At 42.4% G+C, this 128,037-nt stretch overlaps 7 protein-coding genes across 18 annotated transcripts; 4 read left to right on the forward strand and 3 right to left on the reverse strand.

Moving 5' to 3' along the window:
- Positions 1-16,532: 16,532 nt before the first annotated feature.
- Positions 16,533-20,883, reverse strand: naga (N-acetylgalactosaminidase, alpha). Its single transcript, XM_069723838.1, is given in 10 exon segments — positions 16,533-16,761; positions 16,763-16,935; positions 17,483-17,623; positions 17,738-17,935; positions 18,078-18,239; positions 18,381-18,475; positions 18,555-18,766; positions 19,272-19,412; positions 19,987-20,143; positions 20,707-20,883. Coding segments are annotated over 9 exon segments (1,311 nt in total). The 5' UTR covers positions 20,142-20,143; positions 20,707-20,883; the 3' UTR covers positions 16,533-16,727.
- An 872-nt stretch (positions 20,884-21,755) lies between these two features.
- LOC138636034 (uncharacterized) lies at positions 21,756-25,077 on the forward strand. 2 transcript variants are annotated; one of them, XM_069723835.1, is made up of 3 exons: positions 21,756-21,765; positions 23,134-24,654; positions 24,731-25,077. In XM_069723835.1, exons 1-2 carry the CDS (start codon positions 21,762-21,764, stop codon positions 24,528-24,530), a joined length of 1,401 nt encoding a protein of 466 aa, XP_069579936.1. In that variant the 5' UTR covers positions 21,756-21,761; the 3' UTR covers positions 24,531-24,654; positions 24,731-25,077. The 2 variants fall into 2 exon arrangements, with proteins under 2 accessions (XP_069579936.1, XP_069579935.1); XM_069723834.1 differs by having other exon boundaries at positions 23,134-24,640.
- Positions 25,078-25,262: 185 nt separating this feature from the next.
- On the forward strand, positions 25,263-35,417 carry LOC138636041 (adenylate cyclase type 3-like). The gene is made up of 20 exons (XM_069723842.1): positions 25,263-26,424; positions 27,366-27,515; positions 28,474-28,610; positions 28,703-28,814; positions 29,163-29,290; positions 29,831-29,989; positions 30,082-30,241; positions 30,396-30,503; positions 30,711-30,787; positions 30,994-31,155; positions 31,317-31,404; positions 31,562-31,678; positions 32,330-32,601; positions 32,717-32,798; positions 32,994-33,152; positions 33,394-33,540; positions 33,676-33,792; positions 33,918-34,044; positions 34,119-34,243; positions 34,472-35,417. Exons 1-20 carry the CDS (start codon positions 25,756-25,758, stop codon positions 34,652-34,654), a joined length of 3,279 nt encoding a protein of 1,092 aa, XP_069579943.1. The 5' UTR covers positions 25,263-25,755; the 3' UTR covers positions 34,655-35,417.
- Positions 35,418-36,169: 752 nt separating this feature from the next.
- On the forward strand, positions 36,170-51,170 carry LOC138636030 (WD repeat-containing protein 26). The gene is made up of 14 exons (XM_069723825.1): positions 36,170-36,909; positions 39,093-39,192; positions 40,309-40,365; positions 42,196-42,332; positions 43,465-43,562; positions 43,781-43,937; positions 44,362-44,500; positions 45,207-45,347; positions 45,674-45,793; positions 46,339-46,484; positions 46,932-47,010; positions 47,132-47,261; positions 48,327-48,521; positions 48,718-51,170. The coding sequence occupies exons 1-14, from the start codon at positions 36,605-36,607 to the stop codon at positions 48,741-48,743; spliced, it is 1,830 nt and encodes a 609-aa protein (XP_069579926.1). The 5' UTR covers positions 36,170-36,604; the 3' UTR covers positions 48,744-51,170.
- Positions 51,171-53,550: 2,380 nt separating this feature from the next.
- On the forward strand, positions 53,551-88,476 carry fez2b (fasciculation and elongation protein zeta 2b). Of its 5 annotated transcripts, XM_069723847.1 has the most exons (11): positions 53,572-53,964; positions 57,614-57,722; positions 59,560-59,682; positions 60,677-60,818; positions 61,592-61,719; positions 62,160-62,315; positions 62,576-62,656; positions 63,515-63,590; positions 63,780-63,845; positions 64,249-64,271; positions 88,465-88,476. In XM_069723847.1, the coding sequence occupies exons 1-10, from the start codon at positions 53,660-53,662 to the stop codon at positions 64,257-64,259; spliced, it is 1,197 nt and encodes a 398-aa protein (XP_069579948.1). In that variant the 5' UTR covers positions 53,572-53,659; the 3' UTR covers positions 64,260-64,271; positions 88,465-88,476. The 5 variants fall into 5 exon arrangements, with proteins under 5 accessions (XP_069579951.1, XP_069579952.1, XP_069579948.1 ...); XM_069723850.1 differs by lacking the exons at positions 64,249-64,271; positions 88,465-88,476 and adding an exon at positions 65,094-68,659 and having other exon boundaries at positions 53,551-53,964; XM_069723851.1 differs by lacking the exons at positions 64,249-64,271; positions 88,465-88,476 and adding an exon at positions 65,094-68,659 and having other exon boundaries at positions 53,552-53,964; positions 59,566-59,682.
- Positions 78,547-110,411, reverse strand: LOC138636042 (estrogen-related receptor gamma-like). Of its 3 annotated transcripts, none has more exons than XM_069723846.1 (8): positions 110,105-110,411; positions 94,708-94,959; positions 94,403-94,560; positions 92,668-92,784; positions 86,825-86,935; positions 85,902-86,084; positions 80,544-80,813; positions 78,547-80,419 (listed from the first exon to the last, which is right to left on the reverse strand). In XM_069723846.1, exons 2-8 carry the CDS (start codon positions 94,944-94,946, stop codon positions 80,175-80,177), a joined length of 1,323 nt encoding a protein of 440 aa, XP_069579947.1. In that variant the 5' UTR covers positions 94,947-94,959; positions 110,105-110,411; the 3' UTR covers positions 78,547-80,174. The 3 variants fall into 3 exon arrangements, with proteins under 3 accessions (XP_069579947.1, XP_069579946.1, XP_069579945.1); XM_069723845.1 differs by lacking the exon at positions 110,105-110,411 and adding an exon at positions 101,248-101,742 and having other exon boundaries at positions 85,902-86,075; XM_069723844.1 differs by lacking the exon at positions 110,105-110,411 and adding an exon at positions 101,248-101,742.
- A 1,639-nt stretch (positions 110,412-112,050) lies between these two features.
- On the reverse strand, positions 112,051-120,399 carry gpatch2 (G patch domain containing 2). Of its 5 annotated transcripts, none has more exons than XM_069723827.1 (10): positions 120,208-120,399; positions 119,605-119,848; positions 118,505-119,052; positions 118,099-118,163; positions 117,643-117,840; positions 117,026-117,146; positions 116,357-116,396; positions 116,138-116,202; positions 115,810-115,898; positions 112,051-113,900 (listed from the first exon to the last, which is right to left on the reverse strand). In XM_069723827.1, the coding sequence occupies exons 1-10, from the start codon at positions 120,255-120,257 to the stop codon at positions 113,731-113,733; spliced, it is 1,590 nt and encodes a 529-aa protein (XP_069579928.1). In that variant the 5' UTR covers positions 120,258-120,399; the 3' UTR covers positions 112,051-113,730. The 5 variants fall into 5 exon arrangements, with proteins under 5 accessions (XP_069579928.1, XP_069579927.1, XP_069579929.1 ...); XM_069723826.1 differs by having other exon boundaries at positions 118,502-119,052; XM_069723828.1 differs by lacking the exon at positions 115,810-115,898 and having other exon boundaries at positions 113,769-113,900; positions 118,502-119,052.
- Positions 120,400-128,037: the final 7,638 nt, after the last annotated feature.

Here is a 128,037-nt window from a genome sequence, read left to right on the forward strand (position 1 = left end):
TTTATGACAAGGATGCACAGACAGGAAGTTTATTGATCTTTCTGATAACATGACAAGGAATTAATACATCAAAGCTTCTGTATCAAACAGGTGCACGATGATTCATCTGCAGGCTCGTGTTTGACAGACTGCTTTGGTTTTTCAGCAACCCCCTATTACTCCTTTCCAACATAATGTCAATGTTACAGCTCAGGTTTCAGAAGAAAGTTTCACATGGAGAGCCAGAAGTTTCTTGGCAGTGAAAGTAGCCTCAACTCTCCCAACCACGCAAGCCATCAGCAGCCTGTGTGTAAGCAACGTACATGGGTGCGACTGTGAGCATGTCTTTAATATAAGTGTATTGCAAGCGTTTGTACTGCATACCAGCTGTGCATTTAAGTAAGGCCAATTGAAAGTATCTTTGTTGCACATTATGCGCACATTTTGATTTGCATTTTTGTACATTAAAAAAAAAAGAAACATTTTTAGGTTTGGCTCCATGACTTTGTGCCAAAGAATGTCAGTGGGAGAGCCATAAGACAGAACACATTAAAAAAAAAGGTCAAGGTCAACATGGAGACAAGAGCAGGAACATAAAAAAATATTTGTCACCATTACTCTGTTTCTTTTTTCATTTTCATTCCTCTTTTTGCCTCAGTGATACACTTAAAAACATTTTTGCTGAGTCACCACAGCTTTTTATTTCATCCTTGAACACATTTCCTGCCTACGTGCCCTTTTAGCCGTTTCATTGATTGCTCGTTTGTCCTGTCATTGTCCGCTTTAGTTAATTTTTAATTGATTCTTTTATCACATACAGCTTCCACCTCACTGTCACTCACCTGCTACATTCAAATTTGTGTTAACTTTATTTTTGATGATGTAATTGTCTTTTGAATTGGAATCAATGTAAATTGTGTCTGAAAAGTCACAACGTTGTCCACTTTTTGGTGACGTGGCTCTATAAGTAGATGCCAACATCAGTCTTTTCAGTGTTGTTTGGTCTAACACTATGAAATATTTTATAAACTATTGAATGGTTTGCCCTAAATGTTTGTCAAGGTCATGAAGCGTACATGCTTCTGTCAGCCCCTGACTTTTATTCTAGTGCCACCAAAGTTTTCACTTAACAAATAATATACCTCAACATTTAATTGATGGATTGGCCCAACATTTTTTACAGGCATTTTTCCCCTACTATATCTGATTTTACGCCAGCTTGGCTCCACCAAACTATTGCTCACCGCTTCATTTATTTTCTGGAAACCCTGTTCACATTAATGTCTGCTCAGCCACTCCGAAAGGTGGACCAACCAGTGGTTAAGTGCAATGTCCTTGGACGTTGAGCTTTTTTTTTTTTTTTTTGTGAATGTAGTTCCAGCAGCATTGATGCCGTTTGGTTAAAGCCGCTCATTTAGCTTCAGAATTTATCCGAGGTCTACGTCCAGTAGGATGCAACGACTGCAAACTATTCCCTATGGAATATACCCAGACCCAGATATTCATGCAGTGAATTTTCATCGTAACACCAGACTGACTTTAAGCACCTAAACATTTGTATTTTTTATTCAAATGTCTCAACAGCTGTTTGACTGATTGCCATAAAATGTTGCACACACATTCATGGTAAGGACGAACTGTGATCTCGCACCATTGTCAAGTCAAGTTTTTAATTTGGTTTGTACTTTGGATAATTACCAGATACTTGCAAAAACTCACGTGCATGGTGACACTTTGAACTAAGATGGAGAACATGCTGTAATACCCACTAACCAGCAAATGTTAGCATTCACTGTGTGAGCATGTAGGCATGCTGACAGTTATCTATTTATCTCAAATCACCATAAGTTTAAATTCAACCTCATGGAGCTGCTAGCATGGCTTTAAGACTCCTATTTCACTCACCATCCCTTGCTGAGGCAGCAGGAAAAGGCCAGTTGCAAAGAAAGGCAGAACAGAGCAACATGGGCCAAATATAACTCTTGTGTTGTGGCAGTGAAAACAGAGTGGAGGCTTCTTAGAAAAACTGCTACGATGACTACACAACATATTTAAAACATCCTCATTTCTTTTGGGTTATTTCCTTACCTTGTATTGATTTTTTTTTCCCACTCTAAGAATATGTCTCTTTTTGTATTTAAGGAACAGCATATGTACTACTTTTAAAATGCATCTCATAGCTTGAGGAGAACCATGCGGTAATGCATTTGAGGGATTCACAACCAATCACATCCCCAAACCTATTTCTCCTGCAGACAGTGGCGTGGCCAAGCAGAAACACAGATATGCGGAGTCACACACATGAGCTGACACACATGCATACACAGAGGTAACCCAGCAATTAGAGGTACTGTAATTGTGACTTAGCATTGTAAACTGGCAGGGCAGTGTTGCCAGGGAAGGTTTGTTGACTGTGGGAATATGACAGGGAACTTAAATGGTATGTGTTTATCTGCATTCTGCAGTGGTGAGAGCTGCTGTCTAAAATATCCACCAGGTTCCCGGTAATGGAGTTGGCCCAGGCTGTAAAGTTTCAACGGACCTTTCCATTACTGTAACTGGCATCATCTCTGAGGCATTACGGCCTCGGTAAGAAAACGTTTGACAGAAATATTAAATAATATCATGCCCATGAGTTACTTCTTATTGTGTAATGTTTGTTGATGTTTTATACATTTACTTTCAGCCTATATCCTCAATAATGGTACAGTGAAGTACAAATTCCTATAGGACCAATCCACAAAATACATCCCTTTTTCAGGCAAATAGCTCATTCCCACTGGGAAAATTATTACATTTGGGGAATGAGATTTGTTTTTTGGTTCATGTAAAGAATAAGATTTGGCATGTAGTAATTATGCTGAAGTTCAAGATAAGTAATGGGCAAGGATAATGCCGGGATATATAGATATCTTGCTTGAAAGAAAAAAACTCTCTGAAACTACCTTTTGTCTTTTTCAATGCTATCTTGATGATACTATTAGTTCAGGGATACTGGCCACTGAAAGGAAGCTTCAAACTACACAAAAGAAACAGGTAAGAGTCAAACTGGCTGGCATGTGTATAGCTTCACCGCTTCAATACATAAATAGATCATGTTTTTAGGAATTCATATTGAGGTGCTCCTATAGCTACTTTTCCAATTATTTTAACTTTAAGAGATGGTTGAAGTACAGATTTAAGTCTAGATGTAAGTCGAAGGAGAGCAAGAATTTATTTCTGTATGCTGCAGCCATCGACAGAAATAAGCTTCATCCTTTATCATAAAGAGGAATCAAACACTTCTGTCTGCAGGGTAAGGCTACACAAAATACACCAAAGCTGCTTTCTGTGTCGGTGACAACTGTGGCCATAAACATTATGGTTTTGGGTTGTCTAAAAAATTCCATGATCATGAGCACGATATCTCAGGAATGCTTCAAGGGACTCTCTTAAACTTTAGCATAAAAATTCACTTATTTAGTCCTATTTTTGTGAACGTGATATTTCGGAAATGCGTTTTTAATGACATTCTTGCAATTTGGCACAAACACTCACTTGGACTTAGCAACAAACAGTAGATTTTAGACCTCAAAGGTGAAGGTCACCTTTTACAATTTGTAGTTTATTCACTACTGTATATTGTCTGAGTCTGGACAGATCTGAATGTAAACTGCAACTTGACTGGTTGGCAAAGTCATGGACTGGTGTCCCACTTTATGTGGGACTGCACAGCATTTCTATCCCTTGTCCTACATAGTGGGATAATGTCCCACATTTTGATTGGCTGTAGTTTTTAAAAGTCAACACTGTAAGACAGATGCTTTTCTAAAATCGGACTTTGTCCAAAGGCTGTGAAGAAAGCAGAGAAGGGTGTTTTCACGGGACTGAGCTTAATGTCAATCAAACTGCATACGTGGGTGGAGTGCAGGTTAGTCTGTCACCATCTTTAATGCCAGTGCCGTGCCCAACAGGGAAAATTGCAAGTCATGACAAAGTCACAAGCTAAGCAGCTGAATATGATGGAAACTGCCACAACGAAAAGGAAATACAGCTCCAATAAAGACGGGACTCTACTTATATCTGGGGGAAGCCAGTGAAAGACGGTTCTTAGAGAGTTTGTTGCAGTTTTTGCAATGTTGCAAATTCACAATGGGGAGTATACGTCGCTAAACAACACAGTAGATGTGAATCTCACAAGAAATGTGTGGCTCAAAAAGAGAATTGGATGCATACTGAAAACCAAAGAATGATTGCCAAACAGATAAGAAAAGTGGCTGAAATAATGTGCCTTTACCACACTGTGGAGCCTTCCCAATCATGCAGGTCAGCAGACTGTGGTTGGAAGCTAGCACCACATATGACCATTTACTGTGAAACTTACGCTTTTTTTTTTCCATGCTTACTGTATTTACGAAGAGTGACAGTTCATAAAGTTCCATTATAATAAAATATATTGCTTTGGTCATTCACATACTTAAGGCCTAACCTGTATTCTGTATACCGTACTTTCTGGACTATTGAGCGCACCTGAATATAAGCTGCACCCACTGAATTTTAAAAAAAAATAATTATTTTGAACATAAATAAGCCGCACATGTCTATAAGCCGCAGGTGTCCACCGGTATATTGAAACAAATGAACTTTACATAGGCTTTAACGAAACACGGCTTGTAACAAAAATAAAAAATTAGTGGTAAACAGTAGCCTATCAAGAAAGTAATTGGTCACTTCCTCCTGTGCACTGAAACCACTGAAGTCATCTCCTTCGGTGTCGGAGTTGAATAGCCTCAGAATTGCTTTATCCGATGTTGGATTGTTTTCATTGTCGCTCTCGTTACTTTCATCCGGAGGCAAATTCCCCGCTGAGCTCATGCTGCCCTCTTCAACACGCAGCAGTCCAGCCTTTCAAAACCCGTTGAATCCATAAATTAGCCGCATCATTGTTTAAGCCGCGAGGTTCAAAGCGTGGGAAAAAAGTAGCGGCTTATAGTCCGGAAAGTACGGTAGTCATTTGTACGTGTAAGTTGTATAAACAATTCAAAATTTTAGACCTTTCAGGATTGTTAATGTGTCCCACATTGTCCCGCACTAACCTACTGCGTGTCCCACATTTGGTTTGTTGGGATCTGGGCACACAAGCAAAGGCAAAAAAAACACTAGGAAGTGTCCGGATCTCCGCCTGTCTCGGTTTGTCTTTTCCTGTTTTCCCCGATCACCCTTTTGCTCATGTTTCCTGTTTTTTCCCCTGTCTGTTTTTGTCTGTCATGTGTTCTATCTTTTGGTCTGTGTCTGGAGGGTGTGGATTCATTCCACTGCCCGCCTCCAGTCGCTCAAAAGCGCTCAAAGCAAGGCGTCTCACAGGGCCCCTGCTGGACTCCTGCAACCTCTATTGGTTCCTCATCGCCCATGGTCCCACATTGCTCTGGGCGTCATCACCGGATTTTCCACGTCTGACAACAACACAGGGATCCTTACCATAGTGGACCGGTTCTCGAAGGCTGCTCACTTCATTCCCTTGCCAAAATTACCCTCTGCCCGTGAGAGCGCCGACATCCGGGTCCTCCATGTTTTCCGACTCCATGGCATACCAGTGGACATCGTCACCTCGCAGGCCTGGAAGGTGTTCCGTCTCGCCCTCGGGGACACCCCCAGCCTCTCCTCCTCCAGGTTCCACCCACAGTCCAATGGACAGACTGAGCGTATGAATCAGGAGCTAGAGGCCATCCTCCGTTGTGTCACTACGTCAAACCCTTCACCATGGAACTCCCCTACTCCCGTGGGCGGAGTACGCCCACAATAACCACACCTCCTCTGCCACCGGACTGTCACCTTTTGAAGCCACCCCAGGTTACCAACCACCCGTTTCCTTGCCAGGAGGCTGAGATCGTGGTCCCATCCGTGCAACGCAACTTTCGCCGCTGCAGAAAGATGTGGAGAAACACTCGGGCAGCCCTGTTTCATACGTCGGACCAAAACAATCATCTGGTGGACAGGCGCCGCACTCCCGTCCTGTCTACCGCCCTGGTCAACAGGTTTGTCTCTCCACCCAGGACCCGCACACAGTTCAAAAAACTGTCGCCTCGTTAAATTGGTCCATTCCCCTTTGTGGAGATCATCAACCCATCCGCCATCAAGCTCAAGCTCCCCGACTCTATGAGAATCCACCCAGTGTTCCATGTATCCTTCCTGAAGCCTGTAACCTCCAGTCCTCTGAGCCATCTGGCCAAACCCCGTCCTCCCCCCCGGCTCATTGATGGCGGCCCCGCATATACTGTACGTCGCCTCTTGGATGTCCGCTGCCGGGGCCGTGGTTTCCAATACCTGGGAGGGTTATGGCCCGGAGGAACATTGGTTGGTCTCCTGTCTTGGATTCTGGACCCCGACTTGGTGCATGAGTTTAGTTTCACTGCGTGACAGAACAATTATGTAAATAAACCCACCTTAATTGTTCTGTCTTTGACAAAGTCCGATACGTTGCATTTTTATGAATATATTACAATGTTTTTAATAAAGCAAAACCAAAACACTAAAGTCTCCATGGAATTTATGTAACTCAGTGCAGTGTGTGCCCATGTGACAAAAACAAGTGTGTGTGCAAGCGTGTGTGTGGTTGTGAGAGACAGGTGTTTGTTATGACAAAGTCAAATATTTGACACCAGCTAATAACAAAGGTACTTTATGCAGTCATATTTCCCACAGGTGTTGAAAACAAGGCTTTTGTTCTATCCAGCTAAAATAATTATAAACTATGTGAATGAATGTGAACACAGGCATGCGTGTATACGTGCTTACTTAGCAAGCAGGCTGTAACAGCAGGAAACTCAACATCAGATTAAAATGAAATCTGTCACATTTTCTTTTTCTCTCAGCCCCTGGTTTTTTAAATTCCCACACACACACAACCACAATAAATCCTCCCACAACAATATTTCCATTCAGGCCCCCGCAAAGCACATTCATCAAGGTCACACATTTCCAAAGCCATTATTCCATTTTATGGCGTTCTCAAACTGAAATTCCGATGTCTTGAATTTCCATATCGTTCACATGAGTGGCAGATCAGCAGATTTTTTTTTTTTTTTGTCCTGCTCTGAAACAAACAATGGTTGCTTTTCAGGACTTCAAAGTGCTCAAGCGGGTGAGAATGGGTTGTTGGGTGGCATAAAATATGAAGGTGAGAGATTAGGGCTTATCAGAGATTTCCTTTCAGAAGAATGTTTTCTCTCTGCAGCTGCTGCAGAACTGAGCAGCGACCAGTGGAATTGGAAGAGGTGTCCATGTGTTACAACATGGTAAGAGGGTCAACCGCAGGTAATTTATGGACTCTTAGAATGAAGACTGAGGTCTGTACATTTTACCCTCTGGCTCTCTCAGTCCCGACTTTCATTTCTGTCCTCTGCTCTCTTCCCTTTTGTGTTTGTGTGTTTGACCTAATGTACCCTCTGACCAGAAAAGCTAAATTACAGGAGAGTGCTAACTTTCCAGGAAACAATAATTTCACATACCACCAAAGACTTTTGATCTCATGTTTTTGGCACAGGACAAAAACAAACACAAATGATCTGAAAATAGCACTACCGTTGTGAAAAGAAAAAAAAAGTTTGACGGAAAAGATTCCGTTGGCAGCGTGATTCATAAGAGCAGCCAGTGCTTTGGAGACAAGGTCGCAGCGAAGACTCACGTGACTCCAAATGCCAGTCATTCATGAAGGTTTGGGTTCATTCAGTCAACAGAGGTGGGGGAAACCATGACATTAGAGACCCCATCATTGGTCCGTCAATACCCTACCGCCCCCCAGTGGTCATGGGGCAAATGCAAATGACCTTGGATGTCACGTTAATGCATTGACCCAGTTGAATGGACAAGATAAAAATAAACCATGTATAAAAAGGGTTCCGCGTAAATGAGTAATGTGAGTCCTATTACTGAAACTTTAAGGTATTTTTTATTCCTTATATTGCATCTCCTTATACTGTTGCTCCGAAATGAGGTTGCAAGCAAGTTGAGGAAATAATTGAGCAGTGTACCAGAGTGCAACAAACAGAGTTGATAACAATTTACTATCTTGCAAATTATTCATCAGTGTGCTTCCAGGCAAGCAGTAGTGCAGGAACAATAATGACAAGGTCAAGATAAAGAAAATTTGATTGTGCACCTGTTTGGCATAGTGCTACCATGAGTCATTTACAGTCCCGTACGTGACAACGCTCACACAACTCTGCGACTTGGCCCAAACTCTCCCCTGACACTGACACAGAGTAGGGGATTTTTGCGTCACAATTTTGACAAGAAGGTCTTTTCTGCACCACACACAAAGCCTCGACTGTGCTCATACTGGACTGAATGAACAGCTGCTCACATGTCCGCTCCGAGACTGTGAACCATGCTGGCTGGTAAAAAGGGGCCCGCTACTGCAGGTGGCAATGAGGCCCCAGTGTGGATGTGGGGTCCACATCCCAGGTGGGCTCCCTGGTGCAGTGCAGGTGCACACCAGCCCTTGTAGTGCCAGAAAGACTCTGGTCATTGCTGTGCCAGTGCAACAAGTGCTTTATGCACCCTGAACAAACCAGCGCTGCAAGTAACTGATTACAACAGACATTATGAATTTCAAGCAGCAGCATCTTCTTTCTGCTTCAGTCTCTCTGCCGTTTAGGATGTTAATTCATAACAAATGCAGATGGCACTTCACTCTCCTACTACTCGTCTGCAAAGTATAAATATTTAATGACATCTCTCCTTTTAGACATCCTCTTAAAGTAGTGCACAACTGGTGAGTAACACTACCTTGTCTCACTACACACCACACACACATTCACCAGCCAGCTCCATTAGACTAAACTGTGCCCAGTCACCAGAGTTAATGTTTAGACGCACTATGTCTGCTGAGATATTAAGCAGCAGGCGGCGGGGGGGCGGGGGGCTCGACTGAAGGTCAGGCCCACATTTGCTGTGATCTTTTCAAGTCAACAGCGAGCCAAATGACATGGATTTAAAGACCAAGGGTGGGTGGTTCATCAGGGCTACAGTCTTCATAGCTGGCTGAATGGCCCACAGGCTCTTGTGTGATTTTGTTGAACCAACAGCGAGCAAAATGCAACTGATTCAAAGTTCTCCCAGCTGTCAGTGGGAGAAATGGGATGACTGGTAGACAGGCAGTACAAGCTGAAGTACATCCAAAGCTGTTTAACAGCATGTATATGTGTGTGTTTAAGAACTGTTGCCAAGCAACATATCGAAGTCATTGGTATACGAACAAGATCAACTCTTCCAACCACTTTGTATTTACATGAATAATTTCAGCTTTAAGATTATTTGGTTGTCTTATAACAAAGTGAAGTTCATTTGACTGTGTAACAGTATGTATTTTAATCTAAATTAAACAACAAAACATGAACTTTTCTTATGCAACAGTATGTTTGTTTCAGGTTTACCATGCTAACATTTGCTAATTAGCGATAAACAAAAAGGGCAGCAGAGGCTGATGGGAATTTCATTAGTTTTGAACTTAGTTTTTATCCTTCAGGGACTTTGACTATTTGAACTAAGTTTCATGGAAATCCATCCAATTGATTGTCAATACATTTTTACTCAAACCAGAACTGTGAACCTCATTAAACCACCAGAAGGGTACGATTCAAAACTGCAATTACCACCTTCCGGTTGTTTACCTTCGACAACCAGTTAAGCTCCAGTCTACATCAATATCTGTTCAGACTCATGACATATGTAGGATAGATGTTGAAGGAATCCCTGTGTGTTCATATAATTGACTAATGAACTTTTAAAACATAAATGCCTCATACAAATCTTGTGTGAAATGTTGTCATAATTACCATTGTAAATATTAAGTTATGGCCACAAACGTGTTGTGTGAGGTCACAGTGACCTCTGATTTCCAAAATCTTTTCAGTTCATCTTTGAATCCAAATGAATATCTGCGCCAAGTTTGAAGAAATTCCCTCAAGGCGTTCCGGAGATATCACATTCACAATAGGAGATATTACAGTGACCTTTTGATTGCCAAAATCTAATCAGTTAATCTTTGAGCCAAAGTGAACCTTTGTGCCAAGTTTGAAGAGAGTTCCGAAAGGTGTTTCTAAAATACTGAAAATGGGACAGACGGACAACTCCAAAACATAATGCTACGGCTATCATTGGTGGGAGGGCATAATCAATAACTTTCAACTTCTGAGAACAAACACTGTCTGTATATAATATCACAGCAATCCACCCAGTAGCTGTCGAAATATTTCAGGTCAATCTAAAACAAATGTCCACCTAATAGTGCCAGAGGAAAACTCATGTGACCAACAAAATTATTATGTTAGCATGAATAATAATATACGGTAAAAGTGCCATTCAGGTGCAGCATCACTGCTGAAAGGAGCAGATATCATTGCTGCAAATAAAATTATCAGCGACAAGCTACGACCTTCTTGTGACCTCTTCATGACACCTTTACTTAGAGCAGGCACAGCTAATCACAGCGCTACAGTACGAACAAGAGACAGATTGACAGACTGCCAGTCCCGGTAACTGGCACCCTGACAAGCTGAAAGAGACGACAAATAAGCCAAAGGATTCCGCTGTAAAAAAAAAAAAGAAAAGAAAGTCCAAATGTTGACAAACAAAAATAGCACAGATAATCATGCACATGGATATGCACAGGCCCAACTGAAGGTTACGAGAGGCATTGTTGACCGATCACGCCTCTATTTTCATTGGCCTCCCGCACACATGACTCATTTTTTGTAAACTAACCTTGTCAAAGCTTGTGTTTTATTATAGGGTTTGGCCCAAATATAGATGCATTATCAGCAGCAGCTCAAATGGTATCATGTAACAAATTGTTGCCGAGTCAATGCTTATCAAATATCAGTTGGAAATCTGAAAAGCCTCTTATGACGTGACCCTCGCCACATACACACATGCAAACACATTTGCCAAAGAGCTCCACCTGCTCCGTCCAGTCCTTTCTAACCTCCTCTCCCTGAAGCCAAGTTGGGCCAAATACTGCTGCTGTGTTGGCTGTGCTCTGCTCCAGCCGGGGAAACTGAAGATGGGGTTTTGTTCTGCGACCCAGAAAAGCCATCAGGTTCTTGCGATGAAACCTCAGACAGGGAATACAGTGGGGGAAAGGAATGACCACACACACTCACGGATGTGCAGTTTGTCTGCAGGGAAGTAAATGTGGCTGTAGTAACCGATGTGAACCAGGAGACAGACGATTTGTCTGTACAGCAGAGGAAGTCGTCAAACGCATAGAAAAGGGAGAAAATGAGAGGTTCAGTGTGTGCACAGGCAAAGAGGAGGAGATACAGGGCTAAAGGGAAAGAATGAGATCATGACAGTGTGTCTGTGTGTAGTCAAAGTGTCTGTGTGTGTGACACAGAGAGCGAGAGAGAGAGAGAGGGAGAGAGCGCAGTATTGGCTGTAGTCTCTGACTTTGACCCATGCAGTCTGCCAGTGAGAAAGCAGCTGACAGTTGGCCAGTTGCCATGCGAACCCAACGCCTCGGCAACGTGCAGCCTGCCTCGTACACAGCCGCGTCGTGGAAACTGTTACCAGGCTCGTCTGTTTTACTGAGCGAACAGCAGCCACTGGTGGACAAATCCAGGCATTCATTCATAAAAACTGTGACTCATTTCAGATTAAATTCAGTGGTTACAGACAAGAAAATCTAGTTTTTTACTATTAATGATAGAGATGAATCAGTAACTGCGTCCCTTCACACTCGCAGATGTAATGCCATTATGCATTACACTCTGTCCCTGTACTTTCTGGTTATACATGTTTTGCGAATACACCAGCAGATATATATGCACACACTCTCACTCCAGCTGAAATAACAGTGTCTCCATACAGCCAGCAGGATACCCTCTGCTGTAACAGCCTATTAAGCAGAACAGGACAGAACAACCTCCAGCAGGCATCCGGAGTCCAAACCTATATCAATTTAATGCCCCAGTACTTTTGGATTAAAGGAGGGGAGTGAGTCTGCAGCAAGCACACTGTCCTGTGCTTCATGGGTCACAGTGTCCAACAGAAGAGAAGAGTTTGTAATGTAAGCCAGAGTGGTCAGAGGAGGAGGTGTCTGGTCTTTGCCTATAATGCATGAGTGAGTAAAAGTAGGAGGGAAGAGACGTCAAAGTTGCACCTAGAGAGGTAAGACTGGGGCTGCAACAGAGATGTCCCTGTTAAGTAATACCTTGCGGACTTTCCATGTTTGTTTAAAATAAAACCTGGGTATTCAGTCTGGACTGGAGCGACTGTCACAAACAGGAAATGATGAATCAGTGCTTAATGTAACTATAAACTGACCTCTAAAAGGTAATGTGCAAGACAAGAAAGCGGGATGGTCTTTGCTCTCAGTCTCACCTGCACTAATGGAACAGCTGGTTAAAGCAATAAAGTAGCATACCATTTACATAGTGCAGTTGTTGGCTGTTCCCCAGAAACCCAAAACACAATAACTACATATTTGGTCAAAGCTGAGTTAAGACCAGCATCTATGACTTGTTGACGTCTGTTGTACCAAGGTAAATTATTGTTGGAGGGAAATCAGCCTAAAAACTATTTAAGAACTTGAAAACAGAGCTAAAGAACCTACTCGGTGACTACTCTTTGGATTTAAGGCTTGCCAGAACTTCTTGTATATAGCTCTAACTGAAAAATAAAATCATATCAAGTTAGTAATACCAAAGAATTATGAGTTGAAGGAGAAAAAAGCAACACCATATACGAGTTAAGTGGGTGGGTTAAACTACCTTCAGTGCATACCTTTTATAGATACCTTCATTACATATTGAAATTAAATAATCATATTTATGCTAATCATTTAAGAAATGTGCTTCTTAGTAAATGAGAAGAACACACTAGGGGCAATTAAAAAGTTCAGAGACTGCTCCTGTTCCCTACGAACCGAGTACGGCACTGCAACTTGCCCGGAGAAGCTATGACCATCACAAGTATTCCAAGTTACACAAATTTATCAACACCAGCAGCTGTGTTAAATGCTTTTACGTGAACAATGATTCATAAGCACTTGCAATCTTACTGTGGACCTGAAACCTGAGCAGAGAGCACATCAAGGTTGGTGTCAAATTGTTAGGGAACATAAAGAAGTGAATACGGGTAGTAGGGAACAACAACTGTGTTGCGGGCCTAAAACTGCAAGCAGGCACATGGTAATGTTGGAAAACCCCTTGTGCCACTGTCAAGGTCGTTCACACCAAATGTTTTCCATTAGACGACTCAGAACATCACAGTGGAACTCATGAATTTCTGGTGCTCCTGACTTGACACAACTTCTACAGTCTTGGACAGTAAAATTCTGCCCTTCTTTGGACGCAAATGCCTCTCAAAACACCTCACCCGGCTCATTGCTGCATTACTGTAGGCTTTCTAAGGAATTTCAAGGATCTTCATTGCTGAGTTTGGCACAAAATTTGTTGTTCACCGTTCCTGTGTAACTCAGGTGCTGAAGTTGCCCGAGCAATTCACGAAAGTTACATTTTCCCCCTGCTGCGTCGTGCACGTCACTGTGCTGCGCTCCTTTCACGCACAACAAGAAGTCTCGAAACGTTTTGATCGCCCCTGTTACCTGTTTTGTTTTGTTTTGTTTGTTTGTTGTTGTTGTTTTGGGGGAGGTGGGTAGAAATACAAAAGAAGTGCCTGCAATTTTCTAAGGTTATATGTGAAGACAGTGATGTGTAAAATGAAGCTTTTACAAATCGGTTCCACAGTCGGCTAAGTTTCTTTCTCAGTTCCTCAGTAACACTGTTCCATTGTCCAAACAGGGGTCAAACAGAATGATAACAATATGGTGAATGGAAATGGGTGAGATAACAGCGTAGAACATCTTTCCTTTAGTGGATAGGACTACGTGATGAGGATGTCATGAGTCAGCACCCAGCCAAGCAGTCTGGCAGCATTAGAAGGGGTGATGATGTCACCAGGATGAGCCAAGGTGTACAGCGTTTGTGTGCGTCTCTCTCTGCACCCAAGAAAAGATGCTCACAGACTGCAGTATTCAAGCAAACTGTAGTTTTTGTGATAATTCAAAAAGAGGAATGCGAGTTACTGGAGGAGACACATAGGAGGCACAGCTCAATCACTTGTCTTTTTCTGTAGCAGCAACTTCGGGGGTTTTGAGTGTGCAGCCTCCTTTGAGAACATGTATATATTCCCACCTATATGCATCCCTTTCACCCCAGTGCAGCCCCGAGTCATCAAACACCCCTCTGATCGGTGTCGGACTTGAGAAGCGAGGCACAGAGTGTGACCAGCACCGTGACAAAAATGAGTGTGATGGTTGAAGGAGGAGGAGGAGGGGGATCAACAGAATTGAATCAGGGGTGTTGGGCCGGTACAAAGACGAGAATGGCAACTGTGCCCCTCTGCAGCTGTGGGCCTACGTGAGCATCGGCAGGAACGCTCTCGCTCCTCGTCACTCCGCCCCTCCCTTACTCGCTCGCTCACTCTCTCTCATCTCTCTCATTCTCCCTCTCCTTTGCTCATTTGCACCTTTGAATAGACTTTTTTTTTTCCTCTTTTGACTAAATCTTTCTTGCACTCATGTGTCGTTCTCTCTATCATAATTCCCTCACTTCTCTCCCAAGTCATATTTCAAAATGGCAGGGAGCTGGACAGTGAGAGATGAGTGGTGTTCAGCCAGCCAACGGATATCTGAGATGTCTGAATGGGGAAGAAAGAAAGGCAAAGATCCTCTTTCCCACATGCACCATCACAGACAGACACGCAGCCAAGTCACACAGCCAATCTGGCCTGAAATGACCTAGAAGGGACATGCGTGTTTCCATGTGTGTCTGTGCATGTCATTCAAACCAAACCAAGTCTTTTTAATACACATGAAGGAGCACACATGCCAGTGCTTACACTCATATGACCACTCCAGTATCTTGAGACTGTCAGCAAACACTGGGTTTTAAGGCCAAGGTCAGCGGTGAAGACGCACAAGATTGGGCAGTGAGACAAGTGGGAGGAGGAGAGAAAGAAGGACTGAGGATGAGGAAACAGGATGAATACAATGAAGAATCAAAAGATGATGCATACAGTAGAAGAATCAAGTACAGTATAAAAAGAGTTTACACAATGTTGTAAAAAAAAAAAAATAGAAGAACGTGATGTCAGACGAGAGTAAAACATAATAAGAGCGATAATGGGCCAAGTCGAATGGGCTGATTGTCCTTGTGCTCTTGAGCAGGTGCATTTTTTTTGGCAGTGGATGGGACAAGGCGGCTCATGTTGTTATCCAATAAAACTGAAGCACAGTGCTGACATCTGCTGGCTGTGTTTATGTTGGCTAAATTAAAGATCTTTCTCTATTGTAATGCCCCTTGCAAACAAATCTGTAAATTAAATGTATGTACATGCAAAGCATGATGGGCCTTTGCATTAAAATGTTACACAGTTCAAGAGGCATCATATTATAGTAGCTAAACAATCTGTTGCTATATGAATGCAGAACAAAGCTGTTTGTTCTCCACTGATCTGCAGTAAAACAGTCTATAAGAGTCCGATTTTTTTTTTTACATAAAAGTCCCCTGAAAATGCATTCAGTTCACAAAAGCTAAGAAGTAAGGCAGCATTTTAATTGGCGGGGAATATAGTGTTTTTAAATTCATGGGAAAACTGCAGTATATTGTGAGAGGTCATTGAGGAAGACTTTAAATAATTGGGAAGTGAAAGCTAAAAGTGGATAAAATATGAATCCATGAAGCTCCTAGAAGGTGAACTGAAACCATTTAAGTCACATGCTTCATAAACCAATGTGCTGTGTAATTCAAAAATCACAGCACTGTGCTGCTGAAAGTGCACTACTTTCATCTGTGTGTATGAACTCTATGCACCTCAGCTGTCTCTGAAGTAGACTCAACAGGATTCTTCTCAGGAGCCGCTGTTGCCAGGTTTTTGGGTTAAGGCCACTCCAGTAAAGCTCTTATTTTTCTGTTAATGCAGTACACAGCATGTAATCAGTGATTACATGTTGCGTAATCATCAACAACTAAAGTGATCCCAAAACAGCATTTTCCATCTGATGGCATAATTCTGGATTGTGGGGTCCCATCATTTAATGACGACTGCTGGATTTAAATCAATCCAAACACAATGAAATACAAAGTTTTGCAAAAAACACATAATTCATGGAATCATTCCTAATAAAAACTCTTAATTTCATGTTTTGAATAGTTTCCCTGACCAGTGCAACATCCAGACCTTTGACAGACTAAGACATTTATCCTTTACTAGAGCAGAATTTCAATATGAACTCAGAAAAACTAGCATGCAGTAGCATTTATCACCCTTTTATTGAGCTTTATTTTAAGATTTAAGACTATCCTTTTTCCTTAAAAGAAATGTTTTAATAGTGTAGTGGAGACTTCATGAGAAATAGTGCTGATCTTGGGTTAGTTTTGGCAGATGAAATAATTAGCTCTCATGCTCTAAATAGAGAAACTGGTGTGCTCTAATCACTTTCAGTTGAATGTATGATTTGACAGAAGGACCACAGACAATAAGAGGTTGCAGATTAACAGATTGGTGACATGTAGAGATGCAGAATGTTTATCCCTGAGCGCACAGTAATTTCATTACTTTGAATAGGCACTTTAAAAATGTGAAGTACAGAAATAAGTCCTTTGAACACCAGACAAGGTGCCCTTCAAATCAATCCTTTAACTCCTTTAAAAAAAAACACTGCCATTGAGGCAGAAACAAAAATGGGATTATAAAATTAAGTTCAATCAGAGGAAGACACGAGGAATGAACTTTTCCTTCATCATCATCATCATAGGCAGATCCCAGCAGTTTGCCACCTTTATAGTACTGCTGGAGGTTTAGTTTGGCAGGTGCAGACACATACCACATGACCACACCTGTTGGGTTCACTGACACGACAAAGTCCGTGGACTGTTTCATCACCATGATCTTGTCGGTGAAGACGTCACGGATCTACAGAGGTGAAGACGGAAAACAGGAGGTAAACTGGTCGAAGTAGTTCGGCAAAAGAACTAATCATTTACTGAATTCAACTTCAGTTTGTTGGGTAGTCTGGTTGACATCGAGATATTATTTACCAAATGAGGTCAAACAGCAACAAGGGACAAAGAATGAATAAAAACTGTTTCTAAAGACTTTTTTTTTTGTTTTTAAACATGACGTAATAATGCCTCAGTGTAGCTTTAGAGCAGTTTACTGTTTATTTACATGCTGATTAGCCCAAACATTACGACCACCCTAGTATGCCAATATGGTGCTGACCCTTCCTCAAATCAGCCGGACTCTACAAGAGCTCTGAAAGTGCATTTTAGATGAGCCTCACACTGTTTAAGAAAAAGGGATGAACCAATAATGTTCACGTGTTCTATTGGGTGAAAAACGAGAAAGCCAATCAAAAAATGGACAGTACATATAGTGTTCTTTTGATGTGCGACTAGCGTACACGTACCAGAGATGATATATTTTTCTTCCTGTGTGAAGAAGACTTGTAAAGACATACCTTGTAGATGCCTGCGGTGTAGTTGAGTTTGTGGAGGGATGTCTGGTAGCGATAGGGCATGTCATGACGACGGCTGAAGAACACTAAAGCACTGGCATCTTCTGACAGGGGGCGCCAAAACACATCAATGCCACTCTTCTCCTGGCAGACAGAAACGGAGGAGAAAATGTGAATAAAAGACACCAAGACATAACAGAGAAATGTTTATCTCGATCACTGGCAAGAAGCAGCGAGATCCACGCATGAGCGCTTCACCTTGACGATGCGTCTTCCCTGGATGCCCAGGACGTCCTGGTTGATGCTGATGGCCATCTTGTTCTGCAGGATGCTGCGGGCGCCGCTGCTGATGGTGCGCAGGTCGTTGGACATGAGAAGAGGAGCAGCCATAATCGCCCACAGAGCCATCTGAGCACGAGACTGGTCCATGCTGAGGCCGAAGTCCCCAACAATCAGCTGTGCAGGTCAAAATTACACAGTCATGAAGGATGAAATTAAATAACCGACCTTCATACCTTCATACTAACCTATGAGGGAAAGGAACAAATTAAGTATCTCAAGGTAATTCAGATAAATACATTCTGTTAGTTAAACAAACCATATCAGGGTCGTTCCACCTTCCAGGTCCTGCTGCAAGTATCAGGACATCCTGGTTTTCAAAGAACCAGTCGACAATGTTCAGCACACTATCCCAAGAGTCCTGGATGTCACCATAGTTACGCCACAAGTTGCAGATCTGGCCCAGCTGGGTGTAATTTACCTGAAAATATAAATCAGTGTTGTGTGGGGGAAAAGTAAAACTGTAAACCGTGGATTTAAAGTATTAAAATATAATTCTAAATAAATTTAAATATTTCCAATGACAAAAAATAAAGCCTAAATTCTCAGGTGCTGATTGTACCTTTGGTGGCAGGCCGCCCTGGTAGGCGGGCCAGCTGCAGGAGTACCCAATGGGACGGCCTGTAGCATTTAAAGCCTTTGACATGAGAGGGTAACCTGTCAAGGACACGACCCAAACTCAAATCAGCTACAACTCAATAATACACCGTGTCAAAGTAACCTCTGGTGTTCTTACCCTTCGCCTGCTCTGCGGCATTGGAGTAGCAGCCGTCAAATTTAAACATATCCACCTCCCAGTCAGCGAACGTCTGAGCATCTATTTCGATCTTGTCCAGCGTGGTGCCGGGGTAGCCCCCACAGGTGTGTGTGCCCATGTCCCCGTAGATGCCCAGCTTGAGGCCCCTGTCGTGCAGGTAGCGTGCCAGTTTATGGATTCCTCCCGGAAACCTGATAAGGTTATAATGTCAAACCCAAACAAACATTGAGAAATATCAGAAAACATAGGGGTGTAATAATTGTTTAATACAAGTTTTTCTACACACTGAATGTTGATTAAAACAGTCCCATCATACAGCATGCAGCAGAGAAACTCATAAAAACAGTGAAGATCAGAAAAGCCTACAGTTGTTTTTGTTGGGATGATAACAGTGAGGTTTTTAATGTAGTGTACAATATTTATATTCCCAAAATTTCATCTTCCAGGGAGTTAAAAGGTCATTGTCTTTATCATACTTTATGCTGATACAGCATATAATAAAACTACAGCAAGGCTCAGCTAGAGATAAGTGTTTGCACTGAGTAATCACAACAACTTCTGTGTGTGTGTGTGTGTGTGTGTGTGTGTGTGTGTGTGTGTGTGTGTGTGTGTGTGTGTGTGTGTGTGTGTGTGTGTGTGTGTGTGTGTGTGTGTGTGTGTGTGTGTGTGTGTGTCAGCGTACTGTATGTACTCTACCTCTTAGGGTCAGACTGCAGTCGACCCTGCTTGTCTCTCTCCATGGAGGACCAGCAGTCATCGATGTTGACGTAGACGTAGCCAAGTTCCCTCCAGCCGTCCTCGAAGAGTCTGTCTGCCATGTCCATGAAGAGATTCTCACTGGAAGCAGAACAGCAACATTTCACATTATTCAGAATAAGATATTCAATTGCACATAATTGTAGGATGTTGTGTCCTTTTTACGATTGCTGCTTCTACTGTGTATCATATAATAGTATTTCTGACTGTGCATTATTAATATTTTACGTCCATTCTTGCTGTATTTAATACCTACATTTTAGGACTGTCACTTTTTCCCCAAAATAAATTCAAAAGAATGTAAAAGGACACACATTTGTCTGAATTTATTCAAACACCACCATTTTGAATTGGTCACCCAGGATCAGGTCATTATAGGGTTATACTTTCCTCCTGCTCCATGCACGTTATGGTGCTGCGCCTCGTTGGTGCACAACAGAAGAAGTCTCAGAAGTTATTGATCCACCCTCGTAATCCCCTACTTCAAACAGCCTATATAGACTGTAAATTGTAAATTGAACGGGTCATTTTAGTTCGAGTGCAATTACGGTCAAACGAATATTTGAATTTCGAATAAGAAGTGGCAGCCCTGCTACTTTTTAAGAGAGCTTGTGTGACATCAAAGAGTGTAATATTCATATGATGTTTGTCTTGCCTGATGCAGTTCTTGGTGTCGTTTTCACAGTCAATGTCGCAGCGGAATCGTTCCCATGCCATCCAGCCCATGGGAGGGGTCCTCATCAGTCCATTGTCGAGGGCAAAGGTGGTCACGGACAGCACAGACGTCAAAACAAGCACCGCCAAATGCATCCCTACAGGGTAAAAAAAAAAGAAACCATCAAGTTAAATCAAATGTCAGTACTGTGTGTTAGATGATATTGCATATTAGCACAAAATCCAGTCACAAGACTTAATGGGGAGGATTGATTACCTGCAAAACACACCGCTAAACTACCTACACCTTTACTTATGTGGGGGGTTTTCTTTACAGTCACCTTGTAAATACTGCTGCGTGTCACCTGACTGGTTGCAGCAACCTGCCAGGTGACTTCTCCCATTGACCAACCTCAAACTGTCATCTGACTAAACCGAACTCCAGGGCTTATTGTGAAGGAGTTCGAGTTAAATATAGATAACTGTGGAAATGCAATACATGAATTATCACTACAATATGTAGGTTAATGCCAGGCACTACAATGTAGCTTTTTGTATTATAAACAGACATTAAATTTGTCAAAATAAACTGTATTTTCGTTTCTTTTCTTTTTTTTTACACTATAACAAAGCGTTTAGAGTAAAAAAAAAAAAAAAAAAAAAAAAAGGTTTGACAGCCATGCGATCATGCAAACTGAACACGGTGAAAAGACCAACTTACTGAGGTCCAGCGACAGCTCTCTGTAATAGGAAGCTGAACGAAGGTGACGGATGAAACGTTGCAGCCTTTCCAAGTCCAAGTCTGTCCAAGTCTGCTCTTATCGTCGCTCCGCTGTCTGCGTTAACTCCTCTTTGACCTCCTATAAGGAAGTGCACTGAGTAAAGAGGGCTGCTGCTATGTAAAAGGAAGTGGCAGTCACCTGACATAGGAGCGCTATCAGCTGACTACATAGCCGGAAGCTGTAGGGGGAGGAACCCGGGCCGCGTTTCATTTCTGTTCTGTTTTTACCCCCCTTCACTTCCTTCTGTCCCCTCCTTTGTCTCTGCAAATAAATTCCCTAAAAATAAAAAGTTGAGGCCACTTTCTGCATTTTTTTTGGTCAATTTTTACTTTTAGTATTTTTTTTATTTGATTGAAAGGAACTGACCAAGCCAAAAACAGAGCACAGCAAAACCATACACGTCCAACAGGAGGCGTACTTACACCACAAAAACTCTGCAATTTTCTATTTTAAACCACTGCAAATGAGTTAGTCCCACTTGTGATATAACCTGAAATAATCATTAACCAGGTGAATGTACTGTATAACCAAATTTAAAAACAATAAAAAAATAATAATAATGCATTAAAATAGTTTATATTTTCTAATGTATGTTGTGGTAATGAAGATGTAATATGTGAGCTGTCAGCTGACTGAGATGCAACAAAACATGAAAAGATAATACATGTTTGAAATGTTTGGGTCCTCATATTTTCCAGGGAGATGAACTTTCCTCTCAATAGGAAAAAAAAAACAAAAAACAAAAAAAAACCTGTATCAATGGATTTAACTTTAAAATATGTTTTATGCTGTATTAACTGTGAAAGCAGTCAAGGATCAGTGAAAAGGGATATTATACGGAATAGGTCACACATTTTGTTTGTTTGTTTGTTTTTTCTTTCTTTCTTTCTTGCTTTCTTTCTTTCTTGCTCTGCCCACTTCCGTAAATGTGAAATCATAGCAGGTGGAGCTTAAGCTCTCAGTCATTGCACAGGAAGCTATGGCGGAAACAAGCATGGGTAAGGTGACTTAAGGAATAAATTGCAAAAAAATGGCTACAGATCTTTCTTTTTTTTTTAACAAAATATCAGATATCCATGCAGCTGCTGTCAAATGATGGACGGAAACTTAAATTTGAAATGGCTCTGAAAACTGCAGTCATGTCACATAGTTGCTTTGGTGAGAACTAAAATTAACCAGAGTACGGACAGAGCATTAAAAAACGATTTGTGCAGAGCATCAGTCGTACTGTTGTAAGGTTTTATGGTAGTAAAATGGTCTGTTGAAATGTTTGTTGTTTTTTCATAGTTTAGACAGGCTTCCTGGTTTTAAGTTTCAGCATGGAGCCCGTCAGGACTTTCATTTTCTTCTTAAAGTGACAGGAGCAGTTCACTGCATGTTCAAAACAGTCTGAACTCAAGAAGTGGGGGAAGTATTTTAATTCTTTAAACTACTGTAAAACTATTAGTGCCACAGTAGAAAAGTAGCCCATTCAAAATAAAAGTGCTTTATTCAAAATTTAAATGTAATAAAAATTACACTTATATTGTCTAAAAACACATTAAGAGTTAAAGTGTTCCTAATACAGAATGCCAACTTTCAGAGATGGTATTACTCTAAATATTTTTGTATCATTATCCATGTATCAGCCTACATTTAAGCCTAATTTTATTGTTGTTGGCAGAGATGCAGCTCATTTTATGTACTTTATATATGGTTAAATAGCCTGATATACAACATGGCATCACATCTTATAATCGTAAAAAAAGGGTTTGAAAAACATTAATGTACAAAGTAAAGAGGAATTATATCTGTCAGACAAACATGGTAAAGAGAACGTTGCACCTGAAATGTAAAGGATAAGAAATATAAAGAAGAACAAATGGAAATTCACTTTTAGCTGCAGTAGGCTACACCATGTAGGCCACTCGTATAAAAAATATGTTTTTATATATAGCATTTACAACAATCAGCATTATAACTGCTTCATGAAGGGCAGGAAAAAGTCAATAAATAAAGTATAAAGAGTGAAAAATCTACATTGCAGTGCAAGGACATTTTTAAAGAAATTAAAAATGATATTGAAGATTAAGTTTGATCCCCCTTTCCACTTATTTTGTGTCTTTAAACTTGCTAATAAAGGCATGAAACACCCTCAAAAAAGGTGTGTGGTCTACAAGCCCAAGATGAGATAACAGTAATGACATCATCAGGCTAATCTTGGCTTGTTTAAAAAAAAATCAATTGTACTGTCACCATGAATAATCTACTGAATGTTTTATTTTTGGCGATGTGCCCATTTTAGTGCAGTGCTTCAGTAATTGTACATTTCTTTCACCAGTGGTAAATATAAAAAAAATACTTGACTTAAATCTTCATGTCTTTAGGAGTTTCTGGTGTGGTGAGGACGATTCTTGGAAGTACGGCATCTGGATTTGTGTTTGGACAAGCCGCATTATTTGCAGTTGACCCCGTTCTAACTGCAGATGACTTCCTGCTGACTGCTGCAAATCTTTCTGCTGGACGGACCGGTTCCACGGGCGTAGCGGTAGTGACAGCATGCCTGGTGTTCACCTTAGTGCTTCTAACTCTTGGAAGTGGTTTCCTCCTCGCTGCCATGGTGATGAAGCTGTTGACTAAAGTTGGATTTGGGTTGCCGTGGTTAACAGAGGTCACAGCAGGAACCTCTGTTGTGGTGGGTGCTGTCACCACTGGAGTGTTTGCAGGTATCCTTCCACCATGGATCTACATGGCAGCTCAAGGCGTTCTGGTCCTTGCTGTCTACTCCTACTCCAATATTAACGACATGACCACAGCTCTGTTAATCATCTTCACCACTCTATACCTCAGTGTTGTATATGGACGTATGGGTGCCATAGTTGGATTCTTCAGCATGGGACTGACCATCTCTGTCCTCTGTGCCCTTCGAACAACCCTGAAACAGACACTGACTCAAAGGCCTAAATCTGAAACCGGGTGCAAACTGTTGGAGAGGATCTTCTTTTACTCCGTTTTTGTGGGGATTCTGGGATTTTTTATAGGTTTAGGCGCCAGTGATGCAGGAGATGGGTCAGAGGCAGAGGTGGTTTTGGTGCTGAAGTCAGTCCTGTGGGTGGCGTTTCTGTCTGCAGGGCTGCTCGGAGCTGGCCTGGGAACAGTTACCATGGTCGGACTGGGGCCAGAGGTGGCCGGAAAAGTAACCGTGGGAGCTGCCATAATAACCTTAGTGGCCTTAAGAGCCATTCTGCAATGGAGCTCTTCTCTAGGGGCCCAAAGCAGCACAGGAGGTGCCTTAGGGGCAGCTACAGCTGCAGGGGTGTCACTCGGAGCCGCAAGTGTTGCAGCAAAACATTCATTTGGGTCTCGGAATTCAACTCTCGCAGTTTTAGGTTCGGTCGCTATCGGTGCACTTGTGGCCATGAAAGGACCAGCACTGAAAGCAACTCTGTTGACGACGTCAGAACTTCTCACGGTCACCCTTGTTGCAGTAGGGGCATTTGTCCTTGGTGCACCAAAGAGCCCATTCCACACTCAGGTGAACCTGCAAAAGGGCCTTCTCACGGGGACAGAGCTAATTAAAGGAATCGGCATGGAGACGGTCACCGCAGCAGCAGCACCTATTGGAGCCGGGGTGCTTGGGGCTGCAGTGTTAGGCACTGCAGCTCTGGGCAGACTGGGGACTGTGGGAGTTCTGGTGGCCATATTGTTGGCTTTGGGAAGTGTGCTGAGTGGCATGATTGGAAAATCAACAACAACAACAACAACAAATTCACACAGAGACTGAGTTTACTTAAGCTGCTGGTCACTAATGAAGTCGAACAAGGCGAAACACTCTGAGCTAAAGAGAAGATATCATTTGCGTGTGTGTGTGTGTGTGTGTGTGTGTGTGTGTGTGTGTGTGTGTGTGTGTGTGTGTGTGTGTGTGTGTGTGTGTGTGTGTGTGTGTGTGTGTGTGTGTGTGTGTGTGTGTGTGTGTGTGTGTAGGTAAACAGATGTGCTTACATTACTGTCTATGCAGACATAAAACGTTATGCCATGATTTATGATCAGATTAAATTTAGTTTATTACGTGATTTTACACATAAACAGTTATTGATCAAAAGTGACAGTTCTGTCATAAACTAGCATTATTGAGGCCATCTGTTTTGATTAAAAGAGATGAAACCTAATGTTTTTATTCACTGAAATATTAATACCTTATTTTCTCTGTGTGAAAATGACTGTAAAACACTGGAGAATGAATTAAAAAAAAAATGATGATCCTCCTTTTTTTCCCCTTTTAGTCAGCTCTTCACACTGTCATCACCACAGCTCCCAAGACATGGCTGCAGGCTGGCAGTTACTTTGGTTTCATCTTAGCAACAGTAACAGAGGATTTGCTGTTTAGAAAAGGGAGGAGGGGGGTGGGAGGAGAAAGATCAGAAGGCAGAAGAGCATCTTAGAACTGATCCTGTTTTGTAGACCTCACTATGATTAAAAGTAATACGGATTTACACATCAAAATACGGTGTCCTGGAGATATATTACCCTGTCTGAGGAGATCACATGTTCAAAAGGATTATCACATGTGGCTCCAGTCTGCTATGGCAGAAAACAGGACTTCAGCGGCAGGAGGTTTTTTTCACTCAAACAGCCTGGATACAAGAGCCTCTAAGAATTAGCTTCTTTTTTTTTAAAGAGTTTTTGGCACTATAAATACATAAAGAAAATGATAATAAATTAAAAGGTAAGAGACTTTTCATGGTGGATATGTGGTAAAACTAATTGGAACTGAGTTTCAGTGTCATTTGCTGTCCTGGAATGGAAATATTCCCCGCAATTAAATATTTTTGTCTCGTTTGGAAGAATCTGTTGCACTACTAAAGGTCTGATAATGTAATTATATCCAAAAGGAGCACAATGGGACACATCACAACTTTTCCATGGATTTTGGCATTCTGGGCACATCATGGATTTGTGTTCTAATACAGTATTACATTAACCAAAGGGATTATCTTCAATAAACCAGCATGTCTTTGAACCGGGTCTATGCAACAGACACGGAGCAGTCTGCAGAGTACTCTGCGGAGTATTCCGTGCAGGTTCCCAGTGATCCGGGTCGGACACGTGAAGTGACGGTACCCCAGTCCAGCGGCTGCAGCTGCCTGCCGCGTGCGGTGCGCCTCACCTTTACGCCCGAGTCTCTGGAGAGGCTTTACCAGAGCTACTTCCGCCGGCAGAGACAGGAGAACCTGCTGGTGTTAGTGATATTCGCCGCTCTTTTCAACAGCTTCGTCATCATCATGTGTGCGGTAGTGTATACTGCGGATAAACTGGCGATGGTGGTGGTGGCAGCTGTGGGGTTGGCTGCGGACATCGTGCTGTACCTGTTGGTGTGGTTCCAGAAGCTCCCTGCATCACCTGTCTCCCGCGGAGCAGTGCCCTACATGCTGTGGCTGATGGTCGCAGTTCATGTTTTATGTTACATGGGATTGAACTACGAGCGGTTCCCCCAAGCAAGTGACTCTGTGGGCTGGCAGGCTTTCTTCAGTTTCTCCAGCTTCCTGACTCTGCCACTGAACCTGGTGTCCCTCCTGCTGCTCACTGCCCTCTCATGCGCGATACACACCCTGGTTCTGGGGTTGTCTGTGGCTCAGAGGTTTGAGGATAACCTGCAGGGGCCCATGCTGGTGAGACAGGTAAATATAGCCATCAGTCAAGTTACAAACAACAATGAACCTGCAACTGAAAAGAGTTAAATAGTTCCTTTATTAGTTCATGATGTCTCCGAAAAGAAAATAATCACAGTTGTGGGGTTGAATCGACCATGTCACAGTTTAGGGAAATAGTTCTCAACCCAAGATATCTAGATATCTGGATACAGTGTATCACTCAAATCAATCAATTCTTCTTTTTTTTCTTTTTACTACACCATACAGTCACCTCATCAGTCTAGTATGAAAACTTTGCCTTCAGTAAAAGTGCATTCATGCACACAGACAAACCTCTGACAATGGGTCTCACATGGCTTCATGTAAAGGGGTTAAAGGTCAAAGAGGCTGGGAACCACCCACTGTTTCAGGGAATAATACAACCACCCAAGTGGAGGTGTGAGAGACAGATGAAGATGTAGGCTTCTGGCCTTATGTTGGATTTTTTTTTTTTTTTTGGACACAGATGAATTAATTTCAGAACTCATTTTTGCATTTAAATAATCTTTCATTCTTTGATTTTGTGCACGCAACTGAGTTTCCTTATGAACACAATTTTGTCACAAATGGTCACCAAATTAAATGTGCTCTCATAGTATCCTTATAATATGATGAAAGCTTGCATTTTCAGTGTATTTAACTTACTGAAATGAATTATTAATTACTGTAATTACCCTAGTCATTCCCTTCATTTTGTGGTACTAAACACATGATGTGGCAGAAAAAGGAGCAATATAACACACTTTGAGTCCAGCTGATTAACTTAGAAACTACATTTTATTTAAGATCTGAGCGTTTCACAAGGTTAAAAGTCTTTTTCCACACAGTTGACAGCAGCAACCAATCCACTGGCTGAACTGAGCACTATGAACATGGATTAGGAAGTGACCCCACACACAAAACCACAGACCCTCTCTTCCTCTCTTCAGCTCTTTGCCAACGTGATGCTGTACCTGTGTACGGCCCTTATGGGTGTGATGTCGTACTACATGGCAGACAGGAAGTACAGGACAGCATTTCTGGAAGCACGTCAGTCGCTAGAGGTTAAAATGACACTGGAGGAGCAGAGTACACAGCAGGTAAGTGTTGGGGGGAGGGGGGGTCACACACATACACACAAAGATAGGCCTCTACATATTTTTTTTTTTTTTGGTAAGCACGCACATGCACAAACACACGCAGATCTGTGAGGTAGAACACTGTGCTGCCTAATTACGAAGTGTTTTGCTCTGCTCGGGGCTAATAGGTTGATTAGAGAGACCGTTGTTTTCACCAGCAACCGTCAGGGACCTCGCACAATAAGGGCACCTTAGCTCTGTGACAACCAACACATACATTGCTCAATTTGTTTGAAGACATGGTTTGGTATTTTTCAAAGCAACTACAAAAAGATCTGATTATCCCCTTTATTACACTTACTATTTCATATCCTTTGCTATTTCTATTCCTTTTTCAGTTACATTGATGTTCATCTGGTTAAGTTTATTGTGTTATGTGGGCTTTGGATTGAAGGAGTGAAAAATAAGAAACTGTTTGGGCTCAAGCAGTTGATAATATTCATCTTAACTTTGTCACAGTTAAACACGGTGTGCAACTCAATAAACTAAAAGGGTGAAGTTGCATACTGTAGCTCTCCTTCACAGTTTGAAAAGTGATGCTAATTCACAGTTACAAGTTAGTCACCAAGCCTGATTTTCTTCATTTAATTCTTTTATTTGAGCCTCTGTCACGCCTGAATGTGACTATTTGCCAAACAAAGACAGCAGACTCTCGAGAATTGTTTAAAGAGGGGTGGAAAAGATGGTGAAAAGTGAAGGATGTGTGGGTAGACAGAGAGACAGAGAGAAAAAGGAGAGCAGAGAGAGAAGTCCCAAAGTGCTTTTTCAGTGGGGGGATTTGGAAGAAGACCAAAAACCAGGTGACAGGATCTAGTTTGACATGCTCTGCACACACAGGGATAATTTATTCTTTGATGTGTCTATCATAACTGAACTGATGGCAAAACTCACACTTTCCTTCAACTCTCTCTCCACGCAGGAGGAACTATTGCTGTCCATCCTGCCAAAACATATCGCTGATGAGATGCTGCAGGGCATGAAGAACCAGGCCAATCAGACGGAAGTACAGCAGCAGCAGTTCAACACCATGTACATGTACCGCCATGAAAACGTCAGGTCAGGATCATCAAACTGAACCGCTCAGAGTCGTGACAGTCATTACTTAGAGAGTTTTAACATGTTGTGTTTCCACTGCGCTTTTTTTTCAGTATCCTGTTTGCTGACATTGTGGGCTTCACCCAGCTGTCCTCAGCCTGCAGTGCCCAGGAGCTCGTAAAGCTGCTTAATGAGCTGTTTGCCCGCTTCGATAAACTGGCCGCAGTGAGTATCAGCAGTGAGTGATTCCCTCTCTCTTTGTGAGTGTATTATGATTGTGCATATTATCATTACATTATTAATGTTGATGCATTATTATTTAGGTTGCAATTAAAAAAGTAAAGCGAATTTTCTCTAATTTCTATACTGTTGGATGGTTTAATCAATACCATTGCATTGTATTTGACATATTATTGATCGTGCTTTCTACATAAAATCTTAGCTGTACTAACTACATCTTATATAATGACAGTACTTGTGAAAACATTTATAAAATGAACTCTTCAAATCAGAAATATAGCCAAAGTTTGGTTTTGCTACACTTAATTAAAATCCTCTGGACTCATTTTACAGGAACATCACCAGCTGAGGATTAAGATTCTCGGAGACTGTTACTATTGCATCTGTGGTCTTCCTGACTTCAGAGACGATCATGCTGCCTGCTCCATAATGATGGGCCTTGCGATGGTAGAAGCCATTTCGTAAGTAGTGACGTTACTTTTCCAGTTCAGAAAATTGCAAGACATAAAGATAGCTTGAACTCCCAAATAAGCACACACTGATACTGGTGATATCACACTGATAACATAAAGAGTGGGGCATAGCCATTTGGTTTATTTAATGGAGCAGCATGTAGGATTTAGTGGCATCTAGTGGTCCAGCCATCCTCCCCTTCCCTTGGTTTGTCCCTGCTGAGCTATTGTAGAAACATAGTGCGCTCCATGGAAGAAGACCTGCTCCCTATGCTCCCTATGTAGATATAAAGGAGACATTCTAAGGTACACTGGACCTTTAAGTTGGATATAAGGAACCAAGGGTTTACATTAAAGAGAGAGCTGAAGATTACACAAGGAAAGTAGGAAAACAGTCAGCAATAAATCCATCAATTTAAAAAAAATCTATGTATTAGGGGGAAGTAGAATAATAAAGTTGTATATGTAAAGAATAAGGAGGAAGACAGAGAGATTGTTTGATTATTCAGGGTGAAAAATGGACATCCCCTGTTTTTCCTCTTGGTCCAGGTATGTGCGGGAAAAGACAAAAACTGAGGTGGATATGCGCGTAGGTGTTCACACAGGCACCGTGCTGGGAGGAGTCCTCGGGCAAAAGCGCTGGCAGTTTGACGTTTGGTCCACAGATGTCTCTGTGGCCAATAAGATGGAATCTGGAGGGATTCCTGGGTAGGAAAAGAGCATTGTCGCTTACTGCCTGTCACAGAGATCAATGCAATTCTTTTATATATTTTATTTAATCATATATGTGTGCTACACAGGAAAGTGCATATTTCTCAGACCACCAAGGACAGTTTGCATGGAGAATTTGAACTGGAGCCGGGGAGTGGAGGAGAGAGATGCGAGTACCTGCTGGAGAAAGGCATTGACACTTACTTGGTTATAGTGCCTAAGCAGGCATCAAATGGGATCAATAGAAATGTAAGTGGTTTGTGCCTTTAAGGACAATTTCGATTTTAGAATTTATCACATCAAAAGTCCATAAAATAAAAAGCATTTCCCTTTTTATAGAAAAATATGGAATTATTTAACACATTAATGTTAACAGATGTTTTTCCTGCTTCTACTCCCTCAGACACCGGGCACACTGACCAACAGAAATTCACACCAGTTGATCAACACTACCGCAACCAATGGGAACACAGTCTCACACCAGTCCACGCCCACTGAGTCCAAGCAGGAGGTTAATAAAGATAAATGCATTCATTGTCATAAACCTGAGTTCAAAGTAAATGTTGGCTTCAAAGACATGAGTACTACACACAGAAAACACATATGTATAATTGTCTGACATAAAACAAACAGACATTTTTCTAAATATAGAAAAGTCACACGTGCACTTTGTAATGCGATCCTTATCTGACCTCTCTTTTGTTGCCTCCAACCTCAGAGGAATAAGATGGTTGAAGAACAAGTGATCAACAGACGACTGCAGCAGGAGCTGCTGGAGAGAGAGACTAATCAAATGTAAGAAAACAGAAAAAAGAGGAGCAGAGCAGGATGACTTTAAGGATTAAATGTGCAAATTAGATTATAAAACGTGGCTGAGGTGACCTAAGAATTGATTCGAAAATAACTCAAGTATAAAATTATACGCATTTTAAATAAATATGTCCTCAGTCAGTCTATCTCCTATGTCCCCTTTGTCGCCATGCCCCTTGCATTTTTACCAGAATGAAGGATCATCAGATCAACCCCGTTTCAATGCGATTTGTGGATGGAAAATTGGAGAAGCACTACTCCTCAGAGAAGGAGAAGCGAAGCGGAGCGGCCTTTTGCTGCTGCATGATCGTGCTCTTTTTCATCACAGCAATGGAGGTGTTCATAGACCCACTGTGAGTGTATCATTTACACCTGCAACATAAAACCAATCACATTTCTGTAAAGCTCTCCGACCATCTATGAATTCATTTATGTAGATATTTGTGCTGCAAGGGCAAAACTTGTCTATTGCAAGTTGATAGAAGTTGACTGAAGAAGTGTGTTCTTGTTCCAGGTTGGTTGTGAACTATGTGACTCTCGCAATAGGACAGCTATTGTTGCTAATCCTGACAGTGTGCTCCCTGGCTGCCATATTTCCTAGGGTGAGAAAGCGAAAAATACCGCTTAACTTCTCCCTCTTAACAAGGTTGTACTGATTAGAGTTGTTGCACAAGACTGATGGGAAGTTATTCAGTATATATAGAAATGTAATAAAAGATTTGTTTTGATTGCTTTGTGTTAACTGTTTGCTTGTCACAGATGTTCTCCAAGAGACTGGTGTCTTTCTCAATGTGGATTGATCGCACCCGGTGGGCAAGAAACACATGGGCCATGGCAGCTATATTTGTTCTCACCATGGCTGTGATTGCTGACATGGTACGACTTTGAAACTTTGAAAGACTGTTTGTGGATAAACATTTTTATTTTATATTTGTATTGCATGTCACAAAAGGAAAAGACATACAGTCAGTTTCTTGGAAATTCATTTGGGATTTACATATATCACCCAACCCTTGTGTGTGTGCGTCTCTGCTTTAGTGTGTTTCCACTTTGTCCTCATCAAACTATCGCTACCTTTTTATGTGTCTGACTACATGGTCCCAGCGGGGTCCATTAGTTGTCTGTCTCGCTGCCTGCTGGCTCATTTGTCACAGCCCCACAGGAGCAGCCTGCTACACACACTGCTGCCTTTGAGGTCTGACAAGAACAAAGGATGCTTAAGTGAACATTCACTTCACCGTCTTAGCTGACGTGTCGAGATGACAGTCACGCTTTATGGTTACTGTTTTTGCGCTTGTAACAGGGATATTCTCATCATGTTGTTTATATATTTTTGGAGTAGTTTAAATGTAATGTTATGAGTGCCAGGAGGGATTATATTTCTCTGCCAGGTTGAATTAATTTGCCATATTAATTTGTTGAATGAATGAATTTTCAGTTCAGTGGATTGGCTTGAAATACTGATGTTTGTGGCCTTGTATTTTTCAGCTATTTTATCCTGTTTTTACCACTTTTTCGATCTTGCAGTTAAGTTGTGTCCCACCGTCCCTTCGGGTCTTCAACAGCACCTCTGGCCCCGTGTTGGAGTCACTCGGTGACCGCGGCTGCGCAGATAATCCAAAGCACTACAGCTTCATGGCTGTGATGTCACTCATCGCAACCGTCATGTTGGTGCAGGTCAGCCACCTGATCAAACTAGGCCTCATGGTGCTGGTCGTCACAGCAACGGGGGCCGTTAATATCTACAGCTGGCAGGACATATATGATCTCTATGACTACATACAGTTTGCCTCTTACAGGTGAGAAATAGATAAAACAGAATATTGACAAATGTCTTTTTAGGTTTTGAGTGGTGTTTTGCTGGTAGATCTTTATGAGTTATCTCTAATGCTGTCTCTCGCTTTGTGTTTTCAGAACATCCATAGTGCCATCCAAGTATCTCATGACCATGATGATTATTGTCATGATGATTGGCTTTTATGTCTTTGCTCGCCATGTGAGTCACTGCACTCACACAATGTCATACTTATCTGACCCAGAAGTTCAGCATTAAAAGTCAGCACCTACACAGGAGAAGATTCCTGCAACAGGACAGCTGTCAATTGTTTATGATTTGTTTCTCTTGAAATATGTCACAAACTTGATTTAACTTTCATTCTGTCTATATTGCATGTGTGTATTGTGTGGGTAGTTGGAGCATCAGTCCAGGAAACTGTTTCTGTGGAAGATTGGTGTGCATGACCAGAAGGAGAAGGTCTTTGAGATGAGACGCTGGAACGAAGCGCTGGTCACCAACATGCTGCCGGAGCACGTGGCCAAACACTTCCTGGGCACGAAGAAGAGAGACGAGGTACATATGAGCGTGCAACAAGTTCATTCAGAGTCATTTAGGATCATTTCAAAACTAGTTGGTCAAACTTACCACCTTTGTTAATTGCATCATTAAAGTAAGAAAGATGACCTTTGCACCCCATAACAATGCAATTCAGCGCATATCAGTGCCATCTTGTGGTGTATTGCATAATTACATATTCATGATCTGTCATGGTGATGTTGAGCTGCATCAAAGAAAATAACCATGTCATTTGTAGGAGCTGTACAGCCAGTCTTATGATGAAATAGGTGTGATGTTTGCCTCCATCCCCAACTTTTCTGATTTCTACACTGAAGAGGGTATCAACAATGGAGGCATCGAGTGTCTGAGGATTCTCAATGAAATCATCTCCGACTTTGACAGCGTGGGTTCTGGCTCTGTGGAAGTTCAGTGATCACTGGGCTGCTGTGGTGGCACAGTTGGTTGTATGTGACATCATAGTATACATGACCTTTAACACGTGGCAGAAAGACTAATTAAAATCCACTTTCTCCTCCAGTTATTAGACAGGGATGAGTTCCGGTTTATTACTAAGATCAAGACAATAGGAAGCACCTACATGGCAGCCTCAGGCCTCACACCGGAAAGCAACACTAATGGATACAGCAACCGCAAGGTCTGATTCTATGACAGCATCTATCTTGTGCATCAATAACAATCTGCTATACTGTTTTATCCTAAGTAGCACTTCAAATGGTGATGATGATAATAACTGTAAAAGTTGTCACTGTTTTTCCACAGCTGGAGGATCAGTCACTGATTGAGCGCTGGCAGCACCTCGCTGACCTGGCAGACTTTGCCTTGGCTATGAAAGTCACCCTGAACAACCTCAACAAACAGTCCTTCAACAACTTCATGCTACGAATCGGTCAGTGTGCGTCTGCGAATGCTTACCCGTCTGTCTGAACATGTCCGTTCATGTTAGCTTGTTACTCCCTTCAGGTCTAAATAAAGGAGGAGTTCTAGCTGGAGTAATCGGAGCTCGTAAACCTCACTATGACATCTGGGGTAACACAGTCAATGTGGCCAGCAGAATGGAGTCGACTGGAGTAATGGGAAACATCCAGGTAGCACACACACACACACACACACACACACACACACACACACACACACACACACACACACACACACACACACACACACACACACACACACACACACACACGACAAACCACAGATGCACCACACTTGAATATCTTTACTCTGCTTTGTCTTATTTCCTGCCCATTTTAAACTTTCAAAGTTTCATTCTGTCCATCTCCTTTAAATGTTGCGTCCTGCTTTGCCCTCAGGTGGTGGAGGACTGCTACGACATCCTGAAAGAGTACGGCTTTCGCTTTATCCAAAGAGGGCCTATATTTGTCAAAGGAAAGGGAGAGCTGCTAACCTTTTTCATGAAAGGCAAAGACAAACCCAGTTGCAACAGCGGCCCAGTGACCACTGCACTTCCACACCAAGTTGGGAATTTTTCGTGATTATTTTCATCTGATGAAAGGTCATTAACACACAGACTGAAGCAGAATGGCAACTTTGGTCCATTTTCTCTCATATATAGTTTATTTACTCTGATATTTTTTTTTATCAGCTCTGTAGTTTATGTAAAACATATGGAAGTAGACCAACACAACAAAATACAACTGTACACGTTTTATGACTCTTACAAAGGTGAAATAGCATTTAAGAACAGAAACCTATTTTGTAATGTTGTATATGATTCTGAAATATCTGAAAAACTGCATTAAAAATGTTATCGTTTTGCACTTGATTCAAACAGTGGTACAGTTATATGAAAAAATAGGTGTTTCGCTTGAGAATTGTTGACTTTTTTAAAGTATTTAACAAGCAAACGTTTGATCCTCTTTGAAACGGTGCCTATAAAGGTGATATACTCAAATGAATGACACATAAAACTGACATTTTGTAGTCATTTCGTTGCTCATTTTCTTGTAGTTTATCTGTAGGCCCCGTATTGAAGAGGATCAAATGTTTGTTTGTCCAAATATGTCAAAAAAAAGTCAACGATGTCCATGAGATGTAGGCCTACTGACTTTCCCACATGACCGTAGATGTGAATTACAACCTTCAAACAGACACACTGTATGACTTACTTTCCTTTGTTGTTTTACCTTGTAAAAAATATACATGATATTATAATGTGTTAATAAAACATGGTTGCAGTATTTATTTATTTTTTAGATCGTTTTGCCATGTGGTAAGGGTTTCAGATGGCTTCGGTTGATCTGGCCATGGTCTTTATGTTCCCGTTGCAAAGGTCATTCAGTTTCATTCAATACTGGTCATTTGCACTGTATAGTTATGAATACAATGGAAGTTTCTTTGGCCCCTAGTTATTTATGTTTTCATTCAATGATTGATTCATACATATGGTGAAAAAAAAGACCATGCTCAGTCTTAGTCAGCTAGTTCAGCATGGCCATATTACAAAAAAATCTAAACAAATGAAATCTGATTCTTATTGTAGAGGCTGGCTCACTAGAATGTCTTATTAGGACACTTAAAGGAACTAACACACACACACATTTTCTGTAAGGTGGTATATAGAAGGTTGAATTTCACTTTTGCAATCAACTTTACAGATTTTGAAATACATTTTTTAAGTTGCATATTTTACTCAATATAATACTGTGCTCTTTAAAAAAAAAAAAAATTACACAATGATGTGCATAATGTTTTCATCATTTCAAGTCTAGTGAACTTTTATTGTCCAGGCCAAAATTTATTTAGGCCTGTTCTTTGAGCAAATATCATTTATCAACACGTTTGTCATCTCTTGTGTACAAGCTAAATATCTGTAGGATGTGGTTTACACATTACGCTAATTTAAAATTCCGGATATATTAAAAGTGAAGTCTCCGGAGACGTTCAAATTATTATTTTTTTAATGGGAGCATTGGTTGATAGATCATTATTATGCTAACTAGGTTCTCATGCACCACCCATGGATTATAATTCTACCCGGAAGCTTGGTAGTGTAGGAATTTCCGGTTACGTCAGGGCGTCAGGACTCCATTAGAGCTGCAGCTGTTTAGAGAGAAACAACAACAAAACGGGCTAACTGACAGAGCTTCAACAGTGACAGCAGGCTCTGAGCCCGACTCCGAGGCCTCGGAACTGGAAGCTTAATCTTCATTTCCCACCCGGAGCTCCGCCGGCTTCTAACCACGGCCGCTCTCGGTGAGGAAACTCTGGCCTCCGCTTCCTCCTCCTCCGACTCGGACACCGGCGGAGCGTCGCCGCCCCCGCGGAAGAAGCACCGAGCCTCGGCGGCGGAGGGAGCAGGAGAGCCCGGGGCTTCAGCAGTTGTAACAGGCCTATCCGGAGTTGTCCTGGGACTTGCTACACACTCTCAAGCCACCTCTGCCATCCACTTTAACCGAAGTGTTGTCAACAACCTCAGCAGCAGCATGCAGTCAAACGGAGCAGGACAGGGACAAGAATCGTCAGAGCTCTCCTGCCTAAACAGCGCACAAAACGGGGAGTCATCCTCGGCCGGCGGAACCCACTCCAACGGGCTTCTCTCCAGCACGGATAACGGGAATAGCGTCGGTACCAGTAATGGGTCTTCGACCGGGCCCTGTTCGGGGACTTCAGCTGCCTCTACGGCCTCAAGCTCGGAGCTCGGCTCGCTGAAAAAGAAGAAACGACTATCGCAGGCGGAGGAAGATGTCATACGATTGATAGGGCAACATCTCCACGGACTGGGGCTGAAGTAAGTTTTATTCGGCGTTGTCAAGTCTCGCCACAAAAAAAAAAAAAAAAAAAAAAAAAAAAGAAGAAGAAGAAAAAAAAAACTTGCAAAGACCATGTAACGTTAGCGGCGAACAAAAAGAAGTGCGGTCCACATTTGCTTTGGGTGTTTTTGTGCGAAACAGCAGCTGGGTTAAAATAATAATAATAATAATAAAAAAAAAATTTAAAAGCGCTATCGGTGCGCTTGACAGACACAAACATGGGGGGATGGGGGAGTTAGTTTGAGCCTGTGAGCTCGGCAGTTGGTAGAAAGAAGGGGTCCATCTTGCACAATAACATTTAGCCTGATGGCTAACAGTCCTAGCCTGCGTTAGGTGAAGCTGTTTGTGTCCTGACATTTAAAACCTTCAAAATAAACACCGTTTAACGTTGTTGTTGTTGTTGTTTTTTATTTACACAAGTCCCGTCATTTTTAACGAAGTACGTCTTATGCGCCAGTGACGCCACGATGTGTTAATTAACGTTATAGGTTTCGCACTTTGATTAAAAAAATAAAAAATAAAAAAAAAAGGCATTACATCATCTGATGTTAGTGATGTTTATTCACGAGAAAAAACAAGACTCGTAGGAGGGTTTGCAGTGATGAATAAATCGGTGTCACGAGAGTTGAGAGGCTTCGTTTGGCTTCTTTTGTTGAAGTACTCGAGCAGGATTATCGAGTTTGCAGTGTACGTTTTTTTTTTTTTTTTGCGTCTTGAGGGGTTATTGCGCAAAAAAAAAAATGCGCAGAAAATGTGGTTTACGTACGAGATGTCGCTTTTCGCTCGTGGTTTTCTTCAATTTTCCAGCTTGGGTGCAAAATATTCCCATTTTCCTTCCAAATCCTATCGCTATTAATGAAGCTGTAATACCGACATACTCTTTAATAACGAGTATAGTTATGAAAGCTGCCCCCCCGTTATTTTAGTAGTGTACTATTTGCACTTCTTTGAGCTGTCATTTGGAGCAACTTGTTTAATCACCAGTTTACGCAGCTATCCGATGAAGATTATAACTTCTGTCGGTCGTTGTCACTCTGTCAGGGCAATGTGTCAACAGTCAGTCACAAACAGTGACAGGCATGCATTTATTTAAAGACAGCAGTGAGTACCCTGGGCGACGTTTGTTCCTGAATTGAGCAGAATCGGACGCTTTCATGGCGGCTGAGGAATGAGCTCTCTACCAGCTGTTTCAGATGGAAACGCTGTGTTTGAATCTAATTATAGCATGGTGGGGTTTTCAAGAAATGCATGTGGAGTCATTCAAAGTGGCTGTGGTGGCCACTGTTGCATAGCTAGACATCGGCTGATCTCTGGTGTCCAGCTGGTAAATTATAGCTGCCATTATTAAAGGCGTCACAAAAGACAGGCTATATAACATCGTTGTGTTTGAAGTGGTGGGGGGTGGTGGTGGTGGTGGGGGGGTTCATGGCATTGCCTGGTAAGAAACAGAGCCCCTACATTTCAGCTGGGGAAATGCAAGAGAAATCAGTGTAGCAGCCAGCCGGATGAGAGGCTCAACACAGAGCTGCTGCGCCACTCCATTGATACCTGAGAATGATGTCATCATGCTGAAGGTGTCAGCCAACCCCCCCATCCCCGACTCATTTTCATTATCTTGCACACACATCGCTGCAGGCGTGTTTATGGAGGTGGAGTGTGTTCAGCAGAGAGATTGTGTTTGGACAGATGGTTATGGTTCATGGTTGACAGGCTGAGAGGGTGATGTCAACTGCAGTGGAAGCTCGATGCATGTTATGGACCCCCCCCCCCTTGATGCCCTCAGATGATGCGCTGGTGACACCATAACTCCTCCAGATATTGTCAGCCATGAAATTATTGTCCTCTTGTCATTGTTAGCCAATAACTTTAATTTTGTCCCTGTCCTATAATTGATTTTGCAGATCACCCAGTTACCCATTTGCTGTCCCTAAAAGTATGTCACTGTCGTAAATCATGAAATGTTATAAATGATTAGAAAAGTTGACTAATCCTCCTCGAAATTGATAACTTCTCAACATCATGCTGACTGATCTCTCATCTATAAGTACAGACTGAATGGCACCTTTGGGTCTTAAAAGTCATCCTTTTCACATGTTTTGCGTCTACATGTCAGCATAACGTCTGACTGCCTCTCTTCCACTCTGTTTCTGTGTCTCTGCAGTCAGACAGTGGACCTGCTGATGCAGGAATCGGGCTGCAGACTGGAACACCCCTCAGCTACCAAGTTCCGCAACCATGTCATGGAGGGGGAGTGGGACAAGGTTGGTCTTGGTTTGCCACCGTTACATAACACCAAGCATTTTGATAAACAGGGAATCATATGACTTTCCTTGTAATCTGTTGTCCATGGTGTGCTGTAGAATTTACTATTAACCGTTACTATTAACAACAACGTTAATGATGCATATTATAAATCGTTGAAGGCAGCACACGAGAGCACATAAACAAAGTATGTAAAGCAATCTGCATTTGGACCAAAGTTCATACTTTTGTGTTTTACATGTTGCACAAGACTTGCACACATTCTTAACAAGTACTCATGTATTTGGTATTACACTGTATTTGACATTTTCTCCTGCTATGGAATTACAGCTGTACATTTTAATGCACATAGATTTATGGAATATCTTTAAGGGTCTAGATAACATTTCATATTTGTGTAACCATTAATATTGACAGCTCTGGGGGGAAAAAAAAGTCATTGTGGTTGAGTTAAGGAATCGTACATGTCTAAAGAAAAAATTATCATTATTATTATACCGAGAGAAAACTCTTGTCAAACAATTTTCCTTCATTGTAATACTGAAATATCAAGGCATGTGTCCCATTATGTGATTATTATCATATTAAAAGTTTAAAAGGATCTTTTTTGAATGTTCATCAGAACACCCACAGTATAGCAAATCATTATTGCTGTGCTGTAACTGCAGAATGGCTCTCATTCCAACATTTTAGAGCCGGGGTGAATAAAATTACACATCTTATTAAAAATGAATCTTATGGATAATGAGCCTTCGTCAGACCTGAAGGCTGGGAAATTAACAGCAACCTGGGGCCAATTGGTGATACATTTTTGGATGTGGCAGGCAGAGTTGTTCTCTCTAGAAACCAATGTTAAACTAGCGAGGTGTTCGAGATTTGTTTTGGTTCCAAAAGTTTTGTTTACCTGCAGAATAGTAAATGTATTTTTTGAGATTATTATGATCACAACACATACGCATCCGCTACATTGTAAACGCCTCATTTACTGAGTGATCCTAAGATCCGTAATACGGTTCATATTAGGGTTTTTTTCGTGTGCATGTGTGGAAACTGCTGAGCTAACCATTTCTCTCTCTGTCTCTCCCCTCCATCACCCTCCCTTTGTTTTGGTCCAGGCTGAGAATGATCTCAATGAGCTGAGAGCACTGATGCATTCTCCCAATGCTATTGTGGTAAGCTCCCTTTGCCCAAACCTGAACTGTGCTGAATGACGGTCAGTCCGTTAGCCGGCACAGCTGGAGGTTCCAGAATGGTGCCGTTATAATGCCGGTTCCTGTTGTGGACCGTAGAAAACGTTCTGGACAACACCTCAGAAAGCACAGTGGCAGAAATGAACTCCATTCAGAGAACGAGCGCATGATTCTGTTTCTAAACAAAATATGGCTCCGCTTTGCAAGCTTTTTTTTTTTTTTCTTAATTTATTTCTTAGACTCATTTTCATTTATTGATCTGATCTGTGTATTTCATGTACCTACAGCTCTTCTCCTTTGCTGGGTCGACTGATATTAGCAGCAGACACAGTCATAATTAAAATTTGCAGCACAGAAATGCCAAAAATATTTTTAAAGTAGTTTAGAAGCATTTCTCTATTATAGATATTGTCCAGTGGAGAAAACTGACAAGTTTATTTACAAATGAAAATCATCATATTTACTACATACCATTGCCACAATTCATTTGATAAAACAAAAGATAGCAGTGTCCCATTTCCACATTGATAATTTTTACAGAATTTTGAGTATGCTGCATTCATGCTAAAATGTGTGGATGCAGACATTTTAGTCTGCCATACTGTCCCACAATTTATTACAGGCTGGTAATACTGATACCTGTATTCACAAACTCATGTTGGAAAATACTCTTTGAGAAAAGCAAAGAGGAGCAGAAAGATTGTTGCCGTTTGTTTCTCCTTAAGTTGCAAATTTTAAACTGGCAGTCTGCTTGAAGTCTGTAAGTGTTCATATATATTTTTTTTTTTGTCAATACAAAATGGTAAAAGTACACTTTATGGGTACGGACTGTTAAAATACGATACTCTGTAGATTAGTGTGAGAGTCCGTATTTCATAACATCACTTTGGAAAAGGGACTCAGCTCAGGCTCACTAGCTCTAGCTAGCGTACTAATTAGCATACAAGATGAGCTCCGTAAACGCTCCCCGGTGTCTCGGTCAAGTTCCTGCTGCTCCGTGTCAGAAGTCTGTCCAATTGCCACCACCATTTGGGTTATCAGGGGAAAAAAATGCTGTGGTTGTTGATTTTTCATCTGTCGCTCCAGTGACAGTAGCCATTTTAGGTCTTGACTTGAGTTGAGTGTTGTATCTGTCAACATGACTTCCACAGCAGTTCCAACAGGCACTTTACTTGTAAAACAGGCCGAGTCGAAGAGTTCGGAGATGTCTGTGCTGCTGCACTCTTTTATTTGTAGACTTGTGTGGGTGGATGTCTTGAATTCATGTGTAGTAGGTGTAGCTGTGTTTGCACCAGTTGTCAGGCCTGTACTGCGTATCTGAGATAAGACAGAGACGCTTAATGCCACAAATGTGACCGCTGACCTGCAGCGATTGGTAAACAATCGGCAGTAGCCATCAGTTGGAAAGAATATGACTGATGATGTTGACATTACTGTAAGTCATGTACATATATATGTATTGAGTCAGATAATGAGGACATGCAGCCTCAAAATATTCTGCCAGCATCTGGGGGTTTTGATGGCAAGCAGTGGTATACATGAGGGGATTTATGTTTAATGGTGATTTATTTTTATGATGTTTTTTGCAGCGCACAGCTCCACCTTGAGAAGTGTGATACTTTGCATGTCCTTTTATATTATAGTTATCCAAACCAGCTCTTGTTGAATCAGTGGTTGAAATCGCCTCTCATCAGGGGAAACCTGATGTCATAGTTAAAGCTTATTCATCATTCTTTTATTTCTTCCTACGCTGCTCTTTTGACTTTTTGTAAAATATCTTCTCTTTGCCTTTGTCTCTCCTCCTCTACTCAGCGTATGAAGTTCCTGCTGCTGCAGCAGAAGTACCTCGAGTATCTGGAGGACGGCAAAGTCCTGGAGGCTTTGCAGGTGCTCCGGGGGGAGCTGACGCCACTCAAGTACAACACAGATCGCATCCACGTACTCAGCGGGTACTGTTTAACGTTGCTTCTGTCTCATAGCAGTCATCAGACCACTCATCCTGCCTACGCATATACACACCTACAAGCAGCCCCTGTAGCACCGACATAGCTCTGTGATACAGCCTCCACCACCAGCGGTGAGCCGGCTATGAAAGGAGACATTTTACTAGAATTAAGTTCTGCTTGGCCTTTTACAAATTCTACACTTGTGTTATATAATACTGTTTGCTATTAAATGACGGAATATTAAATTGCCGGACTTTATACTGGAGGCTGGTTAGTCTTTAGTGGTAGACATGAATGTAGTAAAAGGACAGTTGTAACAAATCAAATCCACTGTGATAATGATGTGATTTCAGTATTAGTTTTTAAGGTGTAATCTTTCAGCTACTGTTTATCAAGTCACTCAATCTTTTTCAGAGTAGGATTCTCCTTAGTGAGAGAGTTGTGCATTTTATCTTGAATAGAGGACGCTACCAGTGTCTCATGCGATTTCCTCCAGGGGAGGAGGGATGCTGACAGTCATCATGAGGCCTTTAAAAACTAGTTTCCATATTTACTCTTGACCTTTGTTTTCGCTGTTGATGACATGGCTCAGTAATCTTAGATTAGCTTTAGCTTGTGACTAGTTTGTTCTGTTCACATTATATTTTCAACTGTCTGTTGAAATGCAGTGTTAGGCTGTCACTCATGCAGTCCCCATGCTTTCAGCAACGATACTCCTCTTATCTCAATCAATTAGTGGGAATTGATCACTGAACACTCCCAACAAGCCCGTTTGCTTTAACAGCCTGTCACTTGAATGACAGCATTATTTATTTATCCGTCACATGTTATGGTCAATCAATCAGCGGTATCCTTGACTGTGTCATTGCATTTCAGTCAGCTCGTTCCTCAAACAGCTGCAATCAATGCACTGTTTCCTCGTTTTAGGTGCCACAGAATTGTGTTTTTACCACATTTTAAAGTTCTGCTCAATATTCTTTGCTCTTTTTCTCTGTACTTATCACCATGTTGTGCTCCTGCCTACCTCTTGGTAATGACATGTCAACATTAAAAAAAAAAAAAGTACTATCTTTGTTATGATTTCCTCTCGGTGTGGGTTGTCGTGCCTAAACTGTGTGATTGTATCTTCTTGCAGGTACCTAATGTGTAGCCACGCTGAGGATCTTAGGGCCAAGGCGGAGTGGGACGGCAAGGGCACAGCCTCACGTTGCCGGCTGCTTGATAAATTACAGAGTGAGGAGACATTTCCACATACAGACATTTCCATAAACTGACCCTGTAGAGCTCACACATAATGTCTGACCACGACTCTACCACACACACACACACACACACACACACACACACACACACACACACACACACACACACACACACACTCACTCACTCACTCACTCACTCCATATGCAGGGCTGAACTTGTGTACTTTTGTTTTTTTCCTCTTCTCGTAGCATACTTGCCACCCTCTGTGATGCTGCCCCCTCGGCGACTGCACACTCTGCTGCGGCAAGCAGTGGAGCTGCAGAGGGACCGCTGCCTTTATCACAACACCAAGCTGGACAGTAGCCTGGACTCAGTCTCTCTTCTCCTCGATCATGTCTGCAGCAGGTTGGTACTGCACGGCTAGCTCGCTGTTCATTCCCCGCAAGACTCCGAGCTAAACGATCACACAGCAGCATCTCATATTTCTGTATAATTTGACCTCTTGTTCTGATAAGACTAAATGTTAATGATCATGTACTGAAAGGCCTGTTTCCTCTCTCTCCTAAACTGGAAGTCTGAACTCATTTAGCCTCTCTTTTATGTCTTGTCTTTGGTGACTTACTGCCCTATTATGTCTCCACTACTTACTCTCCTTCCTTATCTTGCAGCCTCATGAGTCTTAACCTATTAAATTTGTTCCCCTCTTATCCATTCCTTGCATTGCTCATTTGATCACACTGTTATTACAACATATTGAGATACAGACAATATACTGTAAGAGGATTTATTGTTACTGACTTATAACCTCTGGTCTGTTTCCATGTCACAGGAAGCAGTTCCCTTGTTACACCCAGCAGATTCTGACAGAGCATTGTAATGAGGTGTGGTTCTGCAAATTCTCAAACGACGGCACCAAACTAGCCACCGGCTCCAAAGACACTACGGTCATAATTTGGCAAGTGGACCCGGTGAGTGTGAAAAATGCCTAAACAAACACGTGCTACCTCTATTTTTTTTTTTCATGTAGACCACAGCTAAAATTTCCCTGCAGGAATGTTGTGGCGTTTATATTCCCAAGGTTAAGTCTGTCTTTGCGTATCATACACTAGTATACTTTTTTAGAATTTCCTGTCAACCCTTGTGTAAATATTTTCTACACATTTAGCTCTTTGCCACCATCACATATTTAGTAATAAGAATAAATATGGAACTCTTCATCTCATCCTTAATATTTAAATGTGGTTGGTCGTCTCAGAAGCGAGAACTAACAGTGGTGTCTGTTTTTGTTTATATTTTATGCTTTATTTGGAAAGTCTGTTGACCTGTTTTCCTTATGTCTACTAATAAAGAGCCCCAGGACAAACAACGTCCATTCACAGAAGTGTATTTTCCTCCAGGTTGTTTTATTTTGGTTCAGATTGAACAGCAACTTTTTCAAAGACTCTTTTTTTTTTTTTTTTTAATTTTGTGCCCGTCAGCCATGGAATGAGGAAAATTAATTTGTCACAGAGACTGGATTTAGTCTGAGTTTCCTAAAATGTTCTTAAATTTTTCACTTAATGTTCTGTAAATTCTTGCCAACCAATTTGCACTTGTTTGACCATTTGAAGCCGTTACATCAGCACAAAGGAGGGTCCAATCCTGTCTCATCGTCCTTATCATATGTTTGTGCAGGAGAGCCACCAGCTTAAGCTGCTGCGAACCCTGGAGGGTCATGCGTACGGAGTCTCCTACTTAGCCTGGAGTCCTGATGACACCTACCTGATCGCCTGTGGACCCGACGACTGCTCCGAGCTGTGGCTCTGGAATGTTCAGGTAACATTTCCACACTGAGGCTTCAGAGCCCTCAGTTGAAAACTTTATTTCTGTACTACTTTTCCAGACTGCAAACATTGAGGGAAGTCACAGACCTCAGATGTCTGATTGAAATTCAGTAAATGATCACAAAAGAATGAACACCTATAGCCCTCTATAGATACTCTGTAGCATGCTGTGTGTACTGGGTGACCTCCCCTCCCCTTTCTTTTCTTATTGCTTGTCCCTCCCCCACTCTTACTTAATGTTTCTTCTTGCTGTCTCCCATCCCCCATTTTTCTCTCCTCTGTTTTTCTTCTGTCTCTGTCAATCCCCTCGCCGACCAGACGGGGGAGCTGCGGACCAAAATGTCCCAGTCCCATGAAGACAGTCTGACCAGTGTGGCATGGAACCCTGATGGCAAACGTTTTGTCACTGGAGGACAAAGGGGACAATTTTATCAGTGTGTAAGTAGATCATTGATCTCACCTTTTATTTTCTATTTTAATGTGGTGTGCATCTACCATTTCTTTCTTTTTTTTGTTTCCTCTGAAGAATTATGTATCACTTCTGTATTTAATCAGTGCTGATAGCCTGGTGTGTTTTAAAGGGAGCAATAAAAAAGAGAAAAGGAAATCACATCGAATGTGAATTCTGGTATATGTGTGGCAGCTGTTAAACATCTGCTGTATTGTTGTGCTGACCTTAAAGAGGAAGAAAAACATAACTGGTTCTCTAAGTGGATTGATTTTGTAGCTGTGAACCCAAAAGGATGTGTTCTTTTTTTCCTTTTCTTTTTTTTTTATCACATTTTGAGAGGATGATTTATGTCTACATTTATGTATCTATGTGTGCTTTGTAAATGAGCATGTCTCTTGTGTAGATGACAATGTATGTAAATGGAAGTATACAAGGTTCCCTTGTTAATTAAGGCTGCTGTGCTGTGCTTTGTCCGTGTTTTCATGCCCCTGTCAAGAATGAGAGATGAGGGTTCTGCTGTCTGTGTTGTCAGGACCTGGATGGCAACTTGTTAGACTCCTGGGAGGGCGTGAGAGTGCAGTGCCTGTGGTGCCTGAGTGATGGCAGGACAGTGCTGGCCTCAGACACCCACCAGCGTATCCGGGGCTACAACTTCGAGGACCTTACTGACAGAAACATGTACGTGTCAGCACTCCCATCCCCTCCCTGCACTGTTGTATATCAAGATATGGGTTAAATGTGCAATTGATAATATGTGTGATTTTTCTCATTTATATATTATAAGTATTACAAGTTTTGAACCCATATAACGCTCAAAAAGTCATGGGCTGCATCATTTTCAGCATTGAAAATTGAGACATAAATTCCTGTAAAAGTACATTTTAAAATCATTGAAATTGCACAATAATTGTCCAAACTTTTACAGACTGAAGAACTGTGTGTGTGTGTGTGTGTGTGTGTGTGTGTGTGTGTGTGTGTGTGTGTGTGTGTGTGTGTGTGTGTGTGTGTGTGTGTGTGTGTGTGTGTGTGTGTGTGTGTGTGTGTGTGTGTCTCAACCACGGTATATTGTTGTGTTATACATCACAGAGCCTGACAGGTCGTGTTGTGTTTACATGCTTTTTACAGAGTTCAGGAGGACCACCCTATCATGTCTTTTACTGTTTCAAAGAACGGAAGATTAGCTTTGTTAAATGTAGCAACTCAGGTAAGCCTTTGACCCATATTTGTTTACTTGCATCTAAAACACATTGCTGCTCCTTTGTTTTTAGAAAACATATACAGCATGCTTCGGTAGTTCTAAGCTCTTCTCCTACTACTTTTTGTAGGGAGTGCACCTGTGGGACCTTCAGGACCGGGTGCTGGTGAGGAAGTACCAGGGTGTGACCCAGGGCTTCTACACCATCCACTCCTGCTTTGGAGGACACAACGAAGACTTCATTGCCAGTGGCAGCGAAGGTACAGTCAGGATGCTGCAGAGCAAAATGTCAGCAGGAATGACAGCATGGATGTTGTTCTTTGTAATAGACTGTAGTGTTAGGTCGGCCCGTCACAATTATTACAGACTCTCCTGATAACAATTATTGAGCTGGCCACTCATTTTGAATAGTGGTCCTCGTTATTTCCATTCATGTGTAGAATAACAGCACGATGAAGCCAACAGACATTTCATATTTCCATCATTGTTTCCACGTTCTTTTCCACCGTTTGAGGTTTGACTGACACTCTTTAAATGATGCGATCTTGTTGCCTCCTCCTCTTCTGCTGTGATTTAACAACAAACTAGTGGAGGATTAGCACCACAAACTCAACTTTATCTCAAGGCACTTTTAATATTTGACTGACTGGACTTTGATGAGCATCTGTTGACATTTAACATCTTGGATTTATTGGCAAAGCCAAGGCACCCAAAAAAAAGTTTTTCCTTCTTAAGGTGTATTATGAAACTATGATTAGGCTTACACTATAAAAGTCGCCTAAAATTAACTGAGAAAGCCATTCAAATTGTTATTCGCAATATGTGATTAGAAATCAACAAGTAAAATGTCATGATCATGTCAGCCCTAGTGCGAGGATGCCTATGTGTACAGATTTTTAAATCTCATTCTGTGGCCTGACTGGGAATCAAGATTGTACTGATGCTGGTTTGGACTGTGGTGAGTGGGAAATGTAGAGAATCCTCCAATGTGAGGCTTCTGTAAGTGTGGTGTCTTCAGGCACAGTGTCAGGGTGATCTGAGTCATTTCTGTCTTTACAGCATACTGCACCACCGAGCTACTGACTCATTTGAACAAGCTCGACATGTATCTGGCTCTGATTGGCCTGTAAAATAAATAAAATATCTCCCTGAGTTGTTCGACTCCCGGCCAGCTTGACCTGATGAGACCAAATACCAAAACAATAACTTTTAAAGTGTCTTTCCCTTTACACTGTTGCTCTAATCTTTCCAATCTTCCATCCATTTGCAGTATTACCTCCTACATTCTGAATACATATTTCCTCCACCTGTTGCCTTCTCCACAGATCACAAAGTGTACATCTGGCATCGGCGTGGTGAACTTCCTATTGCTGAGCTCACGGGCCACACGCGCACCGTTAACTGTGTGAGCTGGAACCCGGCCATCCCGGGCCTGATGGCTTCCGCTTCAGACGATGGCACAGTGCGTGTCTGGGGTCCTGCACCCTTCCTCGACTCACAAGAGGCGGATGGACTCAACGGTAATCGTTCTTGTCACACAAGCAGTGTACTGTATACACTTTCTGATTATTTTTGTTTTTTTTAAACGGTAGAATTGGTGGGTTGTCGCTACTTCAGATGATAACAAAAATCTGCGTTAAAAGTGTTTTTTATGCCGTTTTGTGCCAAATTCCTCCCTGTTCACCATATTTACCTCGTGTATGTTTTCCTCCTCAGAAAACTGCAGTAACATGGACAGTTGATGGTCACTTATGGAGCAGATGACATCTCTCTTTAACAACAACCAAGAATCCCACAATAAAAGAAAATTTAAACGGGCAAATAAAATCAAACATCAACTAAAAGCAAGTGAAAAATAAACAACAAAAGGCACCGACACAAAAGAGAAAACAAAAGTGAGAAAAATTGGTCTCCTGACTGGCCCAGACAAAACGGTGGAGGTGATGACGGACACTCTGAAAATTCAAGTCCTCGTCTAAAATCTGATCCCGACCCAGAGGCCTGGAAAACCGGTCAGTGCCCAGCGGGATACTCCACCGGTGGGCTGTTGTTCTCTTCCAACTGACCCTTCTTCCTCCATTTCGCTGCATGGTCACCAGCCATGCCAGGTCCTCGCGAGTTTCCCAGGAAACACACCTCCACCTTGAGCTTGGAGCACATCGAGTTCCCGTGGTAACTGCAGACAAACACCGCAGACCAGCCGTCTACTCATTGGACTACATCTGTCTGCCTGTTTGTCTCTCGCGTTACCTGTATAATGTCTCCATGGACATGGGTGGGGTGTTGTTGGGGGAGGATGGTGCATTGGGGGATATAGCAACTCTTCTTGTATGTATGTTCCCCCTCTCCCCCCTCGTTCTTGCTATATTCTTCGCATTCGATCTCTTTTGGACAAAGGCTGAAAATCCTCCATGAAAAACAGTCCGACCAGCTGACAAACAACATAAAAAAAAAAAAGGCTATGCTAAATGTTGGAATTTTTTATGATAGTCATAGCGTTTCTTCTCATTTAAGAGGTGAATCTTAGCTCAAGTAGTGCCCGTGGAAAGCTTTAGTGTGAAGCTTCCACTTTCTGTTTTTCAACATTAGGAAAAGAAAAACCCTTTTTATTCCTTAATTTAACTTCTAACAAGGACAGTCGCTGTAACGTTTCCAACTGACAGACCCCCCCGCCGTCCTCAGTCGAGCTAGCTACCGCACAACTCCATTACATCTGCCTAAGAGGAGGACGGAGGGATTCACAGGTCACATATCAACTGTGAGGGTGGGGTCACACTCGTCGTGGGTGAGGTGGGCTTTCCACCATCAAGACTTGTACTGCGACCTTTCTCAAAAGACATGCTTTCCCATGTGAAGAGTGCTAGTGCAAACTTAAAACTGTACACTGGTGACTGCTGTCCCTCCTCTTGTGTGAGTGAGTGAGAGCGATTATGCATGCACACCTTAGTGTGAGAGTTGACATTATTGGGTGCAGATTTAATTGGCGCGTGTTTTTGTATGTGTGTTCAATTCGCACCAGCAGAAGATTCTCGCCCTCCCCCTCCTTCCCTTATGCTCCTAATCCCATAGTAAAATTGTAAAGAGGATTTTAAACCAATTCTGAGTTATCCAAAGCCCCATTGGGACCTCTATCTGTGGAACAAAGAATACTTGAGAGCCATTTTGTAAAAGAAACTGGTTTTTTTGTTTTGTTTTGTTTTGTTTTGAATCTGGGGCTTTAATTTTTACATTAGAGTTTTTTTTTTTTTTTTTTTTCTCATTTACCATGTGGCATTCAAACGGCACTGAGTTATTGGCTTCGGATTTGTGGGGAAAAGAAAAGGACATTCAAAGAAAAAGAGCAATTTGAGAAAGGCAAGTCTCAAAAAAAAAAAAAAAAAAAGCGGTAAAGTGTTGTGTTGTTCGCAAAGGGTGATTTCACATAAGAAGTTAATGATTGTAATTACTGGACGAGTAGTTAGTATGGCCCTAGAGAGAAGAGGCACCAATAACCAGAACCACGCTCTGAGCGCACAGTTAGGAAGTGTTGTTGCAATCCTAAAAACACACACACACAAACTGCCTTCCTGTTCATACAGTTGCACACAAACCTTCAGTATGTATGACGCCCCCCCCCCTCCCACCACTGCACTTTGAGCGGTCTTTCTGCTCGCTTGCACATCCAGCAACGGCATAAATCCATAAAGCTCATAACCTTTGTGGTCGCCACACTCGCCATTCTCATGGCTTAAAATGTTTCATTGGTTCAAAGACTTCAAACCTAACTGGAGATTGCTAAAGGAATCGAGCCCTTACTATGCCTCTATGCACCCTAAAGCAGTGACTGATCTTGTAGACATTGTAAAACACAGCCTCACGTTGAAAAGGCATAGCAGCCTCATGTCGAGGGTACCACTCTTGGAGCTTAGAGAGAATTCAGCATTAACACCCCCTTTTGCTCTACAGCCAAGTTATTCAGTGGTCAGTGCACCATTCAAAGCTTTCTTCCTTCCTTTTTCAGGGTATGTAATGACTATTTGCTACAGACTGATATACAGTAAAATGTTAAAAAACAGTGCTTTTCTGTCTGTTTTTATTGAACTTTTTTGTTACTTAAATTTTTTGTTCACATTATATCATTTTTGGTTGATCTCTATCCCTGTATGATCATATTAAAATATAACCAGACATTTGGAGTCCTCATTTTTATTTTGTAATCTTTATAACACCCCCCCCCCCTCTCTCTCTTTATCTTTCTTTTACATGTATCTTTGGTTTGTTTGTATTCATTTGCCTTTTATCTACCACTATCACAAATGAATATGCACAGTAACACCCATGCCAATAGGAGTGGGACGAGTCTTAGGAAGTGTGTTACCTACAATCAAATCAGGTTTGAACTATCCACCCCTCGCCTTTAAAGAGTTTCCTTCCTGTGAAAATCAACTTTATCCCATGTTTGTGTAATGAACCGATCTCTCTCTTGGTGTGCCATTGCAGATTGGCAGTCGCTACTTCTCTTGACCCATATCAAAGCAAAATCACTTGAGGCATACACGCTGGTGTTTTCTTTAGGTTATGTATGTCATGTTCTGATATTCACACTATGGAAACTTCTTTTTCTCAACTCCTGGACCACAGAATGGACTCCTCTTCCACGCCCCACTTCATCTCAGAAGACTTGAGGCAAATAATTCACACCTAAGAACCCCAATGAGAGTTTCAGTAAAAACCTATCATTCACCTGCTGGTGGCAAATGCTATGTCTGTATGCAACCTGGTGTCTACTCTGTCCTTTTGTCTGAGTTTACCAAGGGAGTTGTTTCTGATTTAACTATGTCTTACTTCTCAGAGGTGATGGTGATGGTGATGTTGGTGGTGGTGGTGGTGATGGTGGTGGGTAGGGACTGGGTGGGGAGTACTAAGGGCTTACTGTAGCATCTCTAAGTTCCTTGGGCTTGGGTGGGAAGGGGTGATGTGTGGGTTTTGCGTTCCATGTGTTATTTACAAAAGTGATTGTACTGTTTTGTATTGTTGTGTAGGAAAAGTGTTATGTATGCATATTTTCAATAAAGCATTCAGGGTTTTGAAAAAAAAAAAAATGGCCCATGGGAGTTTGATGGGAAAAGAAACTGAAAGGCCCAAGTTCTGGACACCCATCCCAGAAAACCCATCTCTCCCACCCCTTACACTGGTGTGCCGAGCCAGTTGACCCTGAATCACTGACTTGGCAAAGCATGTGTTAAGGTCTCTGGTGGAAAACACTGGGTTGAATCTTTTGTCAAAGTTGTACTTTGTATTCGGTGATTTATTTCTAAATGTCTTGAAAGCAATGTGTAGGGCCAGGCCGTCTGGGGAGGGGCTATCTGTGATGCCAACATTAGGAGTAATAAGAACAATTGTCAATACAGTCAAGCTATTTGAAGTAAGCCTTGTTGTTGGCCATACATTTCAATACAAAGCTCGTTGTTTTGGGTCGTAAGTAAATACTGCACGGGTGCAGGAAAAATGTGAGGATATTTTCTGTGGACTTGAAGTGAACTAAGAAATGATGTGAAGTTAATAATCATATGAATTGATATAGACATGTACAAATGGCATAACAGCATAACTGACTCTTCAGTTTGTCTTGATGACAGATGATAGATTTTGTTGTGAAAGGTGGTGTTATGAAATAAAAGGGCCATTTTAGGAAATGTGATGAAATTTTGAAAAAGAACGACTTACAACAAACTGTTTCTGTGAAAAGAAGCAGGATGACGGAACATTTCGTAGTAGAGCAATGAGTTTTAGAAATGTATTATTATTATTACTATTATTTTTTTTCACAGTTAGGTCTAGATATTAGGTCTATATTCAGTCAAACAATTATTTCATGATAATAATGTAGAGTTTTGGTCTTCAAAAATGTGCAACTTCAGACCCTTTTATAGACCATCTCTGCTTCAGATGCACTACGCCACCTGGTGGTATATTTCACACAACATCAGCAAAAAAAAAAAGGAAAAAAATAGTTATTTAAATAGTTCTATAGCATCAATGAAACAATATCAAGATTTCACCACAGTGTTGGACCAAGACATTGTTCTAAAAATCACTCAGATCTAACCATTGCAGGTACAACGGATAGTCTTTGGTTTCCTCAAAACCAGCCAAAGAAATCAGGTTTTCAGGATTCAGCTGCTGCACTGTAATGTTTTCCATCTGAGAGAGACAAATATACACCCCTATATATATATATATATATATAAAAAAATTTTTAAGAGCTACAGCTTTTAAAGTCCGTTTTAAAGTTGGGAACTTCCCGAAAGAGACAGCCTTTAAAAGAGGGGCTGGGTTTCCCTTGACTCCAAAAAGAGATGGAATATTAAGGGTTGTTTTGTTTTTCCTCAAATGATTTTCTAAATGCATGGTCTGAGAAATGTTTGTTTTATTTAATTTATTTTTTATTATTTTTTTTATTTTGCTCCATCTGAGAGGGGCGGGGCCTAGAACGGACGTCATTCCGCTCCGGCCACCCGCCCTCCTCCTCCTCCTCCTCCTCCACCCCCCTTCCTCCACCTCCCTGTCCCCCTCTCTCTCTCTCTCTCGCCGTCTAGTTGTGTCTGTAAACCGAAAACGGAGCACCACAAGAGGGGGGTCCCCGACCGGCTCTCTACCGAAACTCCCCGCGGCGGTTATGGCGGCGCCGTTGGCCCACTTCGACGAGGACTGGCAGGACTTCAACGAATTCAAGCCGTCCTCGGGATCGGCCGAGCAGCTGGACCAGCTCAACTCCAACGCGGGCGATGCGTCGGGCCTAGACGACCTGTCCGACCTGGACAACAGTTTCTCCGGGGAGATCTGCAGCTTCAAGTCGATGGAGGACCTCGTCCACGACTTCGACGAGAAGCTGACCGTGTGTTTCCGAAACTACAACACCGCGACGGAAAACATCGCTCCCGTTAAACCCATCACGGAGGATAATTACTTGAAAGACGACGAGTGAGTGTGAATTTATTTTTTTTTTTACGCGGTTTTAAAAAAAAAAAAAAAATTATTTATTTATAATTTATTTATTTACGCTAACTTTTTAATCTCTCGGCTACCTAGCGACGTTAGCCTCGGCAGGCTAACCTCACATGTTTACCCGCTGAAAGCTTCAATCAGTGTCGTGCAAAGTTTAGCCGGTGGCATGTTTGCTTAACCTGAATGCACTCTGGTAACTATATGTGCTTCAATATAGGGAACAGAAATGCAGTTTATTTACATAGATTGGCTGTGTGTGTGTGTGTGTGTGTGTGTGTGTGTGTGTGTGTGTGTGTGTGTGTGTGTGTGTGTGTGTGTGTGTGTGTGTGTGTGTGTGTGTGTGTGTGTGTGTGTGTGTGTTGGGTGTCCTGCCACGTTACCAGTGTACCAGTGTCATGCTGCACGGATTGATGTTGGCTATTAAAACACTGATCCCTAAATTGTATCTCAACAGTAAGTACTGGTGCTTTTTTTTTTATTTATTTTTTAAGTATGCATATAAAATAAAATATACTGATAAACCAAATCATTTTTTTTTTTTTTTACTTCTGACTTGACTTTTTGGGCGCCTCGTCACAGCCCCAGTATGTCACGTTTCATACATGTACTCATTACCACAAAAAAAAAAAAAAGGTGACAGTCAGCATCTGTTCTTCCAACTTAAAGAGCCCTTGTCATTTCAGTGGGGGCTGTGGGAGGCGTGGTGTCCTCAGCTGATGTTGTATCTCAAGACACACGGATGTCACAACTGCACGACATCGTGCTATTACTTCACAGCAGCGAAGTCACATCGATCCCGCAGAGAGCGTGGATGTGACCGTACCTGCAGAGCTGCGCTGGCTGCGTGGATCACCTGCTCGGGACGTTTGCATCCGGCATCGCACCACTTTGGCACCGATGCATCAAATCGCACGGCCGTGCGTGAGCTTCCAGCGCCTGAAGCTTAGTCATGCAGACATACAACATGCATGCGCACAAAAAAAATGTGACATCATTTGAATGTGGGAATGAGCCTCAGGCTCCGTCGGGCTAGAATTAGGCTGCGAATAGGTTGTACAATATTATATAACGGGCGCAATACACACTTTCTGTATGTGGAAAATGAACCGCACTAATATAGATGGGATGGGTGATCTTTGGACTGAGACTTCCATCCTTTATTGTTTACATAACCTTCACATTCATGAGTGAAAAGTCATTTTCATTCAATTCATTTTTATACATATAATTTGAAATCACATTACAAGTCATCTCAATAGCAACCATTTCCACATTGGGGACATTTCCAACAGAAAAACGTCCAACACAAGCAGGCTCGGATGTGACCAGCCATCTGCCTTGTTGGGGTGAGGGGACAGCAGAGAGAAAACAACAGTATAGAAAGGCAAACGATAATCGTTGGTCGGGTTTGTTGGGGCCAGTAACTACAGATCAGAAACATGCAGCTCCAGAACCGGAGGTACCGTCACACACACACACACACACACAAAAAAGCACAAAACTACGGGAGCGAGAAAAAAAAGCACAGAGACAATAAATGTAGTGTCAGTGGTTCAGTTTTAGAAACGTGATGGCAGGGGACATAAACAAAAATGTCCTTCGTCTGTTTTAAGACATTTTAAAAACAAGATTGCAACTTATTATTTTCTGGATTGGTCACTTATTTGGTCACTACAATGTCAAAAAATTGTGAAGACTGCCCATCACATTTTCTTAAGCCTGAAATCTTCAAATTGGTTGTTTTGTTCAACCGTCCAGTGTCCCATTTAGGAATCTAGTCTGTGTTTGGTCATTTAACTTCAACAATGACTTCAAAAATGAGTCCGTTGTTATTAACACTGTTGCCAATTAATTAATGGACAAACGACTCCCAACTCAACAGTGGATTGAACAATATCATTAACACGCCATTAACTTAAAGATAATATTAGATGTTCTGTTACTTGGACTTCAGTGATGTGGACTTGAAGTCTCTTGGACATCCAGTTTTTACTTTGATGTTTCTGTCAAACACTCGCACGTACAAAGAGCCACATATATCCGAGAGGTTGTCACTGTCCGTCTTATTTAATGGTTAGAGGGGAACGTAGGAGTGCTGGTGAGACGGGGTGAAACAAACATTTATCCTTGTTGTAGGAACAGGAACAGAGGAAGGATGCAATAAAAAATAATTGGACAGCTGAAGCCCAAAGAGCAGCGCCAGGCTCAGTGAGAGTCTTTTCTGGATGACTGCACTTTTGCAGGACGTGCCTAGACTCTTAACAAGTTCTCCAGCAACACCGCGGCTGAGACGAACCACGGGATGACGAGGACAAAGTGCGCGCGCTTCAGTTAGTGCGGGTGCCGAGAGAGCAATAATGTTAAAGGCAAGTCGTGCGTGTGGATTATATGCGCGCGACATCAACTCACATCTGCACAAATATATTCGAGCGAATGATCCCGGCAGATCGGCGCCGTGTTGAAAGTAGGAACAAGCTGGTTCCTTGAGACGAGCCTTGTTTTTAAATGCAAATTGCGCTCCGCGAAGCTGAAGCTAATTGTGTGGGGTTTTTTTGGTGGGCGCTCACGTGCCTGAGACGGCGTCAATGCTCCAGGCACAAAAACTATTTCCTTGCCAGCTTTTGCTCTTATTTAGAACAACCCAACGGCCCCCAGCTCACCAAGCTGTGCGCGAACACTTCAGGGAGAAACATGCATGTTACATAAACATTTGTCTGAGAGTGTGTGTGTGTGCGCGTGTGTGAGAAAGAGGCCGTGACGATGCCGAGCCTTTGTGACACATGGGTTCACAGCATCCATCCTCGCTCCGCTTGCCCAGTCAGAGCCAGGAGGAAGGGGAAAAGAAAAGAAAGAAAAAAAAAAACAGACTCGCACGCACGCTTGTGTTTTGCATCCTGAACAGACTCGCTCTTCTGCCACGGCGATGGATAAACGTGCACAACGCCTGCGGGACCACACCGAAAAGGAGCTTCTCGTTTCTAAGATTGCGCGCAATCCTTTAATGAAGTGGGCAGCAAATCCTTGAATGAAGTCTTCCAACGAAAGCCGCAGCCAGACACTAAATATACAGTACAAAAAAAACAAAATCACACATCGTACAAAATCCTTCAAATCTGGTGAGAAATATGTTTTTGAAGATGATGATGGGTTTCGCAGTCGGAACAGTATTATGTTTACGGAAGCGCCATCTGTTCGGCTCGGATATGTTCTCTGCCAACGTGCGTGTTGCTGCAGAAGAATTGTAAACATTCAGCAGACTGTCGGTACGGTGACGATACGGTTCGTGAATCAGCCGACATCGACAGCAAACTGAAAAACAGCAGTTTACAGACCTTCGGGGCTGTCGGTAAATTGCGCGCGTGATTTAAGGAGTCGTCGCTTTAGTGTGCGTCACGCGGCAACAGGAACGTGGTGAGGGGGTGGTCAGAGAACAGGACATGACACTTCGCATGTCATGCTGTATCACAGTAAAAAAAAAAAAAAGGGAAGGAAGCGGGGTTTGTCCGATCTACAGCTGAAAGCGACTCTTCGCCCGTCTCCTGTCTTTTTATTGCGCGCGTCTCGCGATATCGTACGAGTCTCCGGTCCCGGTTACTTCACCGGCTGCTTCTTTTCTTCCCTCCAGAGTGTGGAACGCTCTGACGGATAACTACGGCAACGTGATGCCTGTGGACTGGAAGACGTCGCACACTCGCTCCCTGCACCTGCCCATCCTCAACCTGACCGAGCTCGAGGTACCGCGGAGACGCACGTAAACACACAAACCCAGTCTGTGATGTCACGCTGTACATGCAGTTGAAACCAGAAGTTTACATACACTGTGCAAAAAGACACATAACACTTTTTTTTTCTCACTGTCTGAAGTTAAATCAGACTAAACCTCTCCTGTTTCAGGTCCGTTAGGATTACCAAAATTATTTAACTTTTGCTAAATGTTACAATAATGAGAAAGAGAATATTTTAGAGAATTTTTCATTACTTTCTTCAAGGTCAAAAGTTTACATACAGTTCCTTAGTATTTAGTAGCATTGCCTTTGAACTGCATGACTTGGGTCAAACGTCTTGGGTATCCTTCCACAAGCTTCTTACAGTACTCTGCTGGAATACTGGCCCATTCCTCCTGACAGAACTGGTGTAACTGAGTCAGGTTTGTTGGCCGCCTCACTTGCACACGCCTTTTCAGATCTGCCCACAAATTTTCAATGGGATTCAGGTCAGGGCTTTGTGACGGCCACTCCAAGACATTGACTTTGTTGTCCTCAAGCCACTTTTTAACTATTTTGGCAGTATGCTTAGGGTCATTGTCCATTTGGAAGACCCATTTGCGCCCAAGTTTTAGCTTCCTGGCTGATGTCCTGAGATGTTGCCTTAATATTTCCAGGTAATGTTCTTTCTTCATGATGCCGTCTATTTTATGAAGAGCTCCAGTTCCTGCTGCAGCAAAACAGCCCCACAACATGATGCTGCCACCTCCATGCTTCACAGTTGGGATGGTGTTTTCAGGTCTACAAGCTTCCCCCTTTTTCCTCCAAATGTAACGGTGGTCATTATGGCCAAACAGCTCCACTTTAGTTTCATCAGACCACAGGACATGTCTCCAGAAGTTAAGGTCTTTGTCTTGGTGTCTTTTTGCAAACTGTAATCTGGCTTTTTTATGTTTCTTTAGGAGTAATGGCTTCCTTCTTGCTGAGTAGCCTTTCAGTCCATGTCGGTGCAGGACTCGTTTTACTGTGGATAATGACACTTTCTTACCAGCTTCAGCCATCATCTTCACAAGGTCTTTAGCTTTTGTTCTGGGGTTGATTTGCACATGTCGGACCAAAACACATTCATCTCTGGGACACAGAGCCTGTCTTCTTCCTGAGCAGTGTGATGGCTGGACATTCCCATGTTTATACTTGCGTATAATTGTTTGCACAGATGAACGTGGCACCTTCAAGCATCTGGAAATTGCACCCAAGGATGAACCAGACTTGTGGAGCTCCACGATTCTCTCCCTGATTTCTTGGCTGATTTCTTTTGACTTTCCCATGATTTCAAACAAGGAAGCAGAGTGTTTGAGGTGTGGCCTTAAAATACATCCCCAGGTGTGCCTTCAATTAACTCACATATTGTCAGTTAACCTATCAGGAGCTTCAAAAGCCATGACATCATCATCTGGGCTTGCCCACGTTGTTTAAAGACATAGTACTTTTGGTGTATGTAAACTTTTGACCTCAAAGAAAGTAATATAAAATTCTCTAAGAAATTCTCTTTCTCATTATTGTGACATTTAGCAAAAGTTAAATAATTTTGGTAATCCTAACGGACCTGAAACAGGAGAGGTTTCGTCTGATTTAACTTCAGACAGTGAGAAAAAAAATGTTGTGTCTTTTTGCACAGTGTATGTAAACTTCTGGTTTCAACTGTATATATATATATATATTTATATTTCTTTAGAAAGGGAACCGTGCGTACAAAGAGCTGAGGCCCAAATGTGAGCAGCCTGAACCTCCGCCTTCAATCTGCCTAACCACCTGCCTTGTCGTCTCATCCGAGTTGTGTCTCTGTCTCTCGCCTCCTTCTCCCGAGGGACAGAAGTTGGACAACCAGTCGCTGGATCTGTCTGACGACGAGGAGCTGAGGGAGCAGATGGACATGCACTCCATCATCGTCTCCTGCATCAACGATGAACCGCTCTTCACAGCTGAACAGGTAACCCGTTCTCACACACACACACACGCGCGCGCGCGCACACTTGAAGCCATCAGTGTTGTGTCTTGGTGACTGTGGCGCTGTTCCTTGATATAGTTGTAATTAATACTGAAACCACTCGTGCGTTCAGGTGTTCTTCCAGCCCTGTTTACATCAGTGAGTGTGTTTACATGAATATTACTCTCTCAGTTGTTTCCTGGTTTTATCATATCGTCATATTTTGTCTTGACCTCTCAACAGCTCCGCCTCCGTGTTCTGTACCGGGTTTCTGAAACCAGGATAAAACGTGTACATGAGCAACGCCAGAGATACTCGGCATGCCCACACGCACGCAAACACGCACATCTCTAAATCTCCACCCTGAAAACTGCAGGATTCTGATTTCAAACTTGAATTCCTTATTGGCATTATGTTTTCTATACGTACGTGTGCTAATATGTAATGTGCCGTAATACTGGGAACAGGCTCAGTTTTTTATTTTTGGGGCTAAATACACACAAATAGCAGGTTCCGGTTGAGAAGTTTTTGAAACTCATTTATGCGTGATTAAACAATAAAAACACCGAATCAAGTAGACGTTAAATAACAACCAGGAAGTTTTTATTTATTTATTGTTCCCCGAAAAAACAACAACAACCATGTTTCCCGGTCGGATTCCACCCGAGATATTCGAAGCTGCAAACATGCGAACAGACGCACGCGCTGAACACGTCCTCGCTCATGCATTTGATTTCGCCGCATCTGTCCCCGACCTTCTTCACCTGTCGTCGACAAACATCAGCCGTAAGGAGACACGCGGCGAGCGAATCATATTAACCCCGTGGAACGGGAGGCAGCTTCAACATAATCCTACACAGATTCAGGGTGCGGATATTTGTGTGTAAACTGCAGTACTTGCTGGAACGGACCAAAACGCACAACTGCGAACGTGTGTGTGTGTGTGTGTGTGTGTGTGTGTGCGTGTGTGTGTGTGTGTGTGCGCGCTGTTGTTCAGGTGATAGAGGAGATCGAAGAGATGATGCAGGAGTCTCCCGACCCGGAAGACGACGAGAGTCCCTCCCAGTCCGACTTGTCCATGCTGTCTCAGGACTTCCACGCTCTGAAACGCTCCGGCTCCAACACCAGCTACGAGGACCGTGAGTACCGCTCTGGTTGTACATGCGCAGTGAAAAGACGCGGCGGCGCGAAAGCTTTCAATGCGTACAGCTGGGTCGCGGCGGTGCGCTCGCTCCTCGTGAGGTTTTACGTCCCCGTTTGCCATTTTTGCAAGACGTCCACGTCCCTGAACGAAGCGTAGTGGGAAGAAACGGCGACGCACATGCACGCGGGCGTTTCTAGTCTTGCGTAACGCGTGATGGATGCGGACGGACAGCAGCGTATATATCTCGTTTGAACACAATTTGTAACGCCACACTGGCGCAGAGTGTGTGTTTGTACCCAGCGAGCCTCAAGGCTCTGCATTTTGTTTTAGGGAGATGAACATTTCAAAGACAGAATGTGATGTGTGTTTTGTATATCTGACGGCTCGAAAAGTGCACAATAGTTACACTCAGCAGTTTACTCTCCGTCGAAGAGACAAAATTATCCCCGGACGTACCAGATGCCGCCAAATAGACTTCACTTCACCCGTCTAATAATATGTACACGAAAAAGATTTGGATTATGTTTAAACGAGAACATTTAAATGGATGATGCACTTTTGTTTCTTTTAAAAGGAGGTGTTCACCTGCACTGTACCAGTTTGTCACTCGGTTATTAGGAGGAGATTTCACGAATGATAGTTTTGGAAATCTTCATATCAATTGAACAACTGACATGTAATTCATTTCCAAGCAAACCAATAGACGCAACAACTACACCTGTACAATATACACAGCCTCTTCCTCATACATCCGCTCCTCATCCTCAGGGCTGCGTCGGCTGTCGGTGTCGGAGCTGACCGAGAGTCTGGAGGAGGTGGAGACGGCCATTCGCCGCTTCAGCGAAGAGCTGATCCAAGCTCTGGCACTGCGGGACGAACTGGACTATGAAAAAGAGGTACTTTGATTTGATTTGATTTGATTTGATTTCACCACCCGAAGGCAACAGCTTTTGTCCTTTTGCTTCAGTGTCGAGTTCGAAACACCGGATCTGAAATTATAAACCGCATTCAGATAATCCTCCGGTGATTCTCCGCGGCGAGGGGGCCTTTAAATGTTTTGAGTTTAGTGTGCTGCGATTGGGATCTGCGAGATCAGACAGCGACACGCTGCCTCCTGAAGGCCCGCGAGAGGGTTGTGAATTGCCAGCAGCTTTGTTTTTCTTTTAGCGTCATTTGCTCGGATGTCACGATTCTGTCAAGCGTGTCCTTTCGGCATCTATAAATAGATTTCTCTCAAGATCATGAAATATATAAATAGCACACTCGGCAGTGTGATCCTAAAAAGCAACATAAATCGAATGGAGTCTCTTTTTTTTTTTGTCGTGCGTGTGAACAGGTGAAGAACAGCTTCATCTCGCTGCTGATCGACGTGCAGAACAGACAGAAGGAGCACCGCGAGCTGCTGCGGAAGAAGAAGAAGATCAGAAGCGCGGCGACGACGACGACGGGGCCCAACGGCCAGAGGACGGCCAGCACGCACATACCGGGCACGGTGAGTCACGCGGCCCATGGCGTAGACGGAGGCAAACGGGCGCGTGCCCTGCATGCACGGTTACCACGACGATCAGTGAACCGGGACTACGCAGCTTTTCGTATAATGAGGAGAGACGCGTGACCGGGCGGCAGGCGGTTTGCGTCGGGAATTTCAGCCGAGCACCCCCTCCTCCCCACCCACCCCTTCCTTCTCTTGATGTAGAAACTTCCTCGTCTCTTGTCAATCTCTCTTTTTCTTTTCCTCCTCACTTTCTGTAGCTGCTCACTCTGGAGGGACTCTCCAATGTCATTCAAAATGGCCTCCGTCAAACTTTTGGCAACACAGGAGGGGACAAACAGGTGCCCCCCCGCTCTTTCTTTCCGCTGCAGATACATTTCTATTCCATTTGGTTTTTTTCTTTCTTTCTTTTGTTCCACAGGCATGTTTGTTTCCTCGTCTCCAGCTTGCACCGCCGCCGGTTTCATTTGGTTCAGTTTGTCGTTTCGTTTCGTTTCGTTGTGGTTGATGTTTATTCTCTTTTTCTTCATTCCAGTCATTCTTTTTTTGTTTTTGTTTTTTCATCTGATTTAGATTTTTGCAGCTCTTGCTGTTTCATCATCTTACTGTTCCTTCCTTCGTTTTGAGCAAAGATGACACTGTTGAATAATCACTGCTGCTTTTTTTTTTTTTTTTTTTTTTTAAACTTCTCATCAGTGAACATGAACTCTGACAGGCCTCTGAAGGTTCACATGATTTCCACAACACTGAAAGACGTCACGTTTTATCACCCTGTCACAGCAGCAATGACACATTTTGTGCTCCGAGATGAAATTGAAAGACTTAAAGAAAACTATTAATGAACAGTGTTGTGTTACTTGGCAAAAGTTTATGTCTCAATTTTGGGATTTGAATTCCTTCATTTTATATCTTAAACATTATCACATTCGGGGAAAATGAATTCTGAAAGGTAAACCAAAGAACTCCAGATGAAATAAATGGGTGAAGCTGAAAATATCAACGACTTGAGACACCGAGTTATGATTATTCATGACATCTCTTTGAACTCATATTATGTAATTTATTTTTTTTATTTTTTTTGTGCTTTAAACTGTGGCATTTATTCTGACCTATTATTAAAACATTCGGCTTGACTTGACAAATATGCAAAAAATAAAAAAAGTTTTTGTGTAATTGTAACATCATTTGTTTGTTTGCAGTATCTGACCACCGTCATCCCTTATGAAAAGAAAGCCGGCACCCCGTCTGTAGAAGACCTCCAGATCCTCACAAAGAGTGAGTCTAGCACACACACACACACACACACACACACACACACACACACACACACACACACACACACACACACACACACACACACACACACACACACACACACACACTCGAAACTGAGTGGTAATGATGAAGATGAGAAAAAAAACAATTGTGTTTTCAAAATGTAATGAGGTACTCTCTCTCTGTCAGTCCTCCATGCCATGAGGGATGACAGCGAGAAGGTGCCAGCCCTCCTAACAGACTACATTCTCAAAGGTAAACACTCAGATTGTTTGGTCTTCAGTCTTTTTTTTTTTTACAAGAAAAGTAAAGCAGCTAAATCATGGCATTTATATGTACATTTAAGTTACTTATTTTACAATGAATATTTAAAATTCAAGTTCTGTTAAAATGAAAAACAGGAAGAAAAAAAAGTGTATAAAACAACTGTCGAGGATGTTGCAGCAAAGATCTTTTGATTGTGTCCCTTCCCCATTCCAGCATCTCTCTCGGTGTTGTGTGAAAAGACAAAATTCACTTCTCTGTTTTCAGTAGAGAAAATAAAATAGTAGCACAAACATGAATTATAAAGGAGGGGAGAAATGCTTTTCTTGCCACCCTTCACTGTTGACCTGTACCTTCCTTGTCTCTCACCTGTGCTGCATTGTCTTTTGGGTAGCTCTGGTATGAGAGCAGTGGACACTCTCTCTCTTGTGTCTCTCTTAATGCTCTCTCTTTCTTCACCTTCACCTTTCTTCTCTCTCTCTCTCTGTCTCTCTCTCTCTCTCTCTCTCTCTCTCTCTCTCTCTCTCTCTCTCTCTTTGTCTCTCTCTGTCACTGTCTACCCCCCCCTCTGCCCTGGTCTCTCTCTCTCTTCCCCTCTCTCTCTGTCTCTCTATCTCTCGCTCTCTCTCTGTGTTGCTGTCTCTCTCTGTCACTGTCTCTACCCCCCCTCCCCTCATCTGTCTCTCTCTCTCTCTCTCTCTCTCTCTCTAGGTCTTTCTCTGTCTCTCTCTGTCACTGTCTCTAACCTCTCTCTCATCTGTCTCTTTCTCTCTCTCTCTCTCTCTCTCTCTAGGTCTTTCTCTGTCTCTCTCTGTCACTGTCTCTATCCCCCCTCCCCTCGGCTCTCTCTCTCTCTCTCATCCCCTCTCTCTCTCTCTCTCTCTCCCTCTCTGTCTTTCTCTGTCTCTCTCTCTGTCTCTGTCTGCATAGTTAACATTACCTTTCCCCAGAAGCAGCAGCCCCTCCCTCACTCACTCTTCGCAGTAGCGCCTCTCCTGCTGTGTAGGGCTTGTTGCAGCTGCACTACCCTGAAAACACACCAACCCAGTGGAGCTTGTAGTAGCAGCTGTTCACCTGTTTGCTTCTCACCTGTAATTAACCGTTTCCTCTTTTCTCACCGCACATGTGTCCCTGTTGTAGTTGCTCTTCCATAGTTTACAGCCCTTCCTTCATCTTCATCTTCCACAGCGAGCATCCAAACAGTATTTATCAGCAGCTCGTCTGCTCTTGTCTCCACAGTTCTTTGTCCCACGTAAAAGTCAAGACTCATGTTTCCAGAACCACCCACCGGACCATCAGGACACGGTTCTGGTAATTTAGAAGAATCCAGATAATGGAGTGAAATTCTTCCCCACTTTTCACATCATAAACTTCCTTTACCTGTGGTATTATTTTTTTTTACTCTGCCACTGTTGTTGTTGCTAAACTTTTAACTCTTCATAGAACTTATTGTTCTGTATAGTTCTTTTCATTTGTAATCTTTTAACTTCTTAAGGCTTGAGTGATTCATCCCCGTGAATCCTGACTGCATGATGACTTCTTTATGTTAGTCTGAACACCTCACTTTCTGATTTGCCAGGGGTTCTTGAATAGTGAAGTGTCAGGGACATAACGTATGTGTAGTTCATGGCTGACGGGGACAACAAATTCCTGGTCAAATCTGAATCTTAAGGTGCCGGGCGATTTGTGGTATCGTAAAGTGTAAATCCTCCATATTTCCTATAAAAAAAATATATATATTTTGCTTTAGCAGCATTTGTTGATCGATTGATCACACATGATGTCTTGAGGTTGAAAACTCTGCTTTCTAAGGATCAAAGAGCAAACCCTTTAATTTAAAGGAGACCTATTATGCTCTTTTTTTTTTTTTTTTTAATTTTCATTGGAGGAATGCATTCAAGTTTCTGTCCAAAATTCTCAGTTAAAAGGAAATGCTGTGCCTGGAGAAGATGACCATATAAGGAAATCCGTGAGGAGCTGACATCAGCCATGTCGTGAGCAGAGTGTTGAGAGCTTGTTTCTAAAAGTAATTACATTTACATACATTAACTTCTTAATATTTGACATGAACATTTATATACATATGACAGAGAATACAAAGAAGCATAATAGGTCCTCTTTAAAAACAAAAACAAATTGTAGGTCCTTCTGTAGTAGCGTGTTGGTTTCGGGTTTATGCTCAATTTGCTAGTTGAATGTGAAAGTGAACTATTTTGTATATGACAGAGAAATTGCACAGTTTTACTTTTTGAAAAAGGGAAGGAAAAAAAAAAAAGTGAAACGACTAAAGAAAGCAATAGCTGGATGAACAAACATGTAAAGCATATTTTTGGATAAGGGGTTGTTTTTAGGGAGGTTAGGGACTTTGTAATCATTTTGTAAATGCTGTCCGTTGACCTCTGAGCCCTCGAATAGTGACCCCCATCCCCAACAACTTTATCACCACCCCACGAGTCGCCATATCAGGAGTCTGCAGATACCTCGCGTGTTCCATTTATAGGAAATCATCTATCTGGTCGTATCATTAGCGTAGTTAAGATTATTGTGTAGTTAAGCATCTATTCTAAGTTGTGTGTTTTTTTTTTTTAACTCTATTCTCTCTATAACTGTTCAATTTTAGGGATCTTGTGGTAGCACTTTACTCCTGTCAGTGATCTGGTCATGTAGTAGTGGGATATGTGGTGGATGTACCACAGAATACGTCTCATTAGATTAGTGTTAGATGAAGCTTAGAAACTTTAGCTTGGGGGTAAAGAAGACCTGCCCCATGTCAACATTAAGAATTGTTATCATGCACTTATTTATTACCACATTAGTCGCCGGGAGCGTGAGAATATAAAGAACCTTAAAGCGGTGCTCCACTGATTTAACATCTATTTGCACATCATAAGAAGTATAACTCAGCCGAGAACACAGTAATTTGATGTTTTATTTGGCTCCGGTGGACGTTTTGTATTAAAAGTCCCATATTTTAGATTTTCCTCCTTATTTTAGTTTTAGATATCCTCTCTAAAGCTTCTCTCTAATGGTCTACCAAGAACGGGATGTTTTGCGCCTGTGTCTTTAAGGTGGATTCATATCAGATATCTGATTGGCTGACTCTTTTCTGAGTGACGCACACCCAGGCCAACCACAGCTTTTCTTCGGCCTCGACAAGCTACGAGCTCAACGTCTTCCGCATAAAAGGTTGGACCATGCAGACACCTGACATGTGACATCACAAACTCACTGTAACACAAAATGGGAAATCTGCATTTGTACAATATCGGACTTTTAAAGCTGAGAAGATGACCCTGATGGTGTCACTGTGATGTCATCAAGGTCGGACTAGTAATTTAAAACAGAAAATCTGCATTGCGTGATGGGAATTGTCGTAAGCCATCAAGGAGTAAAAGTCAGGATGTCTCTTGCAAGTCTTTTTGGAAGTGAAATCCTAAATCAGTGGAGCACCCCTCAACCACGTACCACCAGTCACACTAACGTTCAGATCACCAGCTGCTCCAGGTGCACCGCACACTGTCAGATCAGGTTTTAGCTCTCAGGTACGATCATCAGTGTTAGTAGTTTCTGAAAGGTACTGACATTCCTGAGTCTTTGTAATTTTCGGACAACATTTGAGCAGCGAGACTTCCAACTCGCTGCCCTTTAAATCTTTGCAAACATTTCCCCCAAGCGTGGTAGCCACTCGACTAAATCCAGGATACGTTTTTTTGAGGAGCATTGATTACGTGATGATTTGATGAAACGTGATTTAATGCTCGAAGTCCTTGATTATGCTCTGTAGCTGCAGCAGTAGGTGTAGCCAGCAATTCACTGGCAGTGGCATCTGCTCGGTGTAGCCGCGTCGTGATGACATCATAGCAGCGCTTAATTTGTCAGAGAAGGTGAGACTCTCTTGAAAAAGGGATTTACTTTTCAAAATGGAAAGCTGTCGTGCTTATGGCCAGCAGGAACGGAGGGTGTGAGAAAGATACTGGATGTTGGGGACGATCGCACAAAAGGGTCCATTTATTATTTTGTAACGGAAGACAAAAAGCTCTTAGTGCTATATTTAACTATTTATATGTAACTTGTTTCTGCTGTTGCCGGCTCCAAAACACTTCACAACCTAGCATGTGCTGCATGCACTTTACCGTTGCAAACACATTTCTAATGAGTGATTATTTGTTTACGGACACATTAATAATATGCTAAAGGGACAGGGTGCGTGTTGCAGTGAGATGCAGAAATAAGCATTTCAACTTTTAACTGTTTAAAAAAAAAAAAAAAAAAAAAGATATCTGAAAGCCTAAAAGCAGAAGACTTGTGGCAGTAAAATACATCAACCATGTCAGACAACATCCTGCCGTTTCAATCCAATGCGACGTCACGGTTGTGTAAATCTGTCACAATATTGGTTGTTATTTGTTTTCTAATGAAATGGCAGTCAGCACGGAGGTCAGGGCAGAACCCCTCATCTGGCCCTCTCATCAGACATATCAGTTCAACTACAATTTAGAGATTTATATTTATACATGTACAACAAAGCAACTAAATTAAAAAAAAAAAAAAAAAAGGCTGCCTTTGTAAATGCCTGAAAATCTTTGTACATTTAACAAACTCCTTTTTGTTTTTAATGCAATATAACTCCCTAGTTCGGGGTCTTATGTTTACTGTCTCATGTGGTACCGCAGTACATTAATTTATTCTGTAAATGTTTGTTTTGTAACCATATTATTGACTGTAATGGTACAAGTGTTTTGTGCCCGCATTGCATTGCCACTCATTTTAAATAAAAAAAAACAAAAAGCTGTGAGGAGGCGGTGGCTCGGGCTCACTCAGGTGTGTGTTTATTAGTAAGGAAGACCGTTTTTTTTTTTTAGCTTTATGATAATACTACTTTTGTTTTTGAATGTGTTTTTATGGATGATTTTCTCAGCCCGCGCCGGAATAAATAACGCTTTAGTTTGCCAAAAGAATCTGACTTTTTACTAATCTGTGATTATCAGACATAATTGTTGTAATTAAGTAAATTCTAACTTCTATACTAAATACGACCAGCAGTTTAAAAAAATATATATTGTTTACCCTCTTGTAACAAATTATGTTTTGCTTTGATTTGTTTTTCTTTCAGGAATACATTCAATTTAAAGTTTTGTCTTAATAACATTGATTAACAAGAATGTCAAAGTAGAATAACTGAGGAAGATGAGGCCTGAAATATGAATCATTCGCTGTATATCACGGAAACCAAGATTCGGTGTAGTAGCAAGCCTACTTCAGTCCCCTATTTTTATACTAATTAAATGACAAATGAATACTGAAATCAATCACAGTCCACGCTGAACTCTTCCATCGTACCCAGTTGGATCATCTGACCAGACTAAATTGACTCACTGAAATCTGTTCCTTCATTCAGCTTCTGGCAAAAGGTCCAAAATACATGAAGAATTGAGATGTACAAAGAAAAAGGAGAAACAAGTGTTTTGTTTGCGTCCCTCTTAAAGTGACCGCTGACTTGACGTCATGGCACTTGCAGGCCGCATCCACCAGGCTCACTAAAGTTTCCTTGTGTTCTCCAGACAGTGAAAGTTCACAACCAGGTTTTCTCTCCGGTTTCCAAAGAGCATCTAAACACGTGAAGATGACTTCAAAAAGATTTTCAGTGGAACAGAAGTTACCTCAAAAATACCAGAAGTACTCTCCAATGGGGAAATATATATATATATATATATATATAAAAGGTCAAATATACGACTATGTATCTTTGGTTTCTTTTTGTCTTTTCTTAGCGTGTGCTCTTTGTTCAGTGATCAGAAGTTTTAATGTCAATCGTGTCCTTTGACACTTTTTGTCTCAATAGTTCTCCACAAAAGCAGAACCTTCCTTCTTTCACTCAGTCTGAAGGATTCTTGTCCAGAGAAGAAAACGTTCCTTTTAGTCTCCCCTCAACATTCCAAATTTTGTCCCGAGTCACGTGGGTTCCCGTATTTCTCCTCCCCTCGGCAGCGGCTGACGTCTCGACAACTCTTTAACAGAGACACTCGAGGCTGCTCGGGTCAGCAGACAAAAAAAAAAAAAGGTTGAATTTAAGGGAGCGCGTGGCCCCGCTGTTCAATACGTCACATATCCAGACCCGGGGCACCCGTGGGGCCGAGAGGTCGTCACCAGGTCACAGGTTGGTGTCGGTGAACATGGTGTGCTCCTTCCTCACGGTGCTGAAGCCTTTGACGGTGTCAACAAATTCCTCATCGTCCATAAACTTTGAGAGAAAAACAGAGCGTGTTAAATGGAGGAAACGGCACCACGTTTCTAGTTAAGTGTTTTTGCTTGTTCACTGGGTTTGCTCTTTTCTGAGTGTGTTGATGTTTTTAATTAGTGTGCTGGTGCGCGTATGTGAAATACTTTGTTGGTTGCGACCAGGGTTGTTAGAAATGGCTTTCAAATGACGGCGTATAGTTCGTCTTTAAAGTTGAAGGTTTTCAGTTTTGTCTCATACGTTTTTGGTGTCTCTCACCATCCCACTGTCGTGGCCTGAGATGTTGGGGTCCCACGCTTCGTCTTCTCCTGTGATGGACTTCCCATCCATCACCTGGCTGACGCTGCGCCTCAGGGAGTTCACGCTGAGGATGCCCAGTTCGCCCTGCGGAGGAGGGGCCTCGTCGGCGGGCTCACATTTAGCCTCCAGCACTTCCTGGGAAGACGGACGAGACCAAATATGATCGACGGGTACAGGAAAGATGCCGTTTGCGTGTGTGGATGAGAGCGTGGGACTTTTACCTCTATCTTCATGGTGAAGCCCTTTAGTGTTACGGTGTTGGAGAAGCCTGCCGTGTCGTGCACCGTGTCAAACTATAAAAAAAAAAAAAGGAGAGTGGGTAAGACTTTTACAAGAGGGGAGTCATTCAGTCTGCAGTTATTTAGTCTACAGGTGAATACTTTCTTAAAGGAAACTGTGTTCCACTTCCATTTTCTTTGTATTGTATTGTGCGCGCTGGTCCGTTATCGTGGCTTACTGGGACTCTGCAGTAGAACAGAGCCGTTGTTGTTTTGTTGTTGTTAGTAACACTGACTGCTGTAATCATGGCTGAAGTAGAAACTAAGAAATCTCCCCTCACCAAGACTGAGTTGCTGAGCGGGTACACGGCCATGGGGTTCCTCTTCCGCATGGGCAGGGCCACCAGTGGGGGCCTCTCTCTGGAGAAGGGGGGTTTGTTCAGGGCCTAGTGTGGGGTGATGGGAGGAAAAAGTTGTCACGTCTGTTTTTCCACAATGACAGGACCGACATGAGGCTCACAGTCTTGGCTTTGCTGCTATCTGGTGGGTCGAGATGGTCGTCTTGGTGTCTGCGCCCAAAGTGTGACGGCTCACTTCTCCATAGCGCAATGTGAGCAACATTTAACCGGAGCGCTTGCATCCCATACACACTTTTGTTTCATTTGTGACTTCACCAGAGGTCTGTCAACCTTCACATATTGCAACAGAGCGCTGTCTCCTACCTTATGGAGCATGATGCCTAACACAATGGCCAGCAGCAGCAGGGCGATGCCTGCCATCACTACGATGAACCACAGTTCCTGCACAACCTGCTGGTGTCCCTGGCCTCCCTCTGCCCGCTCACCGCCCGCTCCTCCTCCTCCTCCTCCTCCAGGAGGAGTGGGGTTCGGTGAATCTGGAGGTGAAGAGCGACGTCATAAAATCACCACAGATTTGTATTTAATTCAGTTTGCTGTTTGTGAATTTGGACACATCTAATCAAAAGCTTTCAGACAGATATCATAAAACAGAGACAATCAGAGGAAGCTAGTTAGAATTTATTGGCTGTGGGTTAACACAAAAAGATTGTGTCTGTTCGTATCTCAGTGGATATAGGTCTGACTAAACTGGCTAAAGGCCTCCACTGGTCAAATTAACTTCACTCTGTATGTAACTATTCTGCCCACAGGGTGGCAACAATGCAACGTGATTTCTCTTCAGCCAGCAAATGACAAAACACACTTGGTGCCGTGGTTCCTGAGAAATGTAAACCAGTGTTTGACGGAATAAAATGGTGAAGTGATGACGTTTTTTTATTTTTTTATCCATAAGGTCAAAGGTCAACATCGCTGCGGTCAGCAAAAACACTTTTCTGGTTATTAATCTACGCCATAACTCAGAAACAAGGGGAGATTTCGATCATATTTCACATTCGGTCAGCTACTGAGTCGACGACATTAATCTGGGGTGTCCACCTTTAAACTCTGCTGTTCGTACAGATCTTCTCTGCTGTCGTCCACGTTTTAAAATTCGTAGCTTCTTTGCAGTAACGTCCATATTTTCAGCATTGTCTCGTCGGCCAAACGCGGATACAAGTAGGGAGTCCTTCAAAGCCTACATTAAATATATTAAACTAGTCTGGAGAGACACGGATGTCAACTGCAACGTGACCTGGTTGACGGAAGCAGACAAACCTGAGGAGGTAATTCTATTTGCAGAATTAATTGGTTCCCTACAAATAGAACTGTGATTAAGTGCTATTGGCCCAAAATCAGTAAACCGATAATCAGTCGTATGTACTCGGATGACAGGTGACCTCATTGAGCAGACGGTCACTTCATATCAAATTTTACAACCGTTTGAGTTGCGTCCACTCCTCACGTGATGCACGGTGTTGCTGCGCGTGAACAGGGACAGGACACGTAACCTGTCCGTCTAAACTGAGCAGGCGAACGAACGAGTGTCTTCCTCGGATGAAGTTGCCCTTTTCCCGCCTCTACCTGGACTTCGCAGGGTCCACATTTGTTGGACCAACATCACAAACCAACACGGGAAGAGAAAGACGATCACACGTGCGCTGCAGAGGAGATAACGCTGTAACTGGAGACGTGCCTGCTTGCATGGCCTAGTTTCCTGCCGTCGGATAGCACCACGCTCCACACTCACTTTTATCCATTTATATTGCAACAGAGTCCACGCTAAAGGTTCTGGACGTATACCGGTGGATTATACAGTGTATTGATAGGCACCCCACCACCACCACCACCACCACCACCACCCCCGAGGGCAACAGGCTGCTGTGTAATGAATACTATGTCGTGCTCTTTTCCATCATGGTCCAACGAAAGGCTACCCAGTCGAAAACTATTCGTGTCCAAGATGCTGTATGTAGACCTTCTCGATGAAATTTGACAGGAGGAGAAAAAAAATGAGGAAGGGCTGATGGAAAAAAAAAAAAAAAAAAAAAAAGGAGCAGCGAGAGAAACGTGTGTCCACTCAGGACACTCACCAGTGCTGAGGTCCGTGGTTCGGCCGGTGGTTGGGGAGCTGGCAGCCCCTCGCTGTGTGAGACATCGATCAGAAGGGCCGAGACCTGCAGGCCGTTTAGGATCACACCTGTCGCCCCATCAATATTTTACACCTGATACTTCTTTTACTTGCCGATGAGCTCCCTTCAACATTACACAGAAGAATCAGGGCTTCAAAAAAAAAAAAAATGTTAGATTCCTAAATCTTGTTTTCTGTCCTGAGTCTGATGCTTCCTAGAAAGGAAGAAACAAAGCATCTGGTGTCAGAGCAAGAAGAGCCCCGAACAAACTCCATGTTTGTTCCTCTACACCTCCAGAACTCCCATCAACCTTTGCTTTTCTTCAGCAGTGCCATGGTAACAGTCGGGTGTCAGGTTTCAGCTGGTAGAAGCATATCACCCCTCTGATCCTCCAGTTCACTGTGTGTGTTTGTGTGCATGTTCTTTCTTTCAAGAACAGGTGGCTATGTAAATATGTACACTAATATCAAATGGTGATATAAAAATTGTGTAAACATATGTGTGACCTCCAGCAGACTATTTATTATTGCAGTTTATTCCATTAGTCAATAGGTGGTCGCATACTGAAATGTGCAAACCATTCACTTTGTAATAGTTTTAAAAATACCATTAATCCAATTGTTTTCTGTACATTCTGTATATTTGACCTCAGTTGGAGCACATCTGGTGTTTGTGACAGTGCTGACACATTATGTTGCAGCGTAAAGAGACAAATTTGCAAAGAAGGAAACACAATTTCAGTTCAGCATTGTTGCGAGTGTCCTTCAGCAAGTCTGTCACATTTAATTATGTTTTAGTGTGAGGCATCTTTTCAGAGTCAGTCTCAAATCCTTTAGCGTGGTGTCCTGCCATCATGATAAATGCAATACAAGGGTGGCATGACAACAGGGTTCTCTCTGTCAGACGAGCTGACTTGTTTGTATTCTACTTACCTACGAGGCCCGTAGCTAAGTAATCAAAATTCAAAGTTAATTATAAATATGCACAAAAGAGCAAACGATGTGTTTTAATGAGTTTAACCTCCGGTGCACATTGAGGGCTACGAGCAGATATGGCGCCTACTATTTCCTCAATTCATTAATGAGGCTCGACATTGTGTGAATAGAAAGCAAAACAAATACCATCTCAAAATTGCGTTAATTATTCTAATCACCTCATCAGCAAAATCAGTACTCTTACAATAAGAGTCCATCTGCACATTTGGGAAGGAAGTTCTCTTTTCTCGCTCAAGAAATGATAAAGCAACTATATTCAGATTGTATGTTTTTATGTGTATTGCGTGATGTTTTACTGCAACCAGACATCTTAATTGTTATGTAATGACCAAAAAGACACATTTAGATAATGATACAGTGTACTTATGTTTTCCTTCTTTTGCTCCAATAATAACATTTAGCATTAATATCTAAAAACAAATGTGCATAAGGTTTGTTCAAACATTTTTTATTTTATTTTTTTAAAGAAAGGAAGGAAATGAGAATTTTGCAGAAACAAGTAAAGACCCTCTTCTCTCTTACTTACGAATCATTTTTAATCAAATACGAGCTCCAAACATTCCTGGGAATAACATGACCTTGTTTGTTCATACGAGGACGTACACGACGCGGTGTCCCTTGCTGTGTGCCGTATAGCCACAAGATGGCGCTGAGCTGCAGCCGCTGGTTGCGTTGTTGCGAGGCAGTGTCCAGTTTAATGAGTCAATAGCAGCAGGGAAGGAACTCATTACGCAAGTACGGCTGCAGTGCCTCTTATCCCCAGTCCCAGCTGTTATTACACTGCGGTCATGCTGACGTTGAAAACAGTTGTATATCTCCGTGCGTGAATGGACGCTCAATAATAATCAACTAAGCACTCCTGTTTCCTCTCAGGATAAAGCAGCACAATGAGCTGAAGCCCCCCCCCCCCCCCAAAAAAAAAAAATTTAAAAAAAAAAAATCATTTTTCTCTGTGTCCTCCTCAAGTGACCTCAAACTGTACATACAGTTGTCCATCTGCTGTGGGGGAATGATGAGGCGATGACAGATGTGACGTGCAGCTGTTTGTCAGGGGTGGAGTGCATGAGACCGTCAAACTCCGATATGATTTGGAGAATCGTCACCAGTTCAAATGTTTTAATGCTTTGTGGCACCGTTGTCTTCTTTTTTTTTTTTTTTTTTTTTTTTTTTTTTATCTCAAAATCCGTTTTTTTTTTTGTTATTTACTCGTTAAAGACCTCTTCAGTTTTGTCACTTCCCTTGTTTGACCTTCACGGTGCAGAATGATGCATCTGCCGAGTTTAGGACTAAAGGCTGTTTTCATACTCATCTGCTGTGAGAGGGACGTTTCTCTGTGCTCACCTCAAATCTGAGTTTTAAGATGTGTGTGCGAGTACGAGGTGATTATGTGACATCACAACGAGAAGCCAATCGTGATTCAATACCAAAAAGGAGAACAAAATATCTCGGAAGCATCTTGTTTCTACCGGTCAAGATAAACAAATATCTGCGTGTTCATTGATTCTGTAACTGGGATTTTGAAAATGGAATGAAAAAAATATCTGACACTTTTTTTTTTTTAATTTTTTTAAAAGTATTTTATAGTATTTTGGAGATTTTGAAACATGTCCAGAGACATGGTTAAAAATGCAATTTTAAAATAAAAGTTTGTAAAAAAACAAACAAAAAAAAACTCCCTATGAGTGCAGAAAGTTCATAGTCATGTAAAGAGTTTAAAATCATGAAACTATTATTGTCTTGTGACAAATATCTCAGACTCTGTATCGAAGAAGGGTTGTTATCTTTTGATACAACTAAAAAAAAAAAACCTGTTTATCAGAAGAAACTCGCACTTCAGTCTGTTAAGAAACCATGATAATTATAGCAATAGAGCTTAAGATTTGATGACAGCATTAAAAATGAATTGATTATTTCACGCTGTCTTTAAATTTGTAGTCGTTGGGCCCCAGCTCTGTACCAGAGCCCCCCCTCTCCCTCCCCCTCCCACCTCCACACACACACACACACACACACACACATTAACGCTCAGCTCATTTGATTTATTTTTACAGAGGAGCTCTCCTCTGTCTAATACCCTAATCAGCATTCATACCTTGCCGTGATGATTCGGGACAATGCTTTTTTATTGAGGAAGTGATCTCACCCTTGAGTGCCAGAATCAGCCTTTTTTACAGCCCATCTCCTCGGGGCCTCATCCATCACCAGGGTGTCTGGGCGACACGGCCGCTAGACACATACTAATTCATTTAAGGAGAGGGACATACGAGGATATATCACTCAAGATCACTAACTCACTTACTGACAGCTGATGTGGTGAAAAATCTCCAGCTTGTTCCAAATCCCCCGGTGCGCTCTGTGAGTTTTAACCACAGGTAAATAAGGAGATTATTTGGCTTCTGCTGACAGATAAGGAGGGATAAAGGACAAAGGGGTTTACATGGTTTTTGATTCATCTTTCTGTCAACTCATCTTTATTCTTCAGGTTTAGCAGTGCCTCCTCTCCCCTTCTCCTTTGCATGTTAGAGGAACTGTGATGTAATATTGAGTTGTCCAAAACAAAAGCAGAATATTGTTTTTCGGTATTTCTTCAATTGCTCCCCATTTGTCACGAGTTGAAGTAAAAGATCTGCGATTTCTTTTATGCACACACAAGGTTAATTTCTTTCAATTGTTCATAAATTTGTTCAAATCTGTGTTAGTGACACGTGTGGCACGGCGACATGCCGATTAAACAGCGTAAAAATAAAGGACCACTCTAAAATGTGTAGTTTTGTCTGCGAATGAAAACACTGTCATATACGCAGATCCAGAGCATCCCGTACCTGTTTATAGGTGACATGTCTGTGGAGCATGGAGGATATACACAAACTGGGAAGTTTTTAGCTTCCAGGAACTTCTTGCAAATCCTTACAACATAGGGGCGTAGATTATCGCGCTGCAACATGAGGCGTTGGATGAATGGCAAGACAACGGGCCTCAGGGTTTCATCACAAGATCTGTGCGCCTTCAGATTACCGTCAATAAAATGCACCTGCGTGTTTGTTGTTCATCGCTTTTGTCTGCCCACTCCATAACCCCACAGCCACCACAGACCAATCTGTTGACGATGTTCGGACGACGACGACGGCGGGGGCTCCCTCAGATAGTTTTTGAGAGTTTGTGCAGAAAATCTTCGGTTTTGCAAACCAACAGTTGCATTAGCTATCTGGGTGGCTGAGCCTGCCGGATGTGGAGTTTTTGGGTTGGTGTGGCAGCACGTAGTATGCGGCCGCGAGGCTGATTTGAAGTATTACCGAAATTCTCCGAAACGACGTTGGTGATAGTAGTGAAATGAACATTCAGTTCACCGGTAACAGCTCTGTTGGACATTTCTGCAGTCAACACGCCAGCTGTACACTCTCTCAAAAACTTGTGACATCCGTGGCGTTGAGTAAAAAACAAACAAAAACGCACATTTTGGAGTGATCTTTCATCGTGACCAGTCCAAGGCACACCTGTACAATAGTCATGCCGTTTGGTCAGCGTCTTGATGTGCCACACCTGTCAGGTGGATGGATTATCTCGGCAAAGGTGAAGCACCCACTAAATTGGGATTTAACAATTTATATATAAATTACATATATATATATTAATATCTCATGTTTAATAATGTATTTGTTGACAATTCATCTTGTGAAGTATCCATAACTGATCTATTACTGACTGATTGATAATAGTATCCCAGTTTGCATTTCATACAAAATATGTACTATGACTATGAAGAGTCTCTATATTATGTTATTATGCATTTTATGAAATTATATTCATCTCTATAGCAACTCAAGAAATTTCATCAGACAATAAAGGCCACAAGGTGCTGCTGAAAGCCTTGGAAGAAATGTAGAACGTGGACATTTAGTCAAGAACTATGTTGTGAAAAACATTATCAGTCATTTATAAACTGTGTATTTACCCATTATAGACGCTTTACAAGGAGTATAGTTACCAGATTCATTATTACACAAATGCCCTTAAACCTGCCTTCAACTACGTCGTAAAGTTATAAATGTTAAGCGTTACTGAAATATCATTACTATGAATAAATGTCGGGAGTGGGTTTTGTTTTTGTTAGGCTCACTGTATGATGAAGCGATGAGTCGGATGCCTCTGCTTCGCTCAGCCTCGACAGGCAGCTGATGACCAGCACTCTCTGGGGCCACTGTTAGACTTCATTACATTATGGCTATTAATTATAAATCTCCAACCAACTGAGCTCAGATGGCCTAAATGTGCCATAATGGGCCTTACTTGGAAACGAGTCCACTGTCAGACACCGCAGAATGCACTGCACCCACTCACCAGCTCTTAATGAATTTGTCTCATACCCCTCTTCGCTTTATTGAGGAAGACGACACTCCGGATAATATGAGCTTTGCATTAAGGTGATCATCTTTATTGCCAAAAAAATCCACCTGAGAATGAAATAGCACGGCACAGCTCATCCACACGAAGCTTATTTGCATCTTTAACACATCTCTGTTGGCATAAGACGTGACATATATACAGCAGATCACACATGACATTAATATAAACTGTCATATTGCTGCTACTCGGACCATCTTGTCACAAAAATATGCACATCATAGTGTCACAGTACCTGGAGTTAAATAAGGAGCAAGACTTGGACATTTTATTTCATGTTCCGAGATTCCTTCCGTGTTTAATCCCTTCATTTAGCGTGTGCAGAAAAGGACACATTTCAGAGAAAAACTATTCTTCACACAAAACACACTAACAGATTAAACACAGTGCCATCACCAGTTTCCCCCCAAAAGTTCATGGCTAAAAAAGAAAAAGTAGTGCACATATTTCATCCTACACATAGACTTCTACTTTAGAAAAGACATCAAGCGCCTCCCTAATCCAGATTATACAGTATGGCAGCCATTTTACATAGTTAAAGTTATATCTATGGGTCTACACGACTCTACAACATTATGATCTTCAAGTACAGACTCCACTTATCATCAGGTTGTCTTTAATTTCATGATATGGTATAGGTTTCAGTGCTGTAGCAGAGAAGCTAGTAAAAAAAATCATTTTACAATGATATCGTTTAAAAATCCTTTAAAAAATTATCCTCCACTGCTGTTGCTCCTTAATGCCATATTAATAAAAGAAAATAACAAAAGACCAGAGATAAATAAATATCACTTTTCTGCCATATAGTTGCATCATGACATTAAGTATTCTTTCCCTGAAATATTCGACTAAAATCAGGAGGCCAGTTATTGTTGTATCAGGTGCCCATCACTTAAATCGGTTCCTTTTAATCATCTGTGTACAAGTCTAGTGGATAGATAGATATTTTTGCGATACACAGCAGAGCAGGGCTGCAGGTTAATGTGAATGTCATCATATTATTGTGGATATGTGTGCTGGTATTATTCAATAATATGAGTCTTTACTCTTTGGCAAGACTAACTGTACCTCTTAGGACACGTTTACCTTTTCTATACAAAAAAAGGACAAATCATAAAACGGTTCTCTAAAAGCACTAGAATGCAGATTTTACAGGCTTCAAGATGAGTCAAATAATCCACGAGGATCTTCAAGTATCAGGTGGTCTTTTGAAAAAAAAAAAAGAAGCTCTACGTTTGGCATGTGACTGTTAATATCTCTAGAAGGCGATTCTTCTGCTTTTATGTCGTCTGTCCGTTTTTCTTCAACCTCCAAAGCAGGTCGGCACACTTAACTCAGCGTCACAACCAGATGACAGCGCCTTTGTCATCAAGACACTAAATGCCAATTTGACTCTTTTTTTTTTGTTTTTTGTTATTTTGTTTTTTTTCCTCCACTTCCATTCAAACTCTCATTGGAAGTCAGAGGGGTGCGACTCTGAAAATGTTCCAGCCATCGCAGATTAAAGACCTTATTGTCAAATGCAAGCTGAAATGGGACAAATACGTGGTGTCAGACCCCAACCATTACCCGCGATACTCCACTTCCTCCCATTTTTAACTCGCGTGTCGTGGACGAAGGTAATGGCCGTCTGCGTTCAGGTCAGGCTTTTGCCTCCAGCAGTTCGAGGAACAGTTTGTGCATGGGCACGCGACCGTCCTGTTTGATACTGCAGAAGTGCTGGACGGCACGAGCAGCCGTCTGACGCAGAAGAGGGAGGGTCATGATCATCTTGCCTGCGCGCCGAGGATCCTCTGGGTGGTGAGTGGCCTCGTGTTCCTGGAGGGCCCCGTGAAGGACGTCCTGGAGTCTCTGAACCGCCTCGCAGTCCTCAATTTGCATGGAGTCTAAAAGTAGACATGGAATTGAGAAATGCTGGTATGTTCAAGGCATTAAAGGCTTTGAAACCCAAAGCAGCAAGTGAACAGATGTGAAGATGGATCCTAATCTCTGCAATAATAAGATCAATACCTGAGTTAGCAAGTGCTATAGCTTTGAGGACGACAAACTCCTCCTTCTCCAGCCCCATGGTTTTGTATTTCTTCACCAGCTGCAGGATGCCGTTGTTGAGGTCGAGCAGACCGGCCAACTTCGACTGCTCCTCATCCATGATGTAGTCCTCAGCGTACACTAGCTTGTCCTCCAAGGCCAGCGAGCGGAACACAACTCGAAGGATCAAAATCTCCATCCAGCCGCTCTGCAGCAGACTCATCTGGTCTGCCAGAGAGAGTAAGGGGAAGCCTGGAGAGAAAGAGTCCCACATCACAGTGAGTTCACTTATTGTGGCCTGTAAACACAAGTAGCTTCTACAGTATAAGAAAAGAACCTTTGATGACGTCATCGGGGTCATTTTAGGACTTTGAGACTTAAAACATAAACTCTTCGCAGAAAACCTGCTTTATAAACTATCGCAGTGGCTCTCAACTGCTGGATTGCGGACCAAAAGTGGGTCGCAGAGCTATTTTGAGTCGGTCGTGGATGCATGCGAGACAAAAAAAACAAACAAGTCCTTCACATTATGTGGAAGGGCGATCGTTGGAGAAGCCTTCAGATAATTGAGCCATGATTTCCTTTTGTAGCCATGTTCCCTACCTTCACCACCTCTGTTTAAATTCAGACTCTCCACAATGCGTTTTATGACTTTACTTAAATCCTATACCTCCAACACAGAGAGCATTTGCTTCAGTTTAGGCACTGCAAAAATGTTTTATGTTTGGTATTAATTAGCTTCGTCTTTAAGTTTACACGTCAACCACACCAGTCTCATGTCTGTACACTAAATGTGAAGCCAGCAGCTGGTAGCTTTAAGCAAACCAAACCACCTCATATTTCACAGACATGTAAGGGACGTATCGATCTTCTCATCTAAAAGCCAAAAGAGTCACCATCACTTCCTATTTTGAAGGTTTTCAGGTGGACTTCTCTATTTATATTAATATCTTTGATAATACAGAATTTTCCTGTAGCGGTGAAGGCCACTTGGCAAAGGGCATCACAAAGGACAGAGGAAGGGAATAGATGGTAAATTTAATTACTTTCTGTAGGACACACCTACTTTGATTGACAATTACACTCCACAAGAGTATGATTAAACCCACTCATGGGCCCCCGCATAAACCTGCATGCACACCCTCACACACATACGTTTACTGTAATTAAACGGATGATTTTACAGAGCGAGGGGAGGAGGTGGGGAGGTGTTTGTATTTTTGACACCATCGGCGATTGTTATCAGGAGCCACTGCTCTTTACAGTCACCACGGGGGACGTCAGTGGCACCCATTTCCCCACTATCGCTCCCTGATTGATTGGAAACGCCGTCTGTACACAATTTCATTGGTCGATAGGGATCAGTATTCTGGCACAGGACCATCGATCAGGAACAGAGACCTGTGTGAGTGTGTGTTTGAGCCTGTGTGATAAAATCTCCAGTAACATATTGATAGATTTGAAGGACAAATACAATTTAAACCTTCAGTAAAAGAGAAAGGGGTCGTGTTTTAAAGGGATGCTGCAAAGTTCACTTAGAGCACAAAGGAGGAGAAATCTCAGTGGTCATATCATACCAACAATAGCACAAGGCCAGTCACACCACAGTCGCCTTTAGGACACACACACACGCAGAGACACACACACACACACATATTTGACAGCCAACTTGAATCACAGACTCAAAAAAAAGGCCAAAAACAAAGAGGGCAGTTGGTCTTTAGCCAGCTCATCTGCCAGTCTGGCCCTCTGACTTCAGACTACATCACTGTCAATCTGCCTGATAAGAGCAGACACAGAGGAGGGGGAACAGCCAGGACAGTAGCCCCATCACACTCACCTCCCCCTGGGCAAAGAACTCAGATGGCCTGGGCCACTTTGCCCAGGACGCTGCTTCTCCCAGCAATGGGGGCCGTGTGTCCTGCCACTCATCCAGAGCTGATGTGACATGGCCATTACGCTGCTAGGAAGGGCCAGACTGGTTTTTTTTAAACACCCATTTTCTCTGTATGCGTCTCTTCTCTCTACCTCTTTTCTTTGTTTACCGTCAGCTGAGCCGTCTTGGTCTCCTTTACCTCTTCAACCTGTTCCTGGAATGACACCATTGTCCCGTCTTCTTCTTTTTGTCTCCTATCTCGTGATGTCTGTCATCTCATCTCAGGCCACTTTCAGTTTTTCTCCTTTTTCTTTATTCTCCATCTCTTTCCTCTTTATTGGCCCTTTCCTTTTTTTTTTTTTTTTTTCCTGCCTGTGTGTCTCTGTCTTTTCGTTTATCTCTTGTCTTTTTTCTGTTCAACTGAAAAGGTTGATCGGCTGATGTCAACCAAAATTTGTAGACTCGTCCCTTCATCGTGTTTATAGGTAACAGTGCGATAGCCTGGTGTACATACGTATCACCCAGCAAGGTCAAATATATCAGACACAGGCTTTCTCGTGTGTATTGTTGTAATGCTTCTGTATATCTTTATATCGTTTGTTTTTCTGAGCCAGGCTGACTGGTTTCCCCTGTTTCGGTAGTGCTGAGCTAAGCTAACTGGGTCCAGCCTCGCGTGGAGGTGGTGTTTAGGTAGACATGGTATAGATCTCATCTAACTCTGCAATAAACTGATTGAGCTTGTTTCTCATGAAAGACTTTCACTTTAAACACTTACTGACTGATAGTTTCACCAGTAGATCTCTGGATTATTGTAGAAAGTTAAAAAAAAAAAAAAAGGTGCCCTAAGTGCTTTAGGGGAGACATGTATTGAATAAATAACAACAGGTCTGGCTTGACTGGCCTCATGAGTTATTCCAGTTTATCAAAAGATCAGTTATTTGTATTTAGTTATTAAATTACACTGTTTTTTTTTTCAACTTTAAGGAGGCTATTTGTTTGCCAAAACTTGCCTGACGCATTTTAACGCGTGTGACTATATTTTTTTTTTGGGGGGGGTGACATTTCATAAGTTTGAGTAAAATGCGCCTGACATTCGGATAAAAAACATGGCTCCCCGTCCCTCTCTGCCCTCAGGTGGGTATCTGCTGCGCGTACAGCCGCCGCTCCGCTCTCCCTGAAAATCCTCCACTGGCAGACGGGCTACAAATACACCCATCAGTCGGTCTCCATCCGTCTTGCCCGGTGACAGTAAAGAGCCAACAACGGGAGAAAGGAGATGGACCGTAGCAGCCTGTGGTGGTGGTGGTGGTGGTGGGGGGGGGGGGGAGTGCTGAAGAGGAAGAGGTGGTGGTGGTTTTCTATCAGAACAATGGAAATGCTGATGAGGGACACCAAACAAGCAATACACACTTAAATGGTTGCTTCACGTCCACTCGGTAAGGAAGAAATACAGGGACAAATATAGTAATGAGATACAAGCGTGGGCACACAGACACACCTGCTTTGTTTGTTTTGTAAGCATTTCAGGGACAAGGCATCAACAAAAAAAAAAGCCCAGGTGTTTCCGTGGTGATGTTTTGGGTTTGGGTAACGCGGCTGATAAAGGAAAACAAAGATGAGAAGAGGACCAGACAAAGGAGAAACGTAAAGATAAACGCTTTAGAGTACGGCGTCAATTCCATCGTTGATTATTTACCGCGAGTTTTCAAAACGTCGATTGTTTAAACCCTGAACATGAAAGTTCATTCTATTCTTTATATTTCCCTCTTAAGTAGCTTTAAGGTTTAAAAAAAAAAAAAAAAAGGTATCTCATTACAGATTTTCTGATTGTAAATGCGGTCGTGCCGACTTGTCCCAACCTGGCTCGGGGCTCGGCAAACCGGGGGGTAACAAGGCACGAGTTGCAACTAAAAATAAGTTTCTCTTGGCAAACTAAAGGGGGGTGGTGGTGGTGGGGGGGGGGGGGGAAGAACTAACATATGTGCAACTAAAAGAAAAGCAAACACAGTGTGAACCAGGGGAGAGAAACTGACTGGCTGGATGCCACCACCTAATATAGTGGAGCAGCAGCAGGTGAGCTGAATCTCCCTAACCACCAGACTCCGCCCACCAGACTCCTGCAGGTGTGGTCCTGCTCAGAGGGTCCTTAGGCCTGATTTTATACAGCGGCACCATTTCCGTTCTACTTGCATCATTTTAAACACATTTACTAAGAAAACGTGTTGTATTTTCAAACGATTGAATGTATGTTATAATTGAAAGTAAAGTCCTGAGGGTTCAGACAGTTTTTTTCTGCGTTGCCTGTATTTGTAATAACTTTTAAGGGATTGTCAGACAATCAATAGAAACTTTAACAGGCAGTATTTCTGACAAACAATTCAGTAATTTCTTCATGCGAAAATACTCCTACAATTTGAGACTTTGCAACTTTCTCTCGTGTTTTATATCGATTACAAATTGAATATCTTTTTGGACAGATGGTTGAATAAAACAAACAATATAAAGACATCAGCTGAGACTGTGTGAGATTAATGGGTGTTTTTCAGCATTTTCTTATATAAGAAAATGTTTTGACTAAATGAAACATGAAAAATAACAGGCAGATTCATCAATAGTGAAAATAAGGCTCAAACTGTTGTCCCCTATTTTTCCAGAGTTGTTAAATTTTCTTTAAAGCCTGTCATTTCAGAACTTATCTTGACAAACGTACACACACTTTGATAGGGAAGCTGATGGAAATAATGATGCCTTTCTCCAACGAACTGTAGCACGAGGAGAATTTAGTCTGTCAGTGCAGAGCAAGTTTATACCAAAAGGGTGGCCCAAAACACACACCTAAAGTGTGCAAGTTTCATTTCAGAGTTTTGTCAAAACTCTTAAAAGTCAAGTATCAAAGCGGAGCCACAGTGCAAACTTCTGCTGCACGTGATTAGAGCCGTCACATAGCTGTGCACCAACATTTTAATCCCGCTAAGCTGTCAGAATGCACCTCCGCTCTGCTTTCACCCGTTCATCCGTAGGGGAAAAAAAAACAAAACCTCCGGACATCCCTTCTGCTGTTCCTGTGTCAGAGGAGAAGCTAAGTGTGTTCCAAGTGCCAGGATGATTTCCGTAATTCAGGCCACACGAGGAGACGGCTGCGGCCCAGGAAATGAATTAAAACTTCCAGGTGGCCACTGGTCATCTGGTCGATATATTAGGAACACACTTTGGTCAGCAAGGGCACGGCACGCAACTTCCAGCACACATACACATACTTGCCCACACAAAGGGCTGACTGACAGATAACACACAGCTGAGCCAACAACCCCCCCTCCCCCCCGGGCTTTCAGTGAGCGTCTTGGCAACCACAAGTCAGAACAATCCCTCCTCTGATCTGATTACAGACTTAATGTAGCTAATGTGTGTGAGAGAACAACTGAGACCGAGTGGGACGGGGGCGGGGGATTCGTCCTGAATCTTACCTGGGATGTGTTTGGCCCAACCGATGTTGACCACCAGCTCTCTGTCAGCCAGGTCACACAGTGTGGTCAGAGCCTTGATGTCGCTCTCCGGTACCGTGGGGTCCGGCATGGCGAAGATTCCCTCTGGCTCTGCGACCAGCAGCAGAGACACCACCTTGTTCTCGACCACACCACCTACAGAAACTTAGACAGATGAGTGACAGTGTACTGTTATTAATAAACATTTTTATTTAGTTAGGAAATCTCACTAAGATCGAGATCTACTTTGCAAGAGAAACCTGAAAATAAACAGAGAGAAGACACAGCCGGTCACACAAAAGTACATACAAACACCTTCAGAAACAATCATATTAACAATATATTGTGCTGCCATTCATGAAAAGTTAGTCACAGATAAACAGTTGCCCTCGATCCTTGTTAAAATATCTCTGCTGAATTGTGGTCTATGAAAAGGGGAAAAGTGATTTATGTCACCGTCCAGTTTCAGACATGTATCTTAAAATGATAAAACCTTCGGATAAGCTGAGAGGTGAAATGTTCCTTTTTGGGCAGAGAAATGTTCCTTCAGCCAAAGTTTGATAAAACATTTACAACCCATGAGATGATCTAAAAAAAAAAAAAAAAAGGACTGCATTATGTAACAACACTGAAAACTGTTTTGTTTGGCGTTGTCGGTTCATCACAGCCAATCAAGTCTTCTCACTTCAGAATCTACTTTGGGGACTTAATAATATCAACTCATTACCAATTACAATACTGGATATAAATATTATTATACGTTATGACAGGAAACATCACAGAAAGCAGGATTTGACTGTTGTGAATAGGACGACAGCGCAACAGATGAAGTAGGAGCCTCTTGTATCTACATCGAATGATCGCTGAACAGTTACACTATTACGAACATTTGTTTGATCACTTACATGTTTTTTTCTGTGGTAAGGCGCTCTGAGGGTGCAGATACGGGCTGTTCTCAGCATCTATTCTCCTCTTGTACTTTTGTCTGCCACCTCGAACCCGGTCCAGACGCACACCTACAATAAACACGATAACAGGACGTTAACGGTGTTCTAGCGGTCGTCACACTGTAAATAGACCGTACATGCCTGGGTGTGCTTCGACTCTAAGGACACCCAGGCATGTACAGTCCAGGGCTTGGAGCCTGAGGACTTACTGTAATGATGTTCAAATACAAGGGAGAAAAATTTCAGGCTGGATTTAATGATTGAAAAGCATCTAAATTGTTAGATTGTAGTGATAAATAGTAATTGTAATCAAAGGTTGAATTATAATTTGGAAAATTTTGTGCATTTTGTAAACAGAGTAATCAGAAAACTATCAAATTATGGAAGTAGATGAGGGTTTAAATGCAAAGATCACAATGCAACATATTTCATCAAAATTCCCAAATATATTGGAGTGGGATTGGAGTGTGCGTGTGCAGGCCTTTCTTTTCTCATCAGTGAAGTATTTGACATTTAACAGCTTCAAACGAGTCCGCCATGAGAAAAAAGGCTTCACGTTAAACCCAGTAAACCATCGGGATGTTGCCCAATCATCGGCTCGCAGGTATTGACGAGGACCCGAGGAGACTGAACGGGACGAGTCTAATGCCGGCACTGCAGCATGCATCCTGTAACACGACACCCCAACAAATTTAGAGCAGCCGGTGACAACTGCCCATCTTAACAAGGCACTGTGTCACCATGATGATGGGGATTTAACAGCATGTGTGTGTGTGTGTGTGTGTGTGTGTTGTGTTGTGTGGAGTTTAACAGTCACCATGCTGCGAAGAAAACCAACGTATCCAGTGAGTGTGAACGTGACTGTGGGAGCCTTCAGTAGTGGTGTTGGATTACCTGATCTACAGTGTAAATAGCCAGAGTGGCCCTGAATAGATCTATAATGGCATCTGTAAGAGACGTGCCGGGGTTATTATTCCCTCCCTTGACACCTCACAGTAATACTCCTTCCCGTTGAGCCCCCAGCCGGCTGTACTTCTTCTTGCAGATATTTATGGAGAGCATATTTATGCATGCATCAACATTAAGAACATGAGATAACGTAATGTCTTCTTAATCAGGCGTGTCAAAATGTGCAGCGGGGTTTTATCAGTTCATGGGCAGGTTCTTAAGATTTTTACACCATTGGTTCGTAAATCTATTTTGTTTTATTTTATAGGCAGCTATTACTATAACAAAGAATTCTATGTCATTTTATAAGATTTGTGCTTTGTTGATTAATGTGCCATGAACAGAGATAAAGGTATGATGGAAGAGAGGATCATGCATAACAAAGCAAAGGAGTGTGAATATGGCCTGTGACCTTCACTGTAAGGCAACAGGCTCTTACATAGCACAGTGGCTAAATATCACGGCGTGTGTGTGTGTATATTTCCACATTTAAAAGTGTGAGGGTTCAACTTAGAAAATGTGATAATGTTTATTTTTCCTGCACCGATCAGGTTTCAAGAATATTTGCATTAAATAAATACTCGTTGGATTATGTGTCCGAGCCACTGTCAATCAAACCACACTTACACAGTCCTGATGGAACAGATCAGCTGAGTTCTTTGGTGTTTAACTCTGTGCTTTTTTTTTTTTTTTCTTCTTTTTACAAAGTTTAAACATTATTTGTTGGTTATTTTAATTGTTTCGAGAAATACTTGACATTTTAAGTCGTGTTTTCAGAGGCTTTAAATCTACCATTTGAAATAGAGCTGGACAAGTAAACCAAGTAAACCAGTTATTAACACTGGAAACTTCTAACTGACCTAAATGTACTCTCACTTTAGTTTCACTGGTCATTGAAAGCTCGAAGATAAAAAAAAAAAAAAAACATCAACTAGACTTTGCATTGTTTTGTCACTCTTTGCTTTCCAGCTAAAAGTGACACAAACAGCTATGAGGTTACATGACAACTGATCCATCTCCACAGCAACTGAGCACACTTCCAAAGACAGTGGGGGAAATAAATGGCTTGAATCTTACGGGTGCGACAGCTTCAGTTTGTCAGTTGCGTTTAGGTCGTTTTGTTGAGTCATGCTTGGGCATTACGTTTTGTCCGATAGTGATCAAGATGTGGGTTTTTAGGGTTAGAGCAGGGGAACATGAACAAGGTATTTAAAGGAGAGATGGGTTGTGGAAACGTAATGGCCCCTGATCCCCCTGATGATGTCATGAGGGGCACATAAGTGTGGATTAACCTGGAGAGGATGCATTACGCTGTGTTGACGTTCGATTTAACTAACTGTTGGCAAACACCGGATTAAGTCAAACAGCTTCGGTTGTTTGATTTGTAGGAAAAGTGTTTTATTTATCTATTATTATAACTACTATACTATTATACTCTACTCTATTTCTGAGCGTTAAAACACACACACACACACACACATCTGAGCTAAGTGTAACTTTTCACTGTGGAATGTGCTGACAACTAAAAGGCCAAGAATAGCTTTGGCGGATAACAAAACAGATACACACACCGCCTCCTAGTTATTCTGAGCAGCCCATCAGGGTTCGATAAACATGGACTGTGTTATTTTTTGCCTCTTTCATCACTCGGCCTTCCTCTGAGGGCGTCTGCACTTTCACACGAGAGGCTTTGCAGGTTCCCAAAATGCCCGCTGCACTCGGCAGGATGAGGAGCGCTGACGTCGAGCCACTGGTCCAGACTAATGCAGGTTATACCCTGTTCTGTGGCAGTGCTTCCCCACTTCTATTACTGCCGCCACCATGTATTCACCATAAACAATCCCACGCTTCTCAGATATTGTGACAAATGTACACACGGCTGCCACCGACACGACGCGGCGTTACGTTCCCTTCACGCGCTGCGTTTGGAAGCATGAAGCACAACGCGTCTTGCTTTTATCGAAACGCAGATTAAAACACCTGAGACCACGTAAGTGAGAAGCGAGGGAGAGACAGTGAGATAAGACGAAGAAAGTCGGGTACCTCGATAAGGCCTTGCTCCGCCGCTGCTCATATTTCTAAGGAACATAAACTGTTACACCATAAAAATACAGATTCACATAAGTTCATGTGGTATAAAGTATTTTTTTTAAAAATATTGTTGTCATTATGTGGACATACATGTTTTTACTGCCCCAAGAAGCGACAGCAACTGTGGAAATGGCCACTAAACAGGGCTTAATCAAATCCTGCCTGGGGTCTATCCGTCTTTTAGCTGTGTATTTAATATGGCTCTGAGTCTCCCCATTAAACCTCACCGCTCCTCTGTCTCAGGCTTTACTGCGGCCTCTCCGGGGGAGGAAGGGCATTACGAGACACGATGAAGCGCGTTACGAGGGCGCTTACGATAGGAGTTACGAGGGGCAGTTCGCATTTCACGGAGGTCCAGGAATCCCACAAGGCATCTGGAGGAATTTATGAGGGAGGAGGGACAGCAGAAAGGCGGGTTGAGGGAGGAGGGAGGCTGGGATGCTGGTGATGCACCTATACCCTATCACAGGCAGCTAATTTCCAAAAAGGACACACACACACACACACACACACACACACACACACACACTCGCGAAAACACACAGAGGTGCGAGCACAAAGGTGACGGCTGACTGACACGTTTACACATACTCTTACACACAAACACGTGTAAAGATGCTATAATTCTGTGTGTCCATAACTTATACGCACATTTATGAACACACACACACACACACACCTGCAATAAGCAGATACTGCTGTGAGTTTAGAGACGAGTAGGTGACATTAAAGGATCGTTCCAGTTTATTACAACTGGGATTATGTTTTCATAGCTGTGGCCACCTTTTCTATTGTTTCTGGAAACATTATACTTACAAAAGTATTAAAATCTCTACAACAAAGTCTTGACAGGGCAAATGACCAGCAATCACAGAAAAAAAAACACGATCACTGTATTTGGAGGTAAAACCCAGAAGTGAAAGTAGAACGTCGTTCTGCAATGCACTGACTACAATATGCGTTTGAAGTGGGTCCACGGTGTCGGTAATGATTTTAGCCAAAATTTGATTGGTTGGGATGCTCCTTTTTTTTTTTAGACGTCTGGTTACATCAAGTATTAAAATAGAAATAAATTGTGGCAAAATCAATACAGAGATGAAGTGAAACCAGAACTTCTGTAGATGTCAGATGTAAAAAAATTTTTTTTTAAAAACACCTTTAAAAATCGCATTATGACGGAAACAATAAAAACAGCCTTTCTGAACAGTATGTTGTTTGGAATGCATCATATGTTTCGATAAATATGGTAATTAATTTGAAAACTTATCTTATATCATTACTTATTCAATATTTTAACAATAGGCATCTCCCATAATGTCACACCCTGACCGAAGAGGCTTGTTGTTCATTTCAACTTTGCAAACTTTGACCCACAGACTAATTGACCCTTTGACTAATAGCGAGCCATTCTGACAGCACCGACCTTTCAGGGAAAGCAGAGTTGTAGAGTCCAAAATGGAGGGAGTGATCGTAAATGAACCCTCCTTTATCGGAGTATAAACGGCTCCAAAAACAAAGCATGGTTTGCAGACAGTTACAGCATGTAACTAAATGCAGGTTTTTGAATGAACTTTTTCAAACTGTTATCCTCTGCAGTGACTCTATAATTATTAACGGTGTATAAAAACGAATAAATGACTATTAAATGCTTTATCTTTACATTTACTTCCCCTCATGGCTTGAAGTCTCCCAACCTACACACACGCTCACATGTTTTATCTGCTCTCCACTCTTTATTATCTTCTCTGGGCCGCACACAGCAGGCAACAAGTGGCTGGTACAGTAGGAGGTCGCCAATGTTTTCCTTTTTGAGTCACTTCTAAATCTGGACCACAATATGTCACCAGGCAGGCACACAGTCGGACAAAAGAAGCACCTGACCGCTGTCACAGGCTATCTGTGGAATGCGTACATTGTCATTTCGCCTCTTTGAACTTGCAGGGTTACATTTTACATAGTAGAAAGTAGCTACACAAATAATTAGGAATGTGAGAGCTCATCTCTGAAATTATTTGGTGTATTTTATATTCCTTTTACGCTAATTTCACCGAGAAGATTCTGCGAATGAGTGTAAATACGCTATAATGTGCGGTGTCAGCGGTAAAACCTTATTTTTGAATCGCAAAGCAGTGGGCTGTGAAGGGTAGGCAACTTGTCCCGTTCCATTAAAATTCCCTGCGGTAGAAAAATCTCTTAAACTTTTACAAAAAAAAAAATCTCTTCAGTTTTCATTTTTGTGAAGTCTGGTCCCAGGAGCTCGCAGCTCCCTCTATTATCTCAGAAGCTGCTGCAGTGTTGCTCACACACCGGCACAAACTGGCAGACGTCCAGAGGCTATTTTGGAGTGGAGCAAAGACTTGACACAGCTGAAGAGTCGGTAGCCCTCTCCTCCCTCCCAAAGACACAGCTATAGGCATTGTTCAGCCCTGTGTTTGCTGCACACACAGAGACCGAGACACACACAAAGGGCTTTAGGTTTAACTGTCAGCCGTGTTAGGTTTCACTTGCGTTTACGCGGTTACAGTACATGCCGTCACATGTTTATCAGGTGAGAGATTAGGAGAATCTCAGGTTATTGTTTCCAGGAATGCACAGCTAAAGAAATTGCAGTGGAGGCCTGCGTTGGCCGCTCTCCACTTCAACTTCCTGAAAGCAAAGCATCTGAGCTCCTGTCAAGTCCTTAGACAGATCGATCTCGGAAAAAGCAACCCAAACAAGGTTTTGACCCAACTTTGAAAAGTGATTTTCAGTGCATGGCTGACCTTCTCTCAACATGCCCACCGACAGACATTTCACAAATCGACAAGCCTGGCAAGATTTCCTCCTCCTCTTGGTGATTTCGCATTCGTTGGACGCTGGACAGCTGTATTCAATGTTACCTGGAGGAGGGCGAGAGAGAAGAAAACACTTTGTAATTGCCTTGGACACCATAGAGCATCAGGTCAATATTATTCTTTATCACCTGTTGACTCTGTCGAGCCACAATTCTCTTATTCAGATGTCGTGTTTCACAGTTTTTATGTCTAAATCTTCATTTTACAGAAATCTGTTGGAGTATGAGACCTTAAAGGGCAAAGTTAGGAGACTTGTGAGAAACAGATTTTTAAAAAATAAAGGTCTAAACTTGGGCTGACAGGTTCTGGTCACCCCTTAAATACACTAATCCTACATTTTAAGCAATGTAACTGTGTAGAGCCCTAGCCTGTTGCCCGTGAGGTACCAGTAGCCTGTTACCCGTTTCAAAGTAGCTCGCTGAAGCTTCAAACAATATGTACATTAATCTGATAACACAGAGTCACTTGGTAACTGTGTTTAAATTTCTATCCGATCAAATTCCTAGACATCCCGCCCCCATCAATTTGCTATTGGTCACATAAAAGAAGCTTATTCAGCTGGTTTGGGTGGAGCTCAGCTTTGTGAATAAATGTTACGAAAAATGAGTAGCTCTCGGACACTTTCATTTTGTCAAATTAGCACTCAGAGGAAAAAAGGTTGGAGACCCCTGGTTGGAAGTTTTTCATTTGACCGTCTCTGTCTCGTAAACACTTTGACCTCCACACATCCGTTCTGTAATTCAGATTCTCTGTTAGGAATTTGCAGCATGAACCTGAAACTGAGGTAACTTGATGACCTTTACACTCAAATAAGGCTCAGTGGTTATCAAAATGACATTTTGATAAATTCACATTACATTCAATATCGTTTTTTGTTATTCTTGAGACATTAAATTGGCTTCACCGCTCACAGTTTGAGTAGTGAGAGAAAAAGCTGACCCGTTCCCCACACCTGACTGGCAGCCAAAGTCGCATGTTATGCCTGATGGCGTTCAGCCAGTTGCAGGCGCTCTCAGCTGCCACCCTCGATCAGAAACAGGAAGCATCTGATGAGCCAGACATCAGATCTCCCCGTTTGAAGTGACAGACGCTCGAGTTTGGCCTTTGAACCCATCTACAGTAGCCAACCTCTACAGGCCTAAACAAAACGCAGCCTGCCAGGTTCCTCGACCCGAGCCGACAGCCAACAATGTGCAGGACAATCCCTTTAATGCGCCGACGCAGGGCTGAGGCAAATGCACACACATCCAGCACCATATTCTATCAGTGGCTTTAAAACCTAAACTCAAACATGTTGACTATACACACGATGCACTGCTTAACCACATATCAGCTGTTTGCAAACAGATCTTCACTTAAAGCCTTTCTGTGGTTTGGGAGGCAGCAGACGGGAGCTATGAGCTTACTGATCAGGGCTTGTTTATACCAAAACAAACATTTAGGGTCCAACTGCATCTGCACCATGTTGCTTGTAAAACAGGTTTATATGATGCAGGAAGGCACTATCAGCCATGCACAATAAACTCTGTTACTATATATAAAACTGAACATCGTGAATGTGTTTTATATATGTGTGTGTGTGTGTGTGTGTGTGTGTGTGTGTGTGTGTGTGTGTGTGTGTGTGTGTGTGTGTGTGTGTGTGTGTGTGTGTGTTGTCTCTCACCCTGGATGGTCCTCTTGAAGAAGGCCTTGCACGCCTCACAAGAGGCCACACCGTAGTGGTAGCCCGAGGCCACGTCACCACACACCAGACACAGCCGCTTGGCCACCGAGCCAAGCATGAATTCACACTTCACTTGGCCTTCTTCCTCCCCAAACCTCCTGGACAGATGTGGAGGGAGAGACGGGATGGGGATGAGGTGAGGGGAACAATAATGTGAATGTCCTCAGAGAGTACAAGTCCCATTGAACATGTGAAATAAGGTGAAACGGACGGAAGATAAGGGGAGAGATGACGTGTAAACCGACCTGTTTGTTCCTCCATTGTTGGCCAGCCCTGCTGTGTGACCGTAGAGGCCCGACGAGTCCAGCCCATTGGTATGATTGTGGCCCTTGGTAGGGGGACCGTAGCTGGAGTTTGTGTCCGAGGAGGAGCTTCCGGGACTGGGCTGGGCCGGGCTGACGTCGCCCTGAGAGCTGGGGCTGGGGCTGGAGGGCTCACGCTTTATAGAGGTGGGACAGGGGGGGTCCAAGCCCCTCACTGACATCCTGCCCAGATGCCTGCAGGAAAGAGAGAGGAGGGAAAATAAAGAGAAGATTTAATAGAAACGATGTGTTTGCATGACCTGTATTTTAATACATATTCATGATGGGGAGAGACTTTCAAGTGACCTTGATACTGTGATTAATATTAATGCATGCAGTTGACCTTCAGGTCTGTGGGTTTTAATTAGTTTTATAGGAAGTTTTATTAAGTCAGGCATCACTTACACAGATGGTAATCAGGTAATGAGCAGCTTGAAAAAAAATCTATACCATTAAATGATATGTTCATAACTCTCAAACAAACACGGGCGTGTATTTTTCAAACCACAAACAGAGCTACAAAGGCTCCGAAATGTTGTGTTATTTCTGCTGAATTGTTTCGCTCACCAATCTCGAACGCATCGGCAACCGCCACCTCTCCGTCTCCCCATCCATCCATCCATCCCGGCACTATCTAAACCAGCCGTTTGTGCTTGTCCCACATATGCAAAGCTGCTGTCCATTACACTGCTTTGTTTTCAAAGAAGGAGCTTGCTTAAGCAAATGTAGGGAAATAGTCAAACCAGCAATCATCTGCATTATCATCGCCATTACATCCCATCCAAACACACTTTCTTTCTGTCTATCTCTTGTTCTTTTTGGCAGCTTTTCTTCTCTCTATTGTCTCAGTTACTCACCACAGTCGAGCTGTCAAACACTCCGAAGCCTACAACAGTTTACAATCTGGGTTGTTGTTGGCCTCTTGTCTTCTCCCCATTGTCTCTTTTGTGTCTCAGTTACTCATTACAGTTGACCCGTCAAACACTCAGCAGCCTGCAACGGTTGTTACAGTTAACAGGCTTTTCTTTTTTTTTTTTTAAAAGGAAATGTGGAGATACTTTTTGAAAAATATTCACAAATTTGGGTGCTGGTTCATTTTTTTGTTTACGTCAAATGGGAAGTCAGTCCCAAAATGAATAATTAGCTAATGTAATAGATGTAATATCAACATATCTTCAAAAAATACTTTCCATAAATACTTCTAATACATGCTCAAAATAAATCTTCTTCTAAGCCTGCATGGTAAAGTGTGCACCATGACTCTATTATTGGATTAAGATGTGACCACAACAGACTCTCTGTCACCATGCCGAGGAGAACGAGCATCTGAGACCAGCTGAAGTGTACAGTAGGCTCGCAGGCATGTGATCTTCACACGCACACGCACACACACACACACACACACATCCTGAAAACACACTCACATTGTGGCGTCCGATGTTTATGCGTGGATTTAAAAATAAAAAGCTTAGACAGTCTCCCACTACACTTCAGGGAACATGCCAGAGGTCCCCTGCACACAAATGTATAGACACATTTTAAAGCACGTGTCTTCATAAACACCCAAACACATACTTTCATGCAACTGTTTGTCGCCAGGGGAACTTTAAAAAAAAAACAAAAAAAACAACCTCCCTCCTTTCTCTCTTTCTGCCTCCCCGCCTCCACATTGCTGTGAAACACACACACACACGCACACACGCAGTGACTGTGCAGACGCTCTCTCCCTCTCTGCTCTCGGTCATGTGCGGTTGATGTCCAGGTCCGTCTGTTTCCTGCCATGTAAATCAGTCTTCTACCGAACACAGATTATTTGGTAGGCAAAAAGACGGGCTGCTCCTAACCACCCACTGAGTAATCCGTGGCCACGCGCGACTGACCCCTCTACGAGCCCATGAGGACACACACAGCGATGCACAGTAAGAGTGGAGAAACCAAAAGAGCCAACGGTTCCATAGGAACTAAAGTTCTATAGTTCAATTTCAATCCGGACGTAATGTCTGACCGCAAGTGGCCATAAAAAAAAAAAATGTACAGGTGGAAACACACCCAAGAAGCATTGGGGTCCGGTCAGTCCAGGCCACAGTCAGAGGTGGCCCGGCGCGCATTGTGTGTCCACATTCGTGCAGCAGTGGACACACAATGCGACCTGAGGAGGCATTATAAGACTATACTCAACTGACGTCCACTGAATATCAATAAAAAAAAAAAAATTAAATGCAGCTGCACGTTCCCGTGTTGGTATCTGACCCGGTGCTCCGGTGAGTTACCGTCACGTTACAGCAGGTTCCTTAGTTTTTTTATTTGTATTATTATTATTATTTTTCTCCATTCAGTCTTTCACCTGATCTGATCTCTGCCTGCTCTTCTTTTAATTTTATGTAATCTCCTGTGTGGTTCTTCTGAGTGCATCTGAACTGTAGCCGACTGACAGCAGGAGAAACTTACTGCAAACTGACGTCATAAAGCAGCTGATTAGTGAATTAAAACACATGACGCTAGTTTCACCAAAGCCTCCTCTGGGTTTATCTTTTTTTTTTTTTCTTCCTTTTAGTTAATATCCTGTTAGTTCCGACACACATCATCCACAGCGGTGGGAGAGACGCGGCGGAAGCGCGCTGTGGATCAATCATTAATTAATAATGAATTAATCCAAGGATCCGAACGTTTCAGGCTGTGAATTAGATTTAGAAACTTCAGTATTCAGACATTTACTAACGTGAAATACGTCACAGCCCTGCATTTTGTAACACACGGCGCATGAATGAGCCTACCCGTAGTTTAAACTCCTCTTCTCGTGCATCTGTTTGTCTTGTAGTTGATATCCTGTAATTTCCGGCACACATCAGCCCCACAGCTGTATGAGGCCCCGCCCCCTTTGATCCACCGCAGCGGAGACGCGCTGGATCAATGAATTAATCTGACCCGAGCCATTGGGGTTGTGGTGTTTAGGTTTCTGTTCTTGTGCTTATTTACTTGTATATTTCGTGACGTAGCCTACGTGTTCATTTGCATAAACAGCGGGGGAAGTGAGGTTTGACCTCAAGTGGTCACCCAGGGCTCATGTTGATGCAAGGTGGAAACAAGTCTGCCTGAAGCTGACCACTTTTGATCCGCTCCCTGACAGGCCAGATGTCTGGATTGGAAATAGCCAAATAGAAACAGCCTCTAAGCAACTGTAACTGTCTTAAATGGGGCTGGGTATCAAACCTCAATGCTTTTTTTGTTGTTGTTGGTGCGGATAAAATATAGGCTATTCATAGCAGACAGCATCAATAACTGTCAAGGACCAAAACTTTTTACTGAGTTGACTTTTCATTAGACATGTTTTGATCATGTTTGTTAAAGTGCTTGTACAGCTGCCCGTAGAAGTTCTATTGTTTTTTTTTTGGCCACATCGCAGAAAACATGGAAGCTAATGTTTGTCTATTTACACATCCAACCAATACAGCAACATTAGCAGTAATTTGTGATCCTGTTTCTGGTCACCAAACAAGTTAAAGTCCAATATTCACCCTTCATTCGGCTCTGCTTTGGTCTCCACCAACTGCTGAGGGAAATATCTTCCTCTTTTGCTGCTAAATGCTCCACCGCTGAACAGATAGCGCAGCGAGGTTTTACCTGTGATTTCTGTGGCTGAAAATTACATTGATGAGAGAGTGAACTGAAATGGTAAAGTTGAAAGTCATAAAAACCAAAACAATCCGCTTAAAGATGCTAAAATGCTCTGTGGAGATATGGGGGTTCCTCCGTGGGTTGCTCTCTCTTCAAATTACACATATCAGATCTGTAGTTAAGATTAGAAAATATTGATTATCAGCTGCTTTGGAAACTTAAACTTAAGATATTTTTGTTGACCCGGTCTTGCTCTTAAACCCTGAAATAATCTCTCTTTAGCTTCAAGTTACAACTCGACTCTTACGACTCTGATGCAATTTTGCCCCACCATTCTGCCCCCCCCACATCTCCCAATGTTTCCAATCCACTTTGAAGTCTATAAAAACATTACAGCGAATAGATTTCAGTTTCCCCTTAAAAACAACTCGGCAACTATCCCTCACAGGTGTCCATAATGTGCTGTCAAGTCTCTTGACAGGTACAGAGCGAATTACACTTTGCCCTCATTACATTACATTACATTACATTACATTTTCCCCATTATAAACTATCACGGGGAGGAGGTGGAAGAGAAGGGGGATGGGTTGTTAGCATTTTTGCTTTCTTAATGAAATGCCATCGGAGTGGGGTGATCAGATGTGATGTGATATTCACTCTGACACATTACTGAGCTACAAGGCCACATAAAAGCCCATCAGAAAGACGGTCGCCGCAGCCCCGTGCAGCAGGGATAAATCAGAACATGCATCTGCGCATTCAAAGTTATCATACCTTCCTCCTTTTGTGTGCCAGTATCCAAAACAACTCTTAATTGCACTTTGGCAACAACGTATAAAATGCGGGGTGAAACGACGAGCAGACAAAAAGGAGAAGAAGAAGAAGGAGAAGAAGAAGAAGAAGAAGAAGAGAGGCGGGAAGAAATTACAAGAGAGGCAGACTGACAGGGAGTGTGAAAAAGCTGGGGAGGGACAGAAAGAGAAGGGGCAGTCCTGTGGCTCATTAACCTGGGGGGGGGGTTGAAAGAATAGAGAGGGCAACACTTACTTTCAAATGAGCAGAGTCATAATGCAGACAATGACCCACCGCATGAAGGAGACAGGGAGGGAAACAGGGAGGGAAGGAAATACAGAAAATAAAAGGAGTAAAACCAACCAAATCTACGAGGAAGTAAAAAATAAACTGTGAGCCGACTGAGATTCTAATATCACAAAAAGCCAAATACTTTTGAGGGCCTGTTGACGAACCTTTTAGCCCCCCCCCCCCCCAACCCTGAGGAGTAGTGATTGAGGTCAGTGGGGTCTCAGTAGTGTTTTTTTTCTTTTCTTTTCTTTTCTGTTTTTACTAATGAGCCAGAGATGAGCAGGGATCAGTGGCACCCCCAGCCAGCCGTAAGAGCCTTAGTCAGGCTTTGGATAGGAGGCTGGGAGATGAGGTGCCCGTGGCTGGAGCTTGGACCCGCAGGCTCTGGAAACTCGGATAGTGTGCCATACATGAGGATCATCTGTGGCCGTCATCGTCACTTCTTTATCTGCCTGCTCGTTTCACTCGTCAGCCAGCCGACCTGTGCGTCCACATGTCTGCTCGTCCTCTGTCTGTCTGTTCTCTTTTATCTTTCTTTGCCGGGGAAAGTTAATTTCAGCCCCGAGATGCTCCCTGAGATGTGTTCTTTCTCGGCACAAACTGATTATGCCTCAGCTGATAAAAGCGCAGCAGTGATGATAATGAACATGATTTTTTTTTTTTTTTTTTTTTTTTTTATGATTACAGCAAAGAGAGGCAATCAAAAAGCAGTCTGCGGGCAATCAAACAGCTGCTTGGCACATCTTTTGCCAAGGCTTTCTGTTGCTTTGTTCGTGTCTGCTGGGGAAGATTTTCACCAGCTTTAGACGACACAGGCTGCTCTCTTTCTCTCACACCGGCTTCTCTCACTAGTTTCCTCCAAACGGGTCTTACCCACTTACCATCGCTATCAGCAAACAAACAGCCTGAACAATGACAACCAGTGCAAACAAACACCTGGGAAAACTTCACTTCCTACACTTCCCAGAAACTTTGACTGTTATTTATGTAAATCTGTTCTCATCACACCTCAGTAAAGCTGAAACAACGAGTCAGTTAACTGATCAGTCAATCAAATGTAGTTTCATATTATAAATTGAGAAAATGTGCTGCTTTTCTACTTATGTCATTGCAACATGAAAAGTGTGATGAGCAATCATGGCTGCTGTCTGACATTTTATAGACCTAATGAATCATCTATGAATTAAAAAAATATATACTTTTTGATTGGCTGCTAATGAAAAAAAAAAGGTTTATCAGCAAGAACTAGAAGAGATTTTAGGGATGAAATAACTTGTATATAAAAGCAAATACGTACACTGACCTCATTTAAAGGAAGATAAGTACAGTTATAAATGTTCATGTGGATGTGGACGCATTCCTCTAAAAGAAACAATGATACTGTATTGGAACAACCAGATGAGAAAATATTGTAGAAATCCTTTTCTTTGACGGTAGAGTGAATAGTTATGAAGCTTCAGCACAAAAAAAATCTTTCCTACTGATTTTCACACTCTAATTCTCTTTTGCAATAAATAATTTGAGGTTTATTTCAGCTGCACATTTGTTTTAAGAATGACTCGGATTCTCTGAGGTATAATAAAGATATGCTACATTACACATCTGAGACATGACAATACATCATGTCCCACATCATCCTGCATCCGTCACTGTCATGAAGAAGCTCTGAGTCAGTGTTGCATAAACACACTGTTAGCTCTATTTACACCTGCACGACATTTGTACAATTCGAAGAGCACATACTTTAAGTTCTGTGGGGTCATCGTGGAGTGAGAAAGTACTTACTCTGTGTCAGAGTGGTAGGTGAAGCACTCTGGGAGGTAGAGGTCGACTAAATCCATGTGCACTCTGCCAGCATACTCCGAAGAGGAGAAAATGTTCTGCCCTGTCTCCGTCTGTCTCCTCCTCCTGATCTCTTTTGTCCTTTCTGCTCGATAGATTTTTTTTTTTTTTTCTTTATCAACTGTATCTCTCACTGCACTGTTTGACACTTCCTCTATATTCTGCCTCCAAACTTTGTCTCCATCTACTGCCCTCTCCTCTGTTGGATCACACTCTCAGCTCTTCTCATTGTCCCCTCGTCCGTCTTCCCGTCACTCACACTTCTCGCCAACAGCCCCTGGCTGCCTTTGAAGTCCTGACTGTTGTGACTAGTGGCTGTGTGTGACAAGGGTCTCCAAGCAAAACCGGCCCTCATGAACACCCAGCCACACAATTTGAATGGCCTTCCCCCCAGAGTGTTAAGCTGACGGCTGATTGGCTGTCTTCTGAGCCTATGAGAGCCACCGGAGTGGGTGGATGTGACTAGAGGCTGTTTGGAGTATTTAACAGGTTTTAGTGTCAGAAAAAGTTTGACATGGGAGTGCAGGTTTTCACTTATTAGCAATCCAAGTCATACTATTTGATATTAAACATGACCTGCTTCTAAGTTTGTACATTCAGTTGGATAAATATGAGAAAAGGAAATAAGTCCAACTACAGCACGTTTGCAAGATCCTTATGAATTCAAATTTAAGATCAAGTTGATTTGGTACATGATCTAAATTGCTTTGCAGGTAAGTATAAGTATAACTAAAAGACACAAAGTAAATTGGTTCATTGCAGTAAAATCACTGAGCCTTAACCCTTTATCAATTAATAGATTAGTTTTAGTGAAGTTTAAGTCATTTATCAAGTAAAACTTGCAAAAGATTTGCCGGTTCAAGTTTGTCAACGTCAAAAATAGGTTGTTTTATATGACACTGAATTAAATATCTGCCAAACAAGCCATCTAAAGTTGTCATTTTGGAATCTGGTAAATTGCGATGAGCATTTTTGCAAACATTTCACAGATGAATTCAAAATTCTAATCAAGAAACCAATAAATATTGAAAATAAGAATTAGCTGCGTATAATCAGATCACTTTCACTTCATAGGTGGCGCTCGTCAGGCGAAATAATGTGTAAATGCTGAGCTGAAGAATGTCCTCTGTTGTCACAACATGCGCGTAACATGAACAGCTCTTCACACAGATGCTGTACGAACAAACATATGGACATCCACACAGACAAACACATCTTCAGGCTTAACTGACTTACTGCTCCTACAGCACTGTTGTCTGAGCTATATCAGCTATGGCTGCATGCCTAATGTGATGCTTTTCACCTTCCAGTCACAAAGCACACGTACACACAGAATGAGAGGCGCACTAAAGTCGTGCCTGGCACTCTTAAAACAAACAAACAACAAATTAACAGCACATTCTTAAAATTTTCTGTAATAAGGGACCTTTTTTAATTCTGTATAACATGAATGAAATGATATCACTAATTAATAAAGATGATGGTAATACTGCTAATCAATGTTCTGATACAGACAACATTACAGACAACAGTTATTACAAATACACATCACATTATCATGACGTCGTTTAAATAAAAAAAAAAAAAAAAAAAATCTAAAATCTTAAATATTGTAGAAGTAATATTTCACGTTGGACATAGCATAATGCTAACATTAACTTGACACAGTTGGAGTCAGACTCTTCAGTCCTTGATTTGAGGAAGCAGAATGAGTGGAAATGGATTCAAGATCGAAAGATCAGCCGATATGTTGGTGACAACGTAGGACCTGAAAGTCAATCTGACCATTCAATGCCGAAGCGCAATCGACAGCTGAGTGGCGCCACTTTTAGCAAAAGATGTAAATATATCCTTTGATTTCAAAATTGTAGCCTTATGTTTTTTTTTATTCAGCCTACTGAGTAGTAAAATCTGTGCATTTTATTTTATGAAGAGAATTGTAGGTAAATTTGGTTTGGTGTAAAATGCTGTGTTGTATTTTTTTTTTTAGGCTTGGGAACTTCTGTTCTAATGAATTCTCTCATTTCTTCTTAGAGAGTGAAGTTACACTAAGTAGCTCAGGGTTAGTTGACCTTTATGCAACCTGTGATAACTACATCCTGATCCACTTAAAAGACAAAAACACACGTGACGCGACCTGTCCAAGACCAGGTCAACCAGAATCCTCTCTGTGGAGACACACAAACACACATTTGTACACGCAGACCGCAGCCTGGCAGTCTGGTTATGTTCAGAGACAGAGATTCACCCATGAGCCTTGTTGAACAATAACGGGTGAGATTCACATCGTGATGGTGCACCCTGAGGTCCCACAAAGTCAAACTGCTCAAATCTGATCTAGGATCTGGTGTATTGCAGCATACTGTGGGATGTTTAACCACATTGTTCCAGTTCTGTCAGAATCAATATATGACACAGTAAGTTTCCTCTGGGATCTGCAGAGCATGGGGAGTGTTTTCCATCATTGCAAAGGACAGGTGTGGAACGCGCAGCATCCCATCCTGATGGTTCAAAGGTAAAAACACTTCCGTTTTAAACAATGCTGTGGCTTCAAAACTCTACAGATGTCTTAAGGAGTTTGGTACTCAGTAAGTCTCACGACCTCGACCCGTCTGATCGCCCTGATGTCGTGCGAGAATCCTGAGCTCACCCCGCCCTGAGCCAATCTCCACAGGAATGAAATGACCTGCGCTAATCTGTTGCTCAGATAAAGGCCAGACAGCAGACTGCATGGAGTGGACTTTATCTTATTATGCACCGCATGAAACACCCAGACAACAGAAACACACACATTAAAACAGCCTCGCACACAGACACACTACATGTGTAAACAAGCATGTGCACACAAACACATGTAAACACAAAGAGAAAGTACCAAGAAGAAACCCTTAAAAGATCAAGAGAGTGTGATTTCTAATGGAAGATAACTTCATATCAGCCACAGTGATATCATATCAAATCTCACGTGAAGAATTATCTACACCAAGAAATTATCTTTTATAAACCATTTAGGAAACTCGGCATTAACATTAAAGTGGAGTGGCTCTTATCTGTTCAGTGGCTTTTACTTTGGTGGCTCCTATCAGTGGATTCTTCATTTTATATAATCACACAGAAACCAAGTACAAGGTTGAAATTGAACACAGATGAATCATTTTCATCAGCGGTTGATGTTTTCTTTGGCACCAGCTGAGTGGCATCAATAGTAGGGCACACTTGAATCAAAAGAACCACTTGAAAGAAATAATACTCTTATGTATTGTATTTTTATTTTTTTTATTTTTTTATTTTTTATACTTACCTAATGACCGTGTGCCACCGAACAAAGGATTTTTGTTTCACTTTGCAGTTGCTGTTTTTGAAGGAAATATAAAGAGAGATTCAGACTGATAAGATGTTGCACTCATTAAACTCATTCGGCTGATATAAGAGTTAGAATGAATTAGTCCAAATAATGGGGTGGGGCTGCAAGCAGTGACCATTTTCATGGCAAATCATTTATCAAATTTTGAGCCATGCTGAGCCGCAGTATGTGTCTGTGAATTGCAATGTCAGTGCGTCTTTTGACAAATCTAAAATATCTCTACAATCACCGGATGGTTTTCAGGAAAGTGTGGTCCAATTGTTTCTCTGATGTTTCCTTTGTTCCCACAGGATGAACAGTAATATATCTGGAGAACCCCTAACTTTTCACCGAGGGCCATCTTCAGTCAAAATTGAATTTTGTCCAAACTGTACATTTGTTTCGTTTTGACCTCGGCTGTTCTTGTTTCTGATGTTTCATCTGATTCACTCATAATGACTCATAATGTTTCACTGCTCAAAGAGTCAACACAGGTGTAATAATGTATGTAACATATGTATGATGTAGGCATGTACTGAGTAATATCCCTCACACACACACATACACACACACACACACACACACACACACACACACACACACACACACACACACACACACACACACACACACACACACACACACACACACACACACACACAATCTGCATTACTTAAATATTTTCTATGGGGACTCTAGCATGGCTGTAGACTCGTAATCTTCTTCTATTGTTGTTGGCAATTAATTTTCTATCAGTGGACACATTAATTATCCAATTTAGACTGCACAATACATTTTGAGGTATTTAACATAAAAGAACTAAACCATTAAATTATCAGTGAAGATATAGGCCATTAGCAGGTGTTAGCATATAGAAAATACTGTATTGTTAGTGGCGTGTACTGTATGTCTGTCAGTAAGGAACAAGAAACAGTAGAACAAAAATCCATCAGATTGTAAATTAAAGGTATTTTAGAGTTACTGGCACACACTATGTTCTTTTGGATGTCTTTAGTAAAAGCAAAAAAAGGCAGCTTCGATGATTCAGTGGAAATATTAGCCTCGAGTGCTTTTTGTAAAACCATGTCAACTCCAAATGAACAACAAAAAAAAAGACAAAATCACAGAATCTGACTGACAAGTGAACTCAACAAACAGGACGACGTGAACGGAAGCAAAATGCAGTAAAGACAGCACACAGGGGGAAGAAAAAAAGAAAAAAAAAAAAAAGAAGCAAAATGCAGCAAATGAAACCGAACTCGCGTGGCTGCAGTTAAACATCAAAAATATTTTTATACTGCCGAGCCTGAACCGAAGACAGGAGTTCGATAGCTGCTCCGGAGATACTCTGCCTGTAACGGAGCACCCAGCTGCCAGCTATTGACCCCCCACACACCAGAAGCATCCAGCTTTTTCCTCTGAAGAAAAGGAAAGGTACGCCTAAAACGGGCACAGCGTGTGTGTGTGTGTGTGTGTGTGTGTGTGTGTGTGTGTGTGTGTGTGTGTGTGTGTGTGTGTGTGTGTGTGTGTGTGTGTGTGTGTGTGTGTGTGTGTGTGTGTTCACCCTCTTTCTCCTCATCCCTAAACTCACAGCCACCAAATCTCAGCCTCCGGGGACAGCTGTCGCATTGACTTCCAAAACTGGACAGTCACTCTGCAACTCCAACCCCCATCACACACATTAGCATCAGGCCTCGGATCTAGTGAGTGTAATCTGCTTAGTTTATATCTGACTCACAGTCATCCATCAATTACTGAGACACTGGGAAAGACTATTGACACTGTGTGCAAACACCGCTGTCCCGCTGAACCGACAGAACCTCTCTGACTCTTAAAAAAGGACGGAGACACAGGAAAGAAACTGGAACAAATAAAACATGTCCGGTCACGTAAAACTAGAGAGCTTCTACGGGCTTCACGGTTCGATGTCTGCAAATAGATGGATGGGAGGGAAATTATATACAAAATGACGGATTGATTGACAGATGAGCACTTGAGCTGTAGGATCAGTTTTACACCATATTGATCTGTGGTAAACTGTACAGGGATCAAAGGTCACACACACACACACACACACACACACACACACACACACACACACACACACACACACACACACACACACACACACACACACATTCCCAGAAACCTTAGAAAGCCTCTGGGAGAACGCTTAAAGCAACGTAACCATAGAAATATCCTTTAGAGCTAGCTGGACCTGCTGCTGCTATCCTCAGCGAGTCAATGGTCTTCAATTGGTTTTCACTCATCTGGCGATCCAACAGTCCCACAGGGGAGGAAGTGAGTCAGCGCTGGGAAACATATATGCACAGGAAAGGCTTTCGGGCAGGCAGGATTTCATTAGGACTAATTTAAGATCGTCTTATGAATGTGTGAGACATAGAACAATTGCTCAAATGCAGCCTCCTGCTATTGGTTTACAAACCCTAATAACTTGCCTGCATTGCCCCCTAGTGGAGGAATCTCTTTGACATTTACTTTCCAGAATATTTCCTTGATCTGACCACAAGTTTGATCAGGTACGATCACGTAACAGCAGTTTGAAAGGAAGTACGATGCGACTGCAGTTGACCCCGATTATTGAGCGTGCGTGTCACCGCTTCCCCCGTCCCGCCGTCACGCCATGCTGTCTTCTGCCAAATTGGAGGTTCTTACTGTGATTATGTAAGCAAGCCTCTCCTAACAGCATAATGTGGATTACCACAGCAAGCACCCTTCATATTCTCAACAAGCGGTATCGGATTAACTGGTCAGTTTCTGGCATCTGGTTAACCTCCTCTGTGCGGTTTGGAATGAAAATGGAAAAAGGGAGGAGAGAACATCTTTTGTCTCTTCTGTGTAAATGATGTCCTTGAGTCCTGTGTAGTCTGTCCTCTTTCGGCGTCTGGAGAGGAGGCTCGGTGCATTTGGATTTTAGATTTCATTAATCTAATATGATCATCCTGTCTGTCTGTCTGTCTGTCTGTCTCACTGCCACCCCTTTGGTGTTGATTCTCATGTTTCTTCCCCTTTTCCTCTGGATTTCTGGCGATCTTTATCCAACTTAAAACTCGATGGACAGAGGGAACTAGATATTGCGCATACTGTAACGCTCATTACAGAAATTGTATGTATATTTATTGCAGTACCGCTGCTTGTACTTTCATTCGCTGCTAATTTTGACCTCTCCTGGAGGAAATCAAGAGCATTTGACAGCTACTTTACACTTTGCATTCAGACACACTGACCTTTGACCTGTTTTTTTTTTTTTTTAAACAGCAGAGTGGAGTTGCTGCCACACGTTTGTGAGTTGTTAGGCGCTCTAACAAAACATCATGCCTCAAAGAGGTCAAATTATCCAACACTGCACCAAAGTAGATATTAATGCAAATTTATGCAAAACTCCTCACCTATCTTATTAACCAACTCACAGCCTCTCATAGTTATCTCGTGATCCTTCGGAGAGGCCTGACCCCCAGATTTGAGAACCACTGACTATGTTACTAAACTGTAAAGTAAAGTACTCATTAGCTCCAGCTAAGCCAACAACAGGAAAAATGCTGCTGCAGCACAAACAGTATAATTATATACAATCATACTTCAGTCACAAGGGAGATTTTTTTTTTTGCTTCTAGTTTTTAAATGCAGAATAATTCATACGTAATGGAGTAGTTTTAATTTAGTTTCACTATGTTGTTGGTACTTTCACTCCTGAATACGAGCACTACTTCTGCCGCTGGAGCTTTTTTACAACTTAATTCACCCCCCCCTGCCTTATACACACTCATACACACTCACACACACCTGGTTCCCAGACCTGCCTCATATGAGGAGCTACTGATGCGGGTCCAACACACACCGAATCCTGGGAGTCAGCACCCCACACACACACACACACACACACACACACACACACACACACACACACACACACACACACACACACACACACACACACACACACACACACACATCTACTGCTGATGTCAGGAAGTATTATAACCACTTTCACATGCCCACACACACACACACACACACACACACACACACACACACACACACACACACACACACACACACACACACACACACACACACACACACACACAAGTAGCATGCAGTCCATCTCATCATATCACTTTTATCTCCACAGGTGGCAAATTTAGCCCTCGGGGGCTCAATGTCAGCACAACAAACAGATCAACACAAAACACACGGAGACAAAACAAGCTGCTGTCATGTTGGGTTTAAAAAAAAAAAAAAAAAAGAAGTCTACCACAGCTTTATGTATTCACCTTCTGGCTTTCTCTCTATCTACCCGTCCATCTCGCCACCCCGTGAACCCGCCTAACACAATCTGTCAGCAGCTCCACAGGTGAGCCGGTCTCATCTCTTGACAGTCTCGCACCGCGGAGAGCTAATGCCAGCGCTCGCCTCTCTCCCTCTGATTCCTCCACCTCGCTGTGTCTTTTAAACCCTCTTCTCACTGTGTTTCCATCCTGTCCTTCATCATCTGATCACACAGATTTATCCAGGTGTGCTATCTCGGATGTTTCTGCTTTAAAGCAAATTAAATCCCCCCTTTCCTCCTTTCCCTCCACTACCCCCTTTTCTTCAGGGGGGGGGGGGGGGGTTGTGGGGGTGCTCTTGCAGTGACCCCACCTTCCGGTCAACGCCTCGGCCGGTTAGCCCGCTCGGCACGGTCCGCTGATTCCCGGCCACGCCAAGGTACACCAGTCAAAATGTAATTTTCTGCAAGATTACACATGATAATGACTCGCTTTGGTGGGTGGCCATAAATGATGACTTCCAATTATAGATGCATAACTATCGATCTGTCAACAGGAGCACTGAGAAAGGAGAGGGAGCCGGACAGATGTCCAGTAATGTAATGTTTACTGACATCTTTCTTGATCTCTCACCTCCCCACCCCCTCCCAAACGCACACACACACACACACACACACACACACACACACACACACACACACACACACACACACACACACACACGCACATGCACACACACGCACAAAGAAACAGTGGATGCTGCTGCAGACACGCTGAACAATTCATTGAACTGTTCATAAAGTCCTGCAGGGTTAAGAGCAAGTATTGATGGGAGCCAATAAAAAGCCTGAGATGAGTTCACCTGGGATCAGAGTAGACCTTCACCTGGTCAGGCACACAAACGCACACACACGTACACACACACACACACACACACACACACACACACACACACACACACACACACACACACACACACACACACACACACACACACACGTACACGCACATACACACACACACACTGGACTGTTTCTAAGCAGACAAGAACAAAACAACAACAAAAAAACACATCGGCCCATTTGGTGCAATTAAAAGCAGCCTGCATCTACTTCTTCCTTTTCTCTTGTCGTTTTTTTTTTTTTTTTTGCTTTTGCTCAGTACTCACTGTCAGTTTCATCCACTGGCCGGCTGGCTGGCTCGCTGGTCCTCCGCTCCACAGCTGCAGTCAGTCAGTCAGTCAGTCAGTCTCAAGGACAAACGCTCTAGCTCTCCTCGCCTCCGGTCTCTGTAGCTCAGCGATGCAGCAGCGCACACACACACACACACACACACACACACACACACACAGTCCAACACACACACACACACATTCCCCCTCTCCCTCTTTCTCTCCTCTCAGCGTCTCACTCTGATCCAGTGCTGAGTTTACCTACGTACCTGCCTCGCTTGCTCACAGGGGAGTCCTGAGAGAGTGTGTCAGACAGAAAAGTGTGTCTAAGAGAAGCAGGAGGGAGGGGGGGGGGGGGGCAGCAGACTGTTTGGGGTGGGGGTGGGGGGTGATGGAGGAGGACACAGCCAGCGTTCCCTTATATGCAGAGGGAGGTGGTGAGTAGAAAGGGAGGGTAGAGGACACACAGCGCTCCTGTATTCCCATAGATACAGGAGGAGGGGATTTCTATTGCAGCCTCGCAAAAGATGGGAGAGAAATGAGTGAGGGAGGGAGACAGAGGGAGCATCATATTTCAGCGATGTTGAGTCAGCATGTGAATGTGATGCATGTGTTGATAGTTGTTGGGAATATTTAGAGGGCACGCGCTTCCGAGCGGTTCTGTGCGAAAAGGCTGTCCTGCGAGTGTGCCGCGTCAAAAACACAAAAAAAACACACAAAAAAACCCAACAAGCAGACCAGAAAGTTCTCCTGCTTGTCCGTTTTAACTGACGGATCAGAGCGAGGAGCCTGAAAGTGGAACCGGCTTCACTCAAGCGTGGACGTGAAATGTTGCAGCTGTATTTTATAGAGCGATTAAGTGACCACAGAGCGCGAGATATAAAGAAGCCTCACACGGGCTGCCGTGAAACACTACGAGACAGCCTGATAGATCACAGGCGAACCAGCATGTGTGTGTGTGTGTGTGTGTGTGAATGTTTGAGATCTCTGAGGTCGTTTCAAAAATGACATCATCAGCTCACAATTAGTCCATCAAAGAGCGCCGACGCCGATTTCTCTTCACCGCGTTTCTTTTAATTATCAAATTTAAACGATCAATATCAAAATGTTGGCCGGTTGTTTTAATTGTCAAAAGCTCAATGGCAGTGTTGTTGATATTGTGGGAATAACACACACAAAAAAAAAAAACCACTTTACATGCTCTGCTAACAAAGATGATATGCATTTAATTAATACAGACCTGATGATGAGGTATTTGCTGTTCGAGCCTTGGTGATGTGTCGGCCCGGCCGTTATTGGAGTATCACGGCACATATCAGTGTTGTCGAAGATTTTAGCTTGATATACGCAGGATTTAGTTGTACAAATCATAATGCAGAAAAAGAGGCTTGATTTATTAGAAATTGTTCTATTTGTGTGCACGTTATTTCTAATTATTGATATTAATTTCCCGGTGAAGTTCAGTGACAGTGCACTGATGTTAATGTGGACAATTGACTGTAAAATGTCCTGCCTCCATTACATATTTGAAGTCTGAAAAAATATATACATTTACATATACTGAATGTCAAGTGCACATTATATTAGAACTTTTTTCCTCTCGATTATCGGTATATGTCCCAAAACTCCAGTATCGTTCGGACTCCATTTGCAGCTTTATTTTAGAGAAAATGGTCATTTCCTGGTTTGTCTTTTATTAATATTTAATGTTTGTTTTTTTTGTTTTTTGGGGGGGGGATACAAATCTGTTTAGTAGGATTTAAAAAATATTATTTTGAAAAGTGAGATGTTGGCTCTGCTTTTTTTCAGTTAATATGACTCTTTTAGGTATCGCCCTCAATAGTCCAGCACTGGATGACTTCTGAAAAGATCTTTCGCTTTAGACCACCTGATGAACCAAAAATGGAAAAATTTGCCTCAGAGAGGACAATAACACCACAGAGTTTTTGACAGTCTGCATGTTTAATACACGTTTTCTGTTCACATTTCTTTTAATTGGCCTTGTGGGCTAAGAGCAAGAAAAAAAAAAAACTTTCTTTTGATGCACCTTGGTTAAAAGCTCATCTTTTTAGAGGAAAAAAAATACTTCTTGCAGTACAACTTGTTGCAATATTTCTGATCCACTATTTTATATTTTCAGCTGCACTTCAGTGCATTTCCAATCTTACATTCACATAAATGTACTATAGCTGGCCAAGAAGCTAACAAAGCTATATTACTCAGTCGCCATAACTCGTAACATCACATTTGGGTGAACAGATATGGGTCCACAACTAATCGTTAAAAATCTATTGTTCCTCTGATGAATCTCGGGTGTTTTCACGTGTGTCTGATTGGACGTCAGCTACAGTCCTGAGAAAAGATCTACTCAAAGCAAATCAAGGGAAACGCCGGCGTGCATGTTGGACCTTTAAATGGTGTATTATAACAGAAGCGTCCCTGCTATTTTGAAATTCTGTAACAACACAATGATCGTAACCTGCAGTTTCATCACATACTGTGTATAAAGTCGGTGAGCACGGTGGTCACAGTTGGCTAAAGTCTGCTTGCCTGGTATTATCAGTCTATTTCCAGTCATTGCATCCTAATGAGCGCAGACCTCTTGGTTAACTTTGAAACTATTGGGAGCAGCCTTTAATGACATACGTTGCGAGCTGAAACTCCACCGCTGTCGCCACAGTTGGAACTATTTTGCCTTTAGCCACGCTCGCTGGTTGGTGATTGGTCGGCCTTTCAGAGTGGTTGACCAAAACTGAAGCTCAGAGCAACAGTCAGGTGGAGCCAGGCTGGCAGTCTGCAGCAACAATGTTTAAAAAAACAAAACTAAATAATATTGCAGGACAATAAACTTGGACTTGGTAGGACCCATTTGTACAAATCTGGTTGTTTTTTTTCTAGTAAACGTCAGCAGCAGCTGCACATGCATGTAGTGGTGCTAAATGAAGGGAAAACTGGAGTTGGAGATTTTATCTTTGTTTTTGTTTTTTGGAGAGATAAAAACATTCTGATGATCTTCCATTAAAATGAACAATAAAAACATCCAGATCTCCTCGCCCACGTCAACACGTCTTCATTACAGTAAAAGGAACCTAAAATGAATGTTGAGGTACGGCCGTCTCAGACCTTTTATTAAAAAAAAAAACGTGTGGAATATTGGAAATATTTCTCATTAATTCACTCACCATTCGCTGACTGAAAACAAACTGCAGTCATCATCGGCGGACTGCTCGGTGTATTACAGTCACCTCAGATCTATAGAATCTGACATGACATGAGGTTCAATGTCATGAGTTTTCTCCAACATGGAGTTTCTTGAGAGGACATGTTTGCAAGAAGTCTTTCCTGTCATCGACCTTCACATGTCAGGTCTCTGTGAGGATATCCTTGGCTTCTTGCAGTTTCCCCAATATGGGAAAGTTTTTTTCTTTCATCAGACTCAGTTGCTATGACAAGCGTCGCTCCTTCCCTTCTTGTAGCTCACACGTCTGAATTATACTGGACCTTTTTTTTTAAATTTTTTTTTTTTTTTTTTTTTAAATCACCCTGAGGAGAGTATGATCTCTGTCACGGTCGTCTTCTCCCAGCCAGCTTCCGGTTGACAATCCAGAAAAATAGCAGGTTGTTCAGTTGAAACCTAAACCTGTGCCTTTGGGTCTCTGAGTGGCCCGGATGGGCTCGGTGATGCCCCTCCCCTCGGGGCCCAGGCCCATCCCCGGGCTCCAGCCCATGCTCTGCAGCATGCGGCTCCCCGCGTTCGAGTCAGGGATGGGAGGCGCGTTCTCCCCGACCACGCCTGACAAGAGAGTTTGCATGTTAGAGAAGAAGGACATTTTCTGTGTACAAGTCTGTGGCTCATGTTAGGGTTGGCACGAATTAGCATTTGTCAGCTATAACAGAGATCTGGAAATCAGCTCTTTGACATGAGAGCCACGAAAAGACAGGCACAACCGGTACTTAATAAATGTCCAAAGCCATAGCAGTAAAGTAGCATACGCCCGTCATACATACACGCTTGGTGAAGCTCAAAGTGGGGACACGGAGGACATACTGTATACAATATGAAGAGAGTACAATGTATGCAACCTTACAGACCCGCATTTAAACGCAGTAAGTAGAGAAAAGGTTTCATTATTAGGTGACCAACAGAAAATTCATTGAAAAGTACTTTAATAATCAAAGTAATTTCACGTAAAATAGTTGAAATTTTGTTGTTTTCAGTTGATCAAATGTGAGGATTTGCTGATTTTGTCAAGTTTAGATTCTTGTAAGCGTGATTCAGGGAAATTTGTCAACAAAAATTGAAAATATTGTCTTTGGGAACTTTTGATGCATCTTTTTAAGACTATAGGCCTAATTGATCAATAAAACAATGTCAACAGATCACTTATTAATAGAAGTTGTGACTTAGTTACAGTGTTTGCTCTTACAATTTATTTCAAACTTAAAATGCCTGTTCTTGATCCACATATTTGACGTTCTGTCTCCCTGCTGGTTCAGCCTTAGAATAACCGTAACCATGTAATTGACTTATCCACATTTCCAGTCAAAGAACAAATGGATCCAGTGAGGGGAAGAACACCCATGTCTGTCTGAGAGACTGTGGACGGTTTGTCCTCACTGTTCCTGGAAGCTCACTGTCCCGTCACACAGTACGACCTATTACCCTTTGTAATCCTCTCTTTAATTCGTATGCAGCGCAGACGAGAAGCTGCACGGCTGTTTACGGAAACGAATACAAAAATGTCAGTATGCTCATTAAGTCTTATTACCACCTGGCTGTTCCTGAGAATTACAAGTAAGTCACTGACTGGGTCACTTTGAACAATGACCTGTATTTCCTGTCATTTAAACCAAGAAGAACTCTGTGTGTGTGTGTGTGTGTGTGTGTGTGTGTGTGTGTGTGTGTGTGTGTGTGTGTGTGTGTGTGTGTGTGTGTGTGTGTGTGTTGGGTGAAAGAGAGACAATGAGCTTCCACCTGAGCCACAACAGACGTGACTTTTAAATCCACAACTGACAGCGAACTCCATCTTGTATCAGCGGTTCCCATTAGTTCCATTGTGCATTCAATTTCAGTCATAAATCACAATCAAAAATGGGACATGGCTTCAACCTAAATATTTTATAAAGGGACTTCGGCCTAACAGCATTAGGCTTTGCTACCTCGCCCTTCCAAAAGTATCAACTGTGCCCAGAGGTAAGGAGGGTGTTTTTTTTTTTGTTTTTTTTTTGGGGGGTTGTTTTTTTTGGGGGGGGGCAAGGCTGTGAGACACAAGTGTAACTGGCTAAGAGCTAATCCAGTATCTCTGCTGTGACAGCATGACTTGGCCAACTGACTCTTGTCCAACAAAGCTTAGGAGGAAAAGGGGTTAGGAGCTAAAGCAGGGTTTAATAATGACAGAGGAGGAGGGGGAGAGAGCAATATGAAGGATGAGAGATTCCCCGCTGCCAATTAACCCGTTTAAAAAAAAAAAAAAAAAAAAAAATATGGTGCGAAACACAAACATTTCATCTCGGATCCCTCGTGTTGACGCGAGTGTATGTGCGAGACAGAAGGCGAGGACGACAGCAGACTGTCGGACGCGGTGAGCTCGGCCATGAGGGGGGAGGAGGAGAACGAGTGAGAGCCAGAAATATAATAAAAGAGGCAGTTGGTAAAAAGTGCCAGATGGTGTGTGAGGTGCAGCTAGGTGTGCGTCCAATACCTGAGGGTGCAGTGGAACCGAGGGGGGCTGCTTTTCGCCTCCGCTTGACATCCCCAGTACACAGAGAGCCGAGGTGCCCGCTGGTCTGTCTGCGAAACCAGCCAGGCGACACGGAAATGTGGCAGCGTTAGTTTGATCTCAAATAACAACACGTGAAGTTTCCCTGTTCTTTTGAAAAAAATAAAATAAAAAAAATAGCACTGAACACTGTAAAAACAACAGTGGGGGGGAGGGGGGGATTTTTGTTGACGAGACGGCAGCCGAGACTAAATTAATCTAAATTCTGGTGAGAAATGACAGGTGTTTGAAGATAAACTGTGGTTCTCACCTGCTGGCTGTTTTTACTGAGCAGCTCCTGCGATGCCCCCTGTCTGTCCGCGAGTCCCAGTGCAACTGATGTGGCAATGGAGGAAAAACAATACTTAATGTCTGAAGCGCTCAGCAAGTTATCCTCACAACAAAACATCTGTGGTCTTAGAGCACACCAAAATCGGAACTTTGAATTTCAGTCCATTGAAAAGAGACTAAAAGGAGCTCTGCTGCTCACCTGTCCATGTTCTCTCCTTGAGCCCGAGCTAAACCAAGGCCTGTTGGACACATAGTGTGATTAAAGCCTCACGTTCCCATCATGACAATGTTTTAGAGTGAACTGTTGGTCCACCACAGGAACTTTTACAGAAAGCAGAGAACCTTTTTTTTTTTTTTTTTATCTTGGAAAGCCTTGCTTACATTTAGACTGCAGGAACATCAGAGCAGTTTGATACTTCTAACTGATCCGTCTGCACTCATGCAAAAACAAAGACAAATGTTCAACCGGTAAATCAATATCACTGCCTAGTCGATTCAGTCACTCAATGTCTGATCAATATGAGTCTATATGTTGTATGCTGTGATCCATGTTCTAGTTTCTCTTTGCTTGTACAGTGTGTTGATACCAAATCATGGCAATTAATAGTGATCTTAAATTTGAATCCATCTCTCTTTTATGTACAACACAATTAAAGAAAAAGTGATTTTAGGTGAAAACTGCGGCTCACAGAAAGATCCTTTTCTCTGTCTCAACTGTTGTTCTTTTTTTTCACATAAAAGCACCTTTCATAAAATAAAATGCGACTTCAAGTGCTTGCAAAAATTACAAGAACAAATATGAACAAACAAGTAACAGTCAGAGTGAACAGCAATTAAAAAACAAAACAAAAAATAGAGAAGAACTCACTCATGGGGGTCCTGGTTTTGTCTGCCCAGTCGTTCGTTGAAGCCCTGACTGGAGCTTCCCTGCAGCCCCGCCTCGGACCCCGGCTGGTTTCCATGGAGACGACTCAACCTGGCCTGGAATCCTGATAAACACAGAAACAACGGGCGCACCGGCGATCAAACTCAGGACGCGAGTATCGAAAGGATTCCCTTAGTTTGGTCAGTAAGCTCAGGCTGAGATCAAAGCGTGAACAAGGAGTGACCAGGTAAAACAAAACTCGGGGAGGAGGGGTAGGAGGGTAGTCCTTAAAAAAAATGGAGGCCAACGAGATACAAGTGCCGGAGAGAGCTAAGGTAGCTTTAAGCAATGAGAGGCACAAGACTATACATGTTTCTACTTCGTGCTGCAAGCTACAAACAAAGCCCCGTTATTTCGTAAAGCACTTTATGGCCGTAATGCTGAACGCTGCCTTTGATTTGTGTCCGTGTGAAGCGTTTGCCTCCGGCTGGCCACGAGTGAGCCTTCAACAACAATGCAGAATTGACGTGACTGTACATTTTCACTGAGCATTACATTACATTATTATGTCATCTGATTTCAGTCCCACGCTCCAAATACAAGCGTCGCCCTCTGCCCACCTCTCTGCGCACCAGCGCTCATCATTGGAAAGGATCCGGTGAGAATACTGTTGAAGACCGGGTCAGCTAGGTCCAGCTCCTCTGACCCCGTGTCCCGCTCCCACCAGGGAACCACCCCGGCTATCCCACACGCGCCGCCGGGCCCCGGACCGGTCCCCGGCTCTCCCTCGTAAAACCAGTCGCTCTGTTCGTCGTCACCTGGACGAAAGATGATGGAAAACGTGACCGCACGAGAAAGGTGGGACAATTACTACCACGCCTACAGTTAAACAGAAACTGTCAGCTATTTGCTATCAAAGAGTTGAATATATATATATATATATATATATTTTAAAGTACTGGGAAGTAAGATATGTAGAAATTAGTTGTGTCTACTTAATATCAGCATACTGTATGTACAATATGTGCACTAATGTTCAATACTACAAATGAATGGAGAGATGTCCGAGTACATACCTTGCCTCCCCTCATCGTTAGTATAGAGGCCACCGTCACTGCTGTTACTGACACTGCTGGTCTCACTAAAGGAGGTAGAAAAGGAAATCAAAACAATCATTTAAAGATATTTCATGAATTTTTTTTTTATTTATCAAAAAGCAGCCAATAACAAAAAAAAAAAAAAGTTAACTCGCAAAAACTATGGCTCTGATTTTACGGTTTTTAAAAAAAATTTTTTTTTTTTTTTTTTATACAAACGCTTTGATTTTAATTTAACAACAGAAATCAATGTTCACCAGTTTTATGTGGCATGTAAACACGAGCAGACACACACACATCAAAACAGAATAAAGAAGCAGAGACGAGAGGAGTTGAAACTTTTGGAGTCACAGAGAATAAAAAGAAAAGTCAAAACACTAACCACCTGTCACTCATGTCCTCATCCGAGCCCTTTTGCTCCTCCAACTCCATCTTGTCTTTGGCCCCTTCCATTGGACAGGAGATGGGGTCTTCACTCTCCACCACCACCCCTTCATCTGCAGCTTCCACTCCCAGCCGGTGGGTGGCCAGCTTCCTCTTCTTCACCCTGTTCTTCCCTCCTCCTGACCCTACCGGGCCTCCTCCACAGAGCTCCATGGGCCCCCTGCCCTCGTTAGGACCGAGTCTATGTGGCCTGCTGCCAACGCGGGCTTTGGGCACGGGCGGGGGCCCGAGCATGGTGGGGGACGGGGGCTCTGGCTCTACGGGCGGGTCGACAGCCATGCGTTTGACCTTCCGTCGCCGCCTGAGGCTGCGGGTTCCCTCTGCCGACCCCAGGACGCCCGGGTCGTCCGGCCAAAGCGGCCGCTTGTTTCGGCCCGTGTCGGCTGTGTGCGGGGTCCGCCGTTTGGGGCCAAGTTGTTCATCGGAGTCGCTGTTGTCGCGGGCATGGCTGTTGGCAGCAGAGACGCCCCCTGTACTGGCACGATAGTCCTGCAACAGATGCCGCCGTGATGAATACCAGACTGAGGTGCTGATGCTAAATTAAGAAACTTGAAAAAACTCAAGTATGTCAGTTAGGATAAAAGCAACAGCAGAGTGAGGCAGGATTTATACAACACTGACAAATTTAAACAGGACCGTATCGAGGAAACTCGGATCTAAAAGTAAATATGTTCCCCTCTTCAAAACACCACACAGTTTAGTGTTTATCCCACAATGCAAAAAAAGAAACAAACAAACAAAAGAAAAGCTGAATAATTGCTCTTTAAACATGTGTTTTTCATTCAATTATGGCACAACTAAGGCATACATGAAAAGTAAAAACATCCTGCATTTCAACTTCATAGCTTTTATTATTTATATTTCCACAGTAATGAAGGCAGCATTGGAAAAAAAAAAAAAAAAAAAGGAAAACAACATTAAAACACAAAGGTTGCGTCACTTTTTTTTTTTTTTTGCATCGTAACAATGAGAGCGGAGAGAGAAAAGAGCAGCATGGATGGAGATACACAAGAGCCAAATAAAACATCACGGCCTCCTCACCTTATGTTCCTCCACGCTGGACTCGGAGCCCTCGCTGAGGTGTCCGGTCTCCCACGGAGGATGCGGGTTGTCCGACCGTCGCTTCCTCCCCCTCCGTTTCCGAGCCTGCCTCTTCAGCAGGCAGCCCACCGCCAGCGCGTGGTCTCCCCCGTCGCCGAAGCCGCCGCGGGCCGCTTGCTCCGAGCTCTCCTCCAGCGCCGACACCAGGTCGTGGACCAGCTCGTCCATCGTCCGGCGAAAGTGCCTGAAGGTGGAGAAAGAGGAGGAGGAGGAGGAGGACTGGAGCTCAACGTTTTTTGTTGTTGTTGTTGTTGTTTTTTTAAGCCAAGTTCGCAACAACGTCCGAAACTGTGTTATCTCGAAAGCTAGTTAACTATTGTTACGTAACAACATTCACAGCAGTAACGCGTGGTTAGTTTTAACGACTCTCTCTCTCTCTTATAAATTAACAACAGACAAAAAAAACAAAAAACACTGATTTTGTTGATTTTTTTTTTTTTTTCCCCCGAAGAGCTAAGCTGCTAGCCACTTAGCATAGTTAGCTTCGGCTCCCTTAGCCGGATGCTTCACGAAAGTGAACAATGTGTCACGGACCAAACCTACCAGCCAGTTCCCGCTTTGCCGATGGTTTTTAGGTTCGCTGCGCGGAACATGAAAGCCACCAAATGCCGGGTACCCTTTTTTTTATTTTTTATATATTTTTTTTAGCCAGAAACAACGGACAAACTCTGACACGCCGCGGACACCATACTGACACGGATGCTAACAATCGGCTCGCCGGATCGATACGCGACAGATGACACCATGCTGCCTTCAGGTGCTCCTGGGAAGTTTGAGTTTTACATACACTGACTAGAAAGCACAGCCTCGTAGCAAAAATTAACAAGTACTGTATTATAACTATTATTAGCCTATTATATTATTATTATAGTAAGTATAATAATAATAATCCTATTATTATAAGTAGATGTCCTACATTCAAAACCCCACTTCAGTAGATGTAGTTTACATAAGTATTATCAGCAGAATTGACTTTAAATATAAAAAGTAATGTTTTTTTAGTATTATGTATAATATTTCTGGATTCCGTTAATGTGCATTGTTAGTGCTGTAGTTGTTTATGGATGTGCCAATTGAAACTACTTTATATAGTACTGTTGGGTGGTTCAATCTACAGTTAATGCATTATAGTCTATAAATGATTTAAAAAAATTATCATGTACTTAGTGATGCTGTCCTGTAAGAATCATGTATCTCTTAAAATTCAACAAGCTCAGGTAAAAACACTTCTATTTTTTTGTTTTGTGATATTTTTCCTGCTCGTCCAAGATGTCAGTTTATTGGTTTGTAAGGTCAGAGTTTAAAAGCCTCAAGTGAAGGCATCTCTAGTCCTTTATTTCCAAGTCCTCATGTGTTTACCTTTATTGAACACTGGAGGGCGGTGCAGTCTAAAACTGAAGAAGGTGGATGTTGGCACTGGCTCTCAGCTGGTCTATCAAATATCTACCAAAGGTCACCACTGCAACAGTGATGGCACTGTCATATTAATTACAGTGTTCACTGGAAGAGTGATTGGGTACAGACCTGCACTTCACCCCATACAACAGGTGGTCTTGCTTGAATGTCAGTGACGGCCCAATCACGGTCAACAAAACCAGGTCGACACCAACAGCAAGTGTCACAGTCTCTCTCGCTTAACTACCGAGATATTTCGACATTAAAAAAAAAAAATCAGTAGGGCATCTTTTAGCCGGGGGACCTGTGTGCCAGTGCAATGTGCTGTCTGATTGGTGCGTGATCCTTTGTAACTGAGGATGTCCACTCGGACGAACACAGTCAAACAATCCGAACAGGTTGTCCCCTTCCCCAGATGCCTGTCAGAGGGTCTGGTGGATGATGACCACTCCTGGGCTGTCTCAGGTTTCTCACTAGTGGGCCCAAGTAAGACGCTGTCCACTCGCACTTGATAGTCAGACACTTTACATGCTCGGAGAGTGAAGACACAAGTTCTCGAAGGGCGCAGACTTGTGGACTCGTCTCATCTGCTGAGACAACTGCAGCTGGAAATCAAACACGTTATGGAATCATGACATCGTCAGAGGATGGAGAAGAGTTCGATGAGGCTGTTCAGCACGATGACACCACCTGGAGCTGGGTAAAGGGATTTGTAAATCCTCTGCATGTGTGAAAGAAACATAAATATGGGTAAATGAAACCTGTTTTGTGTCTTTCAGCTTTTTGCTTTTATCTTTTGTTCTGATTAAAACTGAACATGAAGAAAATATTCAAAACAGCTTTTTAAAGCCTTGTAAGTGGTTCTCAGAGCAGAGATGGTGTGAGCAGAGCGGGGGTGGGGGTCACTAATCCCCCACGTAAGATGATCTGCTCCAACTGGAACTTGGGAAGGGGCAGGAGAAAGGGGAGTGGAGGGGGCCACGAGAGGAGAGAAGCTGGGAGGAGTAATGGCCTGATGGATCAGGTGATCCTTTTACCCCCTCTAAATTTAGTGTTTTTTCAAGAAACAGTTATGAGACGTGTTTAAAAAAAACAAAAAACTATTTTCATGAATGACTTCATTCTCTCCTTCATTTCACAATCTAAAACCATAAATCAAATAAATATTTTGCTCAAAAGTGTTTAAAACTTGCACTGTTACTCATAATCTCACTCATTTTGGGTAGTTTTTCTTTTTAATCCCTGAATCCAGGTTTCTGTGAAGTCTTATGACTCGTAGGTCAGAATAGCCTGAGCCAATCAGTGGCCTTGATATCAAGCATGTGGAAAAGATTATGCAATACGTTTTTTTTAAACAATGTGCCTTTTCTGAGATAGCTGAAATGACGTCTAATCAGAGTGACTGGTGCTTGTACGTGTTGCGTTTGATGACTGGATGCAAAGAGTGCAGAGTTGGTCAAGTTTTAAACCAAGTGACTGCTGCATAGGAGCAGTCAGCTGATAACTACTTTTATATATTCAGAGCTGTGGTTGGCTGAACAGTGTGAGACCACAAAAGCCAAGAAATTCCTCTCAGCAGAGAGGGAACATTTTATTTGCAGAGCCAAAAAAAGGTCAATCTGGGCCTCTTCTGATGATGTGTAAATGCACATAATGCAACCAAACAGCACCATGTGTGTGTTTGCTTTTACTCTGCAGATAAATGTTGCTGAGCAGGTCAGTGAAACTGTCAAATGTCAGCTTGTTTCTCATCGTCACACCACTGACCTTACATGTTGTAAATGAAATTGCTATGGTGCTGTTTTTGTGCGCACAGTATTCAGTTCTTCCTGGCAAAACAGTTTGTTCTTTGAAACATGTCAGTCAGAGCAGCTGTGTGGCTCATATATCCTCAGAGAACCCAGTGAGTCAGACCTGGTGTCGGCCTGTCTCCGTGGAAATCAGCATCGGCTGACCGCTGCTGGTGCTGGAGTACCAAAAAGTGTGTCACGCCTGGTGTTTAAAGGATTGTCGGTGGATTTACTTGATGAAAGGGACTGTTAATGTCGTATTTATGAGTTCATCGAAAGTCTCAGCGTGGGGCCTGCGGGCTACGTTTGGCCTGTACTATCTTTGTTTTGGCACACTGCGACTTTTGACAAGCTCGTGTTTATTTTCACAAACAGAAGAATATGGATGCTTTCAATTTTTTACAACAATTTCTGCAGAATAGTAAAATTACTATGTTGCAGATTAAAAAGAAGTGCTTTAATTATTTTGAAATTTCAATTTAGACTTTTAATGCAAATTTGGTGTAAATATTAAATTTTAATGAAATTTATTTTCACATATTATGAGCATTTATTTTTGGCCTGCGGCCCTCTATCTGTTGAGTCTGTTGATATGTCAGTGTCACTTGCAGTGTCAACTCCCATTTGTGAGTTGTTTTGTTCGCTGCAATTAAAACTGTGATCATTAATTAAATGCACAGATCCACATTGTGTATTCAGGATGTGATAAAAGTTGTAATCGTTGTGGCAGTTTCTCGTAGTTTGTTAAACGTAACAGAAGTTATGCTGGAGAGAAAAAAAGAGCTTCCTCATAAGTATGTATGCCTATTTTTTCATTGTGTGAATTCTAAATGTACATTTAAATGTAGGCTATTTTACAGTGACAAAAAATGATCAGTGAAAGGGACTAATTAGAGCACACCTCATATTTCCTAGAGCCAAAGGTGTCAATCCAACTGCTTGACAAAAGTGTAAACCACGATTCATTTTACATAACCGAACTTGTTATGCTGTAAAAAGAACAACAATCCTGCAAATTCAATCACTCATAAAACAGCTGAGTTTTAGCTGAGGCTGCTTCAAGGTCAGCAGTTTAACAGGACACAGTTCTCTGAACTGAAACAAAACGCACTGAACCTGCACAACCACAACGCACACACATTCAGACACACACAGCCGGAGCAGTAGCCAACAGCTGGGACACTATACAACATATCAATAACAATCTGCACACTAGCTTTTTTTTTTTTTTTTTTTTTTTTTTTTTTACTTCATTTTATTAACTTAATTCACTGTAATGCTGTCCTCACACGGCAGTTTGAACATTTCAAAAGTATTCGAGTCACACAAGATAACGACACTCATCGCTCAGTGTTGCTTTGATGGAAAAACCCGAACAAAGGTGAACATTCTTCCCCTTCTGGTTCAGCCCAGAGAGAGACTGCAGCACAATCTGGAAAAACAATTAGGTCCCGTGCACACAAACACACATTCTCTCTCTCACACACACACACACACACACACACACACACACACACACACACACACACACACACACACACACACACACACACACACACACACACACACACACACACACACACACACGCATTGAACCAGCTCTGGTTGTAGTGTGGCTGCACATGAGACTGTGGTAGCGTGTACCCCATCCAAGAATTGATGCATAGAGGACTCGCATGACCAGAGGTCAGTATGACTGGTGTAAAGTATCTCCGTATATTTACTGAAGTACTGTACTTAATTATAGTTTTGAGAGCAGTTGGACTTTACTTGAGTAGTTCATTTTATGCTACTTTATACTTCCACTTCCACTGCCAAAAAAAAACCCCACACATTTCTGTATCTTTGGTTTTTTTCTTCTTTCCTCTCCCAGTCGTAATCTGATGACCCATCACATTCATCTGCTGTCCCTGGATATAAAACCGAATATAAAGTAGTTCAAATTGGCTCCACCTGCAGCAGCTACAACAGAAACATGCTGCTGTGTCACTGATACTTCACTATCAATAATCTAATGATGACAAATATAATAATATATCTATCAAAGGGACCAAACCAGTACTTCTACTTCACTACTTTAACTACATTTTGCTGCTAATACTACTGTACTTAACCAGCATTTTTTAACCAAAGTTAGGACTTTAACTTGTAATGAGGTATTTTTTTCATCGTATTAGTACTTTTACTTGAGCACAGGATCTGAATACTTCCTCCACCATATATAAGTTTGCTTTTGGCAAAAATATATCTTTACCATTCATCATAGGGAATCTGAATCCTATATGAATTAAAGTGCATTTACATGAGGGCTTTTGTTATTGTCTGTTCAGTGTGTCTAAGTTTAACTTGTGTATAGCAGGAATAGCTGTTATAACAGACATTAAATGTCTTCCTGCCACACAGTCTCTCTTCCCTGGAAGGTCTCGCTCTATAACAGCTAACATGGCATGTGCTATTAGGCTGTGATTGGTCGGAGAGATCGCCTCACCGCATCAGACTCACACCTAGTGACTTCAAACGCTGACGTAGCCACGCTGATTCCTGCCGTCACAGCACCCTGGATACCTCAGTGCTCTTCAGACTGGGACATGTCGCCTACAGGTTTCGCAGGGGGGGGGGGGGGGAACACTTGTAGTTTTCAGCTTGTCAGTCACCTCCATAAACTTGAATGTGTATTTTATGAACTTGACCTGATAAAAGCGGTGTCCACTGACAAATAGAAATGCACGTGAAAATGCGACAAAAAAATTAAAAAAAATTAAAAAACACGCCAAAAGCTGTTCCCACTTCGAAAGTACGAGTCAGCTGTGCGCCCATAAAGTGAGAAAGCGGCTATGTTGCTGGGCTGTGTGGTTTTGTGTTGCCGCTGTGGCAGCTGTAACGGTGGTGCGTCTGGAAACTCAAACAGCTCGACGCTGATTGGCCAATAGCGGGGTTTTCGCTGCGCGTGACGTCACGGCCCACAGACAGAGTAAAGAGACAGTCTCGCTCACAGGGAGGAATGAGTATCGCTTTCACTTAAATAGTCGTTTTTTTGTTTTGTTTTTTGGTATCTGTGAGTAGATGACAGCAGATCAGGGCCGTATTATTCTAAGACAACACCTCTACCGGGAAACAGGGAACGCTTCTATAATGTCTTATTGTGTTGTTCTCCGCCGCTGAGGACACGCTGGTCCCTGTGTGGTGTTAAAGCCCGCCAGCATATTTCAGCTCTTAAAAGGTATGTGTCTGTTTCATATGGTTGTGTCCGCACCTGCCTGTTTGATGATATGGGTGATGTAGCCTACTGACTTATGTGCTCTGTACATATTTGCGTCCTTAAGCATGCATCATTCATATAACATTTTCTATTTGCACCGTGAGGATGTATGAGTCAGCTATTTACTCACATCCAATGGGTTTTTAATAGTTTTTCTCTTTAATTGTGCGTTTTGAGAAGCTGATTGGTTGTTAGTGTCAGATATATGTATTGTCGGGTGTCTTTCGAATCTTCCACTTACAAGCCGATGCTTTTATTTTCTTAAATAATTGATTTTTATTTTGTGAGGCACATGGGGATATGTCTGTGTAGTTATGTGGGACTAATGAGACTTGGTCAAAATGAAAGACTCTCTGTTCATACACGCAAAACATTATCTGCTGAGTGGCCCAGACAGATTCCTGTCTGTGGCAAAATGTTCAAAACTGCAGCTTGTAAACTCATTCAACTAATGAACATACCGCAATTTTGCAACATTAGTCACAGGTAAAGCTGGACTGAAAGTCAGGATTTGATTTGATCCCCTCATCCAGCTCTGCTGTTGCCAGTGTTTGGATAGACCTTCTTCCTCATTTTGTTTCATCACTAAAACAAGGCGGTCTATTTTTAGATGAAGCTGCTCTGCACCATACAGCAGCTTTTCACAACAAAAGTCTCTGAGAATCAGCTCTGTCTGCCAGCAGCCTTGCAACTCAATACCTCGGTGGGAAACTCGATTAATAATGTAACACGGTGAAGGTCATTTACAAGACGTATTTTAAGATTCAGCTTGCAGATTCGTCTGCTGCTCTAAAATTAGGGCCCCTGTTCTTCTGTAAAGGGGCCTCTTCTTCCTAGTCACACATGCTCAAAGGGGGTGTTTTGTAAGAGAGATGTGTTGGCATTGTTCCAACCCTTTCTTCACTGGAGCTGCAACAATTTAGGGGCCCACTGTCAACTGAATCAAGGTCAGCCCCCCTCTCCATCCCCCTTCTGTTAATAGTTAGCTCCAAGGAGTTTTCAAAGATATACATATGGCAAATGTAATCAAGTCAGCGTCTGGGGACAGCAAAGATAAGGTTGAATGAACACTCTTGATTTCATTTATTTCCTCACCTTCCTTACTTTATTTACTTTGATTAGAGATAAATATAATATGCAAATCTTCTTTAATGTAGAACTGATGGCAGACAAAGAAGTAAGTTCATTACATTTGTTTTTAAAGGGAGCTCTAATCTCATTTCATTGAGATGACACAGACAACCTTTATTGCGTATAGGAACCTGGTTGAAAATATATTTTCAAAACATAAAATGGATCAGTCAATGCCTTCAGTTGTTTTCCTGCCATGCTACTGTCAAATCAGAAACAAATTCTGTTTACAGTGTACAAAATAAAATGAACTGTCTGTGGCTGCTACGCAACAATACAAAGATGATCGAGCATATATACTCAGACTGATGAACTCAGTGTCCTTTCACATTTAAAAGAGGTTTGTATTATCTGTGAAAAGATTGCTGTCCCAGATCTCATGACGCTGTGGTTTCGCTCGGCCAATAAACACCACAGAAAGTTATGACGCCATCTTCGTAGGAGTGATCGCGACTGGTCTAACTTAGTCTGCCTTTTCACCTCTGATGTCTGGGGTGAATGGAAAACAGTTGGATAGGATTTCCAGATTTATGCCAGAGCGGGAGAAGAGGGCAGGAAGGTCAAAGTGGCAACAGGGTCCTTCTACAGTATGTAGGCCACAGATTGTTTTGGGGGAATTACAAGAGCACTGAATAGGAAGCAGCCTCCATTTCCTCATTGTCTATTACACATATAGAAAAGTGATTTTTAGATCAAGCAGAGTCATACGTGGAGTCAGAGCTTTGACAGCCAACGCCGGCTCATGAACACCTCGACAACCATAAACACTTTTGAAGGTTGACCTAGTTCAAGGCTTTT

The sequence above is a fragment of the Brachyistius frenatus genome, unplaced genomic scaffold (genome assembly GCF_029030835.1).
Source record: "Brachyistius frenatus isolate BFR_SWC_R1_liver_20210118 unplaced genomic scaffold, ASM2903083v1 Contig_347, whole genome shotgun sequence".
NCBI lineage: Eukaryota > Metazoa > Chordata > Actinopteri > Embiotocidae > Brachyistius > Brachyistius frenatus.

What these genes read in the sequence shown, in the direction of transcription:
- LOC138636041 (XM_069723842.1), top strand. Translation starts at nt 25,756, where the DNA reads ATGTCTTTGAACCGGGTCTATGCAACAGACACGGAGCAGTCTGCAGAG. An exon ending in TTTATGTCTTTGCTCGCCAT is followed by an intron (nt 32,799 to 32,993) that starts GTGAGTCACTGC and finishes TTGTGTGGGTAG; the next exon opens with TTGGAGCATCAGTCCAGGAA. An exon ending in GCACGAAGAAGAGAGACGAG is followed by an intron (nt 33,153 to 33,393) that starts GTACATATGAGC and finishes TGTCATTTGTAG; the next exon opens with GAGCTGTACAGCCAGTCTTA.
- LOC138636030 (XM_069723825.1), top strand. Translation starts at nt 36,605, where the DNA reads ATGCAGTCAAACGGAGCAGGACAGGGACAAGAATCGTCAGAGCTCTCC. An exon ending in TAATTTGGCAAGTGGACCCG is followed by an intron (nt 44,501 to 45,206) that starts GTGAGTGTGAAA and finishes ATGTTTGTGCAG; the next exon opens with GAGAGCCACCAGCTTAAGCT. An exon ending in AGAGGCGGATGGACTCAACG is followed by an intron (nt 48,522 to 48,717) that starts GTAATCGTTCTT and finishes TTTCCTCCTCAG; the next exon opens with AAAACTGCAGTAACATGGAC.
- fez2b (XM_069723850.1), top strand. Translation starts at nt 53,660, where the DNA reads ATGGCGGCGCCGTTGGCCCACTTCGACGAGGACTGGCAGGACTTCAAC. An exon ending in CGCTCTTCACAGCTGAACAG is followed by an intron (nt 59,683 to 60,676) that starts GTAACCCGTTCT and finishes GCTGTTGTTCAG; the next exon opens with GTGATAGAGGAGATCGAAGA. An exon ending in CCTCCAGATCCTCACAAAGA is followed by an intron (nt 63,591 to 63,779) that starts GTGAGTCTAGCA and finishes TCTCTCTGTCAG; the next exon opens with TCCTCCATGCCATGAGGGAT.
- LOC138636042 (XM_069723844.1), bottom strand. Translation starts at nt 101,303, where the DNA reads ATGGATTTAGTCGACCTCTACCTCCCAGAGTGCTTCACCTACCACTCT. An exon ending in GGTGGGCATGTTGAGAGAAG is followed by an intron (nt 86,936 to 92,667) that starts GTCAGCCATGCA and finishes TGTTTATTGTAG; the next exon opens with GTGTGCGTCTGGACCGGGTT. An exon ending in CTTACCACAGAAAAAAACAT is followed by an intron (nt 86,085 to 86,824) that starts GTAAGTGATCAA and finishes CATCTGTCTAAG; the next exon opens with TTTCTGTAGGTGGTGTGGTC.
- gpatch2 (XM_069723826.1), bottom strand. Translation starts at nt 120,257, where the DNA reads ATGTTCCGCGCAGCGAACCTAAAAACCATCGGCAAAGCGGGAACTGGC. An exon ending in GAGCGCTGGTGCGCAGAGAG is followed by an intron (nt 117,147 to 117,642) that starts GTGGGCAGAGGG and finishes TGTGTTTATCAG; the next exon opens with GATTCCAGGCCAGGTTGAGT. An exon ending in CAAAACCAGGACCCCCATGA is followed by an intron (nt 116,397 to 117,025) that starts GTGAGTTCTTCT and finishes TGTGTCCAACAG; the next exon opens with GCCTTGGTTTAGCTCGGGCT.